A 144,179-nucleotide genomic window follows, 5' to 3' on the forward strand; every position below is an offset into this window, starting at 1 on the left:
GGCCACAAATACATCCCGGTGGGCCCCATGGATGGGCCACAAATACATCAAGGTAGGGCTCACAATACTCTTCATACAATATGGTCATAAGGTCACAAAGACCTAGATTAAGAGGGAAAACAAATTTCATATAGATCCAAAACTTCTGTAACCCCAAAAGGGGTTTTAATGGTAGGCATTCAATCTCCACTGTTTTTCTGCTGTGGTCCACCTGATAAACCATGTGGATATAGACTAAATACATCAATGGTGGGTCCCACTATGATGTGGGTGAGAACTTGGATTACATATAAAAATCATTTCAACAGTGGCAGGTGCAACATGTGTATCACTGTACACTATCATTCTATTGGGCACATGGTGCACCAGTGATGATCAGCACCACCCAAACATTGTCCATGTGAATCTACACCATCCAAACATTAGATAGCACCATCCAGATATGCGGACGGTGCAGATGAAATGCATACAACATGGTGGGGTCCCACAGAACTGTCCAGGCACGGATGGCCTGGAATACAAAACATACATCACGGTGGTCCCCACCGTCCACGTACAGGACGGTGGGACGCAATCCATACATCAGTGGACCCCACATGGTGGAGGTGGGCCACCCCACTTCTCTCTCCATATATATATATATATATATGTATATATACATATACATACATATATATATATATATATTATATTATATTATTTTTTTAAATTTTATTTTTAAGACCTACAGCGTCCAGTGTCCAGACGCTGGACATTTGGATGGATGGTAGATATAACAAATGCATCGTGGTGGGGTCCATATAGATGGACGGTAGGATATGGGATGTTTTTTTTAAAAACAAAATCAGGAATTCAAACATCAGCCCTGAAGTCCATTGGCGGACGTTCAGGATATGGGATGCATACATCAATGTGGGCCCATCTCCACACATGCAACACGTGTGGAGTGGGTCCCACTCAACTGGATGGACGACGACGATGAAACACTTATGCTATGGTGGGTCCACCCTCAAATGGACGGACGGTGTGGATCCAAGACATACATCACAGTCGGCCCTCTCTACACCATCAAGAAATGGATGGTGTGGATATATGATACACATATCAAGGTGGACCCCACCCCTCACACGTATAGTACGTGTGGGGTGGGTCCCATGGCCTGTCCAAAACAGGTGGATGGCATGGACGTACAGATATATCACAGTAGGTTCCACAGCACCGTCTAGAGATCTCTGGACGGTGGATTTATTGAATACATTCATCATGGTGGGTCCCACTACCTGCACGTGCGACACGTGCAGGGTTGGCTGCACATGGATGGACAACAATGAGATATAACACATATATCATGGTCCCACAGCTGCTGGACAGCAGTGTCCACCAGATGGACGGTGTGAATCAAATCCACACATCATGGTGGGTCACACATACTAATGTACAGTGTAGAGAAACATATACATTAAGGTGGTTTCCCATACGGACAGCAAAACGGATGACTTACAGCATGTGGGTCCCACTTTCAGCAAGATCGGCACCATCTAGACATGGTGCGGTAAAATCGGCACTGTCCAGAAGTTGACTAACAAGATCAGCACCGTCCAGACATGGTGCAGTAAAATCAGCACTGTCCAGACATTGACCAACAAGATCAGCATCGTCCGGGCATAGTGCAGTAAAATCAGCATCGTCCATCAAGGTGGACCATCACACAAGGAGAAAGAGAGAGAGCGAGAGAGAGAGAGAGAGAGAGAGAGAGAGAGATCGGTGAGAGGGAGGGACCCCGCCACTATGGGCCCTCCCTATATGATGCATACATCAAGTGGGTCCTAAATCATCTGGACCCTACATCAAAATCAAATGAAATGAACACCCACCGTTTGCTTCATCTTGGACTTCTCTTTAGCTCCAATGGAACATAATTCAATAGTTGAGATTCATCATAGAGGGTGGGATTGGATGGTAGGAAGGTGGGCCACACCTACCTCTCTCATGGAGCTTGGACGTCCACCCTTGGGAGTTGGAGAGTGAAGTTAGAAATGAGAGAGAGAGAGAGAAGTGATGGATGGATGGAGTGGGTGTTGTAAGAAATGGGAATGAGAAGTATGGGTTGGTTTGAATTTGGTGTAAAGGTGGAATGGGTGGGGGGAGAGAGTGTTGACTTGGGGAAAAGAGGGAATGGGTGTATGTACTTGGGATAGGGTGAGGTGGCATTAGGGTATCGAGGGTGTACTTGACTTGATTGATGTGACGGGTCATAGAGATTCTCTCAAAATTCGCAACACGTGGCGTTTCATCGGAATGAACGCGTGCTCATATCTCCTGGCCTGGGTATTGCATTGGCACATGAGACACGGCGTTGGAACCGCGGTGACGGCACAGTCGCTAAGGTACAAGTTTTGAGTCGAGCCAACTCTGATATACGGGACACAACTCAGGATCACGTGTAAACATTGATAACAGATCTTGGGTCACCAAAATTCGACTGGGAGGACTGCAGAAGCCTACGGAATGGTACATGCTAGGATACGGGTCTCACAGAAGGTCTTGTGGCCCACCATTATTGGCTTGTTGAAAGATCCAAGTCATCCATCATGTGTGGACCCCACCACCAAACAAAACCCTACTGGATCTTTGACTTGACGAAATTCAAACGAGAAGAGAGGGAGAAATATCTCCATCAAATTCTGTCATCTGGAATGCGAACAAACAACATCGGTTGGAAGGAGTTGCAACCCACCTCGATCATCCGATGGGGTGATCCAAACCATCCATTGTAGCTGTAACTAGGACCTAGCTTCCCCCACAGAATTTACAATAGTCATGCATACACAGTGCTGAACACAATAGTGAGCTGCGGAGATGGTGTCCCAAGAATCTGTGCAGGATCAAGGTCTGATCCGTCCTCTCCCTACTTCTGAGAGATCCAGAGCATCCAAACTACTCTAGGATGATCTAAGAAAGAGAGGAGGAGGAATCTTAGAAGATAATGTCTAGCAAGAACAAGAACCACAACCCTATTTTCTTGGCTACACAAACAGCTGTTGCGTAAGGAAAACCATCTAATTTCCTTGCTGCATAGACAGGTTTACACCGGGGACGCTCAGAAGAGTCAGGAGACTCTCTCCTCCTATAAAGTGCACCCGTCCAATAGTGGGTGAGGAAAAGTAGAGGAAAAGCAAGAAAAGAAAAGAAAAGAAAGGAGAGGAAGAAAAATGAGAGAGAGAGAGCAACGGCCAGCCCTGTTGTCCATCCAGCAAGGAGGAGAGAGAAAGAAGAGCTAAGGAGAGAGGCCGGACGCCAAGTGCCCGCCTACACCAGCCCCTGAATAGCTACTCGAGGTTAGTTTGAGTCCAAACCCAATCCTTCCTTATTCCCTTCCCAGATTTTTTTAATTCCTTTCACAACGATGAAAGTGGAATATAATTCACACCTTTTAGGATCACTGAAATTGTGGTTTAGACCGCTGTAGTAGAGTATGGATTAGTCCAAGAGTCCTAGAGGGGGTGAATAGGACTTTTCACCGATTATACCAATTTAAAATTTATTGCCTAACTTAAATTGATTTGCAATTTAACTAAGTAAGGCAATGTAACTCTAAAGGCTTTTAAGCCAATAGAAGGTCCAATCACATAGGGTACTCAAGATATACAAATAAAGCAACTAGCCTATAACATTATGAACTTGTGAGTGGAATGTGCTACCTATCAATCTTAAGCAATCATTCAATCATGCATAAATAATCAAGCATTCAAACTTATATGATCATGATTAAATAGATATGCAAATGACAATTCCAACCACAACGATGTATAGTGGTTTGGCTATGTTCCTACTCCACTCTCGACAACTGCACTATATCCTAGAGTGTACCGGATTTCACTATCAATAGTTTTAAATCAGGTTCACCATAAACCTTTACAGCCCTACACAAAGGACTCTCCAATTTATGCTCTACGCACGAGCAAAGGTCCTACACTAAGAACCTACGTTTAGGCTCATCGGCTAAGGTCCCACACAAGGCACCTATGTCTAGGCCCACCGGCCAAGGTCCCACACAAGGAACTCGGCCAAGGTCCCACACTAGGAACCTAATCGAGTTTGAGGATAGCAAACTCTTAGCCTCAATCCTACATGAGGATAGATACTAACTTGTGGACTCTTAGTAATGACACTTACTTGTCGAAATGAGTCATCTTTTGTAGCTTGTGTTGAGTTGCTTGATCTTCGCTCTTCAGTACTTGAATCGGATCCCCAATGCTCCCCCGATCATGATGCTGTGATTTTCTTATTGTATCAGCTTCACTAGAGTTTAATTGAGACTAAAGATATACCTATAGGTTTGGTCTTAGTACTCTAGTAAAGGCTTGAGATCATGTTCTTCATTAATAAGAGCTTTGAATGCTCATTGAGATGATGAATCACAATGAAAAGAACATGAATCTCATGTGGATAGAGTCTAAGAAGGCTAGGTTAAGCTTGAGTTGCACTAAGGACTCTAAAATGTCTTTATCCAAACTTTTCATAAAATTTTGGGTCAGATATTTATAGAGAAAAAGTCCCAACGGATCTATAACGGCTAGTTTTCGGTTCTACCGAGTGGACCTTCGGTGGCACTGAACTGTAGTCAATGGCATCAAAATATCACTTGGTGGTACCAAATTAAATCCTGAAGCTGCTGGATGAAATTTGTTACTTTCGATGGCACCGAACATTATACTTTAATAACAGTCGGTGGTACCGAATTATCTTTGATATGTTGGTGGACTTTTTTCGGCACTTTCGGTGGCACCGAAGGTGTCTTCAGTGTACCGAATGACACTTTGATGGTACCGAAGGTGCTATTCAGTGGCACCTTTTCTAATCGAATTGGAACAGATTTTCTTGTTTGAACTTTGTCCAATAATTCATTCAGCAACTTTGAACCTACTAAAGCCAATATTAGAATGATGAAAAATATAGACTTAAATGGCTTGAATAGATGATCTAAGTGGGCTTTCCTATTTGGGTTAGGATCATCTATATGAAAGGTCAAGATTGTAGAAGCTTCTTTGTACTTTAATCTTGTATCTTGGGCTTCTGCTCCAATTGCATCATCTCTCTTCTTTTGCCAAGGACCCATCCGACTACATGACACAACTAATCACGTGATTGACAAACATGTGTGCACGGTGAGTGCACTAACAATCACTACACTTGGATAAGATATAAAAATGTTACTAAATAGACGCTAGACCAAATAAATCGAGTCTTGTGGGATAGGACAAAGGAACGGGTTCTGATCCTATGATTACTCGAGGTCTTCAAGATTACTAGCAAACATCAAATAACTAAAGGTGAGGGTTTTATCCTTTAAGCTTACAGTAATTTAAGTTGATATGAATTGTCCTGTCTTTTAGCTATTCTTATGTTACTATGATTTTCTCTCTGTTTCTGTTTAATTTATCATCAACAATTATTGGCCCTTTTTGGATTATGACATGATGTTAATTATAAGTGATCTTTCTAAATTTATGTGGGGTGATGCATACAAGCCTTGCCCTTGCCTTTATCAATTTATTAAGTAGGCCCTTGCCACTCTCCTCTTTATTGAGTTGGTCATTACTACTCTCCTTATTATTGAGTTGGTCATTGCCACTCGTCTATTTGTTGAGTTAGCCATTGCTACTCTTCTTTTATTGAGTTGACCATTGTCACTCTCCTCTTTGTTATGTTGGCTATTGCCACTTTTATCTTTGTTGAGTTGAGCATTACCACTCTTCTCTTTATTATATTGGCCTTGTGCTATTTATCTTTAAGGCTTAGGCATGTGTGTCTTGATATTCTAGAACCTTTATGATTTAGATTATGTTCTCTATAAGTGCAATTGATATGTTAAAAGGTGTCGCAACTAGTGATTCAATTATCTTATCATGGACGTAATGCACTCTGGGTAGAGACCCTCTTGGACATCACGTGATTCCATAGGTTTTTGGGTAGTGGTGCACAAATTGATGCGTGTAATTCGTAAATGTAATGTCACATCACTTCCAGGACTGGATGTCATAAATAGTCACTCTATGAACAAATCGTGTCACGTTATTCATCTGACTCATGTGTTGTGTGTCTTGAGGTGTTCACGTAAATCCATGGTAGCATTGGCTATGCTGGCGAATATCCATAGTTATGGGATGCGGGTCGAGTTGGATTTTCCATGAATCGTATTCCACATTGTAATGATCACTATGTATGATGAGCTGCACACACTTTGTTAGGCATGCATCTCATATAGGTTGTCTGTGCATATTAATACTCCTTGTAATAGTGGAATGTGAGACGTATCTGTAAGTGCTATATTGTATAAAGCACACCTTTGTTTGTCAAATTTCATTTAGACAAAACAACTTATGAAGTGTCCCATCTAAAGTGGATCAAGATGGAAAGTTTAAGACTCTACTTCAAGTCTAGTAGTGGATCAAGATGGAAAGTTCAAGACTCAAATTATGGAACATTCAAGACTGTACTTAATATGTACATGTGTACGATACCAATCTAACTATCCTAACCATACACACATTCTCCAACACCAATCTGACCATGAGAAATAATCTCTATGCATAAATCAAGCCATCTGATCATTGATTTTAAGGCAAGACCATCCATCATGTGATTTGACATATGAACCTCCCCTTAAATGAATTGGCAAATAATTCTCCATCCGTAATGGTTTATATCTAAGTTTGTTCACAGGAATTGTTTAGAAAGGTGCATACAACCACGTAGAACATTATATTTCACAAAACTCTTAGATCAACGGTAATTACGAGAATGCCATTAACCTAGACACCTGAATTCTAGATCACATGGTTCCCAGGATCCGTTTGATGTGGAATCTTATACCTTACTAACTATCATAAATTAACATGCACGTCGAACTTTAGCCCTTAAATCATTGTAAAAGTGACCCAATTTATAGATCAGCCCTATAATCATTAATTTTGGTGTCCATCGAGTGAAGAAGGGTCATAGGTAGTCATAGTAGGATAATTCCCTTTCATCTGCATCTATATGATCTTATGAACAGGTTGGATGATAAACAAACATCACTATAGGGCTTGGAAAGGCTTCAATGGTGGAGATCACAACAACCACTATTTCGTATAATATGATTCGCCTGATCCTTAAATATGCTTCAGATTTGGGCTCGACCCCTTAAATTAGATGGAAAATGAATGGATGGTGTAGATTTCTTAGAAACATCACTATGGACCCACAACCAGCCCCTGTGTGCACGGTACGCGTGCACCAACAATGCACCGAACTAAGAGTTAGGTCAAAGAAGGTTTGACCCAACAGATTTCCAAAACAATCTCCGTCTTTCAGAAATTCAAATGGACATCATCCGTTTGAAGGACGAGCGACCCACATCAGCGGCCCATTGGAAGATCCAAGGCATCCATCATGTGTGGACCCCACCATCAAACAAAACCCTACTGGATCTTTGACCCAATGGAATTCAAACGAGAAGAGAGGGAGAACCGTCTTCCTGAAATTCTGTCGTCCGTAACGCAAACAGACATCGTTTGTTGGAAGGAGTTGCGGCCCACCTCGTTTCTTCAATGGGGTGATCTAAACCATCCATTATAGCTGTAGGTCAAAACCGACTAGGACCTAGCTTCCCGCATGGAATTTACAATAGTCATGCATACATAGTGCTGAACACAACAGCGAGCTGTGGAGAGGGTGTCCCAAGAATCTGCACAGGATCAAGGTCTGATCTGTCCTCTCCCAACTTCTGGGAGATCTAAATCTTCCAAACTACATCTAGGATGATCTGAGAAAGCGAGGAGGAGGAATCCTAGAAGATAACAGCTGGCGAGAATAAGAACCACAACCCTATTTTCTTGGTTATGCAAACGGCTGTTGCGGAGGGAAAACCATCCGATTTCCTTGCTACGTAAGCAAGCTTACACCAGGGATGCTCAGAAGAGTCTGGAGACTCTCTCCTCCTATAAAGTGCACTCGTCCGATAGTGGGTGAGGAAAAGTAGAGGAAAAGCAAGAAAAGAAAAGAAAAGAGAGGAAGAAAAATGAGAGAGAGAAAGAGCACAGGCCAGCCCTGTTGTCCGTCCAGCAAGGAGGAGAGTGAAAGAAGAGCTAAGGAGAGAGGCCAGACGCCAAGTGCCCGCCTGCATCAGCCCCTGAATAGCTACTCGAGGTTAGTTCAAGTCCAAACCTAATCCTTACTTGTTCCCTTCTCAAATTTTCTTTATTCCTTTCACAACGATGAAAGTGGATTATAATTCACACCTTTTAGGAACATTACACTTGGATAAGATATAAAAACGTTACTAAATAGACGTTAGTCCTAATAAATCACGTCATGTGGGATAAGACAAAGGAGCATGTTCTGATCCTAAGATTACTTGAGGTCTTCAACATTACTAATAGACATCAAATAACTAAAGGTGAGGGTTTTATCCTTTAAGCTTACAGTAATTTAAATTGATATGAATTATCTTGCCCTTTACTTGTTCTCATGTTACTATGATTTTCTCTCTATTTCTATTTAATTTATCATAAACAATTATTGGCCCTTTTTGGATTATAGCATGATGTTAATTACAAGTGATCTTTTTGAATTTATGTGGGGCGATGCATACAATCCTTGCCCTTGCCTCTATCAATTTATTGAGTTGGTCCTTGCCACTCTCCTCTTTATTGAGTTGGTCATTACCACTCTCCTTATTATTGAGTTGGCCATTGTTACTCATCTATTTGTTGAGTTAGCCATTGCTACTCTTCTTTTATTGAGTTGACCATTGTCACTCTCATCTTTGTTATGTTAGCCATTGCCACTTTTATCTTTGTTGACTTAACCATTGTCACTCTTCCCTTTATTATATTGGCCTTGTGCGATTTATCTTTAAAGCTTGGGCATGTGTCTTGATATTCCAGAACCTCCATGATTCAGATTACGTTCTCTATAAGTGCAAGTGATGTATTAAGAGGAGTCACAACTAGTGATTCAATTATCATATCATGGACATAACGCGCTCTAGGTAGAGACCCTCTTGGTCGTCACGTGATTCCATGGGTTTTTGGGTAATAGTGCACAAATTGATGTGTGTAATTCACAAATGTAGTGTCACATCACTTTCGAGATTGGATATTGCAAATAGTCGCTCCATAAACAAATCGTGTTACATAATTCATCCGACTATGTGTTGCACGCCTTGAGGTGTTCACGTAAATCCACAGTATCGTTGGCCATGCCGGCGAATATCCATAGTTATGGGATGCGGGTCGAGTCAGATTTTCTATGCGTATTCCATATTGTGATGATTACTACGTATGATGAGCCACACACACTTTGCTAGGCATGTATCTCATGTAGGTTGTTTACGCATTCTAATGCTCCTTGTAATAGTGGAATGTGAGATGTATCTATAAGTGCTATATTGTATAAAGTACACCTTTGTTTATCAAATTTTATTTTAACAAAATAGCTTACGAAGTGGCCCGTCTAAAGTGGATCAAGATGAAAAGTTCAAGACTCTACTTCAAGTCTAGTAGTGGATCAAGATGGAATGTTCAAGACTCTACTGAAGTTCAAGTCAAGTAGTGGATTAAGATGGAAAGTTCAAATTCTACTAAGTTCAAGTTCTATTAAAGTTCTAATAAAAGATTAAGCTATATCTTCAACTTCAAGCTTTATTGAAGAATCAAGTAGAAGAACAAGTTCCATGAAGTTTAAGCATCCAATCTACTTCAAAGTTTAATCATTTCAGGTATAACAAACCCTAGAAAGACCTTAGGCTCAGGTACTTTCGAAACATAACTTAAATGGATTTTTATGATAAAGATCGACTAGTCTAAGTTGTGGTTCAACTAGTTTAAGGAATTTTCAACTAGTCATAGTTCAAATTGAAGAGAAATGGATTTTTCTGTTACTTCTTCGACCAGTTGAGTAGACTGCTCGACCAGTCGAAGATAAGCCTTTTGACCAGTCGAGGGTTAGTCGAATCGAGGTCTAGCAACTGAATCAGTTCAAATTTTTAGCACCCTCAACTAGTCAAAGACCTTGCTCGACCACTCAAACAGGTTCCTCAACGAGTCAAGTAGGGCCTTCGACCAATCAAAGATCTGTTTTATCTTATCGCGCTCAAATGCGAAACTTTGTTGGAACAGTATCCAATTCTTAAACGAGTTGAGATCTGAGACTACTAATTCAAGTACATCAAATCCATTATCAAGAGAGATGGAAGCCCCTATTATACTCAAGCTATTGCATGGTATTTATAAATTTTTAATAGCTTATTTATTTTAATTTTTTAATCTCTTATTCTTTGAATTTTATTTTATAAAGAGAGTAAATACTCTTCTTTGAGATCTTAAGGAATTCAAACAAGTAGCTTTTGGTTTGAATCTATTTAAAATCAATCTAAAACCTTGAACCCTTGTCTATATGACTAAACATTGAACAATCTACTATAAGAGAAGCAGTTTTACGGTTACATCGACCGATACATCTTCAAAGGAGAAGATAAGTATATTTTGCTTTTATATTTTAGTTTTATTGAGATAGCCAGAAATCTCATTTATTGGTTTTTCTGAGATAGCTAGAAAATTCTCAGAGAGGAGTTTTTTGGTTTGTGATAGCCCTTTAAAATCACAACTGTATCAGGTTTTAAGGTGACCCTGTGAAAACCTTATTTATAATGAAAGCCAATCTCCCGTGGATAGTGATTATTGGGAGTGGAGTAAGTGTGGCTGTTTAAGAACAGTTGTTGTACACACCGAACCACTATAACTCTTGGTATTGTTGTGAATGTTTACTTTTTGTATTTGTGGCGAATATTTGTAATAAATAGCTTTATTTTCTCTTGCTTGGTTTGAGATCTTGATTCTTACAATCATTCGTTAAATAAGGTTGTCCTACCTGAACTTTGTTTGGGTGTAGGTTGTCCTACGAATTAGTTTGAATCAATTTTTCAATGCGATTGACATTTCTGATTTATTTATTATTTTATCACTTTAATTTTTTATTTGGCATAGTCCTATTCACCCCCCCCCCCCGAGAATGTTTGTAATTTCATTTATGCAAAAGTGGTGAATGTTTGTAATAGATAGTTTTATTTTCTCTTGCTTGGTTTGAGATCTTGATTCTTACAATCATTCGTTAAATAAGGTTGTCCTACCTGAACTTTATTTGGGTGTAGATTGTCCTACGAATTAGTTTGAATCAATTTTTCAATACTAGTGCGATTGAGATTTCTGATTTATTTATTATTTCAGCACTTTAATTTTTTATTTATAGTCCTATTCACCTCTCCTTCACAGGACTTCTTAAGCTCGCCTTTTTAAGTGGTATCAGAGCTTAGTTGCTCATTTTTTTTGGATTAAATTCCTTAAGTTAAAAGATCTAGAGTTTTTATAATGTTAAATTTCGAAAGCTTGTCTATTACCAGGCCACCACCTTTTGATGGCTCTAACTATGCATACTGGAAAGCGAAAATGAGGATTTTTCTAAAATCCTTAGATGAAATCATGTGGCAAGCCACTGTAACCAAATGGAAACCTCTTATGACTGAGGTAGTAGTTGAAGATGGAACCAAGTCCATGAGAGAAATTGCATTCTACTTATTGACTGGATCTCAAAAAAGTGAAAGAAGTGCAAATGCTAAGGCCTTAAATGTCATAACTTGTGCTCTATTGCCTAGTGAATTCAAAAGAATTATTTTATGCGATACAGCTAAACAAGCTTGGGATATTCTTGAATGATACATGAAGGAACTACTATAGTCACGAAATCAAGAGTTCAACTCCTCACTACTAAATTTGAGGAGATTCATATGGAAGAAATACTGCAATCACTTCCTGATAAATTCAACTCTAAGGTCATTGCCATTCAGGAATCAAGAGATGTTGATAATATGAAAGTTGAGGAGTTAGTTAGCTCTCTCCAAACATATGAGTTAAATTTTAAAGCTCCTAAAGGTAAGTCTATTGCTCTTAAATCTTCTAAATCTATTTCAAAAGAAAATTGTGTTAATTCTGATATTGAAGATATAGAAGATGATATGTCTTTACGAGCTAAGAAATTTTATAGAATTTTTAAAAACAAGAAAAGATCAGATTTTCAAAAACCATTTGATAAAAGAAAAGGAAAATCTAAGTCTTGGAAATATAAAACAAAGGACAGTCAATGTTTCAACTGTCATGAATACGGGCACTTGGCGAATAAATGTCCTAAAAGGGATAAGTCAAAAAGAAAGGGCATGATAGCTACTTGGGTGAATCATCTAGCTCTGAAAGTTCTTCTGAGTCTGATGAATCAGAACAAGAAAATACAAATGAAGTAAAAACCCTTATGACTATAGCCAGAGTCACCTCATCAGATAGTTGTAACATATCAAATTATGAAAATATCAGGAGTGACCCTAAAAATGAAAATGAAGATAATCTTCAAGACGCCTACAATGCCTTATACAAGGAAAGTTGTAAAATTGCTGTCAAACTAAAAATTCAAAGAGAGAAATATGTTAAATTAAAAGAAAAACTTGAAAATAATGTTTTAGAAAATCTCATCTTTCAAATTGTTTTGAAAAAATAAAACTAGACTTAAACTTCAAAACTTTAGAGTTACAAAAACTCAGAACCGAAAATGAGAAGCTAAAACTCAAAGTTTCTTCCCTTTTGAGTTCTAAGGATACTTGAAGATGTACTCACGGAGAGCCAAAACTTGAAAAATTGTTAACCTCATTCAAAAAATGTGGTGACAAGAAAGGTCTGGGCTATATCAAAAATGATTCTCGGAAAAACAAGAATTTAGCTCCTACATTTGTAAAAGGAGAATCCTTAAACTCTAAATGTAAGAATTTGAGAAATTTTAGTCGAAATGATTTCAAAAATTCAAAACCTCTTTAAGCTCCTAAAATTAACTCTAATGCCGTCAGCTATAGAAATCAAAGATATAATAAATCACCTTTAGCTAAAAAAGTCATGGACTTACTCAAAGAGCTTCTAAAATCTAACTCAGATAGAATCGGAGTTAATAGAAAGTGGAAAAATTTTAACTCCAAAAAATAGAGAAAATCTAATGGAATTCTTAAACTTAGAACCATAATGAAATGGGTTCCAAAGGTTACATGTCTTATTGCCTACACAGACTTCAAAGCCACTAGCCATTTAAAATGGTACCTGGATAGTGGATGTTCAAGAGATATGACAGGTGACAAAGCGATATCCACCAACTTCAAAGAAGTAAACAATGGCTCAGTTACTTTCGGAGATGGAAGCAACTACAGAATTATAGGCCAAGGTACTATTCAATTATCCAATCTTCCTCCCTTTAAGAATGTACTGTATGTTGAAGGTCTAAAACATAATATCTTAAGTATTTCTCAAATCTGTGATAACAAACACAGTGTAAAATTTTCAAATCACGGATGTGAGATTATAAATGAGAAAGGAAGTGTGATATTAAATGGTCGTAGGACCTCTGAAAATTGCTACATTATTAATAACTCATGCTCTTCTAACTATACATGTTACATGGTTCAAACAGGCAAAATTAAACTATGGCATAAACATGTTGGACATGTTAACTTTAAAGATCTTTATATACTGAGTAAGAGAGATCATATTCGTGGCTTACCCAAATTTAAAAAAGTAGAAAAAATTTGTGGCACATGTCAGATTGGCAAACAAATTAGGAGTAGTCACAAGAAAGTGAATTCCTTAGCCACAGCCAAACCTCTTGAACTAAACCATATGGACTTGGTGGGACCAACGAGAATGGAGAATAAAGGTGGAAAGAAGTATTTTTTTTTTTTTTGTTATTGTTGATGATTTTACCGGATATACTTGGGTAGCTTTCTTAAGAGAGAAATCAGAGACTCTTGAGGAAATCAGAAAAATTCTAAAACGAATTCAAACTAAAAAAGAAGTACCTATGATCAAAATTAGAAGTGATCATGGTACTGAGTTTGAGAATAGCAATTTTGAAAAGTAGCGTATTGACCATGGTATATTACATGAGTTCTCTGCTCCTAAAACACCTCAATAGAATGGAGTTATTAAAAGAAAGAATAGAGTATTGGAGGAAATGGCCAATGTAATGCTAAATAGCTTGAACTTACCGAAAAACTTATGGGTTGAAGCTGTTAATACTGCTTGCTACATTATAAATCGTATGTATATTAGAAAAGCTAAAGATAAAATAGCCTATGAGTTATGGTTTAATAAGAAGCTGACAGTCAAATACTTTTAAACTTTCAAAAGTAAATGTTTCATTTTACGTGACCGAAAAATTTTGAAAAAGTTCAAAATCAAAAGTGATGAGGGAATATTCTTGGGTTATGCTCTAAATAGTCGAGCATATCGTGTTCTTAACAAAAAAACAGGCATGATTTAGGAATCCATTAACGTAGTAATTGACGATTACCTGATCACACCCACACCAAGTCAAGATGATGATGAAGTCAACATTATAGTTAAACCTTACTCTTCATCTAAATTAGATAATGCTAAATTAAGATTAGTCAAAGACCATCTGACTGATCAGATATTGGGTAACCCTCGTACTGGTGTTCAGATAAGAAGATAGTTAGAAAATATCTATAATTACGTTTGCTTCACTTCTCAAATTGAACCGGCAAATGTAAAAGAAGCACTTACTGATGAAAGTTGGATATTAACTATGCAAGAAGAGTTAAATCAATTTGTCAGAAATGATGTTTGGTACTTGGTTCGTAGACCTTCTGACAAACATATAATCGGAACCAAATGGATTTTTAAGAATAAATCTGATGAAATGGGGAATATCATTAGAAATATGGCACGACTAGTTGTACAAGGTTACGCTCAGATAGAAGGAATTGACTATGATGAAACCTTTGCACCAGTGGCGCGCCTTGAATCTATTAGATTATTTATTTCAATTGCTTGCTATAAGAAATTCAAAATATATCAAATGGATGTCAAAAGTGCATTTCTAAATGGTGATCTACATGAAGAAGTATATGTTAAACAACCTAAGGGTTTTGAGGACCCTAAACTTTCAGATCATGTGTACCGTCTTAAAAAGGCACTTTATGGGTTGAAATAAGCTCCCAGAGCATGGTACGAAAAGTTGACTAATTTCTTACTTAGCCACAACTTTATCATCGGTAGTGGTGATAAAAACCTTATTCGTTAAGAAATATAATGAACATATATTAATAGTACAGATCTATATTGATGATATTATTTACGGATCTACATGCACTAACTTGTCTATTGAGTTTGCAAATCTGATGAAATTCAAGTTTGAAATGAATATGGTTGGAGAACTAAATTACTTTCTTGGATTACAAGTAAAACAACAGAAATATGGTATATTCATCTAACAAACCAAGTATACCTTGAATTTGGTAAAGAAATTTGGGTTTGAGAATGGAAAAAAGTTTGATACTCATATGAGTACAACTCTCAAACTTTCTAAAGATGAATTAGGTAAAAGTATAGACTCCCATCTATATCGGAGTATGATTGGTAGTCTTCTATACTTAACTACTAGTAGACCTGATATTGCTTTTAGTGTTGGAATACGTGCTAGATATCAATTTGATCCTAAGGAATCACATCTAATTGTTGTTAAACGGATAATTAGATATATTGCAAGTACTACTAATTTTGGTCTATGGTATCCGCATGATACAACTGTATAACTTGCTGGATATACCAATGCAGATTGGGCAGGAAACATCGATGATAGAAAATCTACCAGTGATGGATATTTTTGTGTAGGGAATTGTTTAGTTTCCTAGCTCAACAAGAAATAAAACTTTGTATCGCTCTTAATAGCTAAAGTCGAATATATCGCAACTGGTAATGCTAACACCCAGCTAATCTGGATGAAAAGGATGTTAGCTGATTATGGAGTTGCGCAAGATACAATGACATTATATTGTGATAACTCAAGCGCAATTAATATTTCAAAGAATCTTATTCAACATTCTCGTACAAAACATATTGACATTCGATATCATTATATTCGAGAATTAGTTGAGGACAAGAGTATTTCATTAGAATTTATCAGACTGAAAAGTAGCTTTCAGACATAATGACCAAATCTCTCGATAGGAATAAATATTCCAAATTAACGCATGATATTGGTTTCTGTACTTTTAATTAATTAATCATGTTATTTATGCATTTTTTTTCTGTTTATCATGTTTAAATGCAAAACATGTAAATAAATTTAAAATTTTAAAAATAAAGTTTTTTTTGGGTTGCTCGATGGATCGAGTACATCCTCGACTAGTCGACCTTTGACGGGTCGAGGACCATACTCAATCAATCGAGGTGAGTAGGTTTACTCATTAAAAGGGGGAAAACATTTTTCTATTTCATTTTTTCACCTTCTTCTTCGACTAGTCGGTGCTTCTCTCGACAAACTCATCTCCAAATCTTTGTTGTAAGTGGTATATTTCCATTTTCCTTCTAGATTTGGGTCCCTCTTTGCTAATTTATCTGTTATTTGTGGTTTATTTGTGATTTACAACCTTTCTTTAGTGGGTTTTGAGCAAAAATCTGATCGAAGCTCAACCCATATATCTTCTTTAATCTTCTCTTTTGCAATCTCTAAATGGAGCATTGTACTAAGAGGAAGGCTACTCGCAAGGGCCCTAACGGCTCCTCCTCTAGGTCGACTCCAATTAGGGTGAGAACCCTAAGATCTCCCGAAGAAGATTCAGAGTATGTTAGTGATTTCTACACTAGGAAAATTATTATTGAAAGGACTGTAAATGTAAACCACATTGCACTATTTCAACTTTTGCCTATCCTTACTGCTATAGGTTAGGAAAATATTCTCGGTTGGGGCGGAACGGCTTACCGCTCCATAGTGCAAGGCATGTACACATCCATAAGTGACATGTCCCTTAAAAATCTAACATTTACAATTAATTTTTGAGAAGGGACAGTTCCTATTGATCACCACCTAATTTCAGGTTTACTTGAGATAAACGTCAATGATGATGGCATTCCCATTGCCATTCTTACTTAGAAAATGACACATACTGAGCGGCAGGCGATCACTTGCAAATTATGTCGCTTTAATGTTGAATGGAGTTCTAGCAATGCCCTCCGTGCTAACCAGATCCCAAATATGGAGTCTTGCATCACATATTTACGTCTAATGTGTATCTACAATTTGGGAATAAGTCTAAACTTACTCCCTTCATGACTCGCATCCTTCACTCTGTTGTTTCTGGTATTCCTATTTATCTTCCTTCTTTGATGTGTTATTTGATTATCTAATTCTATATTCATCCTGGTCATGCGTCGATCCCTTTCGCCTATCTCATGACATGCATTGCTCTTTATTGCAATGTTATCATTCCTTTGACCGAGGCACTGGAGTTGGAATTACCCTTTAATAATACAAATCTACATAAAATAAACCTGGCGTTCCTTCCTGGCCAGCGAGATAAGGGAGAAGAAGAGGAAGACGCACCTTTACCAGAGGACACATCCATGGATGACATATTTGCCAAGCTTGATGAGTCGGATGATGCAACTAATCTAGACTATCAACCTTCTCAGGTTGATGATCAGCTCAAGTCATTGGAAGAAAAAGTTGTTGAATTGAAGGTATCCCAAGACAATCTGGCAGAAAGTCACAAATCCTATATGAAATACATGTGAAAGTACTTTCATCGCACCACCAAGGGACTACACCAGATTGATCCTTACATACCTCCTCCCTCTTCCTTTGGATCCGACTAGGATACTTTACATCTTTAAAAACATTTAGTTTGTAAAAATTTAAATTTGTGTGTGTGCTTGATGATCACTCTCATACTCTACTCACATTTAATGCTTATTGTTGACTTTTTATCTTGATACCTCCCTTTACTTGACATATTTATACATATCTTTTGATATTTTCATATTTTATTCTACTGATTTTGATATAGTTAGTTGAATGGTTATTCTTTCCTTTGTCGTAATGTGACAAAAAGGGGGAGAGGACTGATTATTACTGGGTAGAATGAATGTTGAATGTTGATACATAATATGTATGTTGATGATTATATATGCTTGGAAAATGCATTGGCATTGGAATGGAAAATGTGTATGTCATAAGATAGGGGAAAGCTCACATTGAGGGGGAGTAGTAAATTCTATAACAAATCTTCTACAACATGGAATCAAGAATACAAGATGTCAATCTAGTTGCTGTAATAATAAGTGTTTTGTTAAGAATTTGACAAAGAGGGAAACTATAAGTGCTTTATTGTATAAAGTACACCTTTTTTTTGTCAAATTTCGTTTAGACAAAAGAGCGTATGAAGTGGCCTGTCTAAAGTGGATCAAGATAGAAAGTTCAAGACTCTACTTCAAGTCTAGTAGTGGATCAAGATGGAAAGTTCAAGACTAATTATGGAATTTTCAAGACTCTACCAAAGTTCAAGTCAAGTAGTGGATTAAGATGGAAAGGTCAAGTTCTACTAAGTTCAAGATGATTGAGTTCAAGTTCTACTAGAGTTCTAGTAGAAGATCAAGCTCCATCTTCAACTTCAAGCTTTATTAAAGAATCAAGTAGATGAATAAGTTTCATGAAGTTCAAGCATCCAATTTACTTCAAAGTTCAACCATTTCACGTATAACAAACCCTAGAAAGACCTTAGGCTTAGGTACTTTCAAAACATAACTTAAATGGGTTTTTATGCTAAAGATCGAGTAGTGTAAGCTAATGTTTGACTAGTCTAAGGAATTTTCGACTAGTCCTAGTTCAAATTGAAGAGAAATAGATTTTTCCGTTACTTCTTCGACCAGATGAGCAGACTGCTCGACCATTTGAGGGTTGCTCGACTCGAAGTCCAGTAACTGAATCAATTCGAATTTTTGGCACCCTCGACCAGTCGAGCAAGGCTTTTGACCAGTTGAAGATCTATTTTATCTTATTACGCTCAAATTTAAAAATTTGTTGGAACGGTATTCGATTCTTAGACGAGTCGAAGCAACAAATTTTCTGCCTATAAATAGAGGCCTTCTCTCAATCCGTGATTACCAATTCAAGTACATCAAATCCATCATCAAGAGAGATAGAAGCCCCTATTATACTCAAGCTATTGTACGGTATTTATAAATTTTTAATAACTTATTTGTTTTAATTCTTGATCTCTTATTCTTTGAATTTTATTTTGTAAAGAGAGTAAATACTCTTCTTTGAGATCTTAAGGAATTCAAACAAGTAGTCTTTGGTTTGAATATATTCAAAATCAATTAGTACCTTGAACCCTTGTCTATATGACTGAACATTGAACAATCTACTATAAGAGAAGCGGTTTTACGGCTATATCGACTGATACATCTTCAAAGGAGAAGATAATTATATTTTACTTTTATAGTTTGGTTTTATTGAGATAACCAGAAAATCTCATTTGTTGGTTTTTCTGAGATAGCCAGAAAATTCTCAGAGAGGGTTTTTTTTTTGTGATAGCCCTTTAAAATCACAACTGTATCAAGTTTTAAGGTGGCCATTTGAAAACCTTATTTATAGTAAAAGCCAATATCACATGGATAATTATTATTGGGAGTGGAGTAGGTGTGGCTGTTTGAGAACAGTTGTTGTACCCACCGAACCACTATAACTCTTAATGTTGTGGTGAATGTTTACTTTTTGCATTTGTAGAGAATGTTTGTAATTTCATTTATGCAAAAGTGATGAATGTTTGTAATAGATAGCTTTATTTTCTCTTGTTTGGTTTGAGATCTTGATTCTTACAATCATTCATGAAATAAAGTTGTCTTACCTGAACTTTGTTTGGTTGTAAGTTGTCCTACGAATTAGTTTGAATCAATTTTTTCAATGCTAGTGCGATTGACATTTCTGATTTATTTATTATTTCAACACTTTAATTCCCCCTCGCGTGCTCTAGGACTTCTTAAGCTCACCGTTTCAGTATCAGAACCTTTATATTGCTTTTATGAATCTCTTGGATTATTGTTAATCATAAAGGATAACCATCACTTTTAGTAGGGCGTTGACCCTCTCCAACCATACAGATGATACAGGTGATGTACGGATTGAAAACCTAGAGGACCATCTCCCTATGGAAGACTATGTTGAAAGAATAAGAAGATAGTTTTATAATTTACTTTTATACTTCTGCTGCGAACTCTGATATTGTAATAAGCTCCCATTGAGAGGTCATTTGATTATTTACTAAATTCTTTTACTCTAATAAAATAATCAATACAGTTAATTTTATTCTTGTGAATGTTACCTTCATGAATGTATTTGAATGTGATCTAAATGTAAAAAAATAAGGAGTAATTTTTAAAGCATCCAATTTATATATTATTAACACCCGATTTTCTCAGGCATGAGTACAAACTCTGGCCGTGAAAATTTGGGATGTTTCATTTTTTCTCGAACTTTCATGAGAACTTGCTCAGGCGTAGCATTCAGAGGGGTGTAAGAATGAAATTACTCTCCGGTCCTCGGCTCGAACGTTGTCTAAATGAGTTATCGTCTCTCCTCCTTTTATTGTTAGCATTGGGAGGGGGCTCTTCTTTGAGTTTCTTTTCCTTAGCCGAACTCTTCGCGCTTCGAGTGGCTTTATGAGAGTTGAACAGTTCTTCAGCATTGGAATACTTTTGAGCTCGGTTGCGGAGGTCGGCTAACATCATCGGAGGAATCTTGCCAATCAAGAAGAGAAATCTTCCTTCCTTCAAACCGGCCATCATGGTAGTTAGGGCTATTTGATCTGAATAACCCTTTACTTGCATCGCTTCTTGGTTGAAGCGTGTTTTGTAGTCTTTCAGCAGCTCGTCCTCCTTCTAAGTGATAGTGAGGAGGTGAGTTGTTGGTTTTCACCTGTCTTTGCCTCCAATAAATTGAGTAACGAAGATTTTGTTGAGTTGCGTGAAAGAACTGATGGATTTCAGTTTTAACTGTTCAAACCACTTCCTGGATGCTCTTGACAAAGTTAAGGAGAATGCCTTGCACATCACCAAGGTCGAGGCACCATGAAGTTCCATCCACTCCCTGAGGGATTCCAGATGCTCGACCGAATCGCCGGACCCAGAGTAGGGGGTAATCTGTGGCATCCTGAATCTAGGCAGGAGCTAAGCTTTCATGATATCATCGGTAAATGGTGGTTCAGTTTCCTCTAGCATAGCTTCTATTGAGGTTGAAGATTGTGCGCGGTAGGCTTGCGCATATCACCGATCTGACCTGGTAGCTCTTTGAGCTTCGCTTCCCAAGGAACTTCCTCACACCTTCGATTTTCCAGCGTGTGATGCAGGTCGGAAGCGGTGAGCGCGGCCGTTCTTGCGGTTTGGGCAGGCATCTGGCTGGGCTGCCTTGACTGTGATCTGACCTCCTATGGGATTAGGGGGTCAGGTGGAGGTCAAGATTGCTTATTGACAACACCATCTTCTGCCTCGTGACCAGGGGGAAGGTTCTGTCTCTCTAAGATTTGCATCAGTCAGTTCATATTGTTGTTCAAGGTCTCGACTTGATTCTCTAGAGAGATAAGATGACCTCCCCAGTTATGAGATCTAGGTGTAGGTGGCGCTGGAGCGGAATCAGCTCGTTGTTGAGAGGACTGACCGCCTTGATTGACGGATGACTCTGACGGAGTAGGCAGGGCTACAGCATTAATGACTGGAGCTTTCTTCCTCCATTTTTCCATTGTAGAGCATCGATGAGGTAAGAACAACTTTAAAGTCATTCCCATAGATGGTGTCAATCTGTTGATGCTAAAATCTGGTTAATAGTCGTTAGACCTCCAGAGATTTGCACATGAAGATAATAAAGGAGACCCTGGCTATAGCAGGGGGGACCCTCTGATGCCTACGTCAGAATCAAGCAATCTGGGTCCATTAGAGTTGAGGGTTTGTTGGTCCATACCTTTCACTGTAGATGGGGCCTCTATTTATAGGCATATGAGTGGTAATGTGGATGAAAATACTTCCTGAATAGTAGGCACGAATGGTGACAGTTTCTCAACCGTTTCCCGAGATCCTCTGTGATGATAAGAATGAATGGTCAGGATTTGAAGACACATGAGCATGGTGGCCGTGGTCGACCATCCGAGCTGACCTCAGGATTTCAACTTACAGTCATCCTGAGGAAGACCTTCTTGAGTTGGGCTCTTTAGTAGACTATGATCGAGCTTCCCTCCAACACTGCAGTTTATGTCATGGGAACATGTCGTCGACGTTGAACCCTTGGGCTTTGTCCAAATTGTCAATCTGCTCATAAAGGTTATGTCCGAACACCAAGGTTGAGCTCCCTACCTTTGAGACCTTGAAGGAGTCTTGGAGGCACCAGGGAAGACCATCCTCTTCATCTTATCATACAGTGTGGTGACTCCCTTGTAGGTCTTCAAGTAATGCAAGTATAGCATCTCTGCATTTGGTCCTGTGCGGGATCATTCCTTGAACGCTTCTCCAGGAGATCTGAGCAAGAGCTCAAAAATGGATGGGACCATGGCAGAGCTCGGTGTCCGTCCTCTTTTGAAGAAGGCGGAAGCACTTCATCTCCTGGTAGATGAGGCTGGCGGTCAGGTAGATCCCCTAGCGGTGGATCACTGCTACTATCTTACTGATGAGGAGCTCCTTAGTCAGAATGGATGCTAACCGACCACGCGATATGCACAGACATCTGAGCCAACCTCACCTTTCCGACCAGTTCCTTTTTACCCATTACAATTAACATAAGTGAAAAGGGTGAGCTCTCAGTCCTAGAGGGGGGTGAATAGGACTATGCCAAATTAAAAATAATGAACTGAAATATTAAATAAAACTGAATCAATCAGAGATCTCAATTGTAATAGTATTGAGAAATTGATTCAAACCTTGTTCAAAGGACAACTTTACACCAAAAACAAATGTTTATGGTAGGACAACTTGATTTCTTGAACGCAATAAGGATCAAGATCGCAAACTAAAATAAGAGGCAAAGAAAGGAAGCTATATATTACAAGCATTCACCACATGTATATGAAAAGATTACAAACATTCAACACACATCCATCACATACATCATCCACCACAAAACACCAGGAGTTATAATGGTTCAGTGTGTTCACCAACTGTTCTCAAATAGCCACACCTACTCCACTCCCAATAATCACAACCCACGTGATATTGGCATTCACTATAAAACAAGATTTTCTCAGGTTCACCTTAAAACCTATACAGTTGTGTTTTCAAATGGGCTATCACAATCAAAACCCCGCATTGAGATTTTCTGACTAATCTCAGTCAAAACCAATACAGAGATTTTCTGACTAATCTCAAAAATCAAAAAGCAAATAAACAAAGAGTATTTATCTTCTTCTTGAAGACGATGTTTGATGTAACCCGTAGAACTGCTTCGCTTGATGTATAGATGTTCAATGTCCAATAAACATAATCAAGGGTTCTAGGTTCTAAACCAGATTTTAAATTAACTCAAACCTGGGTTACTTGTTTGAATTCCTTATATCTCAAAAGGTAGAGTAAAAACTCCCTTTAAAAAATTAGACTCACAAAACAGATATCAAGGAATTACAAAAATAAATAAGCTATTAAAGGATTTAAAATTACTGGACTATAGCTTGATAATGATGGGGACTTTTCTCTCAAAGTGGAGGCTTTCTGTGGCTTTTCTGAATGATTTGAAATGAGAAAAGACCTCTATTTATAGGTCAAAAAATGGTTCTTTTGACTGATCTAAGGTCTCCTTCAACTATCTAAGAATCAACCAAATTTCAAATTTTTCGACGTGATCAAATAAAACCGACCTCCGATTGGTCGAGTGGCTTGCTCAACTGGTCGAGTGGCCTGCTCGACTGGTCGAGCATAGCCTTCGACTGGTCAAGGGAGATTGAAATATGTTGCTAGAGTTCTAGTTGAGCTTCCCACGACTGGTCGAGCGGGTCTTCACGACTGGTCGAGCAGGGTGCTCAACTGGTCAAGGAACTACCAGAAAAACTCTGAATTTGAATTTGAATCTTGGACTAGTCGAAGCAATTCTTAGACTGGTTGAACCAGAGCTTGGACTAGTCGAACTTAGGCTAAGACTAGTTGAATTTAATCCTATCCAAAGTATAAAAACCCATAAATCATATGCATAAGAAAGGACCTAAGCCTAGGGTCTTTCTAGGGTCACTTATACCTGAAACATTGGACATTGAAGTTACTACTCAAATCTTCAGAAGCTTCAGTAGATCTTTGAAGTAGACTTGAATTAGTAGCTTGATCTTGAACTTGAAGTAGATCTCAACCTTGTAGAACTATCTTCATGTCTTGTACTTTCAAACTTCAAATGATGATGATCTTGAAGGTGAACTTTCCATCATATGAATAAGTCACACTCTAAATTATTTTGTCTCATTGAAATTTAACAACAAAGGGTGCTTTATACATCACAACACTTACAATAGGGTCCATTGGTGGGACATGCTACATGGTGTAGATATCCCATTTTGGTGGCCTGCTAGGATTTACTTATAGTTTGTTGGATCAATATCTAATGTTTTTCATCCTCAATGCTCTCACATGCCTTCATGCATCACCACATACACATGCATGCAAATAGCTAGGTATTCATGAGCATCTCAATAGCAAGTCACGTCCACCATCCCCAACCATCACCGTTATTAAACTGGGTGTAATTTCAATCTAGAAACTGTCAAGACGTCTTAAAGTACCTCTTTAGATTTACCTCGAGCTAAAATTTCATCTGAATGAATGCAAGATCTGGATTGGAAGAAGTACTATATTGAGGTTCAATAATTGTCTAGCCAATTTATGGAGCTCCATTATTTAAATGGGGGAAATTAACTATACTGTAGGAAGAGCATGACTAGAGGAGCCTACGTTTCAAATTTCAGATCAATACAAATCCCTCTCTTGCATGGCCTATATTGTAAGAAGAACATGACTAAAGGAGCCTACGTTTCAAATTTCATATCAATAGGAATCCCTCTCTTGCATGGCCTATCCTTTTTTTATATATATAGCATAGTTTTAGTTTAGTGTGAATTTTAGAAATAGGATGATACGAGAGGCATGATCATCTACACCTCTAAAATTTGGGTATTCGCCTTTTCCTTTATTTACTTAAGGTTAAAGTGACATTAATAATGGTGCTTTTGATCATCCGTATGTAAAAGAGCTATTGACAGTGTCATTTTTGTTGATTCCACTTAAGGCCACTAATAAGGACTAGTCAAACTATAAAACTCGTACCCAAATCTAAAAACTGGCTAGACATCCATAAACATCCAATCAGATAAGTATATATCATCCAAATTTTTTGTTAATCTGATTTCAAAGGGGTGTATTTCAGATTCTCACTATATCTTTTCTACACTCTTTGAATATATTTTCTAGCTTTCATACAAGTTATTGACAAGTAACAACATTCCATTAATTGGATTTAGCTATAATAGGACATGTATAAATATATAGGTTGGAACTAAATTATCTATATATTCTAGGGCTCTGGGTTCCTCTCTCCAACTCAACATTATAGTGAAATACACCCATCTTCATTCATGCATCATAATGAGTTAAGGAGAGTATCAAACAAAGATGATCTCAATTGTCGATCAGGCTATAAATGTTGCTTAGTGAATATCCAGACCATTGAATTCATTCACGTAATGGCTCATCACCATTAAGCTTCATCATCAAGTTCAACTGTGCAAGTTAGGCCCCCTTCATACAATTTTTTTTGAATGTATTGTTATGGGTAAAAATGGACTGACCATATGTATGAGACAGTTGAGCCGAGCAACCAGACTAGAAGACTATGGAATGCTTGAGGGCCGAAAAATCACCCCGACCTTTGGTGTTGGCTATTTTATACCTCGGCCTCAGTGACAGGCATCAGATACCAACCTCAGCCTTGGAGACCGACCTCAGGTGGTACCGACCTCGGTCTCAAACCTCGAAGGTCAGTCTCGACCAAAGACCTCAAACTCGGAGGTCGGCCTTGAATACTGACATCCGCCTTGGGTACCAACCTCAGCCTTGGAGGTCGGCCTCGAATATCGACCATCACCTTGGAATAAAAATATACTCACAATATATAAATATAGGTTTATTGAAAAGGCCGAACTATATGTCCTAGAGGGGGAGTGAATAGGACTATGCCAAATTAAAAAATAACAGCGAAATTTAAATAAATTAAATACAGATAGCAATAAACAATCCCACAATGCTGAATTTAAAGACAACATCAAATGAACGAGTTTGAGAGGTTGATACAGATGTTGTTCTAAGGACAACCTTACACCATAAAAACCAAGGGTTTATGGCAGGACAACCTTACTAGAACGGTTTGTGTATCAAAAACTCAAATTGATACAGAGGAATAAAGAAATAAATAGCAAGGAAAGAAATCTATGCTATTACAACATTCTCCACACTTGCATTAAAGAAATTACAACATTGTCCACAATGCAAAAAGAGAAATTACAATCATCCATAAAAAGAAATAAACAATCAATCCACAAGACCAGAAATTATAGTGGTTCGCTTGTGTGTACACCAACTGTTTAGAAAAACAGTCACACAACTGCTCCACTCCTAATATCCTCACACAATGGATATTAGCATTCACTATAAAAATAGGTTTTTCCAGGTTCACCTAAAACCCTCACAATTGTGTCTTTCAAGTGGGCTTACACAATTCAAAAACCCCACACTCTGAGTTTTCTGGATCACCTCAGAGAAACCAAAACAGAGAGATTTTTCTAACACAATCTCAATGAAACCAAAATACAAAAATTTACAATAATGTAAAATACCTGGATATTCTCTCTTTGATGAAGCCCAAAAGAACCAAATCGAAGTAGAAGTTCAACATAGAAGTTCAATGTCCAAACTCACTTATGAAATGGTTCTAGGTTCTAAATTGATTTTAGATTTAAAGCACCTTGGGCTAGCTTGATTTGATTTTGATTCCAAGAAATGGGAATACTTCAATCCCTCTTTCAAATAAAATTGTTGGAATGCGAAAATTTAAAATCAAATGCAAAGAAAGTTAATAAAAGAGAATATTAAATAAGCACAATATAGCTTAAAAAGATCACTAACATATCTCTTAGAGTGGCGTATTGATTTAGCTTGAATTGAATGAAAAACTCTGAAATTTGTGCTCTATTTATAAGTGAAGAAATTGCGTTCACGATTGATCCTGAGGACACCACGACTGGTCATAGGACCAACAAAATTTTAAAATTTTGAGCGCGATAAGAGAAAGTCATTTCACGACTGGTTGTAGGCCCTGCATGACCGGTCGAGGGACCTCCACGACTAGTCGTGTGAAACCAGATTTAGTTGTTGGACTTTGAGTCGAGGCTGCAGGACTAGTCGAGAACGAGTCGAGCACTGTTCACACGACTGGTCGAGTAGTCTCCAGGACTGGTCGAGGCTTAACAAAAAAGTTTAAAAATCTGTAACAAATTTAGGACTGGTCGAAGAATTTCTTGGACTGGTCGAGCCAGTGCTAGGACTAGTTAAACAGAGTCCAAGACTAGTCGAGAAACAGTCTATTCACTTATAAAATTATCTAATTGAATGATGTATTCAAAATGACCTACCCTATGGTCAATCTAGGGTCATTCATACCTTATACATGATGTATGAACATTGAAACTTTTTCTTCAGTTGATAGTCGTTCTTTGAAGTTCGCGAAGCTTGAGATCATGTTAAAGGATGAAGCTTAAACTTGAGTCTCTTGAAGCTTGAAATTGACAAACGTTGACGCTTGAACTTGAGTATCAAAATCTAGGAACGTTGTCTGGACTTGTACGAAGCTCTGAAAATCTTGAACTCTTGAAGGTTGAAAGCTTGAATTCACAATTGATGTTGTACATGAACATAAACAAGTAATCTTTCCTTTGAAGTTTTTAAACTAAAGACCCTTGTCCTTAAGAGATGCACAGACTTCATTATGTAGATGAGCTACACAAGACACAGATTCCAAGAGAGGTTTTGGCACTACAAAATTTGACAATTATAGGAGCTAGAAACCATAGCACTTACATTTATAATTCGAGATATTTGTCAAGGATCTTAGGAAGTCAACCATGACACGTCCAGAGGAAGATCTCTTCCGTAATATGCAATCACCATCCAAGAGGCATTACCATATACGTATTTGAGAACAAATGTTATAAATAAAGGCCTCATCTACAGTAAAAGGTATGATAAATATTTTGATTATACTACACCTCCTACAAGTCCATATCATGACTTAAGCATCGGAAGGTTCCTGGCCTTAACCGGCGCCCCCAATGTCTTCTCTCTCTTTTTTTCAATAAATCACAGGTACTCCGGCTAACAGGAGGTGAGGCAGGATCGACCAAATTTCTACATCGACATGTATCATGTCAAGAGATCTCATCATTTTATATCATTTGTAAAATCGCATTATTCCAAGTGCAAGTAGGCCCATGGCTCAATGATAAAAAGCATTGGTGCAATGGGAATAGTTATGGATGGGCCATGTGTTTACACCCATTTTTGGCACATCCACACAAACCAATGAGATGTCACAACGTATTGGCACTACGTACTTAGTAATGGATGAAATCCTACTCGTGTACCGAGTGTTTTCACTAGACCTGGCAGACCAAATCAAACAATCCAAAAGGCACCACGTGGCAGCCATGCCACATGGGGTGTACATGATCTTTTAAGGGAGGACTTAGAGACATGCATATGTGAGAGCATTAAATGCTAGATTTCTGTCAAAAGAAGCTCTCTATAAAGTAAGAGTTATACTATTAAAGCAAGTCCATTTATAAGCATTAAATGCCATAATCTCATCAAAGAAAATATCTATCAAGCATTTAATGCTAGAGTCCTACTAAAAGCAACTCTATGCATATGTTAAAGCCAAGTGACATAAGGAATCCAACAACTTTCTTATACGAGAGTCCATTGATGTGACTTCAACTGACATACAATCTGAATAAGTGAGCATCTCTCTTGTACACATTGTCGTACACAATAGGCTACACTTATGCAGAGAATTAAGGAGATTTACACAAACAACTATTCAAATTTCTCACGATATGAAAACCTATACCTGATCATCACCTCCTAGAAGCCTATAAAAGCAGCAATCAATGAAAAGCTCTAGGCCTCATGCCATTACAACTAAACTCAGCTTTATGCAACCTATTCACCATGAACAATTTATCTTTTTATTTTATTTTAGTTTTAATCGCTATCATTGTTCATAGCATGGGGCCTTAGTTTTAACACTTAGTTTATCTCTCCACCATTCATCCACAAAGTTTAGGTGATTTTATCGGCCATCTCGTCATAAAGTTTGGTCTACACCAGATGATAAATGAGTAGTCAAATCACGATCGTCTCGCCACGTGCTTGATTCCCTCTAAGTCCATGAACAGACTGTCACCTCACTCGCCATCTCACCACGAAGCCCATTTTTTCATCGAGTGACGAACAACTTATCAAAGATCTACCCTCCATTGGCCGTCTAACCATGAAGCTTAGTTTTTTTTTCAAGTAACGAATAGACGACCATCCTGCACATCACGACCGTCCCGCTACAACGTTCGCACCAGATGACAAATGGATTATCATCCTTCAAGCTGATCGTGAATGTCAACATTGTAAAATTCATGAATAGAATACTGTCATTTTTTTCTCTATTGTTTTTATTGTTGAACTACAATAGCATGCACACCAAAAGAAAAGTCCTTAACATAAGGCAAAAAGAATCCATTCGAAAGGACTAACCCCTATCCTTTTAAAATCGTTTGATCATTGTAACGATCAGTGGTTCAAAGGGCTGTCGATCCCACGAGTCCAGTCTTAATCGGTCTATCTTAACGCTGGGGCACCAACGTTCAATCAAAGTCAAGCCAAGTACGACTTTAGCACTCTCGCAATACCCTAATTACATATATTAGTCGAATTTCGATTCTCGTTAACACATGTGGCCTCGTGTTTGATTGAATTACGCAAACACCATGCACTAAAAATCCCTAGCACAAGAAGATCCCAACTTGGACTTTTTAGGCTGAATGTGGACCGTTGTTATATTGTATGGTTAGATATTTTTTCATCCAATAAAGTTTTATTCACAGACCATTAACATGGGTGTAAGTGCTATGTTTTCTAGCTCCTATGATTGTTAAATTTTGTAATGCCAAAACCTCTTGGAATCTGTGTCTTGTGTAGCTCATCTACATATTCAAGATCATGCATCTCATATACAAGAACAAAGGTCTTTATCTCAAGAACTTCAAATGCAAGATCAAGAGATATACAAGTTCAAGTACAACACCAAGTGATAGTTCGTTCTTTCAAGCTTCAATAGTTCAAGGTTTCAAAGCTTCATCTATGTCAAGACAATGTACTCTGCTTTGGAACTCAAAGCTCAAGGTAAAATGCAACTCAAGCTCAAGCTTCAAAGTGTTTTAAATTTAAGCTTCGAAAGTACTTCAAGTTCAAGATTCAAAGTATGTCAAGATATCAAGCTTCATGTACTCCATGATCAACATCAACCGAAGCAAAAGAAGTTTTCAATGTTCAAATATCACTTATAAGGTATGAATGACCCTAGATTGACCATAAGTTAAGTCATATTGATTGCATACTTTAATTGGGTCACTACATAAGTGTATAGACTGTTTTCTCGACTAGTCTTAGCTTATGTTCGATTAGTCCTAGTATTGGCTCGACCAGTCTAAGAAATTCCTCAACTAGTCCAAGGTTTGTTACTAATTTTTAAAATTTTCTATTATAGCCTCGACCAGTCTCGGAGACTGCTCGACCAGTCGAGTGAATAGTGCTTGACTAGTCAAGCAGGCCCGACTCAAAGTCTAGCAACCAAATTGGGTTCCACACAACCAGTCGTGGGCATGGCTCGACCAGTCGTGGAGGCCACTTGACCGGTTGTGTAGGCCATTCGACCAGTCGTGGAACGTCTTTATCTTATCGTGCCCGAATTTTCAAAAGTTTATTGGTCCTTTGACTAGTCGAGCTAACCTCTGGGCCAGTCGAGTGAGCAGTTTCTGCACTTATAAATAGAGCACAATTTTCAGAGTTTTTCATTGAATTCAAGCAAAATCAAGACACCACTCTGAGAGATAAGTTAGTGATATTCTTAAGCTATTTAGTGCTCATTTAATATTCTCTTTAATTAGCTTTTTTGCATTTGATTTTGTATTCTACATTCCAATCTTATTTGAAGAAGTAATTGAAGTTTTTCCATTTCTTGGAATCAAAATCAAATCAATCTAGCCCTAAAGTGATTTAATCTAAAAATCATTTAGATCTAAGAACCCTTTCATATGTGAGATTGTACATTGAACGTCTACATTAAACATCTACATCGAATCGGTTCTACCGGGCTTCATCAAAGGAGAATATCCAGATAAGTATTTTACATTTCTATAAATCTATTCTTTTGGTTTCTTTGAGATTGTGCAAGGAAAAATCTCTATCTTTTGGTTTGTCTGAGGTGATCCAGAAAACTCAGAGTGTGGGGTTTTTAAATTGTGTAAGCCCACTTAAAAGACACAATTGTGAAGGTTTTAAGTGAACCTTGAAAAACCTATTTCATAGTGAACGCCAATATCCACTGTGTGAGGATATTGGGAGTGGAGTCGTTGTGTGGCTGTTTTTTTAAAGAGTTGGTGTACACACAAGCGAACCACTATAATTTCTAACCTTGTGGTGAATGATTGACAGTGGCATTGTGTGAATGTTGTAATTTCCTTTTTAACCATTTGTGGAGAATGTTGTAATCTTTTTATGCAAGTGTGGGAATGTTGTAATAGCTTAGTTATTTTCTTTGTTCTTTTATTCTTTATTCCTTTGTATCGGTTTAAGATTTTGATACATAGACCGTTCTAGGAATCAGGTTGTCCTACCATAAACCATTGGTGTAAGGTTGTCCTTAAAACAACATCTGTATCAACCTCTCAATACTTGTACGTTTGAGGTTGTTGTTCATTTTTGCATTGTAAGATTGTTTAAGTGCTATCTTTATTTTCAATTGTTTATTTCCATATTTAATTTTTAATTTGGCATAGTCCTATTCAAACCCCCCCCCCCCCCCCCCCTCGGACTATTAGCTCGGCCTTTTCAATGGGGGACAATCATTTTAATGGTGTGGATCATGAAACATTGCCCCACTCCTACAAAATTAAAGGCTGAAGGCTACTATACAAACGATTTCCCGGAAGAGCAATATACAGTTCCTCCCACTTTATCGTACAAATGTGGCCTACACAACTACTAAGAGTTCTGATTTGTGGGCCAGTGCGAAACACGGACGACCCACTAGATGAATGATGATTGGATGGTGATTTGTGCATGCAGTTTTGAGTAATTGTGCGATTAGTTTCCTATTCTGATTGTTTTACTATAAAATGGGTGTAATACGGGATTAGGGTAACAAGGATAGAGCTTAAACATATCTAAAAGGGTTTTGAATTGAGGTTAGGGTTTTCTGAAGGGTTTCGCATCTGTAAGTAGATCTATCTCTTGTGATATTGTTTTATAGTGGATTTTGTCGTCTCTCTATGTCATGGTTTTTTCCCGTGAGAGTTTTTGATGTAAAATTCATGTGTTCCTATACATGCTTTGTTACATTTATTTTTCGCTTGTTTGATTTGAATTTGGGGTTTGCTTCACCAGTCCCCCAACAAGTGGTATCAGAGCTATACATTGGGATTTAAGTTTGAATCTGAAACATGTCGATGAAATGATCGAACATTAAGTATGAAACTGAGAAGTTCACATGGAAATTTAATTTTGAACTATGGAAGGCGAAGATGAGAGGCCTTCTAGTTCAATAAGGATTATAACATGCACTCATTATTGTAGTGAAGTGTCCTTCAACTATGGGCGATGAAGAGAAGAATTAGATGAGAGAGTAAAAATTTTGATTTAATTATGCTAATCCGATGATGACCTTTATAATGTTCTTGAGCAAAAGACCACTGTTGGGCCTTAGGAGAAGTTACAAGGCTTGTAGATGTCGAAATCTCTATCGAATTTTCTTTATATGAAGAAGCAATTCTATAATCTGAAGATGGCAAAGGAGTCTGATATTAATGAACACATCAATGCATTCAATCAATTACTTTGCAAATTGACAAGTGTGGAAGTGACGAGCGGCAATGAAGACTAAGCCCTAAATCTGTTGAATTTTCTTCTAAAGTCTTATGAAAGTCTCGTAGACACTATGTGCCATGGTAGTGAGACAATTGACGTCGAACTTTCATCTCGACCCTTCATTTGAAGCAGTTGAGAAAGAAGGATAGTAGCGGCGGTTCCTTTATGGATGAGTTGGTAGCTAGGGAAAGAAATTCTAAGTGGGAGAAGGGAAACTCGCGATCTCGGTCCAAATCTAAGGGTAAAGAAAATGTGAAGTGATGGAATTGTGGGATATAGGGACATATGAAAAATGATTACCAGAATCCTAAAGCCCCAGAAGGGAGGAAAATCATATGAAACGCCGAAGGAGGCTAACGCAGTAAAATCCAGTAAGGAGGATGGTAGTGATGTTTTAACTACATACAAATCCAAGTATCTCAGCGATGAGTGGATTTTGGATTTGGAGGCTTCATACCACATGAATTTTTAATCCGAGTATAGTTGCAGGTGTAACATGTGTATCACTGTACACTATCATTTTATGGGGCACATGGCTCACTAATGATGATCAGCACTGTCCAAACATTGTCTATGTAAATCAGCACTATCCAAACATAATCCATGTAAATTAGCACTGTCCAAAGATTAGACATGTAAATCAGCACTTTCCAAACATAGTCCATATATATCAGCACTGTCCAAACATTGGACATGTAAATCAGCACTGTCCAAACATTGTCCAGCACCGTCCAGCACAATCTGGACGGTGTGGATGAAATAAATACATCATGGTGGGTACCACGTCCCTCACCAGGGATGGTGTGAATAAATAATACATAAATCAAGATGGGTCCCACCTGCCACACATGTCACACATGTGGGGTGGGTCCACCCTCTTAAACAGATGGATGGCATGAATAATACTCATACCTCATGGTGGGGATCCACCGTCTCAACCAGGGATGGTATGGATGAAACCATACATCACGGTGGCTACTCAAAGCTCTTGCCCGTCCCAGTTAAATGGATGGACGGTGTAGATAAGATCATACATCACAGTGGGTATCCACTGTCCAGATAGCTGGATGGTGTGGATAAAACATGTACGTCTGGTGGGTCCCACCATCCCTAACAGTGGACGGTGGGGATGAATCACACACATCACGGTGGTCCCATAAGGATGTGGGTCACACGAGTCATTAAGGTGGGCCCCACGTGCATTAGCACAGACGGTGGTACATCAAAAGGGACCCACAAATCTGCTGACGTTGTGACCAGCAGCTAAATAGCTAGTGTGAGGTACTCTAGCCAATCAGCCTCCATATCAGGTGGGTCCCATGTCAGCGTGGCCCACCGCCTGGATCAAACTGATATTTGTGTTTTCCCCTCTCTTTTTTTGGCCTGTCCAGATGGACGGGCAGCAATCCCGTCCGTTGGACAATCCAGCAAGGTGGGTCGCGGGGTTAGATGGCATGGATATGAGACATCATGGTGGGCCATACACACACACACACACACCTCACCATCAACATAAAATGAAAGAAAGAGAGAGAAGGAGAGAGGAAGAAACATGTGAAGGGGAGGGACCTCCCTATACAATGCATCAAGATGGGTCCCACTATGGGCCCTCCCTATACAATGCATACATCAAGATGGGTCCCACCATATGTGGGCCCTCAAATCATCAAAATTGAGATGATGAACACCCACCTTTGATCATGGACTTCTCCTTCCACCAATGCGTTCTAAAGCTCCAAGGGATGCATTTCAACGGTTGAGATGATCTTTGGAGGGTGGAATTGGATGGTAGGAAGGTGGGCCACACTAGCTCTCTCCCATGGAGCTTGGACATTTCTCTTGGGAGCTTGTTTGAAAAATGGAGAAATGAGAGAGAGAGAGAGAGAGGATGGGATTTAAAGAGAGAGGGGGGGATGGGTGTGAGTGATGGAGTGATAGAGAGTGAGTGATGGTGTACTTGATAGGTAAGGGTTGTAAGAGAGAGAGTTGACTTTGGGGATGGTGTTGTACTTGACATTTGATGTGTGATGTATACTTGATTAATGGGATATATATTTTCTTGGGATTTGCAACGCGCGGTGTTTTCCTCGAACTGAACGTGGGCCCACATCTCCTGCCCTGGGTTATCATCTCAGCGTACGAGACGCGGCATCGGAACCGCAGCAACGACGCGGTAGCAAGGATACAAGTCTCGGGTCGAGCCGACTCTGGAATAAGGGACACGACTCAGGGTTGCGTGCAAATGCCGATTACAGGTCGCAGGTTGTTGGAATTTGACCGGGAGGACTGCGGAAGCCTACGGAACGGTACAATCTAGGATACGAGCCTTACAGATCGTGTCCTAAAGGTTTTAAAATGGGCACTCATTGTGATAAAGGCACAATGGGGCGATAACCTTTACAATTTGATCAGGAATACCATATTGGGTAGAGTTGCATTGTCTATATCGAATTCCACATCAGCACGTTTGTGGTATGTATGTTTAGGCCATATGAGCGAGCGCGACATGAATGTAGTTTCTGATTGTCGTTTGATTCTTGCATTTAAAAGTGTTGATCTTAATATATTCGAGTATCATATATATGTATATATATATATATGTATGTGTGTGTGTGTATATATATATATATATATATGTGTGTGTGTGTGTGTGTGAGATAAACAATCATGGTTATCTTTTAAATATATAAAAAAATGTCAGTAAGGGTGTTCTGGATTATGTACATTCTGATGTATGTGCGCCATCGTTCATAGTTTCTGAAGGGGGTCATCGTTTTTTGTATCATTCATAAATGACTACTACATAAAGGTATGTGTTTACTTTATGAAGTATAAATTCAATGTTTTCGTCACCTTTAAGGTGCGGAAGACGATGGTAGAAAAATAGTCAGGGAAAAAATTGAAAGTGTTGAGGACAAACAATTGTGGAGAATTCACTTCAAAAGAATTCAATCCATTTTGTAAAGATGAGTGGATTGTACGACATAACACGGTTAAGCACACACCAAAGCAAAACGGCGTGACGAAACGAATGAATCAAAGTCTCTTGCAGAGATTCTGAAGTATGTTAAGCAATGTTAGGTTAGGCAAAGAGTTATGGACTAAGGCCGTTAACATGACTTGTTACTTAGTGAATCAGTTCTCGTTTAAGTCGATAAATTATAAAATTCCAGAAGAAGTGTGAAGTGGTCATGATGTAGACTACTCATGGCTGGGAGTATTTGGTTGCCATGCTTACACTCATGTACTATCAGTTGAGAGATATAAGCTAGACCAAAGGGTGAAGAAGCAAACCTTTGTGGGCTATAGTAATGGTATGAAGAGATATAAACTGTATGATTGGTTGCACGGAAGATCACAATAAGCTGTGACATCAGATTTAATGAGGATTCCTTGTTCTGTAAGGATGAGTACAAGGAAACGAAAAGGCGATAATTAACATTGAAATAGAAAAAGGAAAGACCCGGGAAGAGGTTGAGCAGCAGGAAGAGGTACATGAGTAGGTGGAGTAGCCACATGTGAGGAGAAATCCACCGAGAGATTGTAGATTACTGGCGAGATAAAGAAATGACTCGAATATTGTATTCGCTCCCATCACAAATGAGGGGGATTCATCAACCTTCCATGAAATATTGAATGACCCAAATGCTAAGAATTAGATGGTGGTGATGCAAGACGAGATGGACTCTCTGCATAAGAATGAGACGTGGTAGTAGGCGAAGCTTCCTGTTTGGCGTAAACAGATTGGTTGTAAGTGGATTTATTGGAAGAGACAAGTCAGATACAATTGGAAGAGCATATCTTCATGACATAACTAGAAGGGTTCAAAGAACCGGGGTCAGAGAATAAGGTTTGCAGGTTAAGGAGGTCGTTGTATATCCTGAAACAGTCGCTTAGGCAGAAGTATAAGAAGTTTGATACTTTCATGGTGAGTCAGCGGTTTACCAGAAGTGAATATGATCATTGTATCTACTTCAAAATACTAAGTGATGGATAATTCATTGTACTTGTATTATATGTTGATGTCATGTTTATGGTTAACCATAGCATGTTTGAGATCAAAATATTGAAGACTCAGTTATACAGACATTTGAAATAAAAGATTCGAGGGCTGCAAAGCGGATTCTCGGCATTGGTATACACAGAGATAGGGAGAGGAGTAGGTTACGGTTATCTCAGGTAGAATACCTTGAGAAGGTGTTGGTGAAGTTTAGAATGGACAAGGCTAAACCAGTTAGCTCACCCCGTGCTACTCACTTTTGGCTTTCTTTAGAGCAACGTCCCATTATAGATTAAGAAAAGCGTTTTATGTCTCATGTGCCTTATTCGAACGTAGTTGGTAGTTCGATGTATGTCGTGGTCTTTATGACATCAGATATTTCATAGGCAGTCGGTGTTGTGAGTAGATATATGTCAAACCTCGACAAGCAGCATTAGGAGGCAATGAAATGGCTTCTTTGTTATCTACGAGGTATATCGGACTATGTCGACATTTGAGAAATCAGAGGGAAAGATTGTAAGATATGTTGATTCACATTACGCGGGTAATGTGGGCAACAAAAGGTCGACTTTCGATTACTCATTTGTACTAGTAGGTGGAGCGATTAGTTGGATATTGAAGCTTCAATTTCTAGTTACTCTTTCTACAACCAAAGCTGAGTATATGACAATGACAGCTCTCAGGAAGGCATTTGGTTCCATGGAATGATGAATGAGTTAGGGCTTTAGCAGGAGGTCGTGCCAGTTAATTGCAATAGCAAAAATGCGATCGACTTGGTAAGGAATTCAATTTACCATTTTAGAACTAAATATATTGATGTTTTTCATCATTTTATTCGACAGATGATTGAGGAAGGCAGTGTTACTCTAAAAAAGATCCACATGAACGTGAATCCGGCGGATATGCTTATAAAGGTAGTTCTTATAGAAAAGTTTAAATTTTGTTCGACTTCTCTAGGTCTGGCAAATGTTTGATGAAGACGGAGTGTGCACGAAAAGCGGTGGCAATTGTGAAGTTATGATGGAGGCGATTAGAAATGGAGGTTGGAATTGTGGTTCATAATGATCGAAGCCATGGTAGATATTGTTTTTTAGATGTCTTTAATTTGTACATAAAACAAGGGTCTCGAGCAATTGACTGGGTTGATCGATCGATCAAGCAAGCCCCAAATTTTATACATTGGTCTCTGAATAATTTTGAACAGTCTTGATTGATCGATAGAATTCGAAAAATACTTGCAAACTCTCTGGATATTTTTGAGCATGTTTGATTGCTTGAACATGTGGTGCTCGATCAATCGAGAACTGCTTAATTGATGTTGATCGATCGATGCTTAAATCAATGATGTGCATAGTTTTGCATAATTGCGCGACCAATTTCCTATTACGATTGTTTTACTATAAATACGTGTAATACGGAATTAGGATGACAGTGAGAGAGCTTAAATATTTCTAAAAGGGTTTTAAGGGAAGCTAGGATTTTTTTGAAGAGTTTCACATCAATAAGTAGATTTATCTTTGGTTTGTTTGATTTGAATTCCAAGCTTGCTTTCGTGGCCGGATGTATGGTAAGTTTAATATAAAAAAAAAATTTACACACGCGCACACACCCCCACACACTCACGTCACCACGCTAGTGGAATTTCACCACCTATGGATACTCGAACCCTTGACCGGGTGTTGAAACTCCTGAGAGTCTACCACCCGAGCAAAAGCAAGGATCCCGGATGTATGGTAAGTTAGCATGCAGACCTATCTTTCTTGCCTACTCATCACTTGTGTGGGACATGAGATCCATTTGAATGGTGGATCCACCGTGAATATCACCCCGCGTGAAAATCAAGCTGTCCACACCTCGAAATCAATGGATCACCAATGGCCAGACAAAATCATACAGGTGTCGCCCACTTAATGAGTGGATCGACCTGATTTTAAATACAAGTGATCTTCACGGTGGGCCCATGTTCTACATAGTTCGGATGACCTTCACAAGTGACACTTTGGCCTGAAAGATGAGACTGCAGGTGACCTATCCATGGTGGGGCCCACAACTCTTTTGCGCCATCCCAAAACATTCATCGAATTCCCCCTCAAATGAATCATATAGTCATTATATGCATGGAGGAAGCGGATCGGGTGGTGATCCCAACACCACCCAGCTAAGTGGTCTTGAGCGTTGTGGGGCCCGCCACGTTTTAAAACACCACCCACTGTGTTTTATATTGTGCCCGCTCATTTTTGGACATGAACCCAAAAGTGAAGCAGATCCGAAGCTCAAGTGGACCATACCACAGGAAACAGTGGGATAATGACACCCACCGTTTTAACGAGGCCACCCTGATGTTTATTTGCCATCCAACCTATTGATAAGGTTATACGGACTGGATGAAGGGAAAAAAAAAAAACAAATAGGGCTGAAAGTCCGGCGGGTTGGGTCAGGTTGGTGCTCAACTCTAGCCCAACCTAAGGTTCCTATGCATCAATCCTAATCCAAACCCAAACCCAATCCAACCCAACCCCAGGTTGGGAATTCTCAACCCAAGGTCAACCCAAGTGGGTTCCGTCAGGTAGATACATGCTAATATTTTTGTTATTACATTAGTTTATTATATTTCAATACACGTCTTATTTTTTGTACCTATGATTTTATTAATTATATATGTATTTATTTAACATAAAAAATTTCATTTTTTTCTAAACAAACAAGCTAAAATATAAGACAAATGCTCCTTTAAAAGTTGTGTAGCATGCAATCCATTTGGAAGAGAATCTGGCGTATCTTGTTAGCTCAAGTCATTAGAAAAGACATGGACCAATGAGACCAGACGGCACTGGAATTTCTTGTGCCTTCAACACAGACAATCCACACTCAATTATAATTTATAAGTACCAGGTTCGAGCTGGGTCTAGCAACCCGATGCCTCAACCTGAGCCTGACCTAAGTTTTATTGAGCTGGTGTTTGTATAGCCCAAGCCCGAAACCAAATCTGATAAATCCTACCCAAGCCCAACCCAATGTTGAGTTGGTTATGGGTCGGTCCGGTTGAACCTGCCTGACTTTCAGCCCTAAACACAAATATCAGCTTTGATCCAAAACTTGTGGCCCTGAGAAGTTTTTAACGGTGGGTGTTTAATCACCAATGTTTCTTGTGGTGTGGTCCGCATGAGCTGCTTTATTTTTTAGGATCATGTCTTAAAATGAGGTGGCAAAACAGATGGATAAAACACAGACATCATAGTGGACCTCACCAAGCCAACACCACCTAGCTGGGTGTAGAGCTGTACACGAGTTGAGCCGAGCCGAGTACTGCCTAGCTCATGCCCAGCTTGCACTGCCCGAGTCCCAGCTCGTATTCGGCTCGGCTCGAGCTTCGAGCTTGGATGCCCAGCTCGTGCTCTGCTCGTCCGAATTCGAGCCGAGTCGAGTCTGAGTTTTCGAGTCGAGTTCGAGTCTGCACATCCAAAATTTATGCTAGCCCCAAATATCTGATTCTTTTTATTTATTTCAAATCTAAATTAGGGATGATCACAAGAGTGTAAATTGAAAGTATTAGGTACTTACCGGGCGAGCTGCGGCAAGAACGACCGGCACCGTGCAGGGCAGGGATGAGCGGCAGGGACGAGCTGCGGCACCGGACAGGGGCACCGAGCAGGGCAGAGATGACCGGCAGGGACGACCAGCACCGAACGAGGCAATGTGAGAGAGAGTCAGAGAGAGGAAAGAAGAGGGTGCGCTGGGATGGGCCGGATGGACACCGAACGAGCGCTGGGATGGGCTGAGAGAGGGTAGGGGCATTGGGAAGGAAGGGAGCTGGTTTTTTTTTTTTTTTGAACGGGTTGAGAGAGAGTAAGAGCGTTGGGAAAGGGACTGGTGGGTGAGTAGCTTAGGGTTTTGTTCTTTTTTTAATTTCAGATATATATATACCCCTGGTCGAGTATCGAGTCGAGCCAAGTCGAATCAATTTCGAGTACTATTCGAGTTGAGCCGAGTCGAGCAAGGTCAAGCTTGTGCTCGGCTCGAAATGATTTCGAGCACCAAAAATAAGCTCGTGCTCGGCTCGAACTCATTTCGAGCCGAGTCGAGTTTTTCCGAGTCGAGTCGAGAGAGTTAACGAGTATATTCTGCTCGTGTACAACTCTAGCTGGGTGGTGTTAGGGTCACCACCCAATCCCCTTCCATGTCTGAAGAGGGGTCGGGGCGGAGTTTGGTAATCCCGAGCATTGGAGTGGGCCCCAATTTTCATTTAAGCCCCAAGAATCTCCCAGATAGTAAAATATGAATTGATGGTAGATCTTACTTCCAATCAGACAGTTAGATTTTCTCGTTGTAATATTTTTGCAGCCAGTCGATCCACTCCACCGTGCGCCATTCAATTGCTCCAAAGATCTGAGACGATCTTTGGATTCCCTCGGGTAAGGTGCGCTTAGAAACTGCATACGAACAATTGAAAGATAAGCCATCGGTTTGGTGGACACTTCATGGTTAGAAATGATAGATATCCAACGGTCCTATTTCAAAAAGCGTCTTTTATGTCTTGGAGACGGTAGGCTCCACAATTTAGTCTGTTTTAAGTAACTTTATGACACGTGTACAAAATTTGGGCGCCTGCGTAATAGGGTGCTGGACTAAATAACTCCCCAGTATTTATTAAGCAGTTTCAGATCTTCCATGCTATACCCTCTTCACGGTGGATATGGCAAACATGTAGTGATAAGAACTGTTGTTTTGGTAGGCCATCAGTTTGTCGGGGAAAATAGCAAAAATCAAAGGGACATACTGTCGTGGTCATATGATAAGTGACATCCAAAATGAATGATTAGATCAACAGTCCAAATTGATCAGTTAAAAACACTCATTAATATGACTTACATAAGGACTCAGATCACAACAATGTTCCCAAACCGAAATTCAAACGGAAATTAGTCTTTCAGTTTCCAACCTTTCACCAGAGCGAATTCCATAATCAGACGCGCCCGTCCTCATAGCCTTACTACTGGTGAGTGGATCTCATGCATTTAAGGCCGTTTCCCTCACATAAGCGTTGGGCGTGCTCTTGGGCGACTGCCATGGTAGTCAGGCAAAAGAGTTTTCCTTCGATTACCAGGCATGTCTTACAAAATTGGTATTGGTTACAACAACAACTAGTCCAAATCTGAGTCGACTCAGACGAGTTCCAACTCAGCAAGTTCATAACATCAATTGAAAACTTTCAGACATCACACATCTAATGCCTGCCATATAACACTATAAGATTATTAGCTCAGAAGGGAATTTCGGGACTATAATACAAGAAAACATTGTATCTGTCTTGGGAGAGGGCAAGGTGAACTTTGAGAAGTAGGATCTGCAGAACCAGTTTTGCAGCCAGTGGTGTGAGGGGGTGAAATCAGAACCGTGTCCGTGTCTGACAAACTGCAAACATGACAGAAGAATTATTATTATTATTTTTTTTAAAGGGTGAATTGTGGAAATTTCTACATGAACATGAAGCATAAATAGCATTAGGTCAAGTGTTTGTACAAGATTTAAGCCATTGATATGTTGAGACCTCACCCTAGATGACCCATTTACCAAAATCCACCGGATTCAAAGCAGCTAGATTCAGAACATTCAGCATTTTTCCCATTTGAATATGAACTGTTGCTGTATTTTCTTTCTTTCCGTCTATTTATTCTTCTGCCTATTAAGAGTTAGGAATTTGCATCTGGAAATTTGTTGCGAATCTGCCATCCAAAGCAAGCCCCATAGTATCAGTAGTTTGGATCATGCAAAGATGGGCCCCGCTTATACAAACAGAATGCCTGAATGGTAGAGTGTGGGGGCATATGTACCATGCATCAGGTGGTCCCTGAAATTCAGATGACTAGCTAAAGGATCAGGACTGGTCAACTCATCCAGTGGGCCATAAATTCAAGAACATTAACTCTTTCGAGTAAATTGCAAACAGTCCACATTCAACATACGACTCTAACCGATCTAATAAGTGGACCATCTCACATGCAAAGTGGGATACAACTGATGCACAACTCAGATGTCTCCACGGTGTGTAGAGAGGCATGCATGGGCTTCACGAAGCTCTTATATGCAAAATAACCATGGACACAACTTGTTTTGGAATAACTATCAGAATAGCTCTCAGCTCAAAACCTTCATTTATATGTTCTCCTTTCCGCTAATGTTTATATGCTGTTTGTATAGCTTTAATCAAGGTTTATGAACTTGGCAAACTTGACTTGAAGGTCTGTAAAGTCCAAGGTTACCTAGATCACGGATCACTCCGATACATGGTATGGAGATGGGTAAAGGGTAGGCTACTTCCTCTAATACGTGATAAACTAGGGTTATGATCATATAGTTGCGCCAGTACCCACACTGCTGTAGTTCTAGGGTGTGTTTGGTTGTACCAAATATCATGAAATTGCATGATATTTTGCACCAAATTAGTGTAACCAAACATCATGCACCAAATTAGTGCAACCAAACACACCCTTGTATACTGATGATATTGTAATTTACATATGAATTGATTAATGTTACTATCAAAGATCTGCATGATAGTATGATATCATATGCATGCCATTTCATAAATCAAAGTATGAATTCTGTCATTCCAAATGCAAATTTACATCACAGCATAATCAACGCTAAAGAGCATAGAATTATAATTTTGGGTTGGTAAAAAGAGCATAGAACTATTTAAAAAAATTTTAAAAAACAACTTTTTCTCCATAAGAAGGCTTCCAAACCTCCCCCATTTGCAATATTCTCACTCCAAAACTCTTTTACTCTGTTCTTATCTTACATTTCTTAATTCCAAGTGGTCTTAATCTCCCTCTCTCTTATATTTCCTACTTCCAAGTGCTCTCTCTCTCTCTCTCTCTCTCTTGGAAGTTGGAAGATCAAGATTCAAGCACTTGTTATTTAATTCATTGTTTAATTGATTTTACTCTCAAATATATTTTAAATATGTAAAATTAGTTATTCATTTACTTAGTAAAGTTATCATTAATTTCTTTTTCTTTTTTTACAATTTTTTTATTTTTTAAAAAACTTTTCAAAAAAAAACAAAAAATATGCAATCACACATGATTGCAAATGCGATTCGACAACATTGACTACAAATACTATGAAAGTTAAATGTTATATTTTTAAAGGGAGTTTATATCTAGATGCACCCTGATTTGTTGTATACAACCTTTTTTTTTCCTTTTCTGGAATGGAAATTGCATGCTCTAACATTATATTTCAATTCACGTGAGGAAATTAAAAGGGGTGGGTGTAAATAGTATAGAGGGCGTCTCATAGAATGACCTTTGGATGTAAGATAATCTGTAGTAGTAGTTTGGGTTGGTTGCAATCAAGGTTTATGGTGATTCGGTGCCAGCTTCGTTTATCCCTGTGTGCTTTCAGCTTTTTTTCAGCAATATGGGGATTGCCCCTCACTGTTTCAGTGTTTCTTTTGTTTTGTTTGTACTTTCTCTTGCCTTTTTAGCCCATTCATGACGCAAGGAAGGACGTGAGGTCGAGCACCGTCTCCCTTAGGGGGATAACTGTTCCGAATCCACGGAACTTTTCTGGACTCCTCACAGAGAAACCTCAAATTCATGAGGAAAAGAAAATAGAAATAATTCTAAAATATTCGAAATAATTTTATTGACAATGAAAAACATGTTTACAACTCTATAAATAAGGAAACAAACCCTAGGGAGAAGTTTCAAAATCATACTATAACTAAAACTCCTAGAAATCGCAACTTTAAATAGTAAACTTACTATTTATAGAGAGTCGTGATTTCCACTAGATCTCATGGTTTTCGGCCAAAATAGCAATTGTCCTATTTGGCTCAACCATGATATTCTCCTAATTATTCTAATCACTTTCATGTTGGGCGCAACTCCTAAAGCCCAACAGACGAAGAGTTATACTCAAACTAAAACTTACTATAAATAGTAAAAACAAAATTAAAACAGGAATTCGACCGTCGATCTGATGGTATTTCGCAAATTCGGCGTGCGCAACCCGGTGTAGCGAGGTTGGGTGGCTCAAGTAGCTCGTCCTACCCCAAAATCATATATGGTATGCCCGATAGCTCATTCTGGTTTGTGAGATATGTCTATTTTAAGTTCTAACGGTCCGGATCACTTCTGTCGTCAATCGGGCCTTTTCTGATCCATCTTGGCCACGAAAGTGTCTGCGACCCACTCTACATCAGTACCCTCCACTTCAAATAAACTCGTCCTCGAGTTCTTGCCCTGCTTTAGTTCATGATACTCGGTCAGGTCCGAAACGTTGAAAGTCCGCGAGATCTCCATGTCGTCCGAAAGATCAACAACGTAAGCGTTGTCATTAATCTTTCGGAGGATTAGCACCAGTCCAATCTTTTTGCTCTTCAACTTGTTGTACATCCCCATCGGAAATCTCTCCTTGCGTAGATGGACCATAACTTGATTGCCCATCTTAAACACCTTTTGTCGCTGATGCTTGTCGGCTTTCTCCTTGTACATGTCATTCGAGGCGTGAAACTTGTCTTGCACCTCAGCATGAATGCCCATGCTCTTGTTTGCCATATGTTCTGCTGCAACGCTCATACCTGGAAACTTGGGCAAAGGAGCTAAGTCAAGTGTGTGACGAGGTACTCAACCGTAAATAACCTAGAATGGGGACTTCCCTGTCGAGCGGTTCATCATGTTGTTGAATGCGAACTCCGCTTGAGACAAGGCCAAATCCCACTACTTCGGTTTTTCCCCTGAAATACATCGAGGGAGGTTTCCCAACGTGTGATTCACAACTTCAATTTGCCCATCGGTCTGTGGGTGGTAAGCACTGTTGAACTGAAGTCGTATACTGAATCGATTCTACAAAGTTCGTCAGAAGTGGCTAACGAACTTTGTATCGCAGTTAGAAGTGATAGTCTTGGGAACCCCGTGTAGTCGCATGACCTCTCTGAAGAATAGATTCGTAACGTGTCGCATTGAGGGTCTTTTTACATGGATGAGTGTCATCTTTGAGAAAGGATCTACCACCACGAACACCGAATACATGCCACGCTATGTTCGTGGGAGACCCAGCACGAAATCCATAAATAGGTCCTCCCAAGGGTCGTCAGGTACAGGTAACGGGGTGTAGAGATCTGTATTCTAAGATTGCCCCTTGGAGACCTGACAGACATGACAGTGCTGCATCGCTCTACCCACGTCACGTACTAACTGCGACCAGTAGTACCATTCTTCAATAAGAGCTCGCATCATGTCCCGTCCTAGGTGTCCACTAAGGCCACCTCCATGTAACTCTTGGATGATCTGCTCCCTCAGCGAGCTTTTGGGAATGCATAGTTGATTCCGTTTAAAAAGGAACCCGTCTTTCATATGTAGGTCACTGGGGTGACCTTCTCGGCATCTAATCCATGCATCATTGAAGTCGTCATCGTCGACATACTATCCTTGAGGCACTTGAACCCGACAACCTCATTGCTCATAGTGACTAACAAAGTTGCACGGCGGCACAGTGCATCAACCACTTTGTTCTGCTGCCCAGACTTACGTTTCAGCACAAACATGAATTCCTGCAAAAATGGAATCCATCTAACATGCGCATGATTCACGTTAGCTTGACTATTAATGAATTTGAGAGCTTGATGGTCTGTGTAAAGAATGAACTCCCTTTGAATCAAGTAATGTTGCCAATGTCGTAGTGCCTGGACCACTGCGTACAATTCAATCTCATATGTAGACCACTTTTTACGTGCATCGCTAAGCTTTTCACTATAAAAGGCTACCGACAGACCTTCCTAAGACAAGACTCCCCCAATCTTGACGTATGAAGCATCACATTCAACTTCGAATAGTTTGTTGAAGTTGGGAAGTACAAGAACCAGGGTTGTGGACAACCTGTGTTTAATTTGGGCAAAGCTCATGTCAACTTCATCAGTCCACTGAAATTATCCCTTCTTCATGCAGTTTGTAATTGGAGATACAATGGTGTTAAAAAAATTCACGAACCGACGATAGAATGTCGTCAATCCGTGAAAACTTCGTACCTCATGGATGTTTGTTGGGACCGGCCATTCCCTGATGGCTTTCACCTTTTCCTCATCCACTCGAATGCCCGTAGATGTCACGACAAAGCCCAAAAACAACAGGCTGTCGGTCAAGAAGCTGCATTTTTAAAAATTTAGATACAATTTATTTTCAGTGAGCACTTGAAAGACCTTGAGGTGTTCCATATGACTTGCTTCATCCCGACTGTATATCAAAATATCATTGAAAAAAACCACAACGAACCACCCAATGAATGGTTTCAGAACTTGGTTCATCAACCTCATGAATGTGTTAGGCGTTTTCAAAAGACCGAAGGGCATGACCATCCATTCATACAACCTTTCCTTGGTCTTAAAAGCAGTCATCCATTCATCACTCGTCCGCATTCGAATCCGATGGTAGTCGCTCCTTAGGTCTAATTTAGAGAATAATTTTGTACCCTCAAGCATAACCAACATATCATCCAGCTGTGGTATGAGAAACCTATATTTTATGGTGATTTTGTTGATGGTCCGGCTATCAACACACATGCGCCAACCCCCATCTTTCTTAGGAGTTAATATAGCCGGTACGGCGCATGGGCTCATGCTTTCTCGAATAAGACCCTTACGGATTAGTTCCTCCACTTGCCCCTACAGAATTTCGCACTCCTTCGGACTCATCCGATAGTGAGGACGATTAAGTAAGCTAGACCCAGGGACAAGGTCAATATGATGCTGGATATCTCGCATGGGAGGCAATCTATAGGGAAGGTCATCAAGCCAAATTTCTTTAAACTCATACAACAATGGTTTTAGTTTCTTAGGGATGATGGTGGGATCAAGTTCTCTCGTTTATAATTAGGGCATATGCTTGTTCTGTTTCTTTGGATTCCTCCACAAAGTCCCGTATGGTTAAGAGAAAACGACCCTCCACTTTAGAAGTTTTGAGTGGCCCCTCTGGATCCATAAGGGCTAATATGGTTTTCTGCCCGTCCTTGATGAAAATATACACATTATCTTGCCCTTTATGAGTAGCGTCATGGTTGGATTGCCATGGTCGACCGAGTAGTATGTGACATGCCTCCATGTCAACTACATCGCAAACTACTTCGTCTTTATAATGTTTGTCAATTGAAAAGGATATGGTACACTGTTCAGTTACCTTCGTCTTGCTAACCTTCTTGATCTAACCGATCGTATATGGGGAGGGATGACGTTCCGTTTGCAATTGCAAATTTTCTACCATTACCCTGGAGATGATGTTCTCACTGCTCCCACTGTCAAATGATCACATCGCAGACTTTTCAATTCACCGTAAACCTAGTTCAGAAGATGTTATGTCGTTGTGGGTGTACCTCTTTTCTTGGCGCATACAATAGTCGCCTCACGACGAGTGACTCGCCATGATCCTACTGAACCCAACCTGTCTCATCCACCTCGTCTTCTGTGGTGTGCTCTAGTTCTTCAACATATGGATCTTCATCGGCGTTTTCAGCATTACCATCATTGATGGCGAGGTTTGTCACTTACGCTCGGGACAAGTATTTGATAGGTGAACCGGTTGGCCACAACGAAAGTAATTGTCGGGTATTGGTCGAGCATAAGAATTCGGGATCCTGCTTGGACTAGCAACAGTTGATATGCCCCTTTAGGGCCTAGCTTGCCCACTTCTTTAATCTCGGTTCATGGGTGTAGGAGGTTGAGTGCGTCCTCCTACAGGCTGTGGAGCTTCCCTCTAGGCTGTGGAGCTCCCTAGGGCGGACCTGCCACGACAACCCTAGCGGTAAGATAGGCCCATGTATTGGGACATTCAAGCTATGCTTCCGCTAAAGTAGCCAACTTAATTGCATCATTCATCGTCTAAATGGACTGCATCTGGACCCGATCCTGGATCGTCATACGCAATCTACCGTTGAATCGGACGACTTGCTGCGATTCAGTCTCAACCAAATCGTTACGCGCCGCCAAGCGGTAGAATTCTTCCACGTAATCTCTCACCGATCAACTACCCTGCCGACAATTTTGGTATTGTTCGAATAATACCTGATCATAGTCGCTAGGGAGGAATCGAGCGCGTAGTAATTACTTCATCCGCTGCCATGTGCAGATTGGTGCTTTCGTATGCATGGTCCATGCAAGTTGCAATTGCTCCCACCAAGCTGAAGTTTCGCCCTTCAACTTGTAGGCCACAAGCTTGACCTTTTTTGCTTCAGGGATGTCCATATAGTCGAAGAATCGATCAACTTCAGAAAGTCAATCGAGGAAATCCTCATGTGTTGTTGGCCATTGAAGCTAGGAATATTGACCCTCATCTTGAACTCTCGATCAGTTCGATCTACTTGATTGCCGCCTTGTCTGGGATATTGAAGGATCATGTCATCGACCTCCTCGTCGCTGGATCCCTCTTCCTCGGGAATGATCCTTTGGTGCACTGTTGGCACCATCCTGCGATCAAGGCGATTACGAGTTCAGGCGATTACGAGTTCCAGCAATTGCTGGTGGCAGATCACCACGAGGAACATGGAGTTGCCCTATGGCCTTCGTCATGCGATCGATGGAAACCTATAGCCCTTGCATGGCTTGCCGATTCTTTCGTTGTGCTGCTTCGGAAGCTATTAAATGATGATCCCATGAAGTATCGTCCATAAGATTGTTGCCCGACCCGTCGTTAAAAGCCACTGGTCTGAGGAGAAAGCCTCGCTCTGATACCAAACTGACGCAGGGAAGGACGTGAGGTCGAGCACCGTCTTCCTCAGGGGGATAACTGTTCCGAATCCACGGAACTTCTCTAGACTCCTCACAGAGAAACCCCGAATCCACGAGGAAAAGAAAATGGAAATAATTCTAAAATATTCGAAATAATTTTATTGATGATGAAAAATGAGTTTACAACTCTTTAAATAAGGCTACGAACCCTACGTAGAAGTTTTGGAATCATACTATAACTAAAACTCCTAGAAATTGCAACTTACTATAAATAGTAGACGGTCGTGATTTCCACTAGATCTCATGGTTTTTGGCCAAAAATAGCAAGTGTCCTATTTGGCTCAACCATGCTATTCTCCTAATTATTCCAAGCACTTTTCATGTTGGGTGCAACTCCTAAAGCCCAACGGATGAAGAGTTATACCCAAACTAAAACTTACTATAAATAGTAAAAACGAAATTAAACAGGAATTCGACCGTCGATCTGATGGTATTTCGCAAATTTGGTATGCGCAACCCAATGTAGCAGGGTTGGGTGGCTAAAGTAGCTCGTCCTACCCCAAAATCATATATGGTAAGCCTGATAGCTCATTCCGGTTTGCGAGATACGTCCATTTTAAGTTCTGATGGTCCGGATCACTTTTGTCATTGACCGAGCCTTTTCTGATCCATCTTGGTCATGAAAGTGTCCACGACCCACTCTACATCAATTCATTAAAAAGAAAAAGAAAAGGAAAAAAAAAAAAAAAGTTAGCTACCATTATAAATAGGTGTAGGACAATCTGTAGTAGCAGTTTGGGTTGGTTGCAATCAGGGTTTATGGTGGTTAAGTGCCGGCTTTGTTTATCCCAGTGTGCTTTTGGCTTTTTGTTTAGCAATATGAGGTTTGCCCCTTGCTGTTTCGGAGTTTCTTTTGTTTTGTTTGTAATTTCTCCAGCCTCGTTTTAGCCCATTCATTAAAAGAAAAGGAGAGAGAGAGAGAGAGAGAGAGAGAGAGAGAGTAATAATAATAATAAATAGTAACTACCTTTTTAAATAGGTGAATGTTGTGGTGTGCACCAAAAATACAGTACACACACCTCCCCCAGCATTTAAAGATGCAGGGAATCCAGCAGGCATTTCAAAATAAAAACACACAGATGATGCATATTGTACACATCTACACGCACACCAAACGATAAGAACTGCACATAACACGATGCAAAGATCAGACAAATTAATACAATCTGTACCTTTGTGTCCGGAACTCCTGATCATGGCCTGCTGCTGAAAGCATATTATATAACTGAACCAGACGTGAGCATCCTCTCAATGTTCAATTATTTGGCATTTGTCGAGCAGTCCCCAGAAAAGTATTGCATAGTTTAAGATACATGCTTTACTTTCTGATTCGAATGCCAGGGATGTCCCTCAAGCCCATCTTGTTTGCCGTCTTCCTGAAGAGTGCAGGAGTCGTCATCAAACCAATCGAATCACCAAACCGGTTAGCCAGTTCTACTAGCGTGGTTTTATCCCTTCCTATTTCCCTGATTGAATTATAGAACCCGAGCCATGCATGATATGCTGCTTCCTTGACACTGGTATCGATCCGTGCCATTGATTCCTCCACCTGTATTTAAAGAATCAAACAATTGCAAGTCTAAAATATTGACGTTGAATCATTTCATACTATCAACCATGAAACATAGCCCAAATCTTCATATTTCAGCCGGCCAGCTGTAATATACAGAATTTCTATCACAAAATAAAGATGACAATATAATCCAGCATCAATTGCATAGCAAGTCATATTGATTAAGGTTTTGTCAATTTTAAAGAAAAAGAACATTTTAATAATAGAAAATAATAAATGGTGGAGTGAATGAGATCAACATAAGCATAGCTAGGGGTTGCAACTACCCTAGGCCTGGGTTGGGCTAGCCTGTCTCAAGCAGAACTGGGTTTGGCTGATCCTAGATGCCTGGTTGGAACCAGGCCTGAACTTTAGGCTTAATAATTAATTGGCTAGAACTGAGCTTGTCTCCCTAAAGGCTAGAAGTTGGCTCAGCCAACTTGTTTAACATTGGTGGGCCTAGCATTGCCCAAGCTCAATTCCTTATCTCATCGACTGAGGTGGGTTTAGACGCAGGTTCTTCATGGATGAACCTGGACACACTTCCACAGGGCCCAGTTGGAACGCTAAGCACAGTACTAAGTGAAGAGTACCTAGAAGCTCCCATGAACTGAAATTAAAAGCTAGAACAAGTGGAGAGCTGTCTCTTTAGTTCACAACAGACTTTTCCAGTCTGGTATTAGGCACAGTTTTGGGAAGATCAATTGTGTCTTTTTTTAATGAATGGATGAAAATTTTATTCAAAGAAAAACCCAAAAGGAAGAACACAACAACTGGACAAAAACAAACAGAGAACAAAACACATCGGCAAAAACAAATACCAAAATCAGCCACCAGCAAGATAAAAGGCGCTATTAACCCTTCCTTTGCCCAGTGGGCTAGATTGGCCAATGTCTATGGAGGATTGCTACCATGATCGAGGAGGTCATTGATAAGACATTGCAGTATCTTTCTCCCATGTCCACTGAGAAGCAAATTCTGTAGTGGACAGTCTTGCTAAAGAGCGAGCTGTTAGGGGATCTCCTCTAGTTCCGGATAGGAGATAAGGTACAGTTGTTAGGGTTGTTGGGGTGTTGTCTGTTGTTGGTTATTTTTAGTTTGTGTGGTTGTAGTTTGTCTTCTTTTCCAGTTTTCTTTCCTTTCAATAAAATTGCCGGCTATCCATTAAAAAAAGGTAAAACAAGAAAGCCAGGGACAAACCTTCGCTTTGAGATCTGAATCTAAATGCGGCAAGGGAGACTTCTCAAGGGGCAGATCTTTGATCTCATCCAAAAAATATTCTTCCCATGGTGCAAGCACCACTTTGCCTTCTCCAGCTTTGCCCTCACGCCCTGTCCTTCCAAGCCGATGGATGTATTGTTCCCGGTCAGTAGGTATACCCACCTGAGAAAAGCCAATTTTCCAATGTCATTGTAGACACGTGTGTGCAAATGCAACATATGCCCGCATGTAGTAGTCAATCATATGCACAAATAGTTGCTCTACAATCTATACTGTAATTCAGTTGCTTAGGCAACATCGTGGGGTGTTCACAGTTCCCAATCTGAGTCATGGTTCAGGGAAAAGACAGATTCTCACTCAAACACAATTTGGAGCAGGCAGGTGCTATCCCACTTAATGTGGATTCATTTTTTTAGCACCCCAAACACACTAAGCACATTAGGTGTACACTTGGATGTCCCACCAAACACGACTTACCCGAATAGCTGTACACAATAACCGCTACATAAGCATACCATTCTAGTCCTAACCATCATTTATATCATGTCTACGGATTTGGGAGCAAATTCATGTAAGCGTGTGACTAACCCTCACGTATGTGAGATTCACACCAACCATTAGATGTTTAATCCTACTTTATGCCCATGGACAAAAAAAATCAGGATGAACCTTGATTCATGTGGGCCACACCAAGGAAAACAATTGGTAGAGGGACGTCCACCCTTAATATTTATAGGGCCCACGGTTATGATTATATAAAATCCACTCCAACCATTAGATACCACACCGAAATTTAAGCCTATGGCCCATCCATTATTCAGGTGGAGCACACGAAGTGAAACATAATGGAGGGTGATGGTTGCCCAGTACACTGTTTCCAACCATGTGGTCCACCTAAAACACCGATGGGGCTGATTTTTGGGCCCTGGCCGTCACATGGGGTGGCACACTTGGTGGTCGGGGTGGATTTTACATAAACACCATGGTGGGGCCCACCCAAGCCAGCAACCCCTTTTATGTAGCATGAAATAATTTTCCTCTGCTCTTGCAAACTGAATTTTGAAATTACTTTATAAAATCCTTACAGGCTAACCAAGGTGTACCGTTGCGGTAACTGTGGGTGTAATGGTCCCCACCATAACTGATACGGTTACGGCATGTATTGGCTGATACGGGGCCGTAATGACTGATATGCCCCATGTTACGGTAAAAAAAAATATATATTGTCAAAAAAATCTGAAAAAATATCCATTAAATCCGAAAAATTCTAAATATTCCTAATATGCATTCATTGATAATTTTGAACATGTTTATAATGGTGTAACTATCCACTCTTTGGTGACAAAGTTGTATCGAGTTGTCGTATGAATTTATGAACCTGGCAATCTGGAATTGACTGCAAAACTCATAGATTTAATTTTGTAACTACCAAATATTAATGATAGATATATTAGAATGAATGTAATATCAAAATATCTCACATGTGTAGGTGTTTGCTATTATTTCTCATAATGTATTCTATATTACATACATGAGGACTTGCATAAATTACAATGTTTATTATATTTAAAGTCTTCAATATGTCAGAGACTTCTCCCATGCTGTGATTCTTATCCTGTCATCCTCAAGAAGTGTTCGAAATATCGGTATCACGCTATGTATCGCACCTTGGGATACAGATATGTATTGGTTATCACATGGGATATATCGTTTGTATCGCATAATTTATCACACTTTTTGGGAAACATGAGAAAACATTGGGAAAATGGTTGAATTTTCAATGAAACTTCAGTGATTGTTAAAAAAGACCTTAATACACACTTTTCAATCATCACATCTCAAAAAAAAAAAAAAAAAAAAAAAAAAAACACCATGCACATATAAGTTTTCTTTGTATAGGGTCCTAAGCTAGGCAATGTTTAACTGAACTAATGCAACTATATTTAAATTGAATGCATGACATTTATAAATGTATCAAAGACAAGTATGAAAACACAACCAATTCATTGAAAAGCAAAAGAAGTAAAAAATTGAGAAATATACATATCAATGGGCTGGTTGTGGGCTAAACCCACATAAGAGTTGCACGGTGGCTCATAATCATCGTCTCCATCTCGACGGGGCTGGGAATAGTACTGCTCATCCATAAATCGAAAATAATGTGCCCATAGAAACCAAAGAATGAGGCCGATCCAAAGTTCAAGTGGACCCATCATGATGTGGCCACGACCCTAGCGCGAATTGCCTACTGATAGAGAGGTGGCTACTGACACTGCTCTGTGGGCCCCAACATGATGTATGTGTCCTATCCAGGCCATCATTTTTTCAAACTATTTTATGGCATGAGATAAAAATAAAAAATAAAAATGAGGCAGATACAAATCCCATAAGATGCACACCGTCCATACGTATTGAAAGCTCATTTTAGAATGATTGAAAAAAATGAAGCAAATCTAAATCTCAGATGGACCATAATATAGGAAACAATGGTAATCGATCATTAAAAACTTCTCGTGGGCTAAAAATTTTAAATCAATCTAATATTTGTGTGGTCTCTTCATCCAGATCTTTGCGACCTTATCGACAGGTTTGATGGCAAATAAACATTCTGGTGGCCTACATAAAGTATTTAATTGTGGGGATTCAATCACTACTTGTTCTTGTAGTATGGCCCACATAAGATTTGGATCTGCTTCATTTTTGAGATCATATCCTAAAATGATCTTTCAAAATTGTTGGACGGTGTGGATTTAAGACACATACATCACCCGCCCTGAGCCCCACAATCAGGGTCCCACCCACCTCCGTGGATCCAAGTCTCGCAGACGCGGGTTTCCTGCAAAAGCCTTTCGCAGGAAGCTCCTGCGCTGGGAACCTAGGTGGGGCCCACTGTGATGTTTGTGAGAAATCCACTCCGTCCATGCATTTTATGAGCTCATTTTAGGACATCAGGTTAAAAATGAGCCAAATCCAATACTCAAGTAGGCTAAAAACTTGAGGATTGAACGTCCACAGTTGAAATATTTGTGGGGCCACAAAAGTTTCGAATCAAGCTAATATTTGTGTTTTCAGTTCATCCCAATAGGAATGATATTATGAAAGGTATGGATGGCGTGTAAACATCGCTGTTGACCCTAGGGAGGTTTCAACAGTAGAAATTTCCCTACCCACCTTTTCCTTTAGTGCGGCCCACTTGAGTCTTGGATCCTGCTCACTTTTTGTCTAAAGTCATAAAATGAATTCACAAAATAGATGGACGGAGTGGATTTCTCACAAACATCACGATGGGCCCCACCTAGGATTCTAGCGCAGGAACTTCTTGCGAAAGGCTTTTCAAGAAATCTGCATTTGAGTCTCACCTAATCCCTCCCCATGCGGATGGAAGCGGATTGGCTGGTGTACCACACACCACGGTTGGTGTGTTAACGTAACCAAGTTTTGTGGGTCCCATCATGAAGTATGTGTTATATCCAAACCATCTGTCCATTTAGCGGGCTAGTCGTAAGGCTTGAGCCGAAAAATAAGGCAGATCCAATTATCAAGTGGAGCACACTGCAAAACGTAGTGGGGGATTGAATGTCTACCATTGAAAACATTTTGGGGTCACAGAAGTTTTGGATCAATATGATATTTGTTTTTCCTCTTCATCTAGGTATGTGTGACCTTATGAATAGATTGGATGGAAAATAAACATTATGGTGGACCCTACAAACGCTTTAATGGTGAGAATCATTGTCTCCGCTGCTAGTGTGGTGTGGTCCACTTGAGCTTTGGATATGACTCATTTTTGGGCTCATGATCTAAAATGATCTTGCCAAATAGATGAACGGGGTGGATATGATAAATACATCATTGTGTGACCAATGTAACTTTGATCTCCTTTCAACCATTTGTACAACTCGGAGCTCAAGGAGTGTTAGCGCTTGTCTTATCACAACACTTAAACTCTGTGGGGTCCAACATGATTTATATAGATTTTATCCACTCCTTCCATCCATTTTACCAGATAATTTTAGGGCTTGAGTCCAAAGTTGAAGCATACCCAAAGCTCAAATGGACCACACCACGGGAAACACTGTGAATTGAACGTATACCATTGAAAATTTATTGAGGGCCACAAAAGTTTTGGATCAAACTTATATTTATGTTTTCCCTTTATCCATGTTTTTGTGATCTTATGAATAGGTTGGATGACAAATAAAATCATTGCGGGGCCTAGCAAGGTTTCAATGGTGGAAATCATTATTCCCACTGTTTCCTAGGGTATGGTCCACTTGAGCTTTGGACATGCTTTAATTTTGGGCTCAACCCCTTAAATGAGCTAGAAAAACAGTTGGACAGTGTGTATAAACCACATACATTCACGGTGGGCCCCATGGAGTTTTCTCAGTACGATAAGAGCATATTGAGTAACTCAGTACGCAATCTGATTCAACAAAGCTTTGGGCGGAAGCCATTTTCGAAGGAGAGGAGGGTTCTGAACCTTCTAGAACCCTAAAATCCCCAAATCCTCCTCAGTTAAACCCAAATCTTGAATATTTTTATAGATTTCTTGTTGAAATCCCCCATTGTTGTATCTCTGATTACGCAATCTTCATTTAGTACTAAAATCCCCTCTTACATACTCTCCAGTTTTTCCTCTTGTAAAAAAAAATAAAAAATTATTGTCCATAAGAATATCCATCATAATGCCCGGGACCATGGCATGCTGATGTTCCCAAGGTATCCCGTATCGGTATCGGTTGGCGTAACGGTGCCCTCCGATACTGATACGGATACAGGGGCGTAACAGCTATACAGGGGCGTATTTTTTTTGCCAAAAAAATATGAAAAAATATGGACTAAATCCGGAATATTCTAAGCATTCCAAATATGCATTCATTTATAAATTGGAACATGTTTATGGTGGTGTAACGGTCCACTCCTTGGTGAGAAGTTGTATCGGACTGTCTAATGAATTTATGAACCAGACAACCTGGATTTGACTGCAAAACTCATATATTTAATTTTCTAACTATCTACTATTAATGATAAATATATTAGAATGAATGTAATATGAAAATATCTTACATGTGTAGGTGTTTGCAATTATTTTTCATAATTCATAAAATATATATATATATATATATATATAATGACAATAACAATCTGTAAAATGAACATTAACATGTTCTACTATGATTAACACATCATATTCTACCATTAAAACATCAAAACATTCAATAAAAAATAATTTTTCAAATTTTTTAAAAAACAGGGCCGAAAATAGTGCGTCAATAGAAAAAAGTTTATAAAAAAATATAAAATGATAACAACAATCTGTAAAATGGACATTAATATATTCTATTATGATTAACACATTATATTCTACCATTAAAACAGCAAAACATTGAATAAAAAGTATAAATACCTATTTTTGAAGAATTTTTGAAAAATGACTCACAGAGCTTCGAATCAAGAAAATCCTTAATATAAGTTGTTTTTATTTGTAATATCAAGCTAAGAGTGGTCGAAAATAGCAATAGTGATTTAGGAAGAGTTTAGAAGAAAAGTTTCAAAAAAAGTGAAAAACCAGACCTTAAAAGGCAAAAAAAAAAAAAGGCCATTTGTTGATCGTTACGGGGCAGAAACGGTCATTACGCCCTGTAACGGCCGTTACGGCTACAGAATCGGGGGGGTGACCATTACGGCCCCGTATCGCCTAACGGCCACGGCCGTTACCGATACATATCAGCCAATACGCCTGTATCGTAACGGATACGGGACACCTTGGATGCTCTGGACCTCCCGGTGCACCACTAAATCTAGCCTCCTGCTGGATGTATCGTGACTTGGTACACTCATAAGTCCAACCTCATGTACCCTGTCGATGTTCATCGGCCTCGCGATCTGTACACGGTTGTATGGTTTGCTAAGCAACACCAAAAGTGGGACCAGCATCAGGTGCGTTGTCACCACCACCATCATGATCATCCGACTCGGTCACGCCGCTACTACTGCTCGTACTCTTCTGTTGAGCTAGACTTTGCATGAACTTTGCTCCTTTCAGAGTCCAACACAGCTGCACGACTCTCTTGTTGTGCCGTGCATATTATTGGGTCATTAACTTCCAATTCTTCACTATCCTCTTCAATTTGTTTTTCCCTTTCTTCCAACCAAGTTAGAAGCGGGTCATCATCATCATAAATATTGTCCAAGTTTATTGGACAGTAGTCCGTGTCACCAGCACATGTAATGCTCCTATGATATCGTCGCATTCTTAACTTCATGTTGTAGTGCATGAAGACAAGTCATCCAACGTCCTAGTGTGCAATTTATTCATATTCTTTGAATGAACAAGTGCATAACAATTCCACTTCTCTTCGTAGCTAGAAGATGTTGTCTACCTTAAAACTTTTACTACAATTTTTTTGAAGGGCCTTTGTACTCTCTCCGAAATTCTTCCACCATTCGGCCGATTGCAACTTAGATACCGCATGTTGTGTAATAGCATCTCCAAAGCTACTCTAGCAATTTCCAAATGTATCTAATTCATTTAACACCTTTATTTGTATATCTAAGTTAGGCTTTAATCTCTTTATCACATTCTTTAGCCCAACATGAACTTCATTACCCGCGACAAATGATTGGTCACATCTATACTTAGAATTTAGGTAGTAACCTGCTGCATGAAGATTAAGATAGAGTTGTGTTGTCAATCTCTTGTTGATCATCTTCCAATAAGACTCCTAACTTGTACAATCACGTTAAATTTGCCAACTTCGCCTTATCCATGGCATCGTAGAGGAAGTCTATAGTAGGTGATTCGTCAGTTTCAACTAGACGGAGTACCCTTATTAGAGGCTCCATCACCTTTAGGATCCTCTAGACCTTCCAATATTTGTTGTCTCTTATGGTGTTCACAACATCAACCGGTGTCCCTGATGTCTTCTTCCCTTGTTTTGTATTGAGCCAATCTCGGGAAGAGAACATTTCACTCAACGCTCCCCTATATTGGTATAAACTCTCCAGGCTATAAAGTTTGTTGCAAATCAGGTCACCGCAGGCCTCATCAACTCTTGTCCCTTAGTGAACTTTCTCATTATTGTGACTACTTTATTATGGTTGTAAATAAATGTTGTCACTTGTCTTGCCCTTTTAACCATTTCTCTAACACTCTTCTTCTTCCCAATATAAGATCAATACAATGCACAACAGATGGTGACCAAAATATATTTGGTCTCTTTATCATCAACTTTTGTCCTGCAACCTTATATGGTGCTTAGCTATTTGTCACAATCTGCACCACATTCTCCTCTCCAATCCCATCCACCACTATCCATTGGGGAAAATATAATTAGCATTTTTTTATTTCTTCTGAGGCATCAATTGACTTATGGTACACCGTTCCTAAGTGGCAGTACACCATAAAGTTGATCATGTTGCGTCTGGTTGGGCCAGTCCAACTATCGCACATGATCGTGCATCCTCTGGCCTGCCATATTGGTTTAAAGGTAACCACGTGTGCTTTCACATCGGCATACTCTGCATCTGTCCATTTTCCCCTAATCTCCATAGTCGTGGGAGCTTTAATTCAGTCGCCTGCTTCTGATGCTGCATCAATTACCACCTGCCAATACGAAGAATTGGCTGCGTTATGGGGTATGTTGGCATGTATAAATAACTTTGCTGCTGATCTAGCTTCTCAATGGAAGTTTTACTCCACATTTGTTTTATCTTCTTTTGTTTAGTTGATTCTTTCCTAAACAGTATTGGATCAACAAAGGGTCTCATGAGCTCGTTTACTTCTTCTTTCACATGTACAGGATTATCAAGTGAAAATGTTTCTCGTCGGCTACCAAAAATACGTCGTAATCCACCCAACCCACCCCCACTTGCAGATGCAGTCGCACTCCTAGTTGTCACTTGCAGATGTAGTCGCACTCCTAGTTGTACTCTGCAGTCGCACTCCCAACCCCCCCCCCCCCAATCATGTATAGACCCCTTCCCGCCAAACATACACTGGTGTTCTTCCTCTTCACAAGCAAAGCTCAAGCTCTCTCCTAACTATAGTTACTTTCCAATCCGAATCTTCGTCAGAATCAATAATATCTTCATCACAAGCACCCATATATTCAGGACCAAACACCTCTTGTCGGGCCACCTCTAGAATCTCATCTTTCTTCTTTTGCACAACAATGCGTTTCCCCTTCGACTCATCCAAACTAGCTTATATTAAGATCATTATCTCTTTTGGTATTCTAGTACATCCCGCAACTTAACCATTTCGATGTGCCAAATGTTGTTTGAGTCACGTAATTCCACCAATTATTAGCCTATCACAATAATTACGCTTCATTTGGTGCCCTACTACCACTTACCCTCTGACTATATTGCCATCCAATATCTTTATTTCCTTGTTGGCCAGACTCAAACATTTTCTTAGGTAGATATGGCCTATGTAAGAGTCTACTCGATTCTCTAAGTTTAAATACAGTTTTTATAGGAAAATGAATGAATTAAATCTCAAAACTTAATGTAAATAAATTAATGAAATAAAGTTCGAACTTCTGAATCTAATCAATAAAAAATAAATTAAGTTTTAAACCCTACAAAGCTCCAAAACCTATCCAAAATAAGAAAATATAAACATAAAGTCACTAATCTGAATATGTGTGTGTGTGAGAGAAATGCTCACGTGTCAAAGATCTAGCTCGTTTAGCAAACATGGCCCACTAATTAAATTTTATCTACCAAAAATTAGTAAATGGACTTTATAGTTGAATCCACACATGTAAGTTGAAACTAGATTGTTGGAATAGGTTTCTACAACCCACTTTTCTTATATAAAAATATTATGTACTATTAATACAAAAATTATATATTTTATAGCTTTTATATGCGTACAAAGAACTCTATTTGATTAATAGATCGTATTTGTTATACATGTGATACATTATCCAAACCCATCACACGTGCACACCTTTTATTGTTATCTCACTTTCTTTGGAAACAAACCTCTTTCTCCTCCCTCTCTCCACATTTAATGCTCCCTCTATGCCGTTGGAAACGGACATCAATTGCCTGCTAGCCTTCCGCAACTTTGTGCCATAGGAAGGTAGGGGGGCCCACTATGATGTTTGTGATAAATATATCCCGTCCATCAGTTTTTCTAGATCATGTTAGGACATGAGCCCAAAAATGAGACAAATCCAAAACTCTAGTGGCCACACAATAAGAAAAACTGCTGATTGAACGTCCATTGTTGAAACATGCGTGGGGCCACAAAAGTTTTGGATCAGGCTAATATTTTTGTATTTTCAATTCATCCTAGTAGGAATGACCTTATGAACAGTATGGATGGAATATAAACATCATGGTGTGGACCTATGCAGGTTTCAACCGTAGGATTTTCCCTAACCACTTTTTCCTGTCGCACAACCCACATGAGCCGTGGATCTACCTTAATTTTTTGTTCATCCTACCATGATCTAGTATGACAAAGGATAGGGATTTCTCAACATTAATGTGGGCTCTGAGTGCATGGTACTCTTCCAGAGTGTTTTCAAAGGGGAGTGGGCCCACCTTGATTAACATGTTATAAATCCACCCTATCCATCAGTTTTTATTAATCATTTTAGGACTTGTTCTCAACACTTAAGCAGATCCAAATCTCAGGTGGACCATACCATTGGAAGCAGTGTTTATTTAATGCTCACCATAAATAAATAAATAAAACTACTTAGGGACCACCTATGGCCCACTGCAATGCTTATTTGCCATCTAACCTTTTGATAAGGTCAGATAGACCTGGATGAAGGAAAAATGCAAAGATCAACTTAATCTAAAACTTTATGGCCGACACTAAGTTTTTAATGGTCGCTCACCATCGTTTCTAGTGGTGTAGTCCACTTTAGGTTGGGATCAAGGCATAAAATGCGATGAAAGAATGGATGGACAGCATGGATATACAATACATTCATCAAGGTGGGCCCCATACGGTCAAAGTAACACCCACTCACATACTACCGGGTGATACCTAATCCACTCTCATTTGGAAAGAAGCGTAAAAGAGGGTGTGGGTTGGGTATAACCCCCACCAGACCTATCTAAGACGGATGGTCATGTTAGAGGCTCTATGGGCCCAATGTGATCTATAAATTTTATCAACACCGTTCATCTATTTAGACAGATCATTTAATCTCATGATCCTAAAGGAAAAGGTAGATTAGACACTCAAGTAGACCACATCACATGAAGTAGTAAGGATTGAACTCTTACTATTGAAAACTTCCTAAGACCCACCGTGATGTTTCTTTGCCATCCAACCTGTTCATAATGTCACATAGACCTATACGAAGGGAAAACATAAATCTTAGCTTGATCCAAAACTTCTGTAGCCCCCAACAGGCTTTCAACAGTAGGCTATAAATCCCTACTACTCATGTGGTGTGGTCCACTTGATCCTTTGATATGCGTCCTTTTCGAGCCCATCAAGCCCATATCCTAACATGATCTAGAAAAACTAATGGACGGGATACATTTATCGCAAACGTCATAGTGGGTCGGGCCCCACCTAGCTTATTATAGCATAGGGGTAGAGATGGCATTAATTGAGAAGCGAGGACATTAAATGAAGAGAGATAGAGAGGACGAAAAGGCTTTTTCCCAAAGAAAATAGGATGAGGAGACGAGCAGTACATGTGTGATGTATATGAGTAATGCACCACGTGTGTAGAAAAATCTAGTCTGTTAATTAGGTAAGGTTCCTTGTAAGCATGTGAATGACATAAAATATTATTTTCTGTGATTAATGAGATGATAGATTTATACTAGAAAAGTAGGTTGTTAAAAAATCATTCTAACAATCCAAATTCAACTTACATATATGGACCCGATGATGAGGTTCATTTACTAATTTTTGGCAAATAAAATTTAATTAGTAGGTAATATTTGATGAACGGTGTAGATCTTTAGCACGTATTCTTATTGTACCTATATAAGACTTGATGTCATGTACTCTCTCATGAGTGGGCATTATATGTAAATCAAGAAAGATATTTCTGTAATTTAATGGCTAGTTGGACCAATTTGAATTGTCCAACTAGTTGTGTGCGAGCATCTGTGTGTGTGTGTATAAATAAATATTAAATGCACATTGATATGTTCTACTATGATTAACACACCATATTCAACCATAAAAATAGAAAAAGATTTTTAAAAAATGATTTTTCCTAATTTTAAAAAATTGGCCGAAAATAGTCCAAATTTTTTTTTTTTAAAATGTATAAATACCTATTTTTGAAGATTTTCCAGACAAAAGCCCACAGAGCTTCGATTCAACAAAATCATTGAAATAACTTATTTTGATCCTCAAATTCAAGCCAAGAGTGGTTGGAATTTGCAGTAGAAAAATTTAGGAAATATTAAAGTGCTAGTAAATGAGAAAAATCGCAACTTAAAAAGACAAAAAAGCCATTTTTTTACTATTACTGTTTGACCATTGCGGCAACGAGGGTAACGGCTGTTTCGAGTCTAAATTTTAGGGGGTCAGCGTTTGAACTCGTATTGCGTAACGGTGTGGACCGTTGCCATTACGTAGCGGCCATTTCGGTCGATACGTAACTGATTTTGAATACATCGAGGCCCAAGTTAGGCTGGTGAGCTATTAGACATCTTAGTCAAAGCCTGACCCAATTTAGAAACGAGCTTCAAATATAAGCCCGAGACTGGCCTAATACTCCGGCCTGAGACGGCCAACTTGCCCATTGACACCCCTAGGTAGAGGTTATGGCTTTTATCAACTTTTTAAAATACCAAAAATACCCTCATATCTTTGCAATCTCCTCCTCTCTCCCTCTCAGGTGGCCCCGTAGGTGGCCCACAAGATGAACAACCCATATTGAAGGTGGGGCCCCACATGATGAATGGTCCATATCAAGCTGCGCCCACGTAATGCACAGTTCGCATCAAAGTGTGGCCCCGCATGGACTGTCCACATCAAGTGCACCCCACCTGATGGACAGTCCACATCAAAATTGGGACCCACGTGATGGATGTATTAATGGTGGGCCCACGTGGTGAACTCATATTGAAGGTGGGGCTCCTCCACATAATGAATGGTCCACATTAAGGTGGGCCCACATAATGGACGGAGTGGGCCTAACATGATGGATGGCCCATATCAAAGTGTGGCCCCAGGTGATGAACGGTCCACATCAAGTGGGCCCCCACTTGATGGATGGTCCACATCTAAGGTTCCGCATGATGGACAACCCATATCCAAAGTGGCCCACCATGATGAATGATCCACATAGATGCACCCCACACAATGGATGGTAGACATCCAAAGTAGGCCCCACATGATGGACGACCCACATCAAAGTGTGGTCTTGCATGATGGACGACCCAAATCAAGTGGGCCCCACCTAATGGACCCACATCAAGCGTGGCCCCACATGAAGGACAATTAAAATTGATGGTGGGCCCCACATGATGCATGACCTACATTTAGGTGGGCCCCACATAACAGTCCACATCGAAAGTCAATGCATAATGAGGAATGGTCCACATCCAAGGTGGGCCCTGCATGATGGATGACCCACTTCAAATGTTTGACCCACATAGACAATCCACGTCAAAGGTAGGCTCCACATGATGGACAATCAATATCCAATGTCCAACATGATGGACGGCCAACATCCAAGGTGAGAGGCAGGAAGGGGCATGCTTGTTTGAGATGGAGCCGTTGCAATTTTATTTTTTTAAAATGACAGCAACTATCCCTCAAAAAAATGCTCTCATTTGAATGTTTTACCAAACGTGCTTATTTCAAATTACAGCTTTTTTCGGGGTTGAAAAAGGTGATTTTTCCAAATGAGCTTATTGTACAACAAGAGCTAGTACAAAAAGTCTTTAAAAAAAAAAAAAAAAGAAAGAAAGATAACTAAAATCTTGTTAGCTTCGCCCGAAGGCAAAGACAAAAAACCACTAGGGCGAAAACAAAAAAGGAAAGATCAGCGCTAACTGCTGCTTTTACATAGGGAGCCCATTCTGAGATTGCTATCTTAACAAGGTAGATAATCCGTAGAGTTGAAGATTTCTTGTTTCGAAAGAAACGTCCATTCTGAGACTTCCCTACGAACCAGAAAATCACCATAGCTACAAGCTTCAAAATTGACGAACGACAAATCCCCATGACTGCTCCATGCCAAGCCTACAAGAGTTGGTCCACTAACTCCGGCATCACCCATGAGATATGGAAAATAAGGAGAAAGTGATCCCAAATGGTGCAAACGCATGGACAATGAATGAACAGGTGGTCAATAGCCTTGGCATTCCTCATGCACATTAGACAAATATTAGGGAGAATGAGAGATCTTCGTTGAAGATTATTCATTGTGAGCATTGTTTTCCTAGCCATCAACCAAAGGCCAAAATTCTTGGCGGGGCGCCGTAAGTCCAATGGTGGAAGGGGAAGGAAAGAGAAGGCGGCTTGAAAATGAGACCATAGAAGGAGTGCACGGAAAAGATCCCCAAACTGTCAACTTTCCAAACCAAGGAGTCTTCTCGATCGATGAAGGAACAACCAACTTCAGAAAATCCATGAGTCTAATAAATTCAACAAGCTCATCTTCAGTCAAATTTCTTCAACATGAAGGAGACCAAATGACATTTCCCACCACATATGGAAAAGCACCCTTTAACAAAGACAAACCAATCCACCGCTAGATGAGCGATAGACAGGAATCGTTCTTGAAGGAGAAAATCTCCACACCACTCGTCTACCCAAAAACGGATGTGATTCCCCTTGCCCAAGCTTTTAAAAAAAAAAAAAGCAACACCCTTTCGAAACATAAGCTCAGTAGAAATGATAGCCTTTCATACCTTATAAGGTCGATAAAGAGAAGAGGTCCTTGTTTCCCACCCTCCGGATTGAAAGCCATATTTGGCTGCTAAGAGTTCCCACCAAAACTTCCCCGTTTCAATTCCAAACCTCCAAAGCCATTTACCAAGTAGAGAGACATTCATAAGACCCAAATCTTTTAGCCCAGCTCCCCCTTCCTTAATCAGCTTGCAAACATCCTACCACTTAAGGAGATGAAATTTCCTTGTCCTGTCTCCTTTCCATTAAAATCTCTTCTCAACTTGTCAACTCTATCCAAAACTGATTTAAGAGATCGGAATAAGGAGAAAGTACATCGGCATGTTAGAGAATGTCGTTTTGATAAGTAAACGACCCCCCAGGGAAAGGGTACGACTTTTCCAAGCGGAGAGAATGCTTTCAATACATTCGATCACCTTGTCCCAGAGATGCTTCGTTGGCTTACCTATACAAAGAGAGAGGCCAAGGTAGAAGAGGGGAAAGCTCCACTTTTAGAGTCGAAAATATTAGCTAGATGCATTGGCTTATTGTTATTGACATGAATCCCCAACATCTCACATTTAGAAGCATTAACTTTGAGACCCAAAACTGCTTCAAAACATACAGTAATTTTGTGGAGGTTATCCACCGAGACCGCATTAGCATCACAAAATAAAAGAGTGTCATCCGCATATTGAAGGTGACTGACTTGCACCCCCAAATTAGCGACCTTGAATCTTGAAATGAGACTATTTTCCTCGGCCTTAAAAAGCATATGATTGAAACCTCTCCTATGGCGACAACCAAATAAGACGAGAGAGGATCTCCTTACCGAATACTGCGAGAAGCCTTTAAATAGCCGTGAGGGGATCCATTGATTAAAACAGAGAAGGAAGGCGACTGAATGCAAGAACGAATCCACCCTCCCCATTTTGTGCCACATTTGATTCTACCCAGCATATAATCCAAGAAATCCCAATCCATGTGATCATAAGCCATTTCGATATCAAGTTTGCACACCAAACCCCTTGGACTTTCTCTATGCCTAGAATAAATACATTCATGGGCTATGAGGACAATGTTTAGAATCTGCCTACCCTTAACAAAAGCTCCATGATTCACCAAAATGGCCTTAGAAAGAACTGCCCTAAACGAAGAGAAAGAACATTGGCAAGAATTTTGTAGGGGACTACCGATAAGGCTAATAGGACGAAAGTCTTTCAACTGCACCGCTCCATCAATCTTTGGAATGAGGCCTATGAAAGTCGCTCCCATCTCATTAGAAAGCCTACTTCTAGAAGAAGGAAAAAAAAAAAAAACTGACATGAAATCCATTAGATCCATTTTAACAAGCTGCCAAAATTTCTGAAAGAAGAGAATCGGGAAACCGTTAGGTCTAGGGGATTTATCTCCACATATAGAATCAAGGGCTGCTTTAACTTTCTCTTCCGAGAAGGGAGATTCAAGGAATGCCGCATCTTCGAAGGAAAAAGAGGAGAAGGATTATCGAACCTTGGTCTACGCCACCTGTCGCAAGAAAGGAGATTCTCGTAAAACTAAGTGATAGAATCACAAATAAAAATTTTATCCGTCATTCTAACACCGTTGACTACAAGGGAGAAGATTCTATTGACCCAGGATCTCGCACTCCATCGAGTGAAATAAGTTAGTGTTCTTATATCCGTCCTTTAACCATAGAGCTCTCGGCCTTTTCCACCACTTGATCTCATCTTCCTTGATAAAAGAAGCATATTTTTCCAAGAGCACTGACCGTTCCAATCGATCTTCATCTGACAAGAGACCTCTAGAAATGAAATCCTAAATTATGAGCAAAATAGAATCAAATTCCTCTTCTCTAACCCTCGACACTTCTTTCTTCCAAATTTTTATTTGTTCTTTGAGAAGCTAGTTCTGAAACCTGTAAAACCAGGAACGGCAAAGGAAGATCATCAGTTTGACACTAAGAAATAGAAACCCTCAATTTTCAGCCATGCTGCCTCGAACTGAAACGGTCTTGGACCCCAATTTACTTCATTCACCTCTAACATAATAGGTCTTTGATCAGAAACAATTCTCGATAAACCCCTCTAATTAACAAGAGGAAACTTGGCGAGCCATTCCGACAAGACGAGAAATCTATCTAGGCGAGATAGAGTTGCATTGGCTTGATTATTTGACCATGTAAATTTAGCTCCACCTAGGGAAAGATCGATCAGATCATGCTGAGCAACTCAATCAGAAAATCCCTGCATACTCGAATTGATCCTCCCTCCTGAAGATTTTTCATAAGAGAACCAAACAACGTTGAAGTCCTCACCGATACACCATAGAAATCCCCATTTCTGTCTGACACCGGAGAGCTCATCCCACATCTGGCCACAAAGATTAGTTGAGTAAGGACCATTTAGCTGTGAAGACCCAACGAAAATCAGAAATTGTCTCAAAGAACCATTGACACTAAGAAAGTCCCACAGAAGCTGTCCTCCGAAACCCAAATATCCGAATTCCAAGCTACGAGGATGCCCCCAACAAAACCCCTGGCATCGAGCGCAACCCATTCAAATTTTTTTACACCCAAAGAGAAGACAACATACCTTTATCTATAGCTTGTAATTTTGTCTCTTGCAAAGTTAGAACATCTGCCCTGATTCCCTTGCACAACTTCTTAATCTAAGTTCCCTTTATTTTACAGCCCAAATCTCTAACGTTCCAAGAGAGAACTATCATTGATCACCTGCTCTTCCCCCTCTTACCCTTGTGTTGCTTTCTGACTTACTGGAAGAGTCATAGTTGATCAAACACTATAGACTAAGTAATTCGCACCAGTCTTGAGGAGATTTCCTATACTTAGAAAGTTGTTCTTCGCATAAACATTGATCTCCTTTTTTCTTTAACAAAGCGAACAAAATCATGAACATCTTCATCTCTAACACCAAAAGAAAGACCACTCATACCACCAACTCTCTCAAAAATGTCCTTGGACCAGCTCATTTGGGCTTGAGAAAGATTGGGGATATCTGGGGAATCGTTCTGGATCAGAAGATTGAGACGGGAATCAGTCTGCCTTTGAAGAACCAACTCGTCTAAGCCATTCGTGATGCGTAGTGGTGTGACAATCACAACGTTGTCGAGTGAACATGAGTTCGTTGTTGTACTAGGAATGAGAACTTCCTGCCTCTCTGGAATCGCATCTTCGAAATCATTATCTCCTATATTACTTGATTCATCTTCCAACTTCTCGTCACCACCTGGAAGAGCTTGAAGAGAATTAGAAGGATTGATATTATCATTGTTGCCCAATTCCCCTACTTGATTTTGAATATCGGTGGACGTCGAGGAGAAAGAAACTTCTGCTACTTCTACGGCAAAGGTGTCCTTGGGCTCCAAAACTTCTGGGTCGAAAGAAACCATTGAAAGTAGCCAAATAAAAGGGGGATACAATTCCCATGAGCGATCAATAGGCGCACGTACATTCACTAACACAGTCAAGATACGTGTGGGGGAGGCTATGAGCGCTAGTGAGAGAAGAGGAGTCATCACATGTCGAAGAAGCAAGCGATTGGCATATGTTAATGTTGGATAAAAATAAAGGCACGTTCAACGGAAGCACGTTAAATGTTGGAGGCTCAGTCAGAGGCAAAAGCAATGTGTCGTGGAATGGAGGCTTGGACAGAAGCAAAAGCAACGTGTCGTCCGCTTCTCCCATCCACATTTAAGACTCGTCTCGAGGCTAAAGTCGATCCTAAGGAGAGGCACCGAACCTGTCGGTTTGAAACTCTCGAACTTGAGAAGACTGAAGCTCCCACCTTTTCTTGGATCAGGCTGGAATATCGCACGTCCCTTCCTCCCGCAGAGCACGAAACTAAGGGAGAACCACAAGAATTCATCCTGAAACCACCAACTTCAGATTCTTCAATGAGGTTAGCACGTCCTGAGCAAGAGTAAGGTGATTCATGTTGCACTGAACAAACACTCCGAGTTTATCTGACTCTGACGATACTTTGTTGGATTCACTACCACGCTAGATCTCTCCCCATCTCTTGGGGCTCTCACCTGATCCTTCTCTATGGATCTTCAGGTCTAAAACCTCTTCCCTAACCACCAAACGGACAGAAGTTGATGGATCAACTATGTGAGGAGATTTCCTCACTCGTATTCGCGCAACCTTGAACTCCTCTCCTTGCTCTGTTTCCGGATCAATATCAGCCATATCTCCTAAACAGGAGCCGATGGTTGTGAAAACTTCACGGAACCACAATTCCATTGGAATACCCCATACTAAGAACCAGACATCTGCCTTTCCGAAATGAGAATGTTCAAATCCCCTTTTGAAGATAATGATGGGACCATTGATAAGGGTGGATTTAGAAAAAGAAACTTTGTTATAGCTTTCCTACGTGTTGAAGAAAATCCACATTTGATTTGCTTCAATGGGTTTTAAAACGAACTCTGATTTAGAAACAGATACGCATGAAGTAATCCATAGCCAAAACTGCGACAAGGAGGCTTCGACGGTGGTTTTAGCAATCAACGACCATTACAGCTAGTACGCTTTTTCGATAAGCTCCGATCTAATGATAACTTGAGGGACCTCATCAAAGCACTTGGTCCAAACCCATTTCCTTTCCTATAGCATTTCTATTTCGCAAGATTTCTGTCGACTTTGTTATAAATAGCTATTTTGGTTCTGGATTGGCACTTGTATCCGCTCTTTTCTAACTAATGCATCTTTGAAAGAAGTTGAAGAAGATTGGGCAATGCCCGGGGGAGGGGGGGGGTTTGGTTTTTTGATGTAATTTTCCGTTCTGCGAGCGATGTATAGAGACCTCTATTGATCTAGATCCTTTTTTCACCCCTTCTTTGTTTTTTTATATCCAAACCAAAACGAGCCCTCTATACCTTCATTTTCTTTCCCCTGATACTCTCTTCATTCAGAGTTTTGATGGCCGCCTCTACCTCTTCTTCGGTGCTCATCCGAACGAATGCAAAACCACAAAAAGCTCATGTCTCTCAATCTCGAGGAATATTGGCGTCCATGACTATGCCTGCCTTGCCAAACACCCTAGAAAATTTGATGTGGACCCAACCCTCTAGGTAACTAACAACAAATAAGGTAGGGTACTCCATCGGCTTCCCATTTGTTGATGAAGAAACCCTTCAGCAGCAAACAGAGGTCCATCCACCTCCGTCACCTTCGAGGATCTCACCCTCTTTGTGCGATGAAGGAAAATCCTCCTGAACAACTTGCTTTCCCTTATTGGCTCGTTGAAAAGAACCGTTGAGTTGGTCCTCTCTTCTATCTTGCTTTCTTTTTTCTCTCCATTTAAAGAGCAGCTCTTATTTTAAAAGCTCAAGTCTTATTAGACAAGATAAGAGATGTCAAACAGGTCCTTAATCTTCGGTTTTACTTCTCGATTTTTCTCTTCAATTCTTCATGTTGAGCCATTTATTTCAGCTCTCTCTCTCTCTCTCTCTCTCTCTCTCTCTCTCTCTCTCTCTCTCTCTCTCTCTCTCTCTCTCTCTCTCTCTCTCTCTCTCCACCTTTCCATACCATGAGGTAATATATTAAAACACCAAACACGACTTAGCTAAATAGCTGTACACAATAAGCGCTATAAGCATATCATTCTAGTCCTACCCATCTCATTTACATCAAATGTCTGTGGATTTTGTACCACATTCATGTAGGCAAGGGATACTTGCTAGTTCTATCAGTTCCATCAGAAAATACAAACAAACTAATTGATCCAGTCAGATCAATACACAGATCAGGCATTTCTTCTGAGCATTAAATCTAAAATAATTTCGGGCTTGCCACATGCAGGCAGCATCTGTCAATTAGCATTGATTAGCCCTATCCTTTTTTTGTTTCAGCAGGAAGATGAAAGGAGATCAATTGGAAAAGGAAAGCATTTTTAACATGTTTCTCCTTCATGCTGATATTATTTAGAGAAACCAAACTGCCAAATGTGCAACCTCTACGGACTAAAATCCTTTCGGATAAAAAAATCTGAAAAGGTTGGGATTTTCCTCTATTCCAAAACAGACCCTTAATATCATGGTTATCATGACAAGATAGAACAAAAAATGAAGTAGAGTTCCGTGATTACCTGAATCACTAGAGTAACATCAGGATAATTCATTCCACGAGCTGAAACATCTGATGTAACAAGAATCAACCGCTTGGATTCCCGGAACTCATCTGATATTCGGGTTCGATAAAGCTGAGGTTTTCGGGAGTGCATCTCCCTAACATTCATCTTCAGCTCTCGGAGAAGTAGGAACAAGAGAGATGTGACCATTGCAGTTGTGCAGAAAACTATGACCTGAGTGCAGGCAGAGAAAAAAAAAAAATTGTTGTTGAAGGAACGACAGAATGCATTAAAAAGAAAAGTAATTATCTAAGGAGCAAAAATCTACAACGGGGCTAAGCATTAAGATAGCACACCTTGTAGTCAATCACCCGTGTTATATGCTCCTTCAAAAGGTAATGAACTATATGAAAATGATGTTCATGCGGTGCAACTAGATATGACTGCAAAACCTGCACTCAACAAGTCAAAAAAGGTGCATGAGTTCAGGCCCTCCACTATCTTCCTTGCAACAGCATTAAACTCCAACAACTATATATTACAAGCTGGGCAAGCACTATTCAGACCCAAACACAAGCTGCACTAACCTCTGAAAGTAAAACACTAATTAGATTGAAGGAAAGCATAAAATAATCAAATAAGGCACAAAATTGCAATTAACTTGGACAACGATATGTGCAGCAATGCTAGACATATATACGGGGTGTCAAACATGGTGGCTTTTAAAAGTAAGATTAGGCAACACATCTGCAATAATATTTAAAATAAGAAAATGATATTTTAATGGTAGATTATATGTCTGTGTGTGAACAGTAACAAAATTTTAATAGTGCCGAACAAAAACGACAGACCCAGAAACAAGGGAAGGGAAAGCGAGGAGCCATCCCAAGCTCACCAACCACCCGATTACATTAAAGACACCCAATCACCCAATAACTCGTCCATTTTACAAACACTTAAGCCCAACTGCACAAGAAATTGCTTTTACCTTGGCCCTGGACAAGAATAATAGCTATATTATAATTATTTATAAAGCAAAAAATCCCAAAACTAAATAACAATCATAAGAAACTTAAGAACAAGTTACATGTAAAAAAGTATCCCAAGATATGATAATTAAATATTAAAATACCTTTTATATGTGGTGTCGAGGAGAGTTCAATGGGTTGTTTGGATGCCTGTAAAGTTGTTAAGTTGTAATCTGATTACAAGTAATCTAATTACGGGTGTAAAGTGTTTACATGCGGTTCCATTTGCTTTCAATTGTAATATGATTACAGGGAAACAGTTGTCTGTGCTTGGATAACTTGAAATCTGTTTACAGCCTGTATTTAGGTATCCACTCACAACAGAGCTTGGAGTGGTAAATCCTTTAAAAATAATTGAAGGACATAGAAAGTTTTTATGTAAGATGTAAGATAGATCATTGGGATAAGCCAAACTCAATAAAGCATGTGGCTGATTCTTACGGTAAACAAATCATTTGGTGGGTCATAGCAGTGGGCCCACCAATTCAAACACAGCACTAAGGTATGACAACATCCCAACGTATGAGAAGTTTTAACCCTAGCAACAGTAATAGAGAAAGAGGGAGAGGTTTGTCTTCTTTTTCTTCTTCTTCATCTTCTTCTTTCGTTTTGGGTCCTTGTAACTGTTGGAAGATTATCCGCAACTCTCCTTGCTTCGAAATTTTTCAAAAATTATAGCTGTTGCCTAAAATCCCTTTACCTGTAATCTGAAATATGACTTTTTTCTCATGTTTCATATTACAGCTAAAAGCTATAATCGGATTACAGCCTGCAATCTGATTACAGGCAGATATACCCATCCAAATGGCCCCTGTAATCTGATTACCTGTAAACGGATTCCTGCTTAAGGACTATACAGGCATCCAAATGACCCCTAACATAGACACATGTCAACATGACACAGATTCTCGAAAGTGTAGTCTCCTTGTTACATAGCTTGTAATCCTACACAACCTAAGAAATAGCCTTCCAACACAGAGGAACTCCAAGCAATATAAAAGAATGTTGATATAAAACTGTAGAAGTACTTAATTTCTCCATTAGCACTTCATGTCAGGTGGGTAGGATTTGAAACTCTTCATTAACACCCTTAACAAAAAACTCATTCAAGTTCTGAGTTGTCTAAGGGCAAATGCTGGTTGGAAAATAATCAGAATTGTTGAGCCATGTGCTCAATGATGACAGAACAAATCATATCCCTTCAGCAGGGCAGTTTCTTAACTTCAAACTGTTGCTGCCTGAAACATACAGCAATAAAATTTTGAAAATGGTCAAGGAAGACTATTCCTACCTTGGCATGAGTTTCAAGGCCGCCTAAGCCCACTGTATCAATAAAAACATGATCCCTTTTCAAAACAAGCTGTGAAATTCGGCGAACCTGCAGAATTCAGAATCTTACTTATTTTTAAGCACAAACATGCTATACATAAATCGCAGAAAGAATGGCATGCTATGAATTATGTGAAAGAAATAAATGACCTCTTTAGGAATTGTGGCAGAAAACAGCAAGGATTGTCTCTGACGTGGCACACAATCAACGATTTTCTCTATATCCTTCCGAAACCCCAAGTCTAATAAGTGGTCAGCTTCATCAAGTATAAGTACTTTAAGACCCATCAAACGCATTGAGAAGCCAGATTTGTTCTCAATGTGATCCAATAACCTTCCAGGAGTTGCCACTATAATCTGCAAAAAGTTAAAGATAAAAGCTAATATTTGCTTCAATGTGCTAATGCAACAAGCAAGGTGTTTTTATTATTATATAATTGGGTTCCCACTAACCTCATTAAGAAGATGAACTTTATAAATGTGTCCATGCAGAGATTGAGTTCTGTGAGATCTTAAAGCCAGCCAACTAGATAAAGAGCACTGCTAAGGCTGCTAGCAAGAGTAAGACTCATGTTCTCACTCTAGCCAATATGACACATTTGTAGCAATATCCAGGGCCATTCATCATGTCGGCCCATGTGAGTGCTGTTGTCTGAAAATTAGATCAGTCGAGTCTTCAGATGTGTTGCATATGTACATAGAGTATGGACTCTTGGTCTTTTTTCTCTGAACATTTCTCTCTTTGAGCATTTGTGGCCCACCTGATGACTAACCAGCCTATCTTTGGGCCATAGCACATACACATTGAACCCACCAGGCCAGATATCAAACATAGCAAATGCAGTAAGAGTGAGATTGAAAATCCTACTCTGGCAAGTAGCTTCACATTCTCCTAGATAAATGAGATAGATTTCATGTGGGTTCCAAGAGATATGCACCAGTAAACAAGGGTGCGCTTCAAATTTTTATACAACCCAGGTAAACAAAGGGAAAATTAAAAAGTATAACTAAAGGCAAACCTGGCAAGGATCTGATTCGAGGTGTTTCTGATCAATCTTGAACCGTGTACCTCCAATTAGTGTTTGGACACCTATGCCATCATGGTATTTCAGAAACACATTTGCCTCTGCAGCAATCTGACTGGCAAGCTCCCTTGTGGGACAAAGAACAAGAGCAAGTATTGGCGGCACCCTCTGATTCATACTGCTACTTGTGGCCATAAGAACTGTTTCAATTGCAGGAAGCTGTTTTCGTTCAACAATGTGTACAAAAGAAAACAGGCAAGATGTTATAAACAATAACTGGATCATTAACAAAATAACTGGTGTACCAAAAATGCTGCACTCTTGCCCGTGCCTGTTTTGGCTTTGACTAAAACATCCTTTCCTGCTCCAATTTGATAGTATGGTCAGTTAAAAACTTATAGAGAAGCACGTCTCAAAATAATGAGATTCTCAAGAAGCAGTTACAAAAGTATTTTCTATCAGAAAAATATCAAAGAAATGAATAGGTGATAAGAGTTTCAATTGAGACATCAAATAAAAATCAAATGCATAAACCAGTGAAAACCATCCGGAAGTGCATGCAATTATAGCTGTGGATATATGCAAAAACTTCTTTTGATAAATATTGCATGCACAAGATCTCCTCAAGAAGACCATTTTATACACTAAGTCATGCTTCTGTTTTACCACCAAGGTACTAGAAAATGGTACTATGACTGCAAAAATCCAAACTCTATTCTTCCACAATACAAGTCGATGTTCTTGGTAGGCATGAAAAGACAATTTTCATCGTGGAAGCACAAATCACTAATATCATCAGGCAACCAGAATGGAAGAATAAGTTCAATTGAGTTCAGAGTACAAAAACCAAGCATCCAAAGTATTTAAACCAACATACCATCAAGACAAGAAGGAAGTGCAGACTCTTGCACCATGGTCATCTGCACATAACCAGCCAAAGAAAGTGCCTTGATTGTCAATGGAGAAATATTGCACTCATCAAACCTGGGAAACAGAAATAGAAAAACATTACCCATATAACCAATGATGGTAAAAAGAGAAATAGCTACAAATTCCATTCACATGCATTAAACTAATTTTAGCATAGGGCATGCCAACCATGGCGTCATTCCTTTGCAGCAATGATTATGGCCATCCATCACAAACACAAAGTATTGAATATTAAAATCTGAACTTAGTTGGATCCGGCGAAAGATAGAACTTTCATCTTGCAATAGGTCCGTCTAACGATCCAAGTGGATTTTCTAATCTAGAAAATATGAATTTTCTGGATTGAGAAATTTGAAAATTTCAGAAAAAAATTGGTGGTTCTTCAAATTTAGGCTTTGGGTGATGGGTTTTGAAGAATGTCAAAATATGTAAATGTGAGGATGAAAATCTTTTAAGATGTAATGATTTAGATAAAAAAGAAACAGGGTCGGCTTCTAGATCTAAAGATTTTAGGAGAAAAGGAAGAGAATAGGGTTAAAGAAGAGAGTACCTCGAGAAAAGAAAGAAGGAGAGAGAAGTAGAGAATGAGAAATCACTTCCCTGGGCCTTACGCCCTCTTCCAATCACTGGAAGTCGAAGACGAAATCGTCAGAAGCAAAAGCTTTCTTCTTCTTTTTTTTCTTCAAACATAACATAACATTCTTTAGGTTTAGGGTAAAACACCCTTATAAATTCGTAATTACATGAAATTACCAAAATACCCCTACTAAAAAAATTCAAAAAAAAAAAAAAAAAATTGGCACAAAAATTGTGGGCAAACTGTCTCAAAACTTAAATAACTCAAATGTTCATAAACTAAATTCAAATTCAAGATGCCCGATGGGCCCTGATAATAGCGTCGTGAAGGTGGCACAATGAAGGTGGGTCGTGACGATCCAACGGTTCAAATGTCTCCTTCAAGCAACTTACACATGTCATAAACACATGTGTAAGGTCTTCAACCTCTAAAGACCCAACCCGTACCCGTCATCTAACCACATTGACACCGTGTGACGCACGCCTCTTGCATTGATATACTTTGAATGGCCTGGTGTCCACATCAGGAACAAACATGGTTCCATTGTATCAAATTCTGACCATGGATCTAAAATGCATCCACCATTCTCATAACAAGACAACCATGTGATGGTTGCATGCATGCAAGACCTTGAAACTATCCAGGTTCATTATATTAAAAAGATCACTATTTGAAAGATTTCTTTCCTTCATCCTCATGCCACTTCTATTTACACCACATTCACCATTCCTAAAACATAACAAGCACAATAAACGTGCATACGTGCTATATAGTGCATGCATACATGCATGCATGTATCATATATGGCCAAATGATCCCATGGACCACTCCAATTAGGACACCTGGACGGCCCATCATACTTTTCATGACAAATCATGAAAAGGGCATCCCAATGGGATGATTCAAACCATCGATAAGATGGCCTTCCAGATTGCAGCGGTTCCTTTCCAACAAATGGATAGGATGGTTAGAATACATGATAAAAGTGATGTTTTAGAACCCATAAGCAATCCATGATGAGCCCCGGAAAATAAATGTATCAGACTGTTGATTGGACCAACTTTTTATACAAATTATCTTGACCATACATTTCATAGGCTATTGATCAGATGTTTTCAGTTGGTTATGTGATGGAACTAACGGACAGCCCTGGTCGGTTTATCAAACTGTTCAAGCGTCCTGAATATACTGTGGTGGGGTGGACACCATGTGATCATTTTCCTGCATTTATGCATATGAATTCACATCAATCTCAAGCACACAGATTACTCCACACAAAGCAAATAATTTCTCTATCCACATACCTCTTCTGACTAAGAAGTGACTCCTCTTTCTCTTCATTCCTTTTGTGTTCATTCCCAGCTAAATTCCTAAGATTCACCTCATCCCGGATCAACCGAACTTCCTCTGAAAGCACATCCCCTCTTTCATAAGCCTTCGGGGCCCACCTCTTCACCTTCGCATCATACTCCCCCAAAGCAGCGCTACTCATCAACTTCTTCCGGCTAATCCTCCCTTCTGAATTCGGCTCCCCCTTGTCAGTCTTAAACCTCGGCCACCTCGAACTCCCAGCCGCTTGGAAACCAAAATCCCCCTCATCACCACTTGACGAACTCCCTGTCACCCTAAATCCAACCCTCGATCTTGATCTCCTTCCTGCCTCCACCGTGTAATGCCTCCGGCCCGACAGATCAAAATCGTGCTGGCCCGAGACAATCTTGCCCAAATCGAGCGGTGAATCAGCAGATCTGATCATCGGACGAGACCGAGGATTGGGCGGTTTCACTGGGCCATCATCTTCATTCCAGAGATCTTCAGCTCCTTCTTTCATAAACCGATCAGCAAGGGCTTTCACGTGGTCCTTCGGCGTCATCGCGCTGAAACTTTTTGACGCATCTGGGCCGTCGGAAGGAGGATCTGATCTTCCGGCAAGCTTCGCACGAATCTCGGAACGGATTCGAGCTTCGTAAAGTTGTTTCTCGTGTCTGAGGAGCTTCTGCTCCTTTTCCTTGGCTTTCTTCTCGTGGAGGCGTTTCCACTGCCATTTGTTGAGGCCGCCAGGGAAGGTGCGAGGCCCACCGCCCATGCGGCGGATGAAGGAGAAGTTGGAGCGGAGGAGGTTCGAGAAGGTTCTAGAACGTTCTAGGAGGAGGAGTGAAGAAGGAGAAGGCATGGCTAGGGTTTAGGGTTTTGAAGCCAAGACGGGAGTGAGGAAAATGGCACGAGGGGTTTTTTTGAACGAGGAAGAGGGTACGCGAATTGCCTGCGCCCCGCCAACAGAATTTCTGTCGCGGAAGTTACGTGGAGCCCACCGCAATGTAATGTCCATGAGACATCCACTCCCTCCATCAGTTTGGCACGCTCACGTTAAGACGAGAATCCGAAAACGAGACATCCAAAACTGGTGAGCCACGCCACGGGAAGCAGTGATAACGTGTTCGAGATTATTTTAAGGAAATAAATTTGAAAACATAAAAAAATGTGTGTTTGTGTGTGTGTGTGTGTGTGTGTATATATATATATATATATATATATAGAGGCATGCTCACCTGCACACCTACGCACATGTGCCCCTTTGCACACATGTCATGTCATGGGTGTCTAATCCGAACATTCCATGTGATGTGAAATACAGAATCCCATAAAACCCCAAGGGACAAATTTTTACCCTAATGTAAAATTCTGATGGGTTAAGGGAGGAAGCTATTTTCATTTCTCATGGCCCACCAAAGTTTTGGATCAAAGTATAAAAATTGGACTCGGGGGGTTTCACGAGGTGTTGCTTCACATGGACACTTTAGATTTTGGAGTCACATCATGTATGATGAGTTCTCAAAATAGTTCGCACAAGTTCCATGCAAACTGGTGCACAGCTGAGCATTCAGCTACATATATATAAAGCGCGCGCACACACACGAAGAAAACAGTTTCCTCCCTTGATTTTCATTTCTCTTTGCTATGACCTACTAGAATTTTAGATCATGTGAAAATTTGTCCCTTTGTGTTTCATGGGATTCTGTATCACATGGACCATTCGAATTAGACACCCATGACAAGTGTGCAAAGGTGCCCATGTGTGTAGGTGTGCAGGTGAGCATGACTCTACACACACACACCAAGCTGGAGCAAGTATATGATACCATGTCCTTGAGGGCCCGTTTGGTCGGGTGGATTGAAAGGGATTGAATGGTATTTGGGTGGATGGCATGGATTTCTAGGTAATGATGGTGTTGTCAGTGGAATGTCTTGAGATACATGGGATTGCTATATCCCCGGATTGCTATATCCATTCTGTTTGGCACGCCCAACCAATCCCGGGATTTAAACCTTCCCAACCCTTCCAATCCCTCAAACCAATCACAGCTCAGGCAAATTTGAATGGATTAAGGTGGATTGGATGGGATTTAAAGGTAATGATAGTGTTGTCAGTGGATTGTCTTAAGACCCATGGGATTGGGATCAAATCACCGACTCTATTTGGCACACCGCCCAATCCCAGGATTTAACTTCCAATCCCTTCCAATACCATCCAATCCCCTCCAATCCGACCGGCCAAACGGGCCCTGAAGTTTAATTTGCCCTTCTCCAATTGAATTGAGACATTTGATATGAATATAAGTAAATCGCTTCTAAGATACAACAAGCCTTTGTAAGATCCGTGCAGCAATCATGAAAAGACCTCCATAGAAACTTGGTGACATAGTTCATGTCTTGGGCAAACTCGTCGAGTGCTCAAATTCAATGACTCGAAATTCGAGCAACTGAAATCGAATTCTAATTTATTTGGTTTGGACTTGGATGATTGTGGACCGGGAAGGTCCTATTTATATAGCATATGGGGTGTGGACCATTATTAGGTGGTCATTTATGGTTCATAACGTTTGTGAAACATTTCTGACTATCGATACTAAATTTTGATCATTTCAGACCATTAAATCAACGATCTGACCATTGAATTATCACCAGCTAATTGCTTTTAGACTGTTTTGGCTATTAAAGCTACTGGCCATTTTAAAAAATGGTCGATTGTTTCTAATCATTGATCTAAACGATCCGTAAGGTCATGAGAGAGCGACCAATCTGCTACACGATGCGAAGTGCGAAATGCGAAGTGCGCCAACTAACGTCACTACAGCCACACTGCCCATACTCATGCCTAAGCTTGAGCCTAAGCGCGCGCATACGCATTAGAACACAACCCAAGCATATCTCTATCCATTTTCCAAGTAAGAATACTTAATAGCTTATAAACTAAAAGTTTTCTCCCACTCTATCCAATGTGGGATTAAAGAAAATCTTTTCTTTTTGTTTTTTCCTTTGGTTTTTTCAAAAGAATTTTGAAGGAAAAATGAATTTTTTAAATTTTTTGGAAAATCTTTTCTTTTTATTTTAAACAAAAAATCTCAATAATCCCCCACTTGGTTTTTAAATCTAAGAAAATTCTGTCATAAATAAGTGACAACTCTTATGCATAGATAAATATATCTTTACAATTTGAATATTTCCTTAATATAAGTAATTATAGTTTTCTCAAATTTCCTAGTAGCCACAGCTTTAAACTAGTTATTCCTTAATGATAAAGTCAAAGATACCACATAAATAATAGCATCTACATTATATGAGTTCCCTTAGGGCCTGTTTGGCCGAATGAATCCCATGGGATTAGGAGGGATGGGATGGATTTTAAGGTAATGATGGTGGTGACAGTGGATTGGTTTAAAATCCATGGGATTGTTATATCCCGGGACAAGTTCATCGAGTCTGTTTGGCATGCCCGACATATCTCGAGATTTTTCCTTCCAATCCGTCCAACCAAACACGCCCCAGGCATGATTGAACGGGATTAGGAGGGATGAGATCAATTTTAAGGTAATGATGGTGATGTCAGTGGATTGGTTTAAGATCCATGGGTTTACTATATCCCGAGACAAGTTCATCGGGTCTGTTTGGCTCGTTTGGCATATCCCAAGATTTTACCATCCCATCCCTCCTAATCCCTCTTAATCTGCTCGGCCAAACAGGCCCTTATATATACTCGCTTAACACTTTTAATGGTCATGTGCTTATCTTGTTTCATAAATGACTCCGAGAGAAACTCTTACTCTCATGAGAGGCAGTACCACCTCTATATTCACATATGTAACATCCTTCTAGGGTTTCCGTTACTATTTAAAACATATGTTCTTTATATTAGATTTCATTAAGAGTGCCAATACTCAACCCTATATTTGTAATGGCCAGCATTATTCATCCTAGATGAAGTTCTATATGGTCTTAGTATTGAAGCTTTCCACATATCAGTGACTTGTTCTTACCCATTGAACCCAAACCTATAGATTTTCTAATTGGGTTGGGTTTCCATCACTGGTGGAACTTTGGTTGAAGAGTGTCAACCACTTGACTTTAAATGTTGTCCCTACTACTCTTTTTAGAGGTTTAATAAAAGGATCAACTAAGTTATTACTTGAGTTCACACATGAGATCACAATGACTCCATCTTGAATCAACTGTATTACATAATCATGTCTCAAAGTTATGTATTTGGACTTTTCATTATATGTGCGGTTGTAGGCTCTTGCCAGAGTGGCTTCACAATGAAGTGAGACAACCGGTATAGGCTTCGCACAGAACGGGATTTCTAACAAAAGATCTCTAAGCCACTCAGTCTCATTGCCAGTTGTAGCCAAGGATATGAACTTAAGACTCAATCGTCGAGTGTGTTATGCAAGTTTGTTTCTTGAAATCTCAAGAAATAATTGCACCTCCTAAGGTGAATATCTACTTTGTTATGGGCTTGTTGTCACATGTACTCGATATCTAATTGGCATCGGTATATCTTTCCAATACAGTCGAAAACTATGAGTAAAATAGCCCCAGTTCTTTGGTTTCCTTTAGGTAAATAAGAACTCTACTAATAGCTTTCTAGTGTTCTACACTATGATTACTAGTAAATCCACTTAATTTACTCACAACATATACTATATCTGGTCTTGTGCATTGCATAGCATACATAAGACTCCCTATAATACTAGCATATTCTAGTTGTGCAACTGCTCTTCTATCATTTTCTTTTAACTTTATACTTGGATCAAATTGAGTTTTTATATCTTTGATTTTCAATTGGTTAAACTTGTTTGATATTTTCTCCAATGTAATGAGATTAACACATCGCATAACCCCCACTATGTTTTTAAATTTTGATACCTAGTATGATATTCACTTATCCAAGATCCTTCATTTTAAAAATAGAGGATAGAAACCTCTTAGTTTCAGTTACACCTTCCATTTGTTGCTGATAATTAACATGTTATCAATATATAAACATATCATCACTGTATAATCATTACAAATTTAAAAGTATATGATTGTTAAATTTCATAATCTTAAAAGGAACACAAGCACTTATGAAGATACTCTTCGACAACTCATGAAGAATTGTTAAAAACTCGATCAAGCATCTCAAGGAAAACTTAGAACTGTTAAAGACTTGATCAAGCACATCAAGGAAGTCTCAACATCTCAAGCTGTAAAAGTACATGGTTCGAAGATGAGAACACTTTGTATGAGTTAAACATCAAGTGGTATAACCTTCGATTGACCATACGTTAAGTGTATTTCACATTGCGTCATAATGAATATAATTCTAAATAAAATGCACTCAAGTTAGGCCAGCCCAACACCTGGTTCGGCCAGCCTAACTACCTTCGGCTAACCCAACATAATTCGGGCAAGTTTATAGATTGATAAAGATTTTCCATGGCAAGTTCGACCAGCCTAGCCTTGGGTTCGGCCAGTCGAACATGTCCGCTCAACCAGCACGAAGGATTTCGGTTAAGTTTCCAGCGTGTAAAGAGTTTGGATCTCAGGGGGATTCGGGCATCCAAACCATGTATTCCGCCAACCGAACTAAGGGTTCGACCAACCAAATTTTGGCTTGGCCCAGCCGAATTTTTGAAAAATCTTATCCCGCGAAATTCGAGTGTCATTGGAACGCAATTGTTGAAATTCAGCCAGCTGAACCGACAATCTGGCTAGCCGAATTTCCAAATCCTTTGGCTATAAATAGAGGCTTCTCATTCATTTACAATACGAAAATTTGTGAGAAACCTCCTCAAAGTAAGAGAGAAAGTCAGGCCTTCCTCAAGCTATTTGTACGGTAATTCTAATATTCTATTAGTTTATTTTATTATCTTTCTCAAGTTAGTTTTAATCGTTTTTAAGAGAGTTATTTAAACTCTACTTGAGATTTAGAGAATAAAATTTACAGCAATTAGGGTTTTGTTTATAAATATTGAAAACACATTAGATCCTTATATTCTTTTTGAGTTGAATACATATACGACTTCATCAATCTCACAAGAAAGAAGATCACTGCAATCAAGCTACAGTTACGTCTTCGACTTGCCATTTGAAGATAAGTATTGTTTTATTTTCATTTCAATTTGGGTTTTTCTGAGATAGCTTAGAAATCCCAGCTGGTTGTTTTGTGGTGATCTCGTGAAAATCACAAAGTGGATTTTGTTGTGATAGCCCGTGAAAAGCGAAAATTATGAGGATAGTAATTTTGAGAGTGGAGTAAGTGTAGGTTTAAGCACCGAACTACTATAACTCCTTTGTGCATTATGGTGAATGTTTAATTCTTTATATGCTTTCCTTGTGATTGATTATCTCTTGCTAAGTTTGGTATTTTGATCTCAAAGACGTCGTGAAGTAAGATTGTCCTGCCTAAATCTTTTAAGTGAAGGTTGTCCTACAAACTATTTGGAATCAAGATATTAATACTCTAAGTAATTGAGAGTATTTGTTTTAATATTTCATATTATATCGAAATATTTTGTATTGTCCTATTCACTCCCCCTCTAGGACTTCTATAGCTCGTCCTTTCAGTATATACATTTATCAGCTATGTTATATATGAAACCGAGAGATAGCACCTTTGAATCAAACTTTTCATGTCACTGTTTGAGTGCTTGTTTTAATTCGTAAAAAGATTTAATGAGTCTACATACTTTACTCTCATTTCCTGGCAGAACAAGCCCTTCTAGTTGCTCCATGTATACTTTCTCATCGAGGTCACCATTCAGGAATGTTGTCTTCACATCCATTTGATGAATATGAAAATGATGTATAGATGTTAAGCATTAAATAAAATCTTAATCGATGTTATTCTTCCACTGGCGAATATGTATCAAAATAATCGATTCATTCTTTCTGACAGAATCTATTAGCAACTAACCTAGCCTTAAAGGTTTGAATTGTACCATCAGTGTGGTATTTCTTTTTCAATACTCACACCTTATAGGTTTAGAACCTACAGGTAAATCTACCAATTCTCACATTTGATTTAACACAATAGAGTATATCTCATCATTAATGACCTTTTTCCAAAAAGTGGAGTCTCTTGAAGCCATAGCTTCATGAAAGGATTTAGGTTCATATTCTACAGTCAAAGCCATATGTATTTTCCTAATGACCTTCTCTCTATTACCCTCAACTAGATGAAATGAGAGATGTTGATAGTCTATCTGATTAGAATCAAGACTATTCTCTACCCATGCTCTTTAGCTCCTACATGGTTCATTGGGAGTTTCAACTTCTTGTCGAGTTCCCTCTATCATTTTACTAGAAGATAGGATCTCGGTATCCTTTATCTTTATGGATAGGGAATTCTCAAAGAACTCTGCATTTTTAGATTTTATGATAACATTAAATTCTAACTCCAGGAGTTATAAACTTCACTGTTTTGTGCATACTCTACAAAGAATGCACCTCTCGGTCTCAACTTTATTCTTTTAGGGTCATGAGTTATGCAATACGCGAGACACCCCCATACTTTAAGATATCTTAGATTTGGTTTTCTTCCTTTCCATACCTCATATGGAGATGTCTTAGTTTTCTTAGATGAGATCCTATTTAGGACATGGTATGCTACTAATAGTGCTTCTCCTCATAAGTTTAATGACAACTTTGCTTGTATTAGTATTGAGTTTATTGTAATGACCCAGAAAATTTTGTGCCAAGACCCGAGTACTACCTCTATTTCTCCTTAGTAGCTTTTTGGGGTAATTAGCGCTTATCTCAATTGCTTGTGAAATTTGCATCAATCATTTTAAATTTGATCTGCATGACTCAAAACTTTTAGATTAGCTAGCGCTATGTTACTCTGAAATCTGGGATCCATCGCTAAATCCAGTTGTTCTTAGGAATTTTTGGAAGTTCTGGATCGGACCTGGACCGCGCGTCGAAAGTCCGATAGTGATGATCTTAGGCTGTTGCGGTCACCATGTTGGACTTGACCATCACCTCAAAAATCAAGTCCATGTGATGTTCTGGGTCGATTTGATTGAGTCCGGAGTGAAGAGTGTGAGAACGGTTGGAAAGTAAATGTGATTTTATGAAATCTTAGTCGTGTCACTTGCGCGATGATTTTAAGCAATCTGACCGTTGGATTCTGACCCAATTTCACCCTCTGATCAGGGAAGGTGGCCCAGGCATGTTCTTGTGCTTGTGGACCTGATCGAGATTCGGTGACCGTTGAATTGTGTGTGGTCCGCCACGACTGATCTAAAGATCCGATTGGTACGAAAACTTAGCCTGACCAAGATCCATGGTCGGTGAGCTTAAGTCCGACCTTTCGTGGTAATAGGCTCACCGGAAGTGCCTCGTTGGATAGAGAGAGGCCGGTTTTGGTTATACCCTAAGTACACCTTGGCCTTGGAGTTATTTTCATCAATATTAGGCCTATTTATAGACCTTAAAACCCTAGCTCTCTTTTCCATACGAATTTCCTAACCCTAGCTAAGAAAGAGAGAGGAAAAAGAGAGAGAAAGTGAGAGAGAAGTTGGTGAATCATCTTAGATTCTTTCTTGTTCTCCTTCATCCTTTAACCTTCTCTTTGGAATCGTTATTCCGGCGATTCTGAGTTCATCCTTGGGTAAGTTAACCTAACCCTAATTTGTGTTAGAGCTTAGAATAGTCTTTGTGTTGTTGTAACTCATTTCTATTCTTGCCTTAGGTTATCTTGTCGCCGTTGACGAAGACATATCGTCTGAAATCAGTTCGGTGTTCTTTTCTGGCTTAAGGTGCGGACTTTAATCATATAGGTTATGGTTTTCAAGGCTTTCAATGCCAGTGAATGGTTTATTCTTGTTGTGGATGAGATTTCACATGCCAAATGTTATGTTTACTTTGCGTTCCTGATATGCATGTGTTACATTGAGATTTGTGTATTCTATGTGTATGTATAAAGTACCGTATGCGTATAAAATATGAACATGTGATTGCCATGATTATTTGTCGTGTACTTATGCTAGATGTATGTGCGATGACTCCTTGGTAAGAGGAATTGTCCAAATGTGTGTATTTCAATATACGTCATGCATGTTGAACTATGTATTCTAAGTGTTTGTAGAAATGTCTGAATGATCTAAAGTGTAATATATTATACTATTTGTGGGCGTTGAGAAGCGATTCTCAACTCTCCCACTAGTGTGTATGATTTCCTTCATGCAAGTTACATTCCTTGTTGTTTAATTTCAAGTCTTACTTATGCTTAAATCCATGTTAAGTTGATATTCTTCAGATGCTTACATACCATATGATTTGAGTTGTTGTTCCATTACTATTCTAAATTGTTGATATCAATACCTATTATAGTGGAATGTGTTTGGGACTATGAATAGTCCAGGAAATCGGTAATCGGCCTTAAGTTTGTGGTTGAGGTTGCTTTCGCCACGTAGGACGTGATTAGACGAACCCGAGTCATATTAGAGTTGTCGGCAGTGGTTTGGCCACGCGGAGTGTTTGCGCACTCTATGTCGTTCAACCCAACGTGCGCTCATGCTAGTCGCGTTCGTCAAGTAACCCGATTGTCCGATGTATGTTCACCATGTATAGACGCTATTGTTTGAATCTAGGGTACCGAACTTACCACTGAAATCCTATTAACCTTGGTACCTTGATCCGCTAAGACTCATGAGCCGGACATGGTGGTATGGGACACCGTGGTCGAGCTGTTGGCCTACGCTGGGGTAACGAGCCTCCCCGTAGTGACCAGTGAGCAACCAAACTCGTGAGCCGATTATGGTGGTATGGGATACTATATTCATGCTGTCGGCCTACATTGATTGGTGACGAGCCCTTTGTAGTGACCTCGAGCATGCCTGGATACCGCATTGAGGTGACGAGCCTTAGTATAGTAACGAAGGTATGATAGGCGTGCATTGATTGGTGACGAGCCCTTTGCAACGACCTGAAAACATATGATCGTATGAGATTGTCTAGGACTGATGACCCTAGATTGGATCACTATTTGGATGGTGATATGAGGAAGGTACCTTAGCTTCCCAATCCTGCTGTATGAAAAGGACTAAAAACAACTTGGTAATCATGTTCATGCACCGCATTTGCATGTGCTTTGTAGATGTGGCGCACTTTGAGGCGATGTCATGCGTAACGTAAGGTGAAGACGCTGAGGGTGTACGCGTGAGGACACGCATCATTCTGCATACATCCTTGCATTAATAAGAGTACTTAGGACATGTTTAATTGTTCCAATGAGTTGATCACTCACTCCCACGTTCTGGGGCGGTGTTTAAACACCCACCAGACTCTGTCTTAGTTGCTGATGTTGCAGATGTTGATGCAACCTTTGAGGCAGAGCCGGAGATCGAGGATGATGAGGCTGCTTTCTCTTTTATGCAGTTTTCAGACGGGTTCTGGTGAGCCTAGTTCTGATGCGCGGGATGCTGGGATTTCTTTTGGGAATTAAATGATGTAATTTGATACTTGTAATTTTGATAGTAACACTTGAAATACGACCCGGTATGTATATGTACTTCAGAGATTTACACATGTACACATATATTTCTTTAAGTCTTCCGCTTGCGTTCTTCACTTATCCCTGAATTATATTTGCTATTTGGCTTAATCTATTCCATGTTTTATGTACTAATACAGACAACATAGATCCATCATTAAATATGTTGCATAAGTGATGTTTTGGAACTCGGGAGCTGAGTTATGCTCGACCCCCAAATTTCACAGTGTTACATTTACCATTTCAACTAAAGTTCAATTTTTTTTCTTGGCAATACCATCTTACTGTAGTGTGTAGGGTGTTGTGCAGTAGTGTACTATGTTATGTTCTTCACAAAGCTAGAAAAATCATTAGAGAAGTATTCTCCTCATTGGTCACTACGAAAAACATTTATCTTCCTATCTAATTGATTTTCTATTTTTGACTTAAAGACCTTAAATACATTAAATGCCTCATCTTTAGATTTTAACAGGTACACATACACATATCTTAAACAATCATATATGAATGTTATGAAGTACATTTTTTTCTCCTCGAGTAAAAATGTCATTAAGCTCGCATATGTCAATATGCACTAGGTTTAACATTTGAGACAACCTCTCAACACTAGGGAATAGTTTCTTAATCATTTTAAACCGTATACATTCTTCAATTTTATCATTCTTATTTTCAATGTATGAGATTAAGTCATTCTTAGCCATGAGTCTTATGGTACTATAGCCTATATATGTTAATCTACCATGCCATAAGGTTATAGTCTCAACCATATAAGTAGAATAATTCTTTTCATTCAAAGAAAACTTAATCATCCCATTACATATATATCCATTTCCCATAAGTTTTCATTTTTGAAAAATATTAACTTGTCAGATTCATACACAAACCTGATCCCAAGTTTACCTAAAAGATCCCCTATAACTAAGCTCCTCCTTATGTTTGGGAAGTGCAACATGTTGGTCAAGATTACATTCTTTCTAGAGGTAAATACCAGTTGTACGATTCCTTTGTCGACAACCTTTGACCAACCTTCGTTTTCTATTTGAACATCCTGACTGTTGGTCACATCCTCATAGGTATGTATCATACCACCAACCGAGGACTTTCTCTTAAACTATATTAACTTCCGTGACCATTAATACAATGTCATTGTCTACTACATTAACATCTTTCTTAGGCTTCTTGCGGTCACTATAGATTTGGACAAAGTGTTTGGTCATCTCACAAACATAACAAGGACCCTTGGATTTGCCATTCTTTTTTTGTTTTGGGTCTTCTTGAATTTCCCTTGATTTTTGTTGGGTTTTAGGGATTCATTCTCCTTAAAGTTATTGGTTTGGGATGGTTTTTTTACAACATTCACCCTGGACGAGGATGCAAGATTGGTGTTGTCTCTTTTATATTGGTTGTAAGACTCTTTCTCAATTCGAAGATGTTTTTGGATTTGTTCCAAGGTAGTGGACTCTTCTAATTTATGCAATAGCTTTTTCCTGTAGTTTTTTCCAGCTTGGAGGCAGTTTGACTCTAATAGCTCTGACTTAGAAAGATTTAGGTAGGTTTATTTTTAAGGACTTTATTTTGTTTACAATCAACTGTAACTTATGAATTGAAGACAGTAAAGGCTTATTATCTACCATCATGAAATCAAAATACCTTGCAATTAAAAAATTATGTGTTTATTTATCTTCAACCTTGTACTTATATTCCAACGCACTCCAGATTTTCTTTTGTTGAAGTTGTTACTATGTACAGGTTGTATAGATGATCAGACAGAGCGTTCAGAATGTGATCGTGACACACCAGTTCATCTTCTTATCATTTGGCTATGGCAGCAATCCGTTATGGAGTGTCATTATCGGTCGCCACTGGTAGTGGTTGTAGGTTGGGATCCAAAATGTAAAAATATCTTCAAGGTGGTAAGAAGAAATTTTAACTTATCTTGCCATCAGGTGAAGCTTGTACCGTAAAAAAGGTCTAGCCTTATTAGGTCCCTGTTCATCAGTTTAACTGATACAACACTTTCAATATCCATGAATTAAGCTTTAAGATTGTTGGAGATTATTTCATAGAAATAATTTTAGAAACAAAAAATTAAAAAACTACTCGAAGTTGAAGTATGTAAATAAACGTTGTCCTTAAAGCTTAATTTGCTCTCTCCCGTTGAATTGAGAACGTTGATAGGGTTACAAGCGAATCGCTTCTAGGATACGACAGGCCTTCATAAGGTCTTGTGTGTAGCAATCATGATGGGACCTCTACAGGAACTCGTTAATATAATTCACGTCTCTGGCAGACTCGTTGAGTGCTCAAATTCAGTGACTCGAAATTCAAGTAACTCAGCTTATTTATGAGTTATCTTTAAAAAAATGATTTGTAGAGCTCAGATTAGATTTTGATCTGTTTGGTTGGACTTGTATGATTTTGGACCTAGAGGGTCCTATTTATATAGCATCTGGGGTGTGGATTGTTGCTAGGTGGTCATTAATAGTTCAGAATGTTCGTGAAACATTTTTGACCATTGACACTAAATTCTGAATGTTTCATACCATTAGATCAATGATCTGACCATTGGATCATCATTGGCCGTCCATTTTCGGACTGTTGTTGCTATTAAGGCTACTAGTCATTCACGATGTGCATGTGCAAAATGTAAAGTGCGCCAACTAGCGCCACTACAACCACACTACTCGAGCTTGAGACCGTTTGTGTGTGTGTTCCAATGCTACGAGCATCTCTATCTCCATTTTCCAAGTAAGATTACTCAACACTCAATAGCTTATACACCAAAAGTTTTCTCCCACTTTATCCGATGTGAGACTAAAGAAAACCCTTTTTCTTTGATCTTTTCAAAAGTATTTTAAAGGGAAAAAATGAAAATTTTAAAAAAATTGAAAATATTTCCTTTTTATTTTTAAACTAAAAATCTCAACCAAACGAAATGACCACTATTGAAACCTTTTTAGAGCCCACCATGATGTGTATATACCATCCAAATGGTTAATGAGAGGTTATTCCTGCTGAGATGAACTAAAAACACAAATACTATCTTTATCCAAAATTTCTGTGTCTCCTATGAAATTTCCAATGATGGACATTCAATCTCCAATGTTTTGTGTGGCCTAGCCCACTTGAGTTTTGGATATGCCTCAATTTTTGTCACATCTCTTGTTGTGAGCTTGCTGACCTGATGAACAGAGTGGGTTTCTAGTTGATATCATAGTAGGCCCCACAAAGCTTCCTCTGCAGGAACTTCCAGTTAGCGAGGCACACGAAATTCGTGGAAGCGGATTGGATAGTGTACCACACACCACCGACCTGGCTGGTGTGGGTACGTGTCGTGCGAAGATGAGTGTTGACGCTCCTCGAGCTACGAGTTGTACAAAACGATTTAAAGGATATCAAAGCTACATGGGGCCCACAATGATGTATTTATTAAATCCACACCATTCATCAATTTTTCGAGATCATTTTAGAGCACAAGCCCAAAAATGAGTCATATCCAATGCTCAAGTGGACCACACCACAAATAGTAGTGAGACAATGATTCTCACCATAAAAACATTCATAGGGCCCACCATAACATTTATTTTCCATCCAATCTATTCATAAGGTCACACGGACCTGGGTGAAGAGGAAAAAAAATCATATTGATCCAAAACATCTGTGACCCCAATAGGGTTTTCATGGTAGACGTTCAATCCCCAACTGCTTTTTAGAGTGTGGTCTAGGGGTGTACATCGAGTCGAACCGAGTCAAGCTAGCCTTAACTCGACTCAGCTCGACCACTAGCTGACCTCAACTTGAACTCGGCTAGGCTCGGTCCTTGAGCCTAACTGGCTAGCTCGGCTCGGTTTAGTTAGCAGCGTGGGCCAGTTCGAGCCGAGTTCGAGCCAAGATCAAGCTGAGTTTGCCTATGCATCATTTTCACAAACACTTGACTGCACCTTCAAAATCTCACTGTATTTAAGATAGCAGCAGTGGTTTTACATGTATTTTATCAAACACCTTCTAAGAAACATAAAAATCAAGAAAAAAGGGTACTTGTTTCATATACATACCTTCCTTGACACCAGCCACACTTCGTTAGGTCATTTCATCAAACACTTGGTGAGCAACATCAATATTAAAGTAACCGAGTCACCGAATTGGTTCGATCCAAGTTTGATTTGAGCTGGGTTCAATCCGAGTCGAGTCGAGCTGGGGCTAGCTCGAACTCGGCTCGAACTCATTTTCAAGCTCAAAAAATCAGCTCGACTCAGCTCTAACTCAGCTTCGAACCGAGTCGAATCGAGCTTTTTAGAGTTGAGTCGAGCGAGCTAACCGAGCTAGCTCGGTTCGTGTACACCTCTAGTGTGGTCCAATTGATCTTTAGATCTATCTTATTTTTTAGCTAAAGTCTTACGACGAGCTTGCCAAATGGACAGACAGTTTAGAAATAACACATACCTCATAATGGGACCCACAAAACTTGGTGACTTCAACACACTAGCCAGGTCGGTGGTGTGTGATACACTAGCCAATCCGCTTGGTGATGATGAAGAATCTCTTGATGTTTCTAAATCTCTTCTGACCATCCTTCTTGAAGCATTTCTAATACTTCAACCAACCCATCTTATTCTTGTCCATATCCTACCTGAAACATATAGGCAACCCATCCCTACTATAGCCCTTCTCGATACTAGTGCATCCGCTTCTCTTCTCAATCCTAAACTCATCCTTCCTGCCATATGGAAACCTTAAATCCAAGCTTTTTGCGTTGTCGATGGGAAAACATTCCACCTCCCAAATTACCCGCACCATTTCCTTTAACTCTTTCCTCACCTCAAAGTCCACCATAAATTTCTATCCTCCAACCTTAACGACAAAGACCTCATCATTGGGTTCGACATTCTCCATTAGCTCTACAATGCGCGATGGACTCCCTATGGCCTTGTCCATAAACAAGTTACCTTACCCTGGTCTTCCATCCCCATCCTTTACCATCTTCAATCTTCCCTAGAAGAGGTTAAACAGAAACTCATGATAGACTGTTGCTCAAACTCTCATGTTGCATTCAAGCATCCTCATCCCCTCTGGCATTCTTCTAAGATCTTCATACAATTACTTTTCAAGAGGAATGAAGATGCAAATCCCACAAAAGCATCTTATACAAGAATGTCGCTAGAGCACCTCCATCCGGCTCATGCAGAAATTGTTGAATTGTTGGCCCAAGAACTTACTGAACCCACTGCCTCTCAGTGGGCTTCCTAAGCATTATATGTTAACAAACGAGTAGAGCAAGCTCGAGGAAAATTCAGATTGGTTATCAACTACCAGCCTCTCAATGCCTTCCTTGCTAATGATAAGTTTCCAATCCCTCATAGATCATCTTTGTTTCAATAGCTTTCTAATACTCACATTTTTTTTCAAAAATTGATCTTAAAGCAGGATTTCAGCAACTTGGTATCCATCTAGAAGATCGACACATGACTGCTTTCACAATTCCTAATGCACATTATCAATGAACCGTCCTTCCCTTCGGCCTAAAGATTACTCTTAGTGTCTTCTAGAAAGCCATCATCCAGATCTTTCAGTAGATCTTGACAAATGCACTTGTTTACATTGTTGACATTTTTCTATTTTCAGACTCCGTTGATGCCCACATTCAACTACTCCATCAGTTTTATTAGCTTGTCTAAAAATATGACATTATCCTCTCTCAGAGGAAGATGATTTTGTGCACTGATACCATTGAGTATCTTCGCATGAAGCTCTCACAGGGAAAGTATTAGCTGCAGTCCCATATTGGAGAACATTTGCTTCAGTTCCCAGATAAGCTTACCAATCGTAAGTAAATTGAGAAATTCACAGGTATTTTAAACTATGTCTCTAACTTCATTCCCCATCTTGATCAACATCGTAGCCTTCTTTTCAAACAACTCAAGAAAGAAGCTCCCCCATGGACACAGAAGCAGACAGAAATAGTTAAATACATTAAGACTCAAGACGCCAATCTGTCACCATTGCACATACTAAGCCCCGCCAGCCTTTTAGTCTTGCAAACTGATGCTAGTGATTTTTATTGGGGAGTTGCTATCACGCCTTAGACTCCGTAACCGGACTCACAAGGAACCTGATAGCTTGTTCTGGCCGCAACAGCCTCCGTAGTACCCCATTCTTAGCTCCTGAAGTAGGTTTCAATCTTGGGATCTTAGAAGGAGGATTTTTATAAATCATATATTCATTCCAATCAGAGCATACCCAATATCATAGTAAGTAAATCTAAAAAATAACAAAGGAACACACAGCAAAATCTACTATGAATTTGAACTTTTCAAGTACAAGGCTGAAAAGAAATACATAAGGTAACAGAAGAAAGAAGGAAAGATTTGTAACACTGGGGTCCTCGGCTCAACTCCTATCCAAGCTCCACCGCTACGACATTGACCTAGGATCTCCTGCACGCATCAATCATGCATAAGCTTATAGAAAGTTTAGAGGGTGGTGAAAGTGTGTGATAATGGTGTGCAGAAGAATAATAGGGGATGCAGAAGGGAAACATGATCAATGCCAATATCACTAGCCTTACCAAGGCTAAGCCATGAATGTAGGAAGCTATACCAAGGCTATGCAATGCAATAAGGCTTATACAGCCAATACTAATGCAATGCGAAGTAATGCCAATGCTCATAACCAGTCCACATATCCAATACAGTTCCATCATAAGGAATATCACTGGGGTCTAATGCACTATAGGATGATTGTCGCTTTGCAGACCCGCATAGTCAAACAAGAGTAGGAGACCTCACTACCCGCCTATGGACAACCAATCACCAGCAAGGCTGGACGGTAGCAGACCCATTCATGAGCTGGTCAAACTCAGCCTAGCAATGTGCTCCCACTCAGGCGGATAAGGCCACATCCCATCCCAACCGACTACACGACAGTGGGAGATGCGGCCTAACGGTATAAGGCACTCGGGCGCTCATGTTTCCACTCAGTCACAACGCTGGGGCATATCCTTGGTACCATGGAAGTTTAGGGGCTTTCATCCAAAGGCATCCTATGCACCCTAATGCTTAAGAAGAATATTTTCGGTGTCCACATACGGCCATCTATGAATATACTTGTGGAGGCAAGGCCCTGGTGAAACAAGGGTGATCATATCTATGAAATGTGGTGCCAGATGCATGAGTCACGCATATTAATCATGCCCTAGCTCCAAGCACTCAATGTACATAAGAGGGGAACTCCATCCCTCTATCATATCAACCCAATGACCACGCATAAATGAAATCCAAACACACCATGATGAATATGGGTCATGAGGGTGCGCCATACGGCGATGATGACTTAGAACATACTCCTCATTCCCAATGAGGGAATCAAGTCTTGGTACTTAGACAATTAATTTAAGGAACAATCCTCTAGTGGGGGCCCAATACTTTGGGGTAGCCAGCAAAGCTAAGGAGGGCAATATATAAGCCCAAAGGAATAAGAGGTCCTAACGAGGGCCTATGGTGGGCCTTAAACCACCCATAGCAACCCATGGGCCTACCTTAGGGCCACCAAGGAGGGCATCTAACCTCAACTGGGTCTCAAAAGGTAGCCCGCCACTACTCGAATATGAAACAAGGCCCAAGGCCTAAGCAATCCATGGCCTAATAGGCTATACACCAAGCCCAACACATAGGCAATATGGTGGGCCCTCAAGCAAGGTTTGGGCCCAACCATAAAGGTCATAAACCCACATATTGTGGTGGGCCTAATGGGTAGCCCGATAATCTAACCATAAAGGGAATCCTTATACTTATTTTAAGTGAGTTGGGCCTCACAATTTGGCTCAAGTACAATGGTTATTTTGGTGGGCAACCAAGGGCCCAACTACTTGCATATTATGACCTACAAACCCATCACAATAAGTAGTAAATATAGGCCTAAAGATCAAGGTGCCTATCTAGAAAGTTCCAGGACAAATGGGCCTAGAAAATCCAACAAATAGCTATGAACATTAATCAAATAAAAACCCAACTAGGGTGGGCCTCAAGTGTGGACTAATTAAGCCCAAAGGCACATTAGGAAAATGGCAAGATATGTGCATATAACATCCTTAAATCTGGTGGGCCATGCTACCCTAAAACATGTCATTAAGGGCAGCCAGTTTGGGCCTATTGCCGGAATTCTAGCCCACCTGTTTTCTGGGCCTGCTGGAGTCCAACAATAAAAAAAATTAATTTATAAAATTATAATTTATTGGTGACCCATACACATCACTGTGGGCCCCACTAGATGAATGGAGTGCATAAAACACATGCATCAAGTGGACCAATGCTGCTAGACTGGACGTCCAGCAGTAGCCCGATGGGCAAGGCGTCCTAGCTTGGATGGTCCTATGGGCCTAGGATGCCAATCCCCAAAATATATCAAAGTGGGCTCCACATGTGGATGTCCCACAGGGAGGCGGGCCACGTCCCATGTGGACCACATCATGGATGAATGGCGTGGATACAAAACACATCAAGGTGGGCCTAAAATAGGGTGGACGGCCAGCCCATGCTGGACATCCCAGCCTTGTGTGTCCAGCCTAGTGGGCCGGTCTAACCCTTCCCGAAGATCGCTTAGGGGTCTGTTGGCCCCAAAATTTGGTAAGTAGGTCGTATTATGGGTGGGCCACCCCCTGGAAAAATTTTAGATTTTATTGAATTAGGAAAGTATTTATTTGAATTAAAAGAAAACTGCCTGCCCAAAAATTTGGTTAGTGCAGAATTAAGGCTGACCCTGATCTTAGCTTTCAATGGTGTGGAATGAAGGCCTCTAAAAATTGGGAAAAAATGGTTTTTACATCCCATCATATGTATACCATAGGGTGGGGTCCACAAAAGTGGCCCACCAATGCAAAAGTTATTTTATAATCAAAGATTTTCAAACTGACATATTGCTGGAACAGTCCAGAAAATTCAGATTGTCCACCTCACTTGGGCCACACCTTTGAGACCTCAATCAAGGTCGGATGGGGCTGAAATTTGGGGGACATCAAGATGGGATCCCCACATTTCAGAAAAGTATATTTGATGTGTAAGTAAAGTCCCCTAAACAGTCCCAAAATCTGGTCCGAAATCAACCAGAAATTGTCCAGAGAATTCTAGACAGCAATATACACTTGGATTAAATTAAATGCATGAGTTAATTAAAAAGGGGATTACCCCAAAACTAGGTGCTATGTTCCACCCTAAGGGGGCCCCACAAATGTCCAAATAAAATCCAAGGTTACCTCACTTGCATGCATCAATTAAAGTCAGCAAATGGAACACCCAAACCATGGTGTAGGGAGGTATGGGCATCCCACCCTAGCTGGGCCTTCTAGACAATCCGAGCCCACCAAGTGGGCCACACTCATCATCATCAGAAAATAGAAGGAAAGAGAAAGAAGAGGAAGAACAACCTGGCCATAGGAAGAAGGCTCCGCTACTATTGAGCCTTCCCCTACACAATCACGCTCACGCATTTCATTCACATTCATATTACATCATGGATCTTCATCATGCATGATCTATATTTAAGATGAATGGTTGGGATGCCATCGCAACCATGATGTAAGGGTCTAGATGACCCATCATGCTATGAAATTAGGAGAAACCTCCATGATGGGGTCCATCAAGGAGAAACCCCATGCATGGAACATGTATGCATAAGATGGGTCAAATGGCCACATCTAAGGGATCGTGTAGGATCTCCACCATTGATTGGTGGGTCATACACATCCCAAATGAGAGAAGGAGGAGATCTACACTTATGAATAGAAATTACATAAAATAGGGGAACACCCACCTTGGATCTCCACCAAAACTATGTCTTCTAGCTCCTAGTGCTCCAAGGAAGGTAGATTGATGGTTGAGATGGTTCTTTAATGGAGGGATGAGGAGGAAATAAGGGGAGAAGGTGCTGGAATAGTAAGGGCTGGTGGGGACGTCCCACCCTTCTCTAGCAAGGAGAAAGAAAATGAGAAAGAGGGAAAATGAGAAGAAGAGAAGAGAGAGGGAGAGGTGTAGGTATGAGATGATTATAAGTGGTATGGGGAAGTGAAAAATCTGATTTTCTCTAAAAATGAGGTGCTTGGGATAGAGAACTCCATGATGAGCTAGCAAAAAGAAAGCCTAATGAAGGCTATAGGCTAGGGGGTGGGTAGTGGTTGGTGTATTGGTGGTGTGTGTTGGAACTTGTGCATAAGGAGGAAGACATCTAGAAAAAATGTGTGCACCACTCCTAGGTGGGCCACATGATCATGATCAAGGGCTAGAAAATGAGATGCACACAACTTATGATCTACACATCGGATGGACGCATAAGACGCGGAGTCAGAACTGCAACGACGATGCGAATAAGATGGCATAGGTTTCGGCTCGACCCGAGTCGGGTCTACATAACCAGACTTAAGGAAGACCGCAAACACTATCCGGGGGTCGCGGGTCATCGGGATTCGACTGGTAGGACTACGAGACCAAGAGAAACGAAATGCACACACATACACACACATGCACTTTGGTCGGGTCTTACAACCCTCCCCACCAACAAAGAAATTTTGTCTTCAAAATTGACCAAATTCAGGACAAAATGCAAGGCAGAATACCACCATCATATAATAGCCATCAAAGAGAAGGCAATATAAAAAATCATACATTAATTAATCATTAAACAAATGGGGATAACAGTTTCTAATCTCGGCCTCGTGTTCCCAAGACGCCTCGGCCTCCGAATGATGCCCCACTGCACCTTCACCAAGGGAATGACCTTGGTCCTGAGAACTTGCTCCTTCCAATCAAGGATACGAATCGGCTACTCGATGTAGGAAGCATCCTCACGGACCTCAAGGGGCTGCCAATCTATCACTGGAATGATGCCTGAACCACACTTCCGCAACATAGAAACATGGAACATATCGTGGATCGTAGACAACTCAGAAGGTAAGGCAAGCCTATAGGCCACAACGCCTACGCGCTCGGTAATCTCAAAAGGTCTAATGAATCTCGGGGTAAGGTTGCCCTTCACACCAAATCGAACCACACCTTTCATAGTTGAGACCTTGAGATATACCATGTCCCCAACTATAAACTCGAGGGGTCGATGCTGACGATCAATAAAACTCTTCTGTCGAGCTGTGCGCATCCTCTGCCTGATAACATCAATAATCTCCGATGTTTGCAGCACAAGCTCAGGACCTAGGAGATGATTCTCTCCAACCTCGGTCCAGTAGCTAGGAGATCTACATGGTCTACCATAGAGTGCGTCAAAAGGAGCCATGCTGATAGTCGCCTGATAGCTATTGTTGTACACAAATTCGGTGAGGCACAAATGCTCATCCCAACTGCCTGCAAAGCCAATCACACAAGCTCTGAGCATATCCTCAAGGATCTGGTTGACCCTCTCGATCTACCCATCCGTCTGCGGATGATAGGCGGTGCTGAGATGCAAAGTGGTCCCCACCGCCTGCTGAAAACTCCTCCAAAACTGAGACATAAATCTAGAGTCTCGATTAGAAACGATCGAAATTGGGATACTATGCAGTCTCACTATCTCCTCAATGAAGATCCTCGCCAACCGGTCCATAGTTCAGGAAGCACGCATCAAAATAAAATGTGCTGACTTCGTCAAATGATCAACGACAACCCAGATGGTGTCATGACCGCGTTGAGTCCTTGGCAAACCTGTGATGAAATTTATCGGCACATGCTCCCATTTCCACACTCGAATGCTCAACGACTGTAAGGGACCAGGGGGTCTCTAGTGATCGGCCTTGACACGCTGAAAAGTGTTACACTCAGCCACGAAGCTAATAATCTTGCATTTCATCTCCGACTAAAAATACTGCCTTCTCATATCTCTATACATCTTCGTGGAGCCTGGGTGAATAGTAAGTCTCGATCGGTGTGCCTCAGTCATCAGATCACGACGTAACTCTGGCACGTTCGGGACATACAATCGGCCTCTGAAGCGTTATCCACCATCGGAACTAATCTTCAAGTCTGATTGCTCCACGGATGCCGCCTCTGCTCGATACTCCTGAAATGACTCGTCCGTCTGCTGAGCCTCGATCACCCTAGCAATCAAAGAGGGTTGAATCGACAAGCTTGAAAGTTGAACCATGAAAGACTGCAGACCAAACTCAAAGTCAAACTTTGAAACATCCTCGAGCATTTGCTACTGTCTGAAAGTGTTATATTGATAAACACTAAGTATTGTCAAATTTTTGTGTGACAAACCAATTCAAGTTTGTATCTTGCTTTGTTCAAGCATGTGCATCTGTTCACTTTGAATCTTCGACGTTCATTTTATTCGTGCTGAATCTATCTTGCCGATATCTACGATGAACTTATCGAGATCTTCAAACTGGAAGAAAGTGAAGACTTTTATATATTGAGTGAAGACAGAGTTTTCAAGAACATTGCGGTTCAAGATCTGGAACCAGAAAAGTCCAAGAACTCAAGACCTAGTTGAAGATTATGTTTGGTATGTCGAGTTCAAGCTTTGAAGATCGCAAGAATTAAAGCTACTGAAGTGATCGATAGATTAAGTGTTCATATGTTCTATCTCACAAGTAAGGTATGATTGACCTAGATTGACCTTAGATCATGATTAGATCATTTCATACTTTCGGTCGGTCATTGTGGTCATTTTATAAGTGTAAAATTCTATTCTTTCGATAGCCCTACCACTGGCTTGACTAGTCCTAGTATTTTCTCGACCAGTCCAGGATTTATTATGAATTTTTAGAATTTTTCTGTTGGTCTACGACCAGTCTTGGAAACTGCTCGACCAGTCGTGTGAATGGTGCTCGACTCATTTTTCAGCGAGTAATCTGGACTCACATGACCAGTCGTGTGGTGTTCACAACCAGTCGAGTAGGCCACTCGACCAGTCGTGGGCCCCACAAGGCTAGTCGTGCAGCTAAAAAATCTTATCGCGTTAGAATTTTTGAAAATCTGTTTAGATAAGGCCAATCGTAGCTAACCAAAGGCTAGTCGTGTGAACGGATTTTTCACCTATAAATAGTGCTCAAATTTTAGAGTTTTCTATTTAATTCTTATCATTCGTAAGCAATCACTCTGAGATAATTTTGAGTACCTTCAAAGCTATTTTGTGCATATTTAAGTTTCTTTAAAGTAGCTCTTATTTTTTATTTTGATTCTCTATTCCATTCTCATTTTGAAAAGGGATATTTGATTTACCATTCCTTGAGATCAAAATCAATATAAAGCCCTTGCTAATTTAATTAAAAATCATCTAGACTTAGAACCTTATACACTTGTGAGACTGAACGTTGAATATCTACGTTGTCATCAAGTTGATTCTACCGGGTTGCTTCAAAATCATCATACAGATAAGTTTTAGCTTTTTCTATAATTCAATTTATTTCTGATTTATAATATTGTTCCAAAAAATCTCTATTTTGATTTTGTCTGAGGTGATCCAGAAAATCTCAGAGTGAGGGGTTTTTTGAATTGTGGGAGCCCATTTAAAAGCACAATTGTGTAGGTTTTAGGTGAACCTTGAAAAACCTAATTTGATTAGTGAACGCTAATATCATGAGGTCGTGGATATTAGGAGTGGAGTAGTTATGTGGCTATTTATTAACAGTTGGTGTACACACAAGCGAACCACTATAATTCTCTATGTTGGGTGGATGTGTAATTTATTTCTTTATCTTTTATAGTTTAAGATAGTGGGGTATATTTGTGGATGTGAATGTTGTAATCTTTATATTTCAGCATTGTGTAGTGAATGTTGTAATAAATTAGTTTCTATTTCTTTCATATCCTCGAGTTTGAGTTTTTGATACTCACCCACGTTCTAGTAAGGTTGTCCTGCCATAAACCATTGGTTTTTGGTGTTAGGTTGTCCTTAGAACAAGTTTGTATCAACCTCTCAATACTTGATTTTTGAGGTTGTTATTTTCTTTTATTATTTGCATTCTTTTTAGCTATCTGTTGTCTATATTCCGCTTATTAATTTTTATTTGGCATAGTCTTATTCACCCCCCCGCTAGGACATATAGCTCGGCCTTTTCAAGTGGTATCAAAGCCTAATAACTTGTTTATTTTGATTTAATTCCTGAGCTAATCGATCTGAGCTTTTAAGATGTCAAATTTTGATAGCCTTTCTATAACTAGGCCTCCACCTTTTGATGGCTCTAATTATGCCTATTGAAAAGCCAAAATGAGAATATTCTTGAGGTCTCTTGATGAGAATGTGTGGTAAGCCATAATAACTAAATGGACTCCACATACTGTTGAAGTTCTAGGCCTTGATGGAACTAAATCTCCAAGGGTTGCTCCTTTAGCACTTGAACCATTCTTCAGAGAGCTAAGAGTAGTCCAATGCCAAGGCTTTAAATGCAATTACTTGCGCCCTATCACCAGATGAATTTAAAAGAATTATATCTTGTGATACTACGAAACAAGCCCGGGATATCTTAGAAATGACACATGAGGGTACAACTACTGTCAAGAAATCTAAACTACAAATCCTCACTACTAGGTTTGAGGAAATACATATTGAAGAAAGTGAAACATTCATGGACTTCTATATTAAGTTGAATGACATAGTCAACTCTATATGAGGTCTTGGAGATAGCATCTTAGAAAGCAAAGTCTATGCAAAGATGCTACGCTCACTATCTAAAAGGTTCAATTCAAAAGTCACGGCCATTTAGGAACTTCGTGATATAGACCATATGCAGGTTGAAAAACTGGTTGGTTCTTTACAAACCTAAGAGTTAAACTTTAAAGCTCCGAAGTTAAATCTATCGCCCTTAAGTCTTCTAAAAGCATGTCTCATGAAAATAACAATTCTGATTTAGAAAATTCTGAAAATGATATGGCCTTTTTAGCTAAAAAGTTTTACAAGATTTTCAAAAGTAAAAAGAGGGTTGATGTTCAAAAACCTACTGAAAAGAAAAGATCAAGATAAAAAAATTAGAAATCTTTAAAAGATAGCTAATGCTACAACTGCCATGAATATGGGCATCTAGCGAACAAATGTCCTAAAAAGGACAAACCAAAAAAGAAAGGTATGTTGGCTACATGGGATGAATCTTCCTGCTCTGAAGCCTCTTCTGAGTCAAAAGATTCTAAAACTGAGTCAGGTAATAATGTTAAAACCCTAATGACTCTAGCCAAGTTCACTTTCTCAGATAATTATACAACCAGTGAAGAAAATCTGGGAAGTGGTCATGAGAATGAAGAAGATCTTTAGGATGCTTATGATGCCCTGTAGAGGGAAAGTTGTAAAATAGCAATTAAATTAAAACTACAGAAAGAAATTTTTTTAAAATTGAAAGAGAATTTTGATAATCTGGTTTTGTAAAAATCACACCTTTCAGATTGTTTTGAAAAAACTAAATGTGACTTAGATTTCAAAACGTCCCAAGTTGAAAACTTAAAATCTGAAAATGAAAACCTAAAACTAGAAATCTCTTCACTTTTGAGTTTGAAGGGTACATGGAGGTATGCTCAAGGTAACCCTAAATTAGAAAAACTTCTATCCGGATCCAAAAAAATGTGGTGATCGATCTGGATTGGGTTACGGTAAAAATATTCCTCCCAAATATAAGAATACTCCACCTAAATTTGTTAAAGGAGAGTCTTCTAACTTAAAGGAAAAAAATCTGAATCAAAATATTTCTAAAACGACTAAAACTTTTCAGTCCTTAAATCCTAAAAAGAACCATATTAACTATAAAAATCAGAACTGTAATTCTTTAGTTGAGATAATTGTAGACTTGCTTAAGGAGCTCTTAAAATCTAACTTAGTGGGTAGGACGTATAACAATTATAATCAGAAGAAGACCAACTATGCTCCTAAACCCAAAACTGTAATGAAATGGGTCCCTAAGGTTGCTTGTTTGGTTGCTCACACCGCATTTAAAGCCACGAGCCATTCAAAGTGGTACCTAGATAGTGGTTGCTCCAAACATATGACAGGTGACAAAAGTCTGTTCACCAGTCTTAAAGACACGACGATGGTTCAGTCACATTCGGTGATGGTAGCAACTACAAAATTGTTAGCTAAGGTACGGTTCAACTCCCTAACCTCCCTTTATTTGAGAATGTTTTATATGTAGATGGTTTAAAATATAATTTATTAAGCATTTCTCAAATTTATGATAATAATTACAGTGTAAAATTTTCAAACCAAAAGTGTGAAATCTTAAATAAGAATGGTTCTGTAATATTAACTGGTCACAAAACTTATGAGAACTGCTATATAGTTAGTGACTCAAGCTCATCTAAGCTATCGTGTTACATGGTCCATACTAATGAGACCAAACTATGGCATAAGCGCCTAGAATATGTACACTATCACAACTTGTATAGATTGAGCAAAAGTGATTTGGTAAGAGGTCTACCCAAAATAAAGAAAGTCGATAAGATATGTGGCGGTGCCAGATTGGTAAACAAACCAGGAGTGTTCATAAAAAGATAAACTCCATTGCCATATCTATACCACTCGAACTTCTTCACATAGATCTCATTAGACCAACTAGAACAGAGAGTCGAGGTGGCAAGAAGTATATTCTGGTCATTGTAGATGACTTTACCAGGTATACTTGGGTATTCTTCTTAACAGAGAAATCTGAAACTCTCGATGAAGTAAAAAGGATACTTAAATGTATCCAAAATGAAAAAGAGTTACAAGTCACTAAGATACATAGTGATCATGGTTTTGAGTTTGAACATGGCAGTTTTGGGAAATTTTGTAGTGACCAAGGAATATCACATGAGTATTCTGCTCCCAAAACACCACAACAAAATGGGGTAGTGGAAATGAAGAATAGGGTGCTTCAAGAAATGGCAAATGTAATGTTAAATAGTATGAAGCTTTCTAAAAATCTCTGGGCTGAAGCCATAAATACTGCTTGTTATATAATTAACCGTGTTTTTAGAAAATCTAATAATAGAACGGCTTATGAGATGTGGTTTGATAAGAAGCCTTCTGTCAAATACTTTTGAGTTTTCGGCAGTAAATGTTATATCTTGCGTGACCGAGAACATCTGGGTAAATTTGATACCAAAAGTGATGAAGGGATTTTTTAGGGTATGCTCTGAATAGTCGAGCATATCAGGTACTTAACAAGAGGACTGGTGTATACAAGAATCTATTAATATGGTCATTAATGATCATTTGAATACACTTGTCTCAAGTTCAGAAGATGACGAGGTTTTTTAAATTGATAAACCAGACTCTTCATCTAATCAAAATAACACTGAACTACGAACAAATAAAGATCATCATACTGATCAAATCCTTGGAAATCCCCTCACTGGTGTACACACTCATAAACAATTAGAAAATACATGTAACTACGTATGCTTTACATCTCAAATGGAACCGGCTAAAGTAAAAGAAGCCCTTACTGATGAAAACTGCATTGTAGCTATGCAAGAAGATGTCAATCAGTTTGTGAGAAATGATGTTTGGTATTTAGTTCCAAGACCATCTAATAAACATATTATCGGAACAAAATGAATTTTTAAGAATAAGTTTGATCAATTTGGTAACATAATTAGAAACAAGGCTAAGCTGGTTGTACAAGGATACACCCAAATTAAAGGTATTGATTATGATGAAACCTTTGCCCCAGTAGCTTGTCTTTAATCAATCAGACTGTTTATATCCATTGCATATTTTAAAAAAATTCAAAATATATTAAGTAGATGTTAAGAGTACATTTTTAAATGATGATTTGCATGAAGAAGTATATGTTAAACAACCAAAGAATTTTGAAGACCTTAAGCATGCTAATCATATTTATTGCCTAAAAAAGGCACTCTATGGTTTGAAACAGGCTCTCAGGGCATGGTACGAGAAATTAACTAATTTCTTGTTTGTTATGGGGAGTGTAGATAAAACATTATTTGTTAAGAAACATAATGATCATATTTTAATAGTGCAAATCTATGTTGATGACATTATCTATGGATCTACCTGTGCTAACATGACTGTTGAGTTTGCAGATCTTATGAAGTTTAAATTCGAAATGAACATGGTTGGAGAACTAAATTATTTCCTAGGGTTGCAAGTCAAATAGCTTCCTGATGGATTCTTCATCTCTTAAACCAAATATGCTCTAAACTTAGTTAAAAGGTTCGAATTTGAGAGTGAAAAAAATTTTGAGAGTCCAATGGGTACCACTCTGAAGTTCTCTAAGGATTCAATAGATAAGAGTGTGGATCCTAAGTTGTATCGCAGTATGATAGGAAGTTTATTTAACTGTGAGTCGACCTGAAATTGCTTTTAGTGTTGGAATTTGTGCTAAATATCAATCGGACCCTAAAGAGTCCCACTTGATTGCTATTAAGTGAATTTTGCGATATGTCGCTAGTTCAGCTAATTTTGGTCTCGGGTATCCACATGATACTAGTGTGCAATTAGCTGGTTACACGGATGCTGATTTGGCTGGTAACATTGATGATCGTAAATCGACCAGCGGTGGTTGTTTCTATGTAGAAAACCCTACGTATTATCAAATTTGCCAGTCTGACTGCTCCACGGATGCTGTCTCTGCTCGATACTCCTGAAGTGACTCATCCATCTGCTGAGCCTCGATCACCCTAGCAATTAAAGATGGTTGAATTGACAAGCTCGAAAGCTGAAGCATGGAAGACTGCAGACCAAACTTAAAGTCAAACTCTGAAACATCCTCGAGCATCTGCCACTGTCTAAAAGTGCTATGTTGATAAACCCTAAGTATTGTCAAATTTTAGTGTAACAAACCAATTCAAGTTTGTATCTTGATTTGTATCAAGCTTGTGCATTTGTTCCAATTAAATCTTGGATGTTCATTTTGTTTGTGCTAAATCTATCTTGCCGATATCTACGATGAACTTACCGAGATCTTCCAACTAGAAGAAAGTGAAGACTTTCATATATTGAGTGAAGACAAAGTTTTTAAGAATATTACGGTTTAAGATCTGGAACCAGAAAAGTCCAAGAACTCAAGACCTAGTTGAAGATTATGTTTGGTATATCGAGTTCAAGCTTTGAAGATCGCCAGAATTAAAGCTACTGAAGTGATCGATAGATTAAGTGTTCATATGTTTTATCTCACAAGTAAGGTATGATTGACCTAGATTGACCTTAGATCATGATTAGATCATTTCATACTTTTGGTCGGTCATTTTGGTCATTTTATAAGTGTAAAATTCTATTCTTTCGACTAGCCCTAGCACTGGCTCGACCAGTCCTAGTATTTCCTCGACCAATCCAGGATTTGTTATGAATTTTAAAATTTTTTCTGTTGGTCTACAACCAGTCCTGAAAATTGCTCGACTAGTCATGTGAATGGTGCTCGACTCATTTTTCAACGAGTAATTTAGACTCACACGACCAGCCGTGTGGTGTCCACGACCAGTCGAGTAGGCCACTCGACCAGTTGTGGGACCCACAAGGCTAGTTGTGCAACTGAAAAATCTTATCGTGCCAGAATTTTTAAAAATCTGTTTGGATAAGGCCAGCCGTAGCTAACCAAGAGCCAATCGTGCGAACTGATTTTTCACCTATAAATAGTGCTCGAATTTCAGAGTTTTCTATTCAATTCTTATCATTCTTAAGCAATCACTCTGAGATAATTTTGAGTACATTTTAAGCTATTTTGTGCATATTTAAGATTCTTTAAAGTTACTCTTATTTTTTTATTTTGATTCTCTATTTTATTCTCATTTTGAAAAGGGATATTTGATTTACCCTTCCTTGAGATCAAAATCAATACAAATCCTTTGCCGATTTAATTAAAAATCATCTAGACTTAGAACCCCGTACACTTGTGAGACTGAACGTTGAACATCTACGTCGTCATCAAGTTAGTTCTACAAGTTAGTTCTACTGGGCTGCTTCAGAATCATCATATAGATAAGTTTTTGCTTTTTCTATAATTCAATTTATTTCTGGTTCGTGAGATTGTTTCAGAAAATCTCTATTTTGGTTTTATCTGAGGTGATCCAGAAAATCTCAGAGCGAGAGGTTTTTTGAATTATGTAGCCCATCTAAAGACATAATTGTGAAGGTTTTAGGTGAACCTTGAAAAACCTAATTTGATTAGTGAACGCTAATATCATAAGGTCGTGGATATTAAGAGTGGAGTAGTTGTGTGACTATTTATTAATAGTTGGTGTACACACAAGCGAACCACTATAATTCTCTATGTTTGGTGGATGTGTGATTTATTTCTTTATCTTTTATGGTTTAAGATAGTGGGATATATTTGTAGATATGAATGTTGTAATCTTTTTATTTCAGCATTATGTGGTGAATGTTGTAGTTGATTAGTTTCTATTTCTTTCATATCCTCTTGAGTTTGAGTTTTTGGTACTCACCCATGTTCTAGTAAGGTTGTCCTGCCATAAACCATTGGTTTTTGGTATTAGGTTATCCTTAGAACCAAGTTTGTATCAACCTCTCAATACTTGATTTTTGAGGTTGTTATTTCCTTTTGTTATTTACATTCTTTTTGGCTATCTGTTGTCTATATTCCACCTATTAATTTTTATTTAGCATAGTCCTATTCACCTCCGCTCTAGGACATATAGCTCGGCCTTTTCAAGTGGTATCAAAGCCTAGTAGCTTGTTTATTTGAATTTAATTCTTGAGCTAACCGATCTGAGCTTTTAAGATGTCGAATTTTGATAGCCTTTCTATAACTAGGCCTTCACCTTTTAATGGCTCTAATTATGCTTATTGGAAAGCTAGAATGAGAATATTCTTGAGGTCTCTTGATGAGAATGTGTGGCAAGCCACAATAACTAAATGGACTTCACATACTATTGAAGTTCTAGGCCTTGATGGAACTAAATTTTCAAGGGTTGCTCCCTATAGCACTTAGACCATTCTTCAGAGAACTAAGAGTAGTGCTAATGCCAAGGCTTTAAATGCAATTACTTGCGCACTATCACTAGATGAATTCAAAAGAATTATTTCTTGTGATACTACGAAATAAGCCTAGGATATCTTAAAAATAACACATGAGGGTACAACTACTGTCAAGAAATCTAAACTATAAATCCTCACCACTAGGTTTGAAGAAATATGTATGGAAGAAAGTGAAACATTCATGGACTTCTATACTAAGTTGAATGACATAGTCAACTCTATGTGGGGTCTTGAGATAACACCCAGAAAGCAAATTTTGTGTAAAGATACTACGCTCACTACCTGAAAGGTTCAATTCAAAAGTCACAACCATTTAGGAACTTCGTGATACAGACCATATGCAGGTTGAAGAACTGGTTGGTTCTTTACAAACCTACGAGTTAAACTTTAAAGCTCCGAAAGGTAAACCTATTGCCCTTAAGTCTTCTAAAAGCATGTCTCATGAAAATAACAATTCTGATTTAGAAAATTCTGAAGATGATATGGCCCTTTTAGCTAAAATGTTTTATAAGATTTTCAAAAGTAAAAAGAGGTTGATGTTCAAAAACCTACTGAAAAGAAAAGAACAAGATAAAAAAATTGGAAATCTTTAAAAGATAGCCAATGCTACAACTGCTATGAATATGGGCATCTAGCAAACAAATGTCCTAAAAAGGACAAACCTAAAAAGAAAGGTATGTTGGTTACATGGGATGAATCTTCCTGCTCTGAAGCCTCTTTTGAGTCAGAAGATTCTGAAACTGAGTTGGGTAACGATGTGAAAGCCCTAATGACTCTAGTGTCAGGCTCAGCGATAAAAGGGTTAGGCTCACCCCTGAATCTCGGGGGATCATGCTGTCAGAACTCTCTAGAAATCGGTCTCGCACGTGGCAAATCAGTCTGCTCAGGAAGTTGGGCAGCAACAGGCTGACGGGTCTGCAATGTAGCAGCGACGGCCTGCATCAATTGCTAGAAATGCTCAGCACCAACTAATACTATCTAAAATATGAGAGTGGTACTCACCTCAGGCGGAGGCACAGGTGCGGAGTCTCTGCAACCAGGATAGCAGACTCAGACGGGGGAATCAATGCTACGAGGGCTTGAATCGGGACCTCTGGAGCTGGGTCCTCAATGGAGGGAGCTGGAAGCTCGTGTAGAACGGGTCGCTGGAGCAGGATGAGAACCACGACCAGGGGCACTGCGGCTACAAGCACCACGGCCACGAGCGCCCCGCTTAGGTGGCATCGTCTACAGAAAAACAAGGACGGTGACACGTAGGGTCAAAATATTACAAGCTCAAACGAAGTGAAGGGAAGGCTCTCGGGACACTACTTGTCCTAGGCTCACAGCAGATATACGATATTATCTCAAGTTATTCCAGCATTACTTGTTATGCTCTGATATCAACTCCTGTCATGCCCCAGACTCGGTAACTGGACTCACAAGGAACCTGATAGCCGGTTCTAGCCGCAACAGCCTCCGTAGTACCCCATTCTCGGCTCCTGAAGCAGGTTCCGATCCTGGAATCCTACAAGGAGGATTTTTATAAATCATATATTCATAGTGGATTTTGCTGTGTTTTCCTTTGTTGCTTCTAAGATTTACTTGCTGTAATCTTGGGTATGCTCTTATTGGAATGAATATATGATTTATAAAAGTCCTCCTTATAGGATTCCAGGATCGAAACCTGCTTCAGGAGCCGAGAATGGGGTACTACGGAGGTTGTTATGGCCAGAACCGGCTATCAAGTTCCTTGTGAGTCCGGTTACCGAGTCTGGAGCAAGACAGGAGTGCCCATAGTTGCCATCTTCGAAGATATAAATAACCAACGTAAACTCTGTGGATATAAAAGTGGATCATTCTCCTAAGCAGAAAAAAATAATCACTCCAATTTTGAAGAAATACTTGCTGTAAAAAAAAAGCCATTTCTAAATTCCAATTCCACTTGATTGACTATCATTTCCAAGTTAAAATGGACATGTCTTCTTTCCCAAAAATGTTGCAGTTTAAACAGAAAATGTTTCCCCATCCTCAACTCCTCCGATGGGTAGAATGGTTTTCTTAGTCAACCTTCACAGTCAAGCATATCAAAGGGAAATACAACATTTTGACGGATTTCTTATCCCGCCATCAGCCTCTTGAACTGACTTTTGTCCACATCCCTGCCCCACTTTACATCTATCCCATTGAGCACATTTCACATCTTCCACAAGAAGTCATAGAAGACGTTGGTCATCTCTTATTTTTCCTCCGAAGTTCTCATAACTTTTAACAGTTATTGGAAATTCATCTTTGCAGAAATAATCCTGTCTTTATAGAATTCCTCATCCCAACTATCCTTTCCTAACCCCCATTTCCTTCAAAAATCTCTACCATCTGCCAAAAGAAGCCTGTGTGTTCTTTACTACCTCTTTGAAGCATTATGATGGTGGTTATCTTTGATGTTCCATGTCTATCTATATACCTTTTCCAAATATAGCTGGGACATTGCCCACTTTTAAATGACCAAATAAACACTCCAAGATGGTTGCAATGTTTCTGACTTTTGCATGAATGGGAAAATCTCCTCACCAACCATCATAGTAGATATGTGTGGATCTCTTTTCATATTTCTAGAGATTTTATCCCTACTCATGAAAACTATGCAGTAGCTAATGCCCATTTAGAGATTCAAGTATGACAGTCCTTCAATCTCACCCGCCATCATCAAAACCACCAAGACACGTTTTTCGTCTTTTTGAACAACATGTTGCACCTCAATAATGTTGATTTTGCTTATGTTCCCCCCGAGGTATTGGAGCACCCATTTTCCAATCCCAAACAATCTTTAAATGCATGATTTATCGAATGACTGGTCACCTTCCTAGAGCATCATGGGAGTGAAGCTAAGGTAGATAAAGAACCAGATTCTTCATTCATTGTCATTGTGAGCGGCCTTGATTTTGACGGTAACCCTCTCATTTCAGAGTCTAAAGATTGATCAAGCATCCTGACACCAAGGAACAAAAATTTCATCAATTGAGCAGCGGCCCGCCAAATTGGAGCAAGATTACTATAAAAATTATTGTGGCTAAGTGTGGATTAGTGTAAATGATTACTGTTGTAATCCTATACTATAGAAAAGTACTATTGTGTCGGCAACACTATAACAAACAGTACCACCATATGTCAATGTAGTAGTTTGTCTTTTATATGTTACTGTAGTGTTGATAGAACATTGTAGTAGAATCAAAACAGTGTGAAATTTGGATCCTTATCCGCTAGCTACTGTAGCTGACTTGAAACGATGTAAAATTCATATTCATCCTTCTATAGAAGGGAGAAGCCTCTCACTAGCCTAGCAGAGTAAGTCCTGACCGATAGTCCTGTAGCCCCTTATTTGTTTCAGTAGTGTAGTAACAAGTCCTTGTATGAAGAAAATATTTGAATGTAGGTTTGAAATCATTATGTGTCTCGGTTGTATAATTGCTATTGCTGGTCTAGTATTTTTCTTCATCCTTTTCTTATGTGTTATTAGTATCAAAGCCATGTGTTACTTTTGCATTTCTGAGTAAGTTTCTTGTGCCATGGCTAAATAAGCTGATTATTACTGCGAGTTGATATTACTTTTATATCTATCTCTTTATTAAGGCTCATGTTTCACCTACTATTTCTAAGATTAGTAAGCTTCATTCAGGCGCCCTCATAAGTATGCTCTACAGTTGGCCTTCGTGGTATCTTTTGTATAGGAAAACTAGGTTTGACTGACTAAGCTGAACACATAGTTTACAATCGATTTAAATGATCATCTTACTTAACTAGATGTTGGACTCTTGACATGAAACCTTTCATAGTTTGTATGGTTACAATTTTCCAGTAACTCTGATCATTTAATCCGCCTTCCTATTTTTAAGTGATATAAGGTTGCCCTACTAGATTTATTTCAAGCGTATAGTTGTCCTACTCATATGAGCCAAATCATAATACAAATTTTAAAATCAATATCCTCATTGGCACTTGATTCTACTTGTTGCCAACCTCATGGCTTCATCTCTTCTAGGTATTCCCAAACCATCTCGGCCTTCTTCATCTTGTCTCTGCCTTACCTCTTCCTCTAAATTAGAATATCAGTCTCATAAGTTAAAATCCTTGCCATTGACTATCCAGTTGTTAATCCATACCATGTTTATGTAAATCCTAAAGATTCTCTGGCCAAGAAAACCACGAAAAAAACTTATTTCTTTGAAGCCCTCTTGCCCATTAAAAGAATATGTAATGTCAACAAATTTGATCAACATCCAATCATTGTTGAACCAAAAGAGCCTTGTATTTCCTTAGATTTGCTTGCCCATCTCCATTCCTAGTGGCTTACTGATGGCTTTACTCATCTCCATTAGGGAGGCATAAAAATCACACTCACCTTTCATGACATGCCGGTCTCGTGAGCCATCAAAATCCTTTTCTTGTGTATAATTGGATCTTGCTGGCCTAGTGTTTAAGTATCATAGTAATAACTTGTATGAAAAAAATATATTTAAATGAAGGTTTAAAATCGTTATGCTCATGTTTCACCTATTGTTTCTAAGATTAGTAAGCTTCATTCAGGCGCCCTGATTAGTATGCTCTACAGTTGCCCTTCGTGGGATCTTCCATATAGGAAAACTATGTTTGACTGACTAAGCTGAACACAGTTTACAATTGATTTAAAACATCGGCCTACTTAACTGTTTATTTGGAGTCTTGGCATGAAGCCTTTCATAGTTCTTCTGATTACAGTTTTCTAGTAACTCTGATCATTTAATTTGACTTCTTACTTTGGAGTGACATAAGGTTGCCCTACTGGATTTATTTCCAATGTATGGTTTTCCTACTTCTATGAGCCAAATCACAATACAGATTTTAAAGTCAACATTCTCAGCAACCATTCCCTTATGTAGTCATTGGCACCTGATTCTACTCGTTGCCAACCTCGAGACTTCATATCTTATAGGTATTACCAAACCACCTTAGGCTTCTTCTTCTCTCCTCTTTACCTCTTCCTCTAAATTAGAATACTTGTAAGCAATAGAATATCATTCTCCTAAGTCTAAAATCTCTGTCACTGACTATCCTATTGTCAATCCCTACCATGTTTATGCAAATCCTAAAGATTCTCTAGCCTAAAAAACCATAAAAAACTCATTTCTTCAAAGCCATCTTGCTTGTTAAAAGAATATGTCATGTCGTCAAAATTTGATCAACATCCAATCATTTTTGGACTAAAAGAGTCATTTATTTCCTTAGATTTGCTTACCCGTCTCCATTCCCAGTGTGTTGTTGATGGCTTTACTCATCTCCATTTAGGATCCATCAAAATCGCACTCACCTTTCACGGCCGTAACGGTATGGAAATAGCAAGCAATCTGGCTCTCCTTGATACTTAGTTTCTCAAGTACAATCAAGTTGTCATTGGAGCTCTTCATATTATGCTTAGTGCTGGAACTATATTTTTCACTCTCTTCCCAAATTATAGCATTTCCTTGTATGATCCTCACCTTTTTGATGCACTCAAGGCTCAAGTTCAAATCCTTAGAGTCGACATGGAAGGAGCAGTCGTTGCTACTTCAAATTATCAGATGACCTTTTGACTTCAAAATAATGCCATCAACTTACCCATCAATGGCATTAGTTAGTCTTAGGATGCCTTTCTTCTCAAAGTGGAAGAAATAGGAGTCCCTCATTGTATATTTGTGCCCAAGAACTTTCTAATGAGCAACTCAAATCCATATTGCCATTAAGATGGATCACTGGTTATGAATAACATTAGTCTACCTCATGAGTACTGCATAATATTGAAACCACTTTCATTCGAAGACAAGATGATATTGTTGAAGTCAGATTGTTATCTCATATAATTACTGAAAAACAAGTCTTCCCTATTACCTTGCCAGAACAAAATTTGATTGAAGCACTTAGTTCAGTTCTTGTAAGCCTTTATTACACAAATCTCCTCAGGCAGCAAGGTAAACACATCTCATGAGATGTGTGTGATTGTGATGAACGCTAGGAAGATCAGCTTGATGTTGATGATTCTCGTGGATCTAAAAAGAAATGACCTCTTTTCAGGAACAACATAGCGATGATATCAAGCAAGGGACATTGAGGTCGGTCTCCCAGGTGAACCGTTTGGAAAGTTTGATTTCTATGTGCTTTATTCAAAGGACAAGTCTTCCCTCACTTCTCTACCTTCTCCATGTAAATCACCCATTGCACCATTAAAGTCACCACCTCCAAAACCTACGCTGGCTCTATACTACCACAAGTCGCTTTCCCTTCTCAACACCAATCCCCGTGTTCTTCACTCCCTACCATTCCCTTCACTCCTCAAATACCTAAAGTCTGCATGATGGAACCTTCACCCTTGTCTGTTTCTTTCCCCCTTCCTGAAGATTTTGAATATTCGTAAGCATGAGAAGCTCATACTTGGAAAATCAAAACCCTAGCTGGCAAACAGATCTTTACTGCATAATATAATCTCAAGCAAAATCAAGCTCTCTAGCAGCTATTACTAACTTAGAAACATTTGTTGAATCAAGAAGCACAAAATCATCCCATGAAAGAATGAGCTATAGAAGTCCTAAAGGGGGGTGAATAGGCAGCATTGAAAGTTCTCGAGTGTTACCATGAAATTTAACTAATATGTACATGTGTACGATACCAATCAAGCCATCCGACTATTGATTTTAAGACAAGATCATCATATGCCCAAGTAAACCTACTTAGGGTCATTTGCTTACAAAACTGACCATACACCCACTCACGTACATGACTAGATTACTAACCATCAAGCCTTCTTATTTTGAACATGTCATATAACCATCCATCATGTGGTTTGATATAATGTACATTCCCTTGATTTATTTGGTGAACAACTCCTTATTCATAATGATTTAGATACACGTTCTTTTGTAAGAATTGCTTAGAAACATGCCTATAACTATATAGAATCAGTAGATTTTCTAAAACTCTTAGATTATCAATAATTATGAAAATGCCATTAACCTAGACCCTTGAATTCCATAACACATAGTTCCCATGATTTGTTTCATGTAAAATTTTATATCATGCCTATCTATCATAAATTAACCATACATGCTAAATTTCAGCCCTTAGATCATTGTAAAAGTGGCCCAATTGACAAATCAGCCTGTAACCGTTGTTTTGGTGTCCATTGAGTGAAGAAACCTCGTGGGGAGTCGTAGTAGGATATTTTCCTTTATATGAGCGACTTGGATTTACCATCATATGGACTAAGTGTGAAATATGAATATCCCACTTTGGTAGGCTCTTACTTAGCCGTGAAGTTATCCTTTTAGGGCTTAACAACTCTGTATAAACCTAGATCTTTAGATCTAACTAATTCCTGCCATCTATCGCAACTCAAACTTGGACCACACCTTATGTCAGGCCTGTATCCTAGCCCGTACCATTTAGTAGACTTCCACGGTTCACCCGGTCAAATTCTGATGACCCGCGATGCGTAGATAGCATTTGTGTGTGACTCTAAGTCGTATCCCATATTCCAGAGTCAACTCGACCCGAGACTTGTACCCTAGTGATCGCGCCGTCACCGCGGTTACGATGCCGCATCTCGGGCATCAAGGCAATACCCGGGCCAAGAGATGAGGGCCCGCATTCAGTTCAAGAAAAACGCCGCGCAATTGCAAAACCTAAGAGAAATCACATCAATCATGTCAAGTACCATCAATCACCTCAAGCAAGTACAACCAACCCTCCCCTAAAGTCAACTCTCTCTCTCTCTCTCCACTCATCAAGTACACCCATCACTCAGTCACCCATCACAACCCATCACTCACCCATCCCTCTCTCTCTTACAACCTCTCTCTCTCATCTCTCCTCATTCTCCCTAGCAACCCCATGAGCACCCAACGTCCAAGCATTTCCATGGGAGAGGAGAAGCTAGTGTGGCCTACCTCCCTACCACCCAATTCAACTGTCCAATCTCCATCATCCTTCGTCAAAGTCGAAGCCAATGAGTTTGGCATTCCATCATACCAAGAAGATTGATTGGTGGGTGTTTATCATCTCATTTTTTTAGGGCTCACTTGTAATGGGACGCACTTGATGTATGCATTGTATTTAGAGGGACCCATAGTGGTGAGGTCCCTCCCATCTCCACCATCTCTTTCTCTCTCTCTTTCTCTCTCCCTCTCTTTCCCTTTTTTCCTTTTCTTTTGGTGTATGGCCCACCTTGGTGTATGTGAGAAGCCCCACACCGTCCAGTGGACAGACCCATTGTGATGTATGTCTTCCATCCACACCGTCCAATTGCTCTAGACGATAATGGACACTGTGTGTGTTCCGCCCTACCCTACCTTGATGTATTTGTTTTATCCACACCATCCAAATTGTCTGGACGGTGCTGTAGTGGGCCACCTTGATGTATGTGCTTTGATCCTCACCGTCCAAGCTAGCTAGGACGGTGCTGGACCACCTAGATGTATGGACGGTGGAGCCGGCATGATGCATATTGCATCCACGTGGTCCAGCAGGTGGGACCCACGTGATTTATGTATTATATCCTCACTGTCCAATCCAGCAAAGGACGATGGGACACCACCTGATGTATGTGTTTTATATACACCGTCCATTAAGTGGACTCCACTATGATGTACGGGTCTTATCCACAACGTCCAGATGGCTGGACGGTGGGACCCACCCCTGATGCATTTATTCTATATCCACGCCGTCTATTAGGTGGACCACACTGCAACCAGTGAGAGATTGAACATCTACCATTGAAACCCCCTTTTTGGGAGTGCAGAAGTTTTGGATCAGTATGAAATTTGTTTTTCCACTTAATCCTGGTCTTTGTGACCTTATGATCAGATTGGATGGAGAATAACATTATGGTGGGCCCTACCTTGATTGCACATGTGGCCCACCTTATATGTATGTTTTGTATATCCAGGTCGTCCACTTGTCTATGCACCCATCAGGTCCAGCATGCAGCTGGGTTGACCGTCCAAAGTGGCCCACCTGCTGTGCAATTTACATCCATGCTGTCCATATTCATCTGGTGGGGCCCATTTGGGAGGTGCAGGCCCACCTGTTGGCTGTACAAGGTCCACTTGCTATGAGGCCCATTATGATGTACATTGGGCCTTTGTGTGAGGCCTATGTGATGAGGCCTAATGTGATGTTTATATGGCTATGAGTGAGGTCCAATGTGATGTTTATGCAGCCCATGTTTTAGGCCCATGTGCAGGACCCACATGTTGTGTATTTGAGGCCCATGTGATGGGGCTCACCTGTTATGTATTTAAGGCCCACGTGCAGGGCCCACATGTTGTGTATTTTAGGCCCATGTGATGCGGCCCATAGTGATGAGTGTTAGGCCCATGTGATGCGGCCCATAATGATGTGTGTTAGGCCCATATGAGCAGCCTATAGTGGTGTGTGTTAGGCCCATGTGAGCGGCCCATAGTGGTGTGTGTTAGGCCCGTGTGATGTGGCCCATAGTGATGTGTGTTAGGCCCATGTGATGTGGCCCATAGTGATGAGTGTTAGGCTGGTGTGAGCAGCCCATAGTGATGTGTAATAAGCCCATGTGAGCAGCCCATAGTGGTGTGTATTAGGCCCATCTGATGTGGCCCATAGTGATGAGTGTTAGGCCCGTGTGAGCAGCCCATAATGATGTGTGTTAGGCCCATTGGTGCGGCCCATCCATGAGGCCCATCTTGATGTATTTGTGGCCCATCCATTAAGGTCCACCTTGATGCTTGTGTCTATCACGCCGTCCATCTATTGAAAACCCACCGTGATGTATGTTTTATATTCCACACTGTCCAGTCCGCTGGACATGCGGCCCACTTGATATATGCATTGTATATCCAAGTTCTTCATCTAGTGGGCCCATTTGGAGGTGCAGGCCCACTTGCTATTAGTGTAGGGCCACCATGATGTATACCCATATGTTTTGTTGGACCATGGGCTGCCCCATCAGGCTGACTATAAATATGATAAGGCCCATTTAATGAAGCCCGATATGATGTATTTATGGCCCATGTGCAGGGCCCACCTATTATGTATTTGAGGCTCGTCCGATGTGGCCTATTTGATGCATATGAGGCCCATTGATATGGGCCACTTGATGTATATGAGGCCCATTGATGTGGCCCACTTGATGCATATGAGGCCCATTATGGTATATTTGAGGCTCAAGTTTGAGGCCCATTGCAATGTATTTGTGGCCCGTTTGGTGCGGCCCATTGTGATGTATTTTCGGCCCATTTGGTAAGGCCCAATGAGACGTAATTTCGGCCCATATATTGCGGCCCATTTGATGTATATAAGGCCCATGTATTATGGCCCATTGTGATGTACATGAGGTCTATGTATTTGGCCCATGTGATGGGACCGACCTGTTGTGTATGAGCGGTCCATTGCGATGTATATTAGGCCTTTGTGTGAGGCCATGAGCCCACTATATGTTTGGCTTTATGTGGGCCACTCCTTGGGAGCAATGTTGGTTAAATGACCACATTGATGGGCAATGATGGTTAAATGTCCTCATTGTGACCTTCCCTTAGGCCCTTGTTAGGTCGATTGTTGAGGCCAATTATTGATGTTGGTTACCGATACCGATTATGAGTATGTGACATCGAGGCCGATTGTCCAAGCCGATTGTCTAGGCCGATTATCGGGGTCGATTGTCGAGGTCGATTGTCGAGACCGATTATCGATACCGATTATGAGTATGTGATAGTATAACATCATGATACATGCCCATACGCATCATCTGCATGTTTGTTATGAGGTGTGGTTGACCATTGCATATGTCATAGGGCAGGTTGTTTATGGGACTCCCTGATAGGTGGAGTTGCCCCACATGAACACGTGGTATCCCCAGGATTGATGCATGGATGGACTGTGTGACTCATGCATCTCGTATTTTGGGATATGACTACTGTACGCCCTAGTGTCATCAAGGTTGTAGCCTCCACAGGTATATCGTGGATGATCAGATGGGACACCAAAAATCTGTTCTAGCATATGGGTGCCATAGATGTCCTTAGGTGAAAATTCCTAAACTTTCGTAGCCAGAAGACGCTCCAACATCTAGACCGAGCGGATTACATTAGCGCCCGAGTGCCAAATACTAGTAAGCTACATCTCGTAATGTGTCGTAGTCAGTTAGAAGGGAGTGTGGCCTTATCCGCCCGATTCGTAGTGGGCAAAACTAGGCTGAGTTTGACCAGCTCATAAATGGGTCCGCTATCGACGTGCCGGGTAGGTATTGACTGACTACTGGCCAGGCGGATAGTGAGGTTTCTTCCACTCACTTGGTTGCACGCGATGGGGCGGCAATCTGGTTTGGAGTGTACTAGACCCCGGTGATGATTCTAGAGATGTACAATATTGATATATGGACTTATTGAGCAGGAGTTGTATACTCATTCATTCATTCATTCACTATCCACTAGGGTTAGTGGTGCACAACTAATTGTTGTGTACCTTCATAATGGCAAGGATTTCGGTTGGGGCGCGCCACTAACTTGAGGTCAAGGGTTTACCACATTGAGTCTGGCTATCAAAATTTAGGTATGAGACTAGTTTGGATAGAAGTCCCTTGTGATGGACCCCATAGCCTGCGATACTACGTACTATCATCCCGACTTCACTCCGGCTTAGTCATTTCATTCGCACCGCATATTGAATTACATTCGTAACATTTAACATTTTGGGTTACTATTTTTTCTGCATTTATATGGCTTAGATGAGGTTGATGGTATTCGTGACTTGTCAGGATTTGCATATTGTATTATATCCTTGACATCTGATATTTGGCTCATTATGATCTGCATTCTATACTCTGATATTATATGACTCATGGACTTCTCAGTATTTTTGCTTACTCTGATATCATATGATTTATGAACTTGCCAGTATTTTCGCTTACTCTGATACGTATGATTCATAAACTTGCCAGTATTTTCGATATTGTATGATTTATGGCATTGTATTGAATACTTGACACTTATCTTGCGCACACACTTTCACCACCCTCTAAGCTTTCTATAAGCTTATGCACGATAGATGCGTGCAGGTGGCGTTAGGTTGTAGCAGCGTTGAGCATTGGAGCGTGCAACGGACCTCTAGAGCTTGATTATCGATACATATATTTCCCTTTCAGCATTGTACTCAACTGTTTATATTAGTGGATATGTGATGGTGATGTTGTCTTTGTGATTTAAGTATACTTGTGGTTATGCTTCTTATGAGATAAATGTACATTGGAAAATCCTCCTTGTAGGATCCCAAGATCGGAATCTGGCGTATGGGCGCTGGGAGCCGAGAATCGGGTACTGTGGAGGCTGTCGGCACCGGATTCAGTGATCGAGAATTTTATAAGCCCAATTTTCCAAGTTTGAGGCGTGACACCTTAGCCTCACATGACTATGATATCATACAAAATCTGGACTCTGACCTATGATCCTACAACATTGAACGCAGAAGCCAACTCCTTCCTTTTAACGTAAAAGGAGAAACTTCAAATCTAGGCCTTTCCCACCATCGATCAACCATCAAACTTCGTCCAATTATTTGCCTATCTTAACTACACATCTCCCCCAAGACTAGTCCCCAATCATTGAACGTGGACCATTACTTAAGGTTAAGTCTATTTTAGCATTCGATAAGAGGAATTCCAAAATAAGGGTACCTAAGTCTCACACGAACTTCATAGTTAGCTCGTGGCCCAACACGACCTGTTTAAGCTATTGAGTGGAATGGATCTCCCTAAAGAGGATCGTAAGTGGGCCCCACACTCAGGTGCGTGTATGCCCCAACCCACTAAACTACTAAGTCCAGTTAAAGAAGGTTTGACCTGTGAAATCACGAAAGAAGAGGAGTTCCTATCGCATGCAACAAAAACGGACAACGTCCATTTGGAGACCGTCGTGGGCAACAATCACGCAGCTAGGACGATCCTAACCGTCCATTTTGACCCTAGGGCAAAACGGACCAGACCTTAGACCCCCCACGCGCTCCAAGTTTTCCACACGTGCACTGTCACGTGTATAGCAGCAGGCATGAGAGAAAACTTTGCCTTCTCCTTAGCATAACCGAACTTCTCACTCTCAATCCCATTTACGCAACCCACTCCTACATTCCACCTATCTAAAACCAAGATGGAACATGTTCGATCCCACCCAAGGTGTCCAGAAGAGAGAAAGAAAATGGAAAGTGGAGCTTTCCACCATTTTTCACGAAACGTGCGTACCATGCGGAGGTTTTCTTCTCAGTTGTGAACGATCCGACCACTTATCATGTGGGCCAAATCAAATCCCAGCAGACCATCCGAATCTGAAAGAACCCACAGAGAAAGGAAGAAGGATCTGGAAGAAGGGTCGTTGGCCACTCCGTGTTTCCTTTACGCAAGAAAGATCTGATTAAGAACTCCCTCGCACTCATGGCTACGCAATAAGAGTGCGTAAACCGACTGCACGAAGAGTCTGGAAACTCCTTGTCTATAAAAGCTCCAACATCCAACTGGGAGGAGAAAGAAAGAAAGAAAAAAAAAAGGAAAAGAAAAGAAGAGAAGTTGAAGAAGAAGAAGATCCGGAGGGAAGAGATTCAAGGAGAAACTGCAGCTGCCTTTGTTGCTAGAGAAGGATAAGAGAGAGTTAGAGAGAAAAGAGAAATGAGAAAGAGAGAGAGTGAGTTCGAGTCGAAGGCTGCCACGCGGGTTGACTTGGCTGAGTCGCTGATCGAGCTGCGAATTGATTCTTAGGCAAACAACCTTGCTGGGCGCATTCTGGAGCAAGAAAGAAGAAAGAAAAAAAAGGAAGAAAATAAGGAAAGAAAGAAGGGAAAAGAAGAAGGAAGAAAAGGAGAGTCGAGCCAAGTTAACTCAGTGAGCCGACTCAACCGAGATGTTCTCTTAACTCCAGGTTGTATTGGTAAAGGCTAGCTACTGAATAAGGTAAGTTCACCATCCCCTGAAGTCCTCTCAAAAGATTAGATTCCATGTAGATAATCTAGGGGAATTGGCTTAATTTCATCCAAATTACACTTAAATATTCGTGCACACAACAATAGTGGAAATGAGACTTAAACCCTTGGCTGACAATCTAACCATGTAATCTGGTACTCATGATAGAAATCCAACCCTAGAAGCATACTCATGATCTTAGCCATACAGAAGGGTAATTCGACCTCTTTAAGCTTACTTTGATTTAAGTTGGTATGAATTATATTGCCTTTACCTGTTTTCATGATTTTCTCTTTACAATTATTTAATTTATCATCAATAATTATTTGCCCTTTTAGATTATGGTATAATGTTGATTACGAGTGATCTTTATGAATTTATGCAGGGCGATAGATACAAGCCTTGCCATTGCCTTTCCCCTCTTTATCGAGCTAGATATTACCACTCTCCCCTTTATTTGAGTTGGTCATTGCCACTCTCCTCTTTATTCGGTTGGCCATTGCCACTCTCCTCTTTGTTGAGTTAGACATTGCTACTCATCTTCTTTATTATGTTAGCCTTGTTCTATTTACCTTTATGGCTTGGACATGTGTCTCGAAATTTCAAAGCTCCCAAGGTTCAATTGATTTCCTCTTTGGTGTAAGTACTATGTTAGGAATCCCATTTCTAGTGATCAAATAAATATCGTAGATGTAATGTGTTTTCGGTAGCGACCCTTGGGACAACACATAATTCCATGTTTCATGGGTAGTGGTGTGCAAATCGATGTAAGTAATTCACAATACGTGTTACATCGCCTCTGGGATTGGATGCCGCAAATAGTTGCACCATGAACAAATCATGTCATATAATTCATCCAGTCATGTGTTGTGTTCATCTTAGGATAACAACGTAAAACCATGTTAAACATGGGACATGCCGACGAATCTCCGTAGAATGAGATGCGGGGCAAGTTGGATAATACTAAAACATTTTCCACATTATGTGATTACTAAGTGTGATGATCCGCATATACTTTGCTAGGCGTGCATCTCATGTAGGTTGCTTGTGCATATTGATAAATCTTGTAGTTGTGTGGTACGAGACGTATCAGAACCTATACTTTACTTTTATGAATCTCTTAAATTATTGTTAATCTTAAAGAATAACCATTACCATGAGTAGGGCATTAACCCTCTCCAACCGTACAGATGATGCAGGTGACGTACAGATTGAAGACCTAGAGGACCATCTCCTTATTAAAGATTATACTGAAAGAATAAGAAGATAGTTTTATAATTTAGTTTTATACTTACGCTACAAATTCAATAAATATAATAAGCTCCCATTGCGAGGGCATTTGATTGTTTAATAAATTATTTTACTCTGATGAAATAATCAATATAATCAATTTTATTCTCGTGAATGTTACCTTCATGAATGTATCTGGATGCAATCTAAATGAGAAAAAAAAGGTACGATTTTTAAAGCATCCAATTTATACATTATTAACACCCGATTTTCTTGGGCACGAGTATAAACTCTGGCTGTGAAATTTTGGAATGTTACACACTCAATTGTTTAGAGTATTGAGTTCTTGATATCAAATAGTTCGTAGGACAACCTTCACCTAAAAGATTTTGGCAGGACAACCTTATTTCACGACGTCTTTGAAATTAAAATATCAAACTTAACACGAGCTAATCGATCACAAGGAAAACATATAAAGAATTAAAATAATCAACACAATACACAAAAGAGTTATAGTGGTTCGGTGCTTAAACCCACACCTACTCTACTCCCAAAATTACTACGCTCGTAATTTTGGCTTTCACTATTTTAAGGTTTTCACAGGATCACCTTAACAACTTTATACAGTTCTTGTGATTTTCATGGGCTATCATAATAAAACCCACTTTGTGATTTTTACGGGATCACCACAAAATAACCCACCGAGATTTCTGGGCTATCTCGAAAAAACCCAAAATGTAATGAATGTAAATACAGTACTTATCTTCAAATGGCGAGTCAAAGACGTTACTGTAGCTTGATTGCAGTGATCTTCTTTCTTGGGATATTGATGTAATTGTGTATGAGTTCAACCTAAAAAGAATATAGGGATCTAATGTGTTTTTAATATATAAACAAAACCCTAAATACTACAAATTCTACTCCCTAAATCTCAAGTAGAGTTTAGATAACTCTCTTCAAAATAAGTAAAGCTAACTTGAGAGAGAATAAAATAAGTTAATAGAAGATTATAATTACTACACAAATAACTTAATGAGGGCCTGACTTTCTCTCTTACTTTGAGGAGGTTTCTCATAGATTTTCATTGTAGAAATGAATAAGAGAAGGCCTCTATTTATAGCCATAGAATTTGGAAGTTCGGCTGGCCTGATTGTCTTATCGGCTGTCCGGATTCTAATGATTGCGTTTCAACGACACTCGGATTTCACGGGATAAGATCTTTAAAAAATTCGGCTGACCCAGGCCAAGTTTCGGCTGGCCAAATCTCCCTGAATTCTAAAGAAATGCATTGTTGGAAACTTGACCGAACATATTCGCGCTGGCTGAGCGGACATGTACGGTTGGTCGAACCCAAGGTTGGGTTGGCCGAACTTTCCATGGAAAATCTTTGTCAATTTGTAAACTTGCCCAAATTATGTTGGGTTAGCCGAAGGTAATTAGGCTGGCTAAACCAGATGTCGGGTTGGCCTAACTAGAGTGTGTTTTTACTTAAAAGTTATGTTCATTATGATGCTATGTGACAGTTCTTCATAAGTTGTCGAAGAGTATCTTCATGACTATTTGTGTTCCTTTCAGGACTACGAAATTTGACAATCCTAATTGTGCTTAAGTATCCAGCACTTATAATCTCCCCGTTTATCAATTTCATGACAAAACACAATCTTACAAACAAACAACTCATTATAACATATTACACCATCTCACTGACTCATCATACTCATATGATCTATGGTTCGAAGGAATATTTCTACACCACCAATGATATCATATCATATCTTGATACTCTCCCTCAGAATAAGCATTCATAACTCCCCTCGAGCACTTATCGCATAGAATATATATCCATACAATCCAATCACATGCCAAATATATATATATATATATATATATATATATATATATATATATATATATATATATATATATATATATATAACTATATGATTCATGCATGTAAGTGCAGGTGCTCATATATTCATGCATGTGAGTGCGGGTGCTCATATATGTATTCAAAGTCAAAGTGAGCTGTGCTTGTGCTTATTGTTATCCATATATTATCCATCCATTAACCATATTTTTTTCCCCTTTTTGTCAGAAGTCGACAAAGGAAGAAAAAACTTTAAATGAAGTATGTAACATGAATATCAAGGATATAGAACATAAGGATAAAGAGTCATATAATTTTTAGAGATACCATCATCCAAAACAAATAAAGACAGTTATCCAAAGTTCTAAGGGAAAAGCCATTAAAATAGAGTATGTAATCCAAAGAGAGAATAATAAATATTACAGACCATAATAAAAGTGTATCAATCAGAACCAGAGGAGGACAATGCGGGCATATCAAGATCATTAATTTTCAGACTCTGACTAAATCGATGAAAGTACTTTTTCATGTACTTCATTTGTTGTCTTTGAGTTTGATATAATGATTCTTGATATGTATGCAAAGTGTCTACCTTCTTCTCTAAATTCTCCAACCTCTCAGAGAATTGCGACGACTAGAAGTCCGAATCATTTGTGTCAACAGATCCTTCCAAATTAGCAAATATGTCATCCATGTTAACATCATCTTCAGGAACCTCTTCCTGATCGCCTTGCTGCTCAGGTCTCAAATCTAGCTTCATCATGTTTAGGTTTGCATTACCAAATGGAAGCTCGGACTCCAGTGCTTCAATCATGGGAATTTGGACATTGAACCGCAAAGCAAGGGAAGTCATAAGAAATGCAAATGGTATGGAACCATTACGAGGGTGGAGACGATGCTGAATAATTAGGTGAGATATTAAAGATGGAAGACAAATGTGAATACCGGATCCAACAGAATGCATAATACGCATCATGTAGGGAGTAAGATCAGTGTTATTCCTAGCCCTTGGATAAACATTGGATGTGAAGATGCGATGAAGAATGTGGTATTTTGGAAGTAAATTATAAGTAAAGAGAGAGTTACCGGATTGCCATTGGGGTGTCAAAACCACATAACACCCTAGTAATAATATTTCTTTTTGAAGGATATATATCTTCAAAAAGAGTAGAAATGAGAACTCCATTTTCCGCCATATCAATGTCCGTAACGGAAGATATGATGGAGGGTGTGATTGTAACACCCCGAACTTTTCAATATCCAAGTATTGAATGTTCTCGAGTGTTACCATGAAGTTTAACTTAATATGTAAATGTGTACGATACCAATTTATCTGTCCAAACCTTACATCCATTCCCCAACATAAATCTAACCATTGAGAATAATCTCCATTCATGGATCAAGTAATCTGACCATTGATTTTAAGACAAGACCACCCATCATGTGATTTGACAAATGTACCTTCCCTTAAATTAAATTGGTGAATAAATCTTTATCCATAATGATTTAGATGTAACTTATTTTATAATAATTGTTTAGAAATGTATATATAACCCTATAGAACCATTAGATTTCATAAAACTCTTAGATTAACAATAATTACGAAAATGCCATCAACCTAGACCTCTGAATTCTAAATCACATGGTTCTCATGATCCGTTTCATGTGAAACTTTATACCAGGCCTAATTATCATAAATTAACTATAAATGTCAAATTTTAGCCCTTGGATTATTGTAAAAATGGCCCAATTAATAAGTTAACTCTTAATCGTTGATTTTGGTGTCCATTAAGTGAGGAAAACTCAGAGATAGTTGTATTAGGATATTTCCCTCCATATAAATGACTTGGATTGACCATCATATGGACCAAGTGTGAAATATGAAGAATCGACTTTGGTAGCCTTTTCTTAAGGTGTGAAGTTATCTTTTCAAGGCTTACCAATTCGTTATAAATCTGGATCTTCCGATTTAACCACTTCCTGCCGTCCATCACAACTCAAATTTGGACCACACTTTGATCTCATATGATTACAAGGTTAGACAAAATTTAGATTCTGATCTATGATCTTACACCGTTAAACACGGAAGTCAATTCCTTCATTTTGAAGCAAAAGTTGAAATTTCATATCCAGGCCTTTTCCACTATCGATCAACTACGAAATTTTGCCCAATCAATTGCCTATCCTGATTACACATTCCCTCCAAAATTGAGCCCTGATTATTAAGCATGGACTGTTAATTTAGATCAAGTCCATTTTGGCACCCGTTAGGAGAGTTTTCCAGATAATCTAACTTAAGACTCAGATCTGCTTCATTTTTGGACCCATGGCCAACGTAACCCTACGAAACTGATGAAGGGAATGAATTTCCTGAGAACTCACCACAATGGACCCCACATTATACCCACTTACAACAGGCAAATACCTCATTTACATGAGACGAGAAAATCTCCTTCTCTAGATTTCAATCTCGGTAAACATAGTGTGGCCCACCTGAGTGGTGGATTTGTCCCATTTTCAGCACCGTGTCCTAACATGACATGGTAAAATAGATGAACAAAGTGGATTTATCAAAAACACATCTCACGGGACCCCACCCGACCATTGAAAACGTGTCTAAAATAAGGAACTTTGTCCGTTACAACAGCGGTAGAGAAAATCGGTAATGAGAGAGTTTCCCACCAGGAAACTTTCGATTTTGAATCAAGCTCTGATCTGAGCCATCTAGACCTTAGGAGTGGGGAATCCGACCCTCCCCAAGATGCCTGAAAGGCAAAAAAGGAAAAAAGAATACAACATTCCACCGTTCTTCCCAGAATCGAGTCGCACCCTACGGAAGTTCCTTCCAAGCGAACCACCGACCAAACCTTCCTTGAAACTTTGAAACATGATGTCCACATGCTCTGTGGCATCAATCCAGACCATCCATTGAGGCCAGGATGAAGAAATATGGGCATACATGTAATCTACCATTAAATAGCCCATCATCTTCCTTGTTGAAGACTGACCGTCGAGCACCGGTTTGCTTCCATCTAGAAATCGGATCTGTTCATCTAATGTCTTACATGATTATATGTTAATCACCAAATTAAAGATTTAAATAGGATCAATAATCAAGACCGCTATTTTGAATCAAACAACCACAACATAGTCGTGCACAAGCTTATTACGTAAGCTGTATAACCCTAATGCGTCATTTCTCCTCCAAGCTATCCGAACAACCTATATAATCTTTAGATTTGTGAAATTTCAAATAGATTTAGAAATTGATAAAGGAAGAAAGAAAATATAGAGAAAGAAGGAAAGCCAGAAAGAGATAGGGAGATCGCGAGTTGAGGTGCATCATTGAGTTGTCGCACCAGGGCCAAGTCCAGATTCTCTCTGGTCGAGTAAAAAGAGAAAGAGAGAGAGAGGAGAAGAAAGAAAAGAAAAATAGAGAGAGCGAGAGAGAGAGAGAGAGAGAGAGAGAGAGAGAGAGAGAGAGAGAGAGAGAATCAAGCTGAGTTAATTCAGCGAGTCTTCCCACTGTGTTAAGTATGAGTTGGGCCAAGCCGAGTTCCAGAACTAGGACATGTACAATTAACTCTAGCATCATTGGTAGGCGAACCAACTCTTCAGAGGTGAGGGAATCCTTTAAGCTTGCAGTAATTTAAGTTGTTATGTCCTATCTTCCCTTTTACGTGCTTTTATGATATTATGATTCTCTCCTTACAGTTATTAATTTACTACCAACAATTATTTATCCTTGAAAATTATGGTATGATGTTATTTATGAGTGATCTTCATTATTTTATGGGGTGATCAATACGTCATGCCCCAAACTCGGAAACCGGGCTCACAAAATTCCCAATCACTGAATCCAGTGTCGATAGCCTCCGTAGTACCCCATTCTCAGCATCCAGTGCCCATACGCCAACTTCCGATCCTGGGATCCTACAAGGAGGATTTTCAGTATGATTTTTTTTTGTAAAGAAGCATAACCACAAGTGTACCCAAATCACAAGAACAACATCAACACCACATATCCACTAATATAAACATTTGAGTACAATACTGAAAAGGAAATACATAAATAATAAAAACTTCAAGCGATCTACCACAAGCTCCTGCCTCAATGTTGCTGCAACCTAACGTCACCTGCACGCAATAGTCCTGCATAAGCTTAAAGAAAGCTTAGAGGGTGGTGTAAGTGTGTGTGCAAGAAAGTGCTAAGCACACAAATATCAGAGTAAGTGGAAATACTGGCAAGTATATAAGTCATTCAATGTGAAAGTATGCAACGCAGATCAGCTATGCAATTGGAGTCATGGTGAGTCAAATATCAGATGCCGAGATGCAATACGATATGCAATTTCTGACGAATCATGAATACCATCAACCCCATCTAGACCATATAAATGCAAAAACATAGCTACTTAATTGCCATATACCGTGGATGTAATACAATATGCAGATCTTGGCGGGTCCATAATACCATCAACCTTATTCAGGCTATGCAATACAGAAGCATAGTAACCAAATGCTATGTGTTGAGGATGCAATACAATGTGCAGTACGAATGAAATGACCAAGCTGGAGTGTGGAGTTGGGATGATAGTATGTAGTATCGCAAGCTATGGGGTCCATCACAACAGACTTCTATCCAAACCAGTCCCATATCTAAATTTGGATAGTCAGACTCAATGTGGTAAGCTCCTAATCTCAGGTTAGTCGCACGCCCCAATCGAAATCCTGGCCACTACGAAGATACACACAATGATTTAATTGCGCACTACCAGCCCGAGTGGATAGTGAATGAATCAAATGCTGAGTACACAAATCCTACTCAGTAGGTCCACATATCAGTATCGTACATCTCTGGGATCATTACCGAGGTCTAATATACTTCACACTGGTCGCCGCCTCCCTGGCCGCGTAACCAAGTGAGTGAAGGAGACCTCACTACCCGCCTACTAATATTGGCCAGGCTCGTCGGTAGCGAACCCACTCATGAGCTGATCAAATTTAGCCTAGCTTATAGCCCACTCACTCTAGCAGATAAGGCCACACCCCCTTCCAACTAACCACGACACAGTGGGAGACGTGGCCTAATGGTATACGACCCTCATGCGCTCATGTATATCCACTCGGTCTAGACGGTGGTGTCTCCATAGTGCCAAGGGGTTTAGGGACTTTCACCCATGAACATATTAGATGCCCATATGCTAGAATCAAACATTTTCGGTGTCCCAACTTACCATCCACGATATACTTGTGGAGGTCATGGCCCTGATGTCGCTAGGGCATACAGTGATCATGTCACACAAATACGAGATACATGAGTCATACTATCCAGTCATGCATCACACTTGCACGTATCGTGCGCTCATGTAGGGCCACTCCGTCTCATAAGGAGTTCCATAATAAACCAGCCCAACGGCATATGCTATAATTGGTCACTCCTCATAACAAGCATACATATGATGTGTATGGGCATGTATCATGATGTAACAAAGTACATAGGCATGATTATCTGATAAAGCAGACAACAATAATCCATAACCGACCTTCACTGGCATGTCACATACCAAGAGTATAAACTAAACAACATGCTCCTTCTACAATTATAGGAGTTCACATGCATGTCCCACGTTATACTAACATTAACCTTTCAAGGTACTAGTATATCATATATTTCAAGATGGGGTCCACTGGAAGGACGGTTGATCTTGCCCATACATCAAGATAGGCTTCATATAGTGGATATACCAAACCTGATATCACATATCCATCCATCTACGGCAAGGGGTGATGATGTACTCATCCTATAAACAATGGATTGCTTAGATGACATACCAACGTTAAGGATGGGCCTCACACTCATCCCAAAAGGGGTAACTGGATGGTGTGAATGATACATACATAATATCGAAGTCCTAGCAATCGGTTATGAGGGTAGAACACATCTCACGAGGCAAGTCAAGCAGGTATACAACAAGGTGAGTTAAGAGGATGAATCTAAGAATCGGTTATGAGGGTAGAACACATCTCACAAGGTGAGTCAAGCGGGTGTACAACAAGGTGAGTTAAGAGGATGAATCTAAGAATCGGTTATGAGGGTAGGACACATCTCACAAGGCGAGTCAAGTGGGTATACCACAAGGTGAGTTAAGAAGATGAATCTAAGTACAACAAGTGGGTTTCCTCACCCTCTCTATTAATCTAATAACTAGGCTTCCTTATGGGAGCTCGATATGAATATAAGGTGGGCTTTGGTGGGTTCCATACATCTAGAACTAAGAATATAAGGTGTCCTTCCAAATGATCTGGGTAGCCCATTCAACATCTAAGTGGGCCTCGGGTTTGGTCTCTAAACTTGGGCAAACACATGTACCTAGGTGAGCCACATTTCCAATGGGAGGCCTAGTATAAATACAAGATGGGCTCCAAAGTTTGGGTAGTCCTACAGGGTGAGGTAAAAAGCAACATCATCAATGGGGTGGCTCAACGGTTTGGGTTAGATGGGAAATTACTATCGTCGATGGGGGCCCAATGATTTGGGATAAGCCCAATAAGGAAGGGTGGGTATCGCTAGCACCAATCAGGCCCAAAGATTCAAGTTAGCCCACTAAGGCTAAATAGGTAACACTGTGGGGGCCTAATAGATGAGAATGGGCTTAACAAAGGGTTCTAGGGAGGCTTACAATGTGGACATTTAACCACAGTTACTCCCAAGAGAGCGGCCCATTAAGAAATCTAATATACAATGAGGCCCATGGCCCCAATACTACTTAGGAACAGGAATGGGCATCACACTTAACATTTCATACATCATGGTGGGCCTCAAGATACGGCCCATGGCCCACACACATCAAGATGGGCTATATATATGGGTAGCCCATGGCCCAGAAATATCATGGCTAAAGGAAACATACACTATGATGGGATCACACATCACAATTGGGCCTCATCACATATGCCTCATATGCACCACCATGAGCCTCATCACAAGGGCCTCATACACATCACAATGGGCCTCACACAAGGGCCTCATGTACATCATATTGGGCCTCACACAAGGGCCACATGTACATCATAATGGGCCTCACCACATGGGCCTCATATACATCACATTGGGCCTTATACCTGGGCCTCAAATATATCACAATGGGCCTCATATAGCAAGTGGGCCTTATCACATCAAAGTGAGCCTGCTGGGCTGCTGGCCTGGTTGTTTTAGACGATGTGGATAATATACATCATGGTGGGCCTCTCCACTGGATGGTGTGGAATAACGTACACCATGGTGGGTCCCGATGAAATGCATATAGTAAATGGGTCCCACCATCCCAATCTGCTGGACGGTGTGGATTACAACACACATATCATGGTAGGGCCCACCGTCCCTGCCCTTGGACGGTCGGGATACATCATATACACCAAGGTGAGTCCACATGCGTGGCTTAGCAGAGATTTGAATATACCTCATTCCCAGGCCCATGGCCTGGGATTTGGGATGGACGGTGCAGATAAAACCCATACGTCACAGTGGGGTCCACGTGGTGGATGGTGCCCCACCTGAGATTTGAATCTGTCTCATTCCCAGGCCCAACGCCTCGGAGTTGGATGGACGGTGTGGATGTCACACGTGTGTGCCAAGGCCCCATCGTCCCAGACAGTGGACGGTGAGGATATAACACATACCTCATTATCGGACGCATAGAACTTGCTACGTCAATACATCAGCTATATATTTGGTGGGACCAACAGAGCTTGTTGACCTCAATATAGCAGCTGCATAGCTGGTAAAGGTATTCCAGCCAATCTACTTCCCACCGTCCAGGGATTGGACGGTGAGGATACAACACATCTAAAATGGTAGGACCTGCAGACGGATGGCTGGATGAAATACAGACATAGGTGGGTCCACACTTGTGGCCTACCTGCTTTAGATAAAGCTGGTATTTGTGTTCTCTTCATCTAGGGCCGCTAGAGGCTGGACGGTGCCAGCCCCAGCAGCTGGGCCTCAATCAAATCGGGCCCACTGATGGACGGTCTGGCCTAGTAAGACACATACATCAAGGTGGGGTCCACGTCAGTGTGGCCCACCCGTTTGGATCTAAGCTGATATTGATATTTCCCTTGTTCCAGCCCTGCCCGAAAATGGGCAGTAAGGTGGACCGCGGTTTGGTCCACTTGGGTGGATGGCCTGGATAAAGTTCTTGCATCATTAAGGCGAACCATCAATACGAAGAGAGAGAGAGAGAGAGAGAGAGAGAGAGAGAGAGAGAGAGAGAGAGAGACGTGTATCGGAGGAGCTCCGCCACTATATGCTCCTTTAGTAATCACAATGCATACACCGAATGTGGACCCTCAAATCATAAAAACCAATGGTGGAAATTCCTTTTCCACCAATCAAATGTAAGGTTTAGATGACCTTTAAGCAATAGGAAAATAAACATCATGATGGGGTTCATAGAGAATGTACCTATCACGGGATGAATATATGGATCATGGTGGGCCATTGGCCACACTTAGGGTCCAAAGTGAGATCCATACCATCAATCGGTAGGCCCCACTGGGCCCATCATAAAAAAATCACAATCTAATCCTATAAACACCCACCGATTGTCTTCTTCTTTAGCTCCTTGGAATCCTTGGCTCCTAAGCTCTCTCTTTGATGGAGGATGATGAAGATTGAAGGGTTGGATGTGAGATATAGGGGCAGGAAAGTGGGCCTAACACTTAGCTTCTTATCTCTCCTTAGGATTTTTCTCTCATGGTTGCTTGGGAAATAGAGGGAGATAAAATGGAATGGGTGAGAGATGAGAGAGAGGAATGTGTGTTGTAAACATGGAGGGTATGGGCCTAGTTGACTTTTGGGTGAGAGAAGGATAAGTGTCATGCCTTGTTGGTAAGAGAGGAATGGGCTAGGTATGGGTTGTACTTGACTTGTACTTGATTGATTGATGTAATGTTTGGGTAGAAATTCTCTCAGGATTCGCAATGCATGGCGTTTCCTCAAAATATACGCAGGCCAACAACTCTTAGCCTGGGTATCGTATTGTTGCACAAGACGCAGCGTTGGAACAACGACGATGGCATGGTTGCACTGTACAAGTCTCGGGGTCGAGTCAACTCAGATCTACGGGATATGACTTAGGGTCGCGCGTAAATACCGATTATAGGTCGTGGGTTGCCGAAATTCGACGAGGAGGATCATGAGAGTTTAAGGAATGGTACGGACTAGGATATGAGCCTTACAGCTCTCCCCTCATAATAAAAAATTTCGTCATCAAAATTTACACTATCACGCAACTAACTGGAGCTCATAAAAGAGAAAAATCATTTCACTATATAAAATCAGAAACACAACACACAAATGTAGTCAAATAATAAGGAGACGGGGATAACGCTCACGGTTCTTAGCCTCTCGCTTCCTAGATGTCTCCTCTATGAATAATCTAGTAAGACTGTAACGCCCTGAAAATCGGGGGTCAAGTAGAAGTCCAACTCCCGAGTTCCAACGCATCACTTATGCAACATATTTAATGATGATTAAATGTTGTCTGTATTAGTGCATAAAAATATGAATAAGATTAAGCCAAATCAGCAATACATAATTTAGGGACAGTTATAATACGCAAGCGGAAGACTTACTCAAATATGTATAGTGTTATAACTTAGTATAGGTCTCCAAAGTATGTATGCATTGCCAGGTCGATAATTACATGTATTGTTTCAAATTACAAAATGTCAAAATTTAATAGTCCACTACAAGTATAACCCTGGAGCCCTATTGATCAAAACGATCTATACGAACCCGCCTGAAAACTGCATATATAAGAAGACATCCTAATCGTCGACAAAGTCCGCCTTCGCCTCATCAGTCGGGTCTCCATCTGCAGCTAAAACAGAGTCTGGTTGATGTGTACAACACCGTCCCGTAACGTGGGAGTGAGTGATTAACTCAGTGGAACAATAAAGCAAAGATTAACATGTTCTCAATTCAGTCAAGCAGTAATGATAAAACAATACAATCAAACATTCCTAAGTACTGTGATTAATGCAAGAATGGTATGAATAAATGATGCATGCCCTCGCCTACACTCCCTCTGCGATCTTCATCTAACAGTCGCGCATGTCAGTCACTTCCTCAGTGCTCTGCCCAATGCCAAACGGCACATGTAATGCAGTGCATGAACGTGATTACTAAGTTCTTATTAGTCCTTTTCATACAGCAGGATTGGGAAGCTAAGGTACCTCCCTTATATCAATTCTTAAATAATGATCCATTCTAGGATCGTCAATCCTAGTAAATCTCATACGATGTTACGGTTCTAGGTCGCTGCAAAGGGCTTGTCACCTTATCAGTGCAGGCTTAGTGTACTCCCGTTGCTACGTAAGGGCTTGTCGCCTCTACGCAGTCTTAGAGTACGCTCGAGGTCACTACAAAGGTCTCGTCACCTTATCAGTGTAGGCCAACAACTCGAATACAGTCTCTCATACCACCATATTTGGCTCACGAGTCTGGGTTACTCATTGGTCACTACGAGGAGGCTCGTCACCCCAGCGTAGGCCGACAACTTGACCACGGTGTCCCATACCACCATGTCCGGCTCATAAGTCTTAGTGGATCAAGGTACCGAGGTTTAAAAGAGTTTTTACTGGTGAGTTTGGTACCTTAGATTCAAGCAGTAGCGTCCATACATGGTGAACATACATCGGGTCAATTGGGTTACTTGACGAGCTCGACTAGTACGAGCGCACGTTGAGTTGACTGACATGAAGTGTGTAAGCATTCCGTGTGGCCTAACCACTGCCGACATCCCAAGTACGGCTCAGATTCATCGATCATGTTCTATGTGGCGAAACAACCTCAGCCACCTATTCAGTGCTTGTTACCGATTGCCTGGACTATTCTGTAGTCCCAAACACATTCAATTATAATAGATAATCATACAAGCTAATTAGAACAGTAATAGATTAACAATTCTAATCATACTAGCATATGAGCATTTGATAGATTTTAACTTAAACATGAATTCACACATATGCAGTGTCTAAGTAAAACAGACAAAGAATATAAGTTACATGGAGGGGATCATATTCATCGTTAAGATAGTTGAGAATCTCTTCTCAACGCTCATATAACATACAATTTATTACACGCTTGTTCATTTAGACATTTCTACAAACACTTAGATTACATATTCCAACATACATGACGTATGTTGGTGATAGCACGTATTAGGGCAAATCCTTTCACTAAGGAATTGTCACATATACTTCAACCATATGTCTACAATAGTTAATCATGGCAAATCCATATCCAGAATCCATACACATACAAACATTTCAACAAACACAAGAATACACAATATTCAACATAGTTCATATATATGTGTAAAGTGCGGGAACAACATGTCTAAGCATGTGATAGCATTCAAGTCAGTCATAAATTATTAACTGACATTGAAAGCCTTGAAAACCATAACCTAAACATTTATAGTCCGCACCTTTCGTCGGTAGACTCGTAGCGAACTCAGTTTTAAAAGTTAAGTCTTGTCTACGGCACCACCATAACCTATAATAGGGAATAGGTTAGCCAATTCGTCTATTACACTAGTCGAAAACCCTAAGACAAATTAGGGTTAGGTTTTCTTACCTAAATACGGAGTCAAAATTGCTTGTATAGCGATACAGGAGTGGCGGTTGAGTGCGTGGAGTAGCGGGATCGAATCCCAGGAAGAATCTCCAACTCTCACTCTCACTTTCTCTCTTTTCCCTTCTCTTTTCTCTTCTCTCTCTCATAGGGTTTCTCAAATTCGTATGGAATATGGGAGAGAGTGTTTAAGGTTCTTATATAGGCCCAGGTTTGATGGGAATGGCCCCAGGGCTAAGGTATACTTAGGTTATATCCAAATACGGACTGTTCCGGTCCAACGGAGCACTTTTGATGCCCCCTTTTCCACGTGCGGTCGGACTTAAGCTCCCTAACTATGGATCTAGGTCAGGTTGAGTTTTCATTCCGATTGAGTTTGTAGATCAGTCGTGGCGGACCAGTTTCAGTTTAACGGTCACGGTCACTCGATCAGGGCCACAAGTACATTGACATATGTGAGACATTTCTCCTGATCCGAGGGTGTATTTAGGTCAAATTCTGATGGTCTGAATCCTTATATTTGGCTCGCAAGTGACACGACTCAGATTACTTAAATTCGAATTTTATTTCTAAGTATTTTCACGTTTCTCACACACTTTGTTCCAGGCTCAAGTTGTGCATTTCTAGACACAATTAAGAGTTGATTTTCGAGGGGGCTGTCAAGTCCAGTAATGCGATCATATCCGTATAGGTTCGGGGTAATCGGACTTTCGACGTGCGGTTCAGGTCCGATATGAAGTTTCAGGATGCTCCCGAGAGCAACCGGGTTTAGGGATGGATTCTAGATTTCAGGGCAATGTAGCGTCAATGATTCTGCACGTTTGGATCTTACAGATCATAATTAAAGTGATTGGTGATAATTTTATAAGTATTTTAGTTTAGCACTTGCTAATATTAACCTAATTTCTAAAGGTTTTGGTCTTGGGTGATTTCTGCCTGAAGTGGTACTCGAGTCCTTGTACGGATTTTTTTGAGACGTCACAAAGACAGACATAAGGCCTGGTCGCACGAATTGTCGACGACTCCTCCTGGCGGCTGAGGGTCCTACTGGGGAGGTGTATGTCCCCTCTGTGGTCATTGCCGCTGTTGCTACTGCTGTGGCGACCTATGCTGTAAGACCCGTATCCTAGCCCATACTGTTCCATAGGCTTCCATGGTCCTCCCGGTCAAATTTCGGTGACCTGCGACACGTAGACAGTAGTTGCGCGTGATCCTGAGTCATGTCCCGTATATCAGAGTCAACTCGACTCAAGACTTGTACCATTGAGACCGCAGTGTCGCCGCGGTTCCACCGCCGCGTCTTGTATACCGATCCGATACCCTGACAGGAAGATGTGGGCCGACATTTATTTCAAAGAAACGTCGCTCTTTTACGATCCCAAGAGAATCTCTACAACATGTCCCATCAATCAATCACTCCATCAATCAATCACATCATATCATGTCAAGTACAAGAGCAACCCATGCTTCCTTTCTCCACAAGTCAAGCAAACCCCCAAAGTCAACCAATCTCTCATCTCACGTATCACTCACCTCACATCCATCACTCACATCTCTCTTACAACCACCACACCTCTCTCTTTTTCTCAACACAAATTTCAAGCAACAATTCCAAGAGAGAAGAGAGGTGGACGTCCATGCATTTCTAAGGAGAGAAGTGATTTTTGTGGCCCACTTTTCCATTCCAAAACCTTCATCCTAGCCATTCAACTCTCATCACCCTCCATCAAAGTGGAGCACAAGGTGTCACGCCCCAAACTTGGAAAACGGGCTCACAAAATTTTCAATCTCTGAATTCGGCGCCGACAACCTCCGTAGTGTCCCATTCTCGGATCTTAGCACTTGCATGCCAGATTCCGATCCTGGGATCCTACATGGAGGATTTTCAGTAAATTTTTTTTTTTTGTAATGGAGCATAACCACAAGCATAACCAAGTCAAAAAACAACATCACCACATATCCACTATATTAAAAATTTGAAGTACAGAGCGGAAAGGGAAAATATAGGGTGATCAAAAGCTCCAAGATAGTCTGTACGCGCTCCTGCCTCAGCGCTGCTGCTGTCCAATGACACCTGCACGCAATGGTCGTGCATAAGCTTACAAAAGCTTAGAGGGTGGTGTAAGTGTGTGCGCAAGGTGAGTGCCAAGTATACAATATCAGAGTAATGCGAAAATATGCGGTAAGTCCATGAATGCTATCAGCGGTACCAAACTATGTGATGCAAGGCATGAATGCTATCGGCCATACCAAGGCCATGCGATGCGAGGACTATGTAGCCGAATGTCATATGCAAGATGTAAAGCAAGCATGCCAGTCCTCATCAAGTACACATATCAGTACAGTTCCTCTCTGGATATCACCAGGGTCTAATACACCTCACACTAACTGCCTCCTCCCTAGATGCACAGTCAAGCAAGTGGAAGAGACCACACTAACCGCCTGACCAGTAGTTTGCCAACACCTACCCGGCTCGTCGATAGCGGACTCATTTATGATTTGGTCAAACTCAGCCTAGCTTATAGCCCCCTCACTCGAGTGGGTAAGGCCACACCCCCTTCTAACCGACCACGACATAGTGGGAGATGTGGCCTACTGGTATTCGGCACTCGGGGGCTCGTGTATCCACTCGGTCTTGACGTTGGAGCATCTCGTGGTACCAAAAAGGTTCTGAGATTTTCACCCAAGGACATCCTAAGTGCCCACAATGCTAGAGCCAATATTTTCGGTATCCCATACGACCATCCACGATGTGCCTGTGGAGGCCGGGCCCTGATGTCGCAAGGGTGTGTAGTGAATTACGACACACAATGTAAAATGCATGAGTCACACCATCAGTCATTCAGCAACCTCGCATGTGCCACGCGCTCATGTGGGGCACCCCATCTCATAAGGAGTCCCGTAAATGTCTCAGCCCAACGACTTATGCAATGATCAAACATTCCTCATATCAAGCATACATATGATGCATATAGGCATGAATCATGGAGATATACTAAGCGTGTTACAAAGTGATGAACCATCAACAAGTATGGGCTTACCAATGGGCCCTAGGGAGAGTGATAATGCGGACATTTAACCAACATTATTCTTACAACGTGGACGTCAAACCAACATTGCTCCCAAGGCATAGCCCGCCATAAAATATCATTACCCAAACCATAGGGAATCACACATTGCAATGGACCTATATACATCTTATTGGGCCTCGACCCATAGGCCTTAGATACATCAAATGGGCGGCCTCATATGGGCCTTATATAAATCAAGTGGGCCGCATCAATGGGCCTTGTGCACATTGCAATGAGCCATAACCCATGGGCCTTGAATACAACACAATGAGCCTTATAACATGGGTCTTATATTCATATCAAGGTGGGCCTCAACAACGGCCACAAGTACATCAAATGGGCCTAATCACATGGGCCTTATGTACATCAGATGGGCCACACCAATTGGGCTCCATGTCTAAACTCAAGTGGGCCCCAACAACAGGCCATAATACATAAAGATGGGCCTAATCCTATGGCCTTATATTTATACCAAAGTGGGGTCCACTTGGACTATAGATTTGTCTTATTTTTAGTCTCAAGTCTGTAAAAAGAGCTTTCAAAATGGTTGGACAGTTTGTATGCAACATAAGCATCGTGATGGGGGTCCACATGAAGGCCCACCTTCATGTATATTATATATAATATAATATATAATTTATATATAGTATATATATACAATATTATATATAATATAATTTTATATATATATATATATTTATTGATATATATATACATACATACACACACGCACACACACACGCGCACACACACACACACACCGTCCCTAGACGGTGTGGATAGAACACATAAGGGGGGGTTTCACCGTCCACCGTCAGTGGACGGTGAGAATGAAGCACGTACATCACTGTGGGTCCCATGTGCGGCCCACCATAATGTTTATTTGCAATCTAACCCGTTGGTAGGTCACACGACCCTGAATGAAAGGGAAAAACAAATTTCGTCTTGATCCAAAACTCCTGTGGACCCAAAAATGAGTTTTAATGGCAGATAGTTCAACCCCACTCTTTCCTTTGATGTGGCCCACCTGAGTCTTGGATGTAGCTGAAATTTGGAGGGGGCTTACTTCAAGCAGGGCCCCATCTAATGAACGGATTGGATGACAAATATACATAATTGTGGGGCCCACGGCTGGGACCATGGCTCCCTGCTCGTCTGCCCGCCCACCAGCAGCAGCAGGTGCTGCCTGCGTCTCTGACAGCAGCAGCGTCTGTTGCATGTACTTAATTTTTATTTTTATTTTGAAATCATGAAATATTATGGTTTTTCATGTATGGGGCCTGCATCAGTGGAATCTGACCCCGCCGTTGGGTCCCATGGCTTAATACAAGCCAAACAAGCCCAATATTAAATATATTTTGGTGAATAAACACAATAGTTGGTTTTTCAACGGTAACCACCACAGTTTCTCATGCTATAGCCCACCAGACACTTGGATTGGCTTCATTTTTCGGCTGAACGCCTAAAATGAACTCGAGAATGGAATGGGTAGCGTGGATTGAATACTTACATCAGGGTGGGGCCTACACCAGCAGCCCACCCAAATAGCCTTGAACCAAGGCTAATTTTTTTTTATGTCTCCTTTCAACGTCCAGCGTCCCTAGACACTGGACAGTTTTGGTATAGCACAAATGTTTGAGGTGGGCCCCACCTATGGACGTGGGCCACCAAAAGAAAGGGTTGGGATGACATGGGAAATACATACATCAAAGTGGGGTCCATCCAAGTGGGCCATTCAACTAAACCATCACACAAAAGGAAAAGAGAAAGAGAGAGAAAGAGAGAGGGAAATAGAGTGGGACGCGTATGATGGAGGGACCTCGGCACTATGGGCCCTCCCTTGCATAATTTAAAACATACATCAATTGAGTCCCATTACATGTGGGCCCACCAAATCAAAGATCAATGATGGAGATCCTTTCTCCACCAAGATATAAGGTCTAGATGACCCCTTTTTAAGTTAGAAAATAAACATCATGATGGGGTCCATGGAGAATGGCCCCATCATGTAATGATCATGAAGATCAAGGTGGGCCATCGGCCACATCTTAGGGTCTAAAGAGAGATCCATACCATCGATCGGTAGGACTCACTTGGCCCATCATCAAAACAAGGAAATCTAGCCCATGGAAGCACCCACCGTTGATCTCCTTGGTCCGTTGGAAAGCCGATCTCC

The 144,179-nt window shown here is 40.0% G+C and overlaps 1 protein-coding gene across 1 annotated transcript; it reads right to left on the minus strand.

The window, feature by feature from the left end:
• Positions 1-41,928: 41,928 nt before the first annotated feature.
• LOC131251354 (probable DEAD-box ATP-dependent RNA helicase 48) lies at positions 41,929-79,843 on the minus strand. Its single transcript, XM_058252038.1, has 11 exons — positions 78,826-79,843; positions 76,892-76,998; positions 76,320-76,375; positions 76,009-76,233; positions 75,140-75,346; positions 74,952-75,038; positions 72,989-73,084; positions 72,651-72,866; positions 52,677-52,859; positions 51,097-51,473; positions 41,929-42,552 (listed from the first exon to the last, which is right to left on the minus strand). The coding sequence occupies exons 1-10, from the start codon at positions 79,692-79,694 to the stop codon at positions 51,243-51,245; spliced, it is 2,277 nt and encodes a 758-aa protein (XP_058108021.1). The 5' UTR covers positions 79,695-79,843; the 3' UTR covers positions 41,929-42,552; positions 51,097-51,242.
• Between the last annotated feature and the right edge of the window lie 64,336 nt (positions 79,844-144,179).

Source organism: Magnolia sinica, chromosome 7, assembly GCF_029962835.1.
Source record: "Magnolia sinica isolate HGM2019 chromosome 7, MsV1, whole genome shotgun sequence".
In the NCBI taxonomy this organism is placed as follows: domain Eukaryota; kingdom Viridiplantae; phylum Streptophyta; class Magnoliopsida; order Magnoliales; family Magnoliaceae; genus Magnolia; species Magnolia sinica.

Excerpts from the sequence above, each read along its gene's own strand:
- LOC131251354 (XM_058252038.1), bottom strand. The coding sequence starts at position 79,694 with ATGCCTTCTCCTTCTTCACTCCTCCTCCTAGAACGTTCTAGAACCTTC. Across the intron at positions 76,999-78,825 it reads TCACTTCTTAGTCAGAAGAG|GTTTGATGAGTGCAATATTT; the intron begins GTATGTGGATAG and ends TCTGTTTCCCAG. Across the intron at positions 75,039-75,139 it reads CTGCCACAATTCCTAAAGAG|GTTCGCCGAATTTCACAGCT; the intron begins GTCATTTATTTC and ends TGAATTCTGCAG.